The 144179-nt window shown below is 37.9% G+C and overlaps 1 protein-coding gene and 1 pseudogene across 1 annotated transcript; both read left to right on the forward strand.

Moving 5' to 3' along the window:
• Positions 1 to 21109: 21109 nt before the first annotated feature.
• Positions 21110 to 107913, forward strand: MSR1 (macrophage scavenger receptor 1). The gene is made up of 10 exons (XM_028099800.2): positions 21110 to 21199; positions 34100 to 34206; positions 36460 to 36573; positions 42043 to 42455; positions 48621 to 48807; positions 57006 to 57086; positions 63150 to 63239; positions 72070 to 72123; positions 90449 to 90637; positions 107494 to 107913. Exons 2-10 carry the CDS (start codon positions 34104 to 34106, stop codon positions 107625 to 107627), a joined length of 1365 nt encoding a protein of 454 aa, XP_027955601.1. The 5' UTR covers positions 21110 to 21199; positions 34100 to 34103; the 3' UTR covers positions 107628 to 107913.
• Positions 46477 to 47379, forward strand: LOC114206154 (axin interactor, dorsalization-associated protein pseudogene; annotated as a pseudogene).
• Positions 107914 to 144179: the final 36266 nt, after the last annotated feature.

The raw sequence follows: 144179 nt of genomic DNA on the forward strand, positions 1-144179 counted from the left end.
GTAATCTAATAAATTCCAGATACATTACTGCTCAAAAGTAAACAGGAACAAAAATGACAAGATCCAGTCCCTACCCTTCAAAACATGTCAGTAACTAAATGGGGGTGAAAATCATGGGGCTAGGCTTGGATTTAAACCCATTAAGGTCACCTGAGAACTCTCATAATTAAGAACATACACTGGTTTTCTTCTCCAAAATAAAATTTCTCATTTCTAATGAAGTAATGGCCAGATGGACTTTACAAAAAATTAATAAGAATTAAAAATCCAGAGGTGCCTGGGTGGCTCAGTTGGTTAAGCATCTGCCTTTGGCTCAAGTTATGATCTCTGGGTCTTGGGATGGAGCCCTGTGACAAAGGACTCCCTGCTCAGCAGGGAGTCTGCTTCTCCCTTTCCCTCTGCCCCTCCCCCCAGCTCCTGTGCTCTCCCTCTCTCAAATAAATAAATAAAATCTTAAAAAAAAGAGTTACAAATACATAGCAAAAACAATATATACTATCTTTTAGTTTTAATATTTATGAGTTTAACCTTCATTAAAATAATTTTGCACTATTGCCTAAGTTTTAATTTTATGTATCCTGCATCACCTTTCCATATGAGCACCAACTGAGTACATTCTTTTTAGGGCTCCTGTTCAATAAAATACAGAGTAAATTAGATGTTCGCACATACATTCCTGAATAATTAAGTCACATTGATGATGTCACATTAAGGTTGCTGTGTGATTCCTGAGGTTTTCTCATTAGCTAAGTAATGCTCCTATACAACACCCTCCCAGCACGTTGTCATCTAAATTTGTGCCTCTGCTAATTTAGAAATTACTACATATTCTGGACCTTCAGGTTTTTTGCTAATTGTTAAACCTCAAATACCAAAAGTCTACTGGATCTTTTCTTGAGCAGGCCAGCCTTCTCTTGATCTTTAGAACCTCTCTAGAGAGGGGTTAAAAAGTAAACTTCTTTTTCAGATATGCAAACTTACAGAGTATGTGGTTAAGGGGATCTCATTATGCTATCTTTGGAACAGACGAGAGGAATATACCAGGGCTGCAGTGGCCTGTAATGAGTAATAGGTAAAACGAATTAAGCAATAACTCTCCAGGCAAAAAAAAAATTCAACATGAAGTAAGTTGACTATCGTCACCATATGAAATTTTGCTCCACATACAGTGTTAGACATTGCTATGAAAAAGGGAAGAGTTATATAGATCATAAACATTCCTTGTGTGGTTTTTCAAATCAGTGGAGAAAAAAATAAACCATTTAAGAAGGGGTAGTACAGTATCTGACTAACATTTGAGAAAGGAAAGCTAGACTCTTTCTCAACAAAGATTAGAAAATAAATAAAAACTAGAATAAATGTTCATTCACCAGTTTTGTTACTTATTTTTCATGTGTGATGCATATACAAAAAATTAAATGAAATGGTATATAACTATATATATTTACACATATAACTATATATATATATATATATATAGTTTAATGAATTATTAGCAAATGAACACACATGTAACCCCTCCTCGGATTCAGAGATGGATCATTTACAGCCTCTCAGAAGCCCAGCATTCTTGTTCCCATCCACAACTTCATCACTTCCCCAGAGGTATAGAGGTAACTACTATTACGACTTTTGTGATAAGCATATATTTGCTTTGCTTTTTTTTTTTTTTTAAGATTTTATTGATTTATCTGTCAGAGAGAGAGAGCACAAATAGGTGGGAGCAGCAGGCAGAAGGAGAAGCAGGCTCCCCGGCTGAGCAGGGAGCCCAACGTGGGACTTGATCCCAGGACCCTGGGATCATGACCTGAGCTGAAGGCAGACGCCTAACCGACTGAGCCACCCAGGTGTCCTATCTATTTGCTTTTCTTTACCACATGTATGCATCCCTAAAATAAGAGTCTACTTTTGCCTGTTCAGAACTTTGTATGACTAAAATCTCATGTGTTATTTGGATCTTGCTTCTTTTTTAAACAAGAGGTATAACATCGATCTGTACCGATACAGATCTTTAGTTTGCTCATTTTCATTGCCGAATAATATACCATTATGATAATACCCTAAAAGAGTAGCCTTCAAAGTGTGGTCTGCTGATACCTGTGTTCTTGAATCCCTTTCAGGGCGTCCATGAGATCAGAGCTATTTTCATGATAACAATATGATGCTATTTGACTTTTTCACTATGTTTCATTTGCATCAATGTGTCAAAGTCACAGTTGAGTAAAATTGCTGGTGCCTTAATAGAGTCAATGCAGTGACACCAAGCTATCCTAGTACCCATTGCTTTCTTCACTGCCATGCATCACAGGAAAAATAACCCTGTCAGTCTGACTACAGAGTATCCTCGAGGAAGCCCTAAATGTTACTATGTTTTTAAACGCAAAGCCTAAGTACACCTTTCAAAACATTCAGCATGTTAAAATGGGAATGTGTGAACCTATGCACTCTTCCATATACCAAAATATGAAAGAAAAACACTTGTGCAGTTGTCTGAGTTGTTAGCTCAATTAGCCACTTTTTCATGAAATTTGTTTTTACTTAAAGAACTATTGGCAGACAAATATGGTTATTGAGACTTGAGTATTTGACCGACATGTTCTCAAAAAAGAACAAAGTGAGCTTACATTTCAAATGAAAAGGGGGGATATATGTGTTGTCAATGATATAATTAATACTTAAAGCAAAAATTTTAAAAAAATGTGAATTTGACAGAGTCCCAAAACTTACTGACTTTTAAAGAGATCAATAGTGATATTTTTAAAATGTAAGTAATTTTTTAGAATATTATATGAAGACAGATATAAACATTTGGGAGATTTGCATTTATAACCCTACATGATGTTACAAAATCAAGCAGAGAAAAAGGTTCATTCATAGTACAAAACAGGTCAATAGTTTTTAATGTAATAGAGTAAAAAAAAAGTTCATTAATATGGGTTCAGATTTCACATTGCAGTTAACCTTTAAGAAATCAACCCTTGATGGGGCACCTGGGTGTCTCAGTTGGTTAAGCATCTGCCTTCCACTCAGGTCGTGATCCCAGGGTCCTGGAATCGAGCCCCACATGGGGCTCCCTGCTCAGCAAGGAGCCTGTTTTTCCCTTTCCCCCCAACTTGTGCTCTCTCGCTATCTCTCAAAAAAATAAAATCTCAAAAAAAAAAAAAAAAGAAACCAACCCTTGTCAAATTGTGGTGTAGTATGAACCTAAAATAACCACGATAGTCTTAACAGCTTTTAAAATACTTCTCGCTTTTCCAATTTCCAATCTGTATGAAACTGTATTTTTTTCATATATTTTAACCCATGAAACATATTGTATCAATTGGATGTAGAAGCTGATATGAGATTTTCTAGCTATCTTCTCATAATCAGACATTAAAGAGATTTACATTTTGCATAAATATGAAGCAATGCCAATTTTTTTCTTTGTGGAAATAGTCTTATTTTTCATAAAATAAGATATTTATATGAGTGTATGCAATGGATTTATTATTATTTTAAATCATTTTTTAAATCTTCTATTTTAATTTCTGATATGATATATATTGAAATATAACTCACCTAAAGGAAGCCCTTAGCTAGTTAGTGATTTGCAAAAGTATAAAAGTTTCCTAAGATGAAAGGGTTAAGAATCAATGCACCACAATATCTATTCATTTTATTCCTAATGGATATTTCAGTTGTTTCCAATTAAGGCTGTTACAAAAACATTTATTTGAAGATTATGTTTAGTTACATCTCTTACTGCATATGTGCAAGAATTTCTTTGAGGTGTTGGGATGGTTAATTTTATGTGTCAATTTAGCTGGACACAAGGTGCCCAGATTAAACATTATTTCCAGGTATGTCTGTGTGAGTGTTTCTGGATGATATTAGCATTCGGGTTGTGGACTCAGTAAAGTCAATTGCCCATCCCAGTGTATCAGCTGGACATGAGCTAATCCACTGGGCACCTGAATAGTATTTGCACAGTTGGCTGCTCCTATTCTCAGGCTTTCAGACTTGGACTGGCTTTCCTGGATGTCTAGTTTGCAGATGGCAGATCATGGGACTTCTTAGCCTTCATAATCACATGAGCCAATTTCTCTTAATCAATCTCCTTCAGAGATCTATATCTATACAGAGAGGGATATCTCCTAGTGGTTCTGTTTCTCTGGAGAACCCTGACTAATACAAGTATATACTTAAAAATGAAATTACTGAAATAGAATATCTTCTATTCTTTCATTCCTTTTACTTTGTGGGAATTTTTCATAGGGTCTGAATATCAGGTTTTTTCATGTTAGGTATATTGCAAGTATTTTTTTTTCTCACTCTGTGGCTTTTCTTGACATTTCCTTACTAAAACATTGTTTATGTGATAGTGAGTTGAGAAAGATTCTTTAAACAAAAAAAGAAGCAGAAAAAACACTCATAAAAGATTGATAGATCTGTAAAACATTTTTAAAAATCGTATTATAAAAATACCACAAGCATAACCAAATGCAAAAAAAGGAAATAATTATAATCATAATCAAAACATAAGAAATCATGGTCCTCAGTACATAAGTTCTCATAAAATCAGTAAGAAAAAAAGAAAAACTTCAAAAGACTATGCAATGGGCAAGAGATTCATAAGTTAATGTAAATGACCAATGAACTGAGAAGTTTAGGTTAACCTCACCTACATCAACTAAATGCATAAAACATATTACTAAGAAAAAATTGTATTTATTAAACGGCAAAGTTAAAAATAACAGAACAAACTTCAAAGCAATAAAGGTTTAAGGAAACAGGTATTTGCTTCCATAAACTGCTAATGGAAAGGCAAAATGGTATAATTCTGGAACACAACTTCAGTATTGACTAAATTAAGTTTTAATTTTAACTCAATGAATGCTATTCTTACCTATATAAACAATATGATTAAACATACGTTTTTGTGTCATAATGTTGAAAGATATATGAAAACCAGCAATAATCTCACCACATAGGAGCAACTGTTAAAAATATTTGCGGGTATTTACTTTTATTCTACTATATATGTATAATTTTCAGGGGAGGTGGCTTTGAAAGAGTATGGGGTAAGAAAAAAAGAAAGGATAAAAGCAAAAAGTGTCAGATTTCCTGGGATAATTTTAAGTTCACATAAAGTCTCCCTTTGCTTTGAGATTTTAATCTGTTGTGAGCTGAAAGCAATACGTTAACTGAAAAAAAGCAGTATGTCAACCAGAAAATATGATTGCGATCCCTGCTGGTGGAATATTAATTAGCATTTCACCATTTATATATGTAGATGCGTGCATGTGTAAATCTATGTATGTAGATATACTTTCTAAATAACCTATAATTGTTATCCTCTAAATAGATAATTTTAATGAGCATTACCATAGTTTTTATTATGTTACCGGGTGAGTTCTCTATGTTGTCTCATTCGACATCTGCCCATCCCACCCTTCTTCTAGAAGGAGACTGAAAGCGAAAAACAAAGAAAAAAACTACATTTAACATTTTCCAGACTCCCTTGCAGATTGAGCCTGGGTGCAAAGGACCCAGTTAGAATAATTCTTTTGCAAATCAGGAGGCAGAAGTGTGATAGAGGCCGTCCTCCTGGTGTCCTTGCCCAGAGCTTCTGGCAAGCTGATACATGGAACTTAACACCTTGCCTGTAGCAAAGGTCTGGAGAATGGTGTTCCTTCTTCAGTTCTCTGGATGGGGAGAGAAGCAGTTGAGGAGGCAGAGGCAGAGGCAGAGTCCTGTTTCTTTGGCCCCAGATCCCTCCAGTGGAGACCTTAGAGGTGGTAGGTCCCCAGGGACTTCATTTCTAAATTGTTTTGGGATACATTCCAAGAGCCCCAAGCTAGATTTGGCCCCTTTCAGCTCTTTTAAAAATTTGGTGGATACCTTATTCTTTGAATTAAATACTTTTCTGCTTAGGGGTGCCTGGCCAGCTCAATAGGTAAGCATGTGACTTGTGATCTCAGGGTCATGAGTTCAAGCCCCACATTGGGAGTAGAGTTTACTTTTAAAAAATACTTTTCTGGGGCACCTAGGTGGCTCAGTCAGTCAAAACTGTCTGCCTTTGGCTCAGGTCATGGTCCCTCGGTCCTGGTTTGGAGCCCCGCATCGTATTCCCTGCTCAGCGGGGGAGTCTGTCTTTCTCCCTCTGCCTGCCACTCTCTCTGCTTGTGCTCTCTCTCTCTTTCTCTCTCTCTCTGTCAAATGGATAAATAAATCTTTAAAAAAAAAAAACACGTGGGGCGCCTGGGTGGCTCAGTCGGTTAAGCATCTGCCTTCAGCTCAGGTCATGATCCTGGAGTCCTGGGATCAAGCCCCACATCGGGCTCCCTGCTCAGCGGGGAGCCTGCTTCTCCCTCTCCCTCTGCTGCTCCCCCTGCTTGTACTCTCTCTTTCTCAAATAAATAAAATCTTAAAAAAAAAACTTTTCTGTTTACAATTCCCCAATACACTAAAGACTATAGGTTTCTGTTTTAGTGCATTGAAGTGAGTTAAATTAAAAATACTTAAAAGTTGATAAGTTAATAAAAATTACTAACTCTATAAGCAGGATTTAACAAATTTTTCTCATTAAGGGTCACATAGTAAATATTTTCAGCTTTGTGGGACATATACCATCTGTCACAAATACGCACGTCTAAAGTTGTAGTAAAAGCAGCCATAAATAATATGTAAACAAATTGTCATGACTGTATTCCAAAAAACTTTATTTTATAAAAAAAGGAGTTGACCATAAATTATTGACCCATACTATAAGGATAAGAACATTAAAGTTATAATAAACATTTGAGTCAAATGTTTTGAGAAACTTAAATGTGTTTTTTAAATGAAATTATTTTATTAAATTCCATGACTCAAATAGATACACATATTTCTATAATTTTCCTTTTGTTTCAGTAAATAAGAGAAAATGTGATTTTGAGTTCCTGTGTTTCATGAACAAGATGGCATTCTTTTTCACACTCTGTAAATATAATGAAATTGATTTTATTCTAAAGATATTTCAAAATATTTCTGAGAATTCTATAAAACTCATTTTATTTGGAATTTTATAAACTATTCTTAGTGACATTTTGTGAAAGTCTGAAGTTTTAAGGTGTTCTGTTTTATTTGAAAAGAGACAAAGTTGCTATTCTAAGAAATAGTATTTTAAATACTAATACAAATGTATTTTTGCATATTAATGCCATGTTGTTTTTGATGTCATGTCATTTTCTTTGCAATGTGTAATCCATTATTGAATAATCTTTGCAAGTGTAAGATTCTAGTATGCCTTCCTACCTGAACTTGTACTTTTCATTGCCTTAGCCCAAAAATGACTCAAATAAAATTGTGATCTCCCAAATACTCAGGAAAGCAAGGAGAACCTACTATTGATGAGTACTAACAAGTTTCCCTTCCAGATTTCAAATGTAAACACAAGGAGTGTTTTATTGTTACATTTATTTCACCCACAAGTGTCTAACTCATAATAGATCCTCAGTAAATGTATTTTTGAAATGTCAAAGAAGTTGACATCTACTAAAAAGTACAGCCAATATACATTTCAAAGGCTCTGGAGTAGACACCAAAAATCAAACTCTAGTGACATCACAATGAGAATTATTATAATAATACCAATAATGCTAATTAACACTTAAGATTATTCACTCTGTAAAAGCGATGCAGACAGACTGAGTCCAAGAACCCAGGGGAGGGTCCCACAGGACCTGCCAGCAGGTCCTTGGCTTCACGAAGGATAGAAATCAAATGCTAGCCAGAAAAAAGTGAAAATAGAGTTTACTGAATAGTGTAAGTTACAGGTAGAGAATTGCAGACAGAAAGCCTGGGAGACTCATAAAGGAAAGGGAAGGAGTCTTGTCATTGCTTGGGGCAAGGGTTTTATATTAGAAGAAGCTCTAGGGTACGTGTCCCTCCAGGAATCTGGAGTAGGGTCCAATCAAAGGTGAGTGTCAGGTGAACAATAGGTTATTCCACACTGAAGGTAGGGGTATTGATCCAGCATCAGCCTATGTGTCTTTAAAGCTAATGTGCTGGATCATGTTTGGGATCCAGCTCTTCTCAGGTGTTATCAGGTGTTTGGGGCCTAGGACAAAACTCAGAGAATGATTCTTTTTTTTTTTTTTTTTTTTTGCTTCCCCCATAAAGTGGGAACATAGCTTCTTTGGCTTATTCAGAGGCAAAATATAGACATGAATAAAACAGCGGAAAACCAACGGAGACAGAGCCTTTCTAAAAATGGAACCCCTTCAACTTCCCTACTTCAAAAGCACAGCTATAAAACTCATTTAATTTTCACAACAATCCTGATAGCTTGCTTTTTTATCCTTGTTTGAGAGATGAGGGAAACTGAGGCACAGTGAGGTTAAATATGTTGCCCAAAGTCACATAACTAGTAAGTGGTGTTTCTGGAATTTGAAGCCATATAGTTTGGCTTTAATTTTTCCCATGATGTTATAATGCTTGACTTTATAAGCAAAGAAACCATGATGATTTACCTAACAAGAATCCTTTCAACCACTATAAGATTTAAATCATTAATTTAAATTGCTGAATTAGGGGTGCCTGGGTGGCTCAGTCATTAAGCATCTGCCTTTGGCTCAAGTCATGATCCCAGGATCCTGGGAATGAGCCCCACATTGGGCTCCCTGCTCCGTGGGAAGCTTGCTTCTCCCTCTCCCATTCCCCCTGCTTGTGTTCCCTCTTTTGCTGTGTCTCTTGTCTGTCAAATAAATAAATAAAATCTTTAAAATAAGTAAGTAAATAAATAAATAACTGAATTATCAAGGACAAAAAGAATTTTGTCAGGGGATAAAAGTAAACAAGAGAATAGAAAATGCAACAATCCATCTCATTTACAATCAAAACCAACTCCTCAGTTGAGGTTACTGGGTAAAATGGCTTGCCAATATTAAAAATCAGCTACTAAAAATGAAAGAATATCGCTAATTAGTTAATATTTCCTAGAAATTGATCTTTTAGGAAAAAATTAATATTAATAAAGAGGATTCAATGTTGGTTTTATGTTTTCAAATTTTAACATTTTAATTTGCTGTTAACAATTGAACAATGCACATTACTGAGGAAGTGCTAGATGCTGTCATATGTTCTTTACAGATATGAATTTATTCAATTCTAGTAGTTTTTTTTTTTAATCCTCATTTTACTGGTAAAAAATGTAAGTAAAATAACTTTCCTGATGTCACAGTAAATTCCAGAGGCAGGATTCCAGACTCCCAAGATTAGCATCCATACTTAATCTTGCATGCTATTTAAATAAGAATCCTGTGCATGATTGGGGCGCCTGGGTGGCTCAGTCGTTAAGCGTCTGCCTTCAGCTCAGGTCATGATCCCAGGGTCCTGGGGTCAAGCCCCGTATCGGGCTCCCTGCTCCGTGGAGAGCCTGCTTCTCCCTCTCCCACTCCCCCTGCTGTGTTCTCTCTCTGTCAAATAAATAAATATAACCTTTAAAAAAAATTTAAAAAAAAGAATCCTGTGCACAATAATGAGTAAATTATCATAAGGAAATAAAAATATTTAGTTCCTGGAAAACAGGATTCCATAATGTGTTTCTTGAGTAAATAACACCATGTTTCTTTATTGAATAGTTTTTACTAGCTGATGTATTTAATTTTGTTATTAGTGGTCTCACCTTCCTCCTTTTCTCCTGTGTTGTGTGAATATAGCAAGTGTTTTGAATGCAAGGAATTTATTTTGAATGTAAATATAATAATGTCAGTAACGAATTTCCTAACAATTCTTAATCTGTCTTAACTAGTTGGTATTTTAAAATATAAGTAATGCAATGTTTTTGGTATAGGTTTTAAGGACAAGCTGGAATATTTAAAATGCCAGTGTCTACCGTGTAAAAAAATTTTTTTTAAATAAATAAATAAATAAAATAAAAACAAAATCTCTTCCATATGATGTAAAAGCAGCCAGGGAAGATTGTTGCCTTTGGTGAAGATCAATGCCATGTGAAGTCTGTGTAAATTTGTTGTAAGCATTATGACAGATGGGAAAGAACTCATTTAAATTTCAAAAAACTTTTGCCTCACAAAGGAATTTTCCTAAGATAATTTGTGTTCACATCTAAATAATGGAAGGCTCAAGATTAAGCATTGCAATTGCCATTTATATTACAAAGAAAAATGCAATCTTGAGCCATTTACATTAGTTTTATTTCTTCATTTTTCTGAATCATCCTTTTCTTTGAACTATTATTCAAAAGATGGTGGTGTTTTTTGTCCTTTGTGGGGTATCCTTCACTTTGGCTGATGATAAAAAGTTGCTATTTCCTTTCATCCTTATTATCATATTCACGGTTCTCCTTAGTTGGGTGCTTTTTGGATGACATCCGTGTCCTGCAGAGCTGCAGGACCCCATCAGATCTGTTCAGCCACCTGAACTAATTAACAAAATTCTAACTATTCTTTTTATCATAGATTTGGGAAATTAAGGTGTTTACCTCTAAGCTGTTAGGGATTGAGTGAATATTTTTAAATGAATCGTTATTAAAGATTGCAAAGCTTATCCCATATCCATGTTACGTATCTAATGGGAAGAGATAGAATATGATCAATTTCCATATAAGAATCCATTTATTCAAACTGCCTATGATTCAAGAGAGATAACATGCCATTTATAAAGCTACAATTGGAATAGTGTAAATTACCGGCATTTTAACTCTTAACAATTGAATTGAGAAAGAAGGGGGAAAAAAGAAAGGAAAACCTCTGGACAATGGTAATTAGAGAGAGGAGAGTAATCGGGATTCTTGAGACTACATCAGCTTCTATTTGGTTACATTAAGTATCATCAACACTACAGTAGTAAGAACTTTGTTTAATGGAAGCAGCAAAGAACTTTACTAAAGACTGGTCCCTCCCACAATCCGCAGGAAGGCTGGAGAACTCAGCCTGAGAAAAGGGCATGAAGCAAAGTCAAAGCACATAGGTCCAAAGCCTCTTTGACTTAAGGATGATGCCAATAGCACATCAACACAGGATTCTTGATAACAAATCTTCCTCTACACCCTCATTCCTGCCATTACCGTGGATTGTTTCTTACCTATCCTAACAACTTTGTTATATTTTTTCAAGACTCAAAACCCAGGTAGGACTTAGTCTTGGCCTGGCCTGACTCACAGCAGGCACCCCAGTTATCAAGGAACAGGGAGAGAGAGCCTGGGAACTTGCATGGTTGGGGAACCCTACCTCCCGAAGGATCCTCACAGTGGGGAATTTACCAAATATGGAAAGGGTCTCTAATGCCATTTTGTCAGGAGACAGTGGCCCACAGGGATCATCATTATCAGATTTACAGATAATACAATGTATCAAAGAAGGATTAGTTGTTCTGATTCAAACAATCTTTTACCTTCTGCTAAGGCACTTACCTTCTCTTAGCCTTTGTTTCCTGAGTTCTAAACTGCGGTAATATTCTGTCCAGAACATAAAGTCATTGTAAAGAAGGAAATGAGATAAACTGTGTAAAAGTTCTTTCATTTTTTTTTCATTCAAAAAAGTATTAAGGGATACCTGGGTGGCTCAGTCGGTTAAGCATCCAACTCTTGATTTCTGCTAAGGTCATGATTCCAGGATTGTGAGATCCAGCCTAGCAATGGGCTCCTGCTGGGCATGGAACCTGCTTGAGATTCTCTCTCTCCCTTTCCCTCTACCCCTCTCCCACTCCCCCCAAAAATATGTATTAAGGGCCTATTATGTGTGAGACAAAAATGCAAAAAAAAAAATAGTAAAAATTTATGCTCTAAATAATATATGTGAGATATTATTATCAACACTTTAATTCTTTAGTTTAAAAATACATTGAGAATATACAAGCCCTTATTTATCATTCTGTTTAAAAAATGGGACAAATAGATGAAAAGTCAAATGACAGATAAATATGAAATTTAGAACAGAAAATTAATGCGGATATATTCCCTCCCCCCCGCCACTAACACTTCTCTTCTGAGACATATTCTTTCTCCCAATCCAACCATCCAGTTTTTGTGATGAGTAAGGGACAGGTGGGGCTAGGCAGGGGACTATGGAATCAGGCTCACAAATCAGACATAAGGGAACAAACCAGACCACTCTGTCCTAGGTGTCAGAGGTGGGGGTCTTGTTATAACAGCTACTTGTGACCAACCAAGAATTACTGGACCCTAAAAAGGAAGTAAGCCATTGAAGGTATTATCATTAGTCCTTACTCAATGGGGCTATCAATAGAGATGTTAAAAAGATTTAAGTTCCCTGGGTAGCTTTCTATAAAAGACCATCCCTAAGAGCCCTCAGTGGCGACCCTGTCAGGACCCCTCTCACTCCTGAGAACTTTTTCTATATCCTTGCTTAATAAACTTCTATCACTTTACTCACTCTCCTTTGTCTGGGAGATTCATTCTTTGACTCCATGAAATAATAACCTAGCTCTCCGGAATCAGTGAGAGACAGTCTTACAGAACCCACCTGTAGACAAAAGTGATTGGGCTTGTTAAAAACGCCTCACTAAGCCTAACCAATCAGAGCTCATTCCTGAAGCCTTTAAACCTAGAACCATTTATAAAATATGCTCTTTGATCAGAAGCAATATTGCATGGTATACATCATAGTTTTTTTTTTTTTTAAGATTTTTTGTTTATGTATTTGAGAGACAGCACTAGTAGCGGGGGTAGGTGGGTGTTGCAGAGGGAGAAGCAGACTCCCCATGGAGCAGGAAGCCCAGCAACGTGGGGCTGGATCCCAGGATCTGAGATCATGACCTGAGCTTAAGGCAGTCGCTTAATCGACAGAGCCACCCAGGTGTCCCTATATCAGTGTTGAATGAGGGTGTCAGTGTATCTGCTGACTGTGGTGCTGGGAGAAGTATTGAAAGCAGGAGAGGCAACTCCACATCCTAAACAAGTGTTTATCCTAGTGAGATCGGACATTCCTCCCTGGAAGAGGTCCAGTGTGATCAAGGTGCCATCAGATGACTGGTTGGGCCATATCAGGATGTTTCAGTGTTTTCATCTGCTGTTGACAAATCAAAAACTCAGTAGCAGCAGTACCTGGATCAGCTGTGTTGAGAGAAAGCCCATGTTGTTCAGCCTATGAATCACTTCCATCCCTGTTGCAACATTACTTTGTGTATACAGTGACTGGAGGATAAAGCTGACTTTCACCCGAGAAAGTCATCTTGTCAACCACATTATTGGACAGCCATGGTGGATGGCCTCTAGTGGACATTTACATGGGAAATGAATGTTTTCATGCCCTTGCCCATTCTGAAAATTTCATTCCCATGTCATTCCCCCTGAAATAACCACTTTGCAACATTAATATTTGATTGTGCCCTGATCTCACTAGTTCTCCCAGGGGTGCAATATGGCTTTTGGATTACTATCCTGGTGGGAAGGGAAAAGTTTCTGTGGCTTCTATTTGACCCTTTCCACCAAGAGAGTTTTTACTCCACAGATCAAGAAATAAATGTGAATTTTGCCATGTGAAAGAGAACCAAAAGGAGAGAGACCGCAGGAGAAATCAAACGTTGATCACCTTATCCCAGTGGGATAACCAATACCTTGATCTTGGACTTCAGCCTCCGGAACTGTGAGAAGTAAATGTCTACTGTTTAAGCCATCCGCTGTGGTGCTTTGTTATGGCAGCCCTAGCAAACTAATACATTTCTGTATTCATATTCTACTGCTGGAAAAACAAGACACAAACTTAGTGGCTTAAAAGAACACAAATTGATTTTCTTACAGTTCTATAGGTTGGATGTCCAAAATGGATCTTACTGGGCTAAAACCACATTATCAGCAGGGCTGCATTACTTTCTCGATATTGGAGGGGAAAATCTATGCCCTTGCCTTTTTTAATTGCTGGAAGGCACCCCCAGTCTTTAGCCTGAGACTTTCTGCCTCCATTATCAAAGCCTGAAACCCTGTATGTCCGTGGCCATTCTTCCATCAACATACCACTTGCTCTGATTTTCTTCTTCTGCTTCCTTTTTCTACTTTTAAGGATCCTGGTTATCACACTAGACCCACTCAGATAATCCAGAATCATTCCCCTATTTGAATGTCAGCTGCTCAGCAACCTTAATTCCATATGCAACCTTAATTCCCCTTTACCCTGTAACATAACATTGTCCTGGGAATTAGGATGTGGATGTCTTTCTTGGGGGAGGTCATTATTCTGCCTACCACAAGTCCTATGACCAGGTTTCTGGGCTGTTCCTCAAAGGGCCCATCATTTAAAAAGGAGTGGACTTCATTAACTCTCGAAGTTTAGGAACTGGCTAAGGTATTAAAATCCCCACAGTAGGACGCCTGGGTGCCTCAGTCAGTTGTCTGCCTTTGGCTCAGGTCATGATCTCAGGATCCTGCATCAGGCTCCTTGCTCAGTGGGAAGTCTGCTTCTCCCTCTGCCTCTGCTTGCCCACTCCCCCTGCTTGTGCTCTCTCTGACAAATACACAAAATCTTAAAAAAAAAAAAAAATCCCCACAGTAATGAGAGCTAGGTTTCTGCCTACCAGACTAAGAAGTTTTCTGCATATAAAGGTCATGATGCTCCTTAAGAGGCCACCCAACATTCCTAGACAATCAATATTTATTTCATTTCTAGACAACTAATAGGAGAGAACTCTCCTTTCTTTCACACATCTCCTGCTGGGCTGCCCATCTGCCAAACCTGATCAGAAGCCCAAGGTCAAGGAAGCCATTGGTTTTAGTACAGGAAGTTAAGCCTCTTGGGGAAAATAGAAGGGTGGAGCAAGGTGGCAAGTGGGTATGCAGTAGTAAATGCAAAAAATTCAAGCCCACCATCTCTCACATCAAGTCCATTATCAAGTCCCATTACATTTGCCTTTGAATATATCTCTTATCTCCTACTCCCCATTACCAATGACACCAGTCACGTCCAGGCTGCTACCAACTTCCCCTGCACTTTTGCAATAACTTTCTAACTTTACTTGCACTGAATTGAACTTCCCACCTCCAATTTATTCTCCATCTTGCAAAGGCAACTTTCAAAATCCAAATGTGCCTCATTCACCCCACTGTAAAATGGATGCCTTTCCACTGCTCTTAAGATAAAGAAAAGCTCCTCAACCCACTGGCATCCTACCTAACTCTCAGCCTTATCTGGACCTTGTTTACCACCTTTTGCTTTTTTCACCCCAGCTTCATTGGCCTTGCTTCGGTCTTTGGGTCTTTGATGCTCTTGGTGTTCTTGTCTCCCTCAGGCATTTGAATGCACTTTTTCCACCCAGGACGTTCTTTCTTTTTCTTCAGCAATTCAGTTTCCACTCCTTCTTCAAAAGATAGGTGTTTTTTTCTGAGTTCCTGGACTAACTAGATACGGAGTATTGCTGTTTGCCTCACTACACATCACTGCCTCCCCATTTTGTCTTTTCTGCTCCCCAGAGGAGATGCCAGAAACTGCATTGCTCAGAATCACTTTCCCCAAAAGGCTCCTGGTTAGAGTCTGTGGTGGTCTCAAGAGATGTGAAAGGCAAAAGACAAATGAAGAGCTCTTTGTTCTCTGATAATATTTCTGTCATTTTAAATTGAGAAGGTTTCACTCTGAGAAAAAGAGGATACAGAACAGGGGAAATTGCTATACAGTAAATATCCACCTTGCTGCAATTCCCTTGGCTATGGTACAAGTCCTGTGCTCTTTTTGAGCACCTAGGCTGCCATCTCATATTTCCAGGAGACTTCTGGGTAAGAAATCGCTTAATGAATTTTGCTCAGGCATCGGTTAATTGACACTTTTACCAATTTTAAGCTTATTTAAACCACATGGGTCTGCCATTTTAATTCGGAAGCCACACTTCCCTAAACTCAGGGCAATGTGCTTTCGTGTTTTTAAAATATCACTTAAAAATGAGCTCACATTTACTTTTTTTTTTCCAAACTGGTATTTTCGTGTCATTAAGACATGAATCACGAGGAAAGGGTGAATCATTAATGTTGCTTTGGGGAGACAGCTGAGCTTGCAAGGAAATTAGTCACTAGTATGTTGTGCGCTCTCTACCCCCTCCACTTCCCTAAGGGCCCAAGGACCGCGCGACTTTTAGGCCCTGGCAGGCACTTTCTTTTTAGCCTGTCTTTTAATTTTGTGTTGAAAGTTAGAGATGATAGAGCCGGTAATAGGAACTGAGGTTAACAGGCCTGTTAATGTGAGCTTTTATGATGACCTGGCTAGGAATTGGGTTGTGCTTGGATCTGTCGTCGTCTGAGGCTGAAAATCCCTCTACTCTTCCTTGTTTTTGTCTCCTCTGCTACCTTTGGTTTCCTTACATGCTTCCCTTAAAAAAGGACCTTGAAGCTCTTTGAGCCTTAATTCACGGGTATCACCCTGCAGCCCGGTGGCTGGGGTGGTAAGGTATTTGGGAAGGGAAGTGTTCCATAATCCACGACTAAATCCCAGTGCCTCCCCCAGGACTGCGCCCCTCACACCTGTTCTTTAGCTCCTCCCCCCACGTCAGACTCCAGGATGAGAAGGAAGCTGGAGCTGGGTGATTACCCTCCAGCCTGGCAGGTGAGATAAGGCTCTGGTGAAGTCTTTATTGTGGAGAATGCTCTGGGTGTGTTTAAAAATGGTTACTTTTCCCCTCCCTCCGCCTGAGGCACGGGTGATTGCCCTTGGCTCTTCCCTATAAAAGCCTGGTGGGGTTACTGGAGGTAAAGCCCAGAGAAGTGTGAGGGTTCCTTAGGATTTTAGCCCCAGGAGTCTCTTGACAGGAGTCCTCACTAGTCCTCCAACAGTTTGTCAAAATTGCCAGTTCTGTGTCCTCACCAGTTGGTGGCTCCAGCGGCTTCTGCTCCAGGTAAGCCGACCTCAGCTGTGTGCCTTTGTACTTACCTCTCTAAAATGTGGGTGGCCCTTTGCCCCAAGACCTCAGTTCTCTGATGGCTCCAGGAAAAGTCATTGGTTTTCAGTGTGTCCAGCTTTTTTCTTTTTTTCTTTTTTTGGTTTTTGTTTTTCATTTTGTTTTCAAATTTTAGGTTTTGGTTTTGCTTTGTTTTGTTTTCAGCTTTTTTCTTGGCGTTGGGACGTGGTTGATGACTTCCAAGCTCTTCAGATGTTGAGGCTGGACCTAGAAACCTTTCATACACTTTCTTTTAAAACCTAAATGTGGTAAAGTGCATTGTTTCTCAAAAGAAAGTAATTATATTGGTCCCTCCATCTCACTGAGTGTTGATATATTATTTTATTACAATTTTATGTTAAACATAAATTTAGATCTAAATTCTATGGAATCTAGGAATTTAGACCTGTGGTTCCTAACCAACTTTGAAAAACATTTGTAAGTCAAATTAAAAATCCTACAAGAGGGGCACCTGGGTGGCTCAGTCGTTAAGCATCTGCCTTTGGCTCAGGTCATGATCCCAGGGTCCTGGGATCGAGCCCCACATCGAGCCCCACATCGGGCTCCGCAGGAAGCCTGCTTCTCCCTCTCCCACTCCCTCTGCTTGTGTTCCCTCTCTCGCTGTCTCTCTCTGTTAAATAAATAAATAAAATCTAAAAAAAAAACCCTACAAGAATACTAAAACTTCAATCAACAATGTCGCCTTAAGATTGTGTGGTTGAACCAAACATTTTTTTTTTTTAAGATTTTATTTTTATTTATTTGAGAGAATGAGAGCGAGCACACAAGCAGGGGCGGGGGCAGAGGGGCAGAGGGAGAAGCAGACCCAGCTGAGCAGGGGACCAGATGTGTGGCTCCATCCCAGGACCCTGAGATCATGACCCTAGCCAAAGGCAGACACTTAATGGACTGAGACACCCAGGCATCCCAAACCAAAACATTTTTATTAGGTTTCATAAAAAGAAGGTACTGTTCCATTCTGATACCATACTTAGTCTCTTTTAGCTTCAGTGAATACTTCAGTAGGAAACTTCGGTTTATATAAAATGTTACTGATAACATTAAGGCTTTTCTTTTTTTCTGTGTAAAATCATCAAACAAAGGTCTGCTAGAATGCAGTTTTTTTCTCTCTCTCTCTTTTTTTAAAGATTTTATTTACTTGAGAGAGTGAGCGAGATAGCGAAAGTGGGGAGAGGGAGAAGCAGGCTCCCCGCTGAGCAAGGAGCCCAATGCGGGGCTCAATCCCAGGACCCTGGGATCATGATCAGAGCAGAAGGCAGCCGCTTAAGCGACTGAGCCACCCAGGCGCCCCTAGAATGCAATTTTTCAATATCAGTTTTGATGAAGTAGATTTTGGTAGTTCTTAAATGCATTATATTCACATGGAGAGATGTGTCCATTGCAACATTATGAAAACCTATATTTAAATCACAGCTTTGGGTTCAGAATATAATTTGCAAATTTATCACATAAATATAAGGTATAGCTTACCTTATAACTAATGACCTGTTGCAATTTTAGATATATAAAAGTGTCTCTTAATGAATGTAAAATGTATATTTTTTTTAGTTCAGTATGCATACGTCTACCACAGTGAGCCTCATGAAACTGAAGTCAATTTTCCAGCCCATTTTTCTATTTAATTGTAAAACTTTATTTGCACATTGGCATAATGTTATATAGCCTTCACACTAGACACATATGTTCATAAGCAACCTAAATGAAGCCATTGAAATCCCAGGGCAGTAACTGATAGTAAAGCCACTATGTAGATGGTCTGGTATGTACCCATGTTTGTGGTTTGTTTTCCAAATCCCCTGAGAATACATACACTGATCTCAGATAAAAAAAAAAAAAAAATGGGTCTTTCACCTAGTTTTGAAATCAGACTTAATTGTGTTTGAGTACCAGCTCTGATGACTCATAGTTCTATGATCTTGACCAGTTTACTTAAAACCTCTAAGGCTCAATTTCTTTTTTTTTAAGATTTTTATTTATTTATTTGAGAGAGAGGATGAGAGAGAGAGAGCATGAGAGGAGGGAGGGTCAGAGGGAGAAGGAGACTCCCTCCACTCCCTCCCCCCACCCCAGGAGGGAGCCTGATGTGGGACTCGATACCGGGACTCCAGGATCATGACCTGAGCTGAAGGCAGTCCCTTAACCAACTGAGCCACCCAGGCGTCCCTCTAAGGCTCAATTTCTTAATTGGGAAAATGACCCAATAAAGTTGCTGTGAAATCAAATGGATGTCAAACTCCTTGACATTCCTTGTGTTCTTTTGATTAATCATCAGCTTGACTTAAACGTTTTGCACCTAGTTCTCTCTGGTAGGGCATCTTCCATATAGTAAGACATAATAGCTAATATTGTTAGGTAGTATAATATTAATATATACATATATATAGCCGACTCTTGAACAACATGGGTGTTAGGGACACTGACTTTCCACGCCCTCCAACACACCTGAAGATAATCTTCTAAGTTTTGACTCCTCCAACACTTAACTACTAATAGCTTACTATTGACTGGAAGCCTTAACGATATTGTAAACAGTGGATTAACACGTATTTTGTATGTTTTGTGTATTATATACCATATTCTTGCAATACAGTATGCTAGAACAAAGAAAATATTAAAATCATAAGGAAGAAAAATACATTTATGGTACTATACTGTATTTATTGAAAAACTATCCATGCATGAGGAGACCCATTTTGTTCAAACCCATTTTGCTCAAGGGTCATCTGTGATGTGTGTGTGTGTGTGTGTGTGTATGTGTGTATGTGTGTATGTGTGTATGTACACAAATACACGGAGATATTGTGGCTGAGGATTGTGGAAGTAATCAAATAGAGAAGTGATTCACATTGTGGAAGTAAAAATACATACATGCAATATTACAGAGTCATCCTAGAAATATAGTCCACTTGGACAGAAATAAATCTCATTAGGAGAGGATTTTGGAAACTTAATGTCTTAGCTTGTTATCCCAGAGTCTGACTTTTCTAATCACACAGTGTTGACAGGGGCACATAAATTTAACAATATACGAAGGGGTTCTTAAACTGCTGATTTTTTAAGATGCCAAAAGGACCATATTCTATAATATGATGTATTTACAAATGATTATAAAGGAAATAGAGTGAATTCTGATGTCATCTCCAGTTCCTCTTCACTAAGAATTTGGCAATAAATTTAAACTAATGTAGTTAAGGAGTAGTAGCCTAACAGACTTCATGCTGAGTCAGTTTGCACCCATGTCTGTGATCCTAACTTCTTGTCTAGAGCTGTCTGGCTCAGCGGCTCTGCTGCTTGCTTAAATGTCTCTGGCAGTATTACTCTTAGCCTTTAAGAATGGCTGAATGATACTGGTAATTTCTGTCTCCCAGACACTGTGTGCATTGTTCCTGCACCGGCAATCTTTCTACCAGCCCTAGTGTTCTTCTGAGATAGTGTTCTGTGGTGTCCGTGGGCATCATGGCAAGACTGTTTTGGCAGTTTCTTAATAGGAAGTATGATCCTTCCTTGTTTGGAAACCAAGAAGTTTCTATGAAACATTAACAGTCTCCCCCAGAAGAATTAGATCTAAATTAGTTCATTAATGTATGTTTTTTGTGTGTGTCTTAACTGGAATTTGAATGTGATTAAATGAGATGCAAAGTGTAAATTCTGACAGGGTGGTAGAAGGTGCAGGAACTTTTTTCCTCGAACCCCATGCCTGAGACCTCTTTCCTTCACTACACTCCTGGGGAGATCAACAAATTGTTAAGTGCTCAAAAGAGATCTATAAATAACGTTAACATCAGTATAGATAGAGCTGAGAAGTGAGCATTATTGGATTATTACTTTTACTTAGTAGGTATCCATATCTTTCCCTCATGTGTGTTGTGTTTGAACCTAGAGATGAGCGGGATTGAGTCTTCTCTCAACGTAGAATATGAAAGAGAAGGTAATTAGGATTAATAGAAGATAGAGATAATAATAATAGAAAATGAGGATGTTATAGAAGGCATCCAGATTTTACAAAAAGGGAAAAATAAATCCAATGCACATCACGGACCCTGTTACAATAACCCTTTGTTTCTTTTTCATTTTACTTCTCTTTTCTTTTGTAATGTCCTAAATGGGAAGAGGAACGAGTTATCTTACAAATGTAGATTTCGCAAACTTGTGCACTGATGAGAGTAGTATTAAAATGCATTGTTAAGAAAAATTTTCAGCACACAAATGTCATTTCCTTTCTTCATGGACCAGTTGCTGAAATACTATGTGATAAAGATTTTAGGTCTCAACTGTAAAGAGAGAAGTGGATAAATCAGTGCTGCTGTCTTTAGGACAAATGGTAAAAGAAGTTTATTTAAATGTTTTTCCAAAATTGCTTCTATTGATTATATGTGTCTGCTCTGTGTCTGTGTGTGTTTGTGTGTTTGTGTGATAGGTGAGATGTATAAACATGTATGTATATATGTTTATACATATATATGTACATATATGTTTCTATATAATCAATAATTTTTGGTAGAATTTCTTATCCTATCACTAATAATTTGGTCTGGTTGTTTCAATGATAAAAAAAAATAGAGATTTCTGCTAGGTTTTCTGTGAGTGAAAAAAATGTATGTGTGTGCCTAAATATATATGGAATATACTAAATACTTTGTAGGTTAAACTAGCAAGAAATTTTGGGCATTTAACTGTCCATATTTTTAAAAGAATTATTGACCTTATTCAAAATATGATTGAGGCTATTTTAATTAGTCTCATTTCCCTACTTGTCATATAATACCTATTATTACCTGTATTTGCTTATATAACAAGTATTGCGTGGATATTTACTCTAAGCACTTGGCTGAACTAGACATAGGGAAGGGATCAGAAAAATAGAATATGGTCTATCTGCAGGAAGTTCATGATCTAAGGCAAATAGGCATAATATAATCTGAGCACCTTAATTAGTTGTAAGAGTGCTATAGATAACTACTCTGGGAATGTAAGAGAGGCCAGAATTACTTAAGGGGAAAGGATTTGAGAAGGTCTTCATGGAGATGTTTAAATTTAGGTTCATCTTGAAGAATGGGTGAGATTTACACAGCATAAAATGGGGGTTAGCATTCTCATTGGCCATGTGAGAATAGTAATAGAAAAGTCACAGAACTGTGATTGTAATGTTTTATGCAGTATTTAGGAGCTAATATTCTGCAGGTACAGTGCCTATATTTAGATCCAAGCCTCCCTACCTCCTAGTTGTATAACATTAACTAATTATTTAAACATTCTGGGTCTTAGTTTCCTAGCCTTGTAAAATGGAGAAAATACTGCTGTCTGCCTCATGGAGAGTCTGTGAGGGTAAAAAGAAGAAAAGTCCATATTAAAAAAAAATGGTACTTAAAAATAATTATTTACTGATGGTTACCTGTGTACCAGGCAATTTATAAAAATAATAAGTGTTCTTAATAATTCTTAGACTGATATTATAATCCTATTTTACATATATAAAGGAAGTGTAATCAAATAAATTGAAATATTTGCTAATGGTCACAGAGCTAGGAAATGGCACAACCAGTATTCAGACCTAGACTTCCAATTCAAGGATGAATTCACTACTAAGGGTGAACATCATTGGCATCAGGCACAATATGGATGTTTCCATTCTCACCTTAATCCCTTTTATGGATATATTCCTCAAGTATAGAGCTATCAGTTTTACGAATACATTAATTCTATTCTCATTCATATATATTTTTGACTGTTCATACAAAGTCAGAGGTTTTGTTTTTAAATAATAAGAAAGGTTACAGAGTTCTTATTTACCCAAAATCTTAAAGATAAAATTAAGGGTTTGATAATAAATCTGAATGGGGAACAGCTTAGGAGAAAAGAATGTACATTAAATATATATTACATATAAAGACTTTATTCATATCCATATAAAGGAAGTTCCACTGGGGATGTACAAGCAATTGATATGAATAAACAAAAGCCTAAGAAGAAAAATAAATATATAATAATAAAAAATAATTATATGAACTCTCTCTCCCACACTAATAGTAAATAAGACAAATAAAAGCCACCTTGAGATATCATTGAACGCCTATCAAAATCTAAATGATTCTAAAATAAATATTATTACTGAATAATGGTTAATTTGGCTTAAAATTGCCATATTCATATGTGACTGGAATCTTTGTAAATTTGTATGATCTTTTTAAAGAGTAGTCAGGCAGTAGATACCAGGAAGTTTAAGATAATTTTTCTTTCACCTGGCAGTTCAACATATAGTGAATTATCCTAAAGAAATATTTAAAAGAAAAAAACTAAATTATGAAAATATTGGGAGGCAAGATGGCGGACGACTGGGGGACTCCATTTCAACCGGTCCCCTGAATTTAGCTAGATATCTTCCAAGCCACTCTGAACACCCATGAAATCAGCCTGAGAGATAAGATTATACCTCTGGATCTCTACAGGGGCAGAGGATCCTCAGTCGAGAGGTACAAAATACTGAGTTGTGATTGCTTGGAGAGATGTTGGAGGATGAGGGGACTGTCAGAAGCTAGCCTTTGGAAAGTAATACCCCAGTGCAAAAGCGTCCTGCTCCTGGGGACCAGCTATAGCCCGGAGAGCGGTGGCCAAGGGTCGGGAAGGGACTGATAACAGGGCTCAAACAGAACACAGGGGCTTAAGGGGCAAACTCGGGGACCAGGCAACCACAGAGCATCATCAAGGTAAAAAGCTTCTGCACAGCAAAAGAAACAGTCAACAAAACAAAAAGGCAACCCACGGAATGGGAGAAGATTTTGCAAATGATACTACAGACAAAGGGCTGATATCCAAGATCTATAAAGAATTTCTCAAACTCAACACCCCAAGAACAAATAATCAAAGTCAATAAATGGGCAGAAGATATGAACAGACACTTTTCCAGAGAAGACATACAAATGGCTAACAGACACATGAAAAAATGTTCATTGTCATTAGCCATCAGGGAAATTCAAATCAAAACCACATTGAGCTAAGCACCTTACACCAGTTAGAATGGCAAAAATTGACAAGGCAAGAAACAACAAATGTTGGAGAGGTTGTGGAGAAAGGGGAACCCCCTTACACTGTTGGTGGGAATGCAAGTTGGTACAGCCACTTTGGAAAACAGTGTGGAGGTGCCTCATAAAATTAAAAATAGAGCTACCCTTTTGCACTACTAGGTATTTACCCCAAAGACACAGATGTAGTAAAAAGAAGGGCCATATGCACCCCAAAGTTCATAGCAGCAATGTCCACAATAGCCAAACTGTGGAAAGAGCCGAGACGCCCTTCAACAGATGAATGGATAAAGAAGATGTAGTCCACATATACAATGGAATATTACTCAGCCATCAGAAAGGATGAATACCCAACTTTTACATCAACATGGATGGGACTGGAGGAGATTATGCTAAAGTGAAATAAGTCAAGCAGAGAAAGTCAATTATCATATGGTTTCACTTATTTGTGGAACATAAGGAAGAGCATGGAGGACATTAGGAGAAGGAAGGGAAAAATGAAGGGGGGAAATCGGAGGGGGAGACGAACCATGAGAGACTATGGACTCTGAGAAACAAATAGGGTTTTAGAGGGGAGGCGGGTGGGGGGATGGGTTAGCCTGGTGATGGGTATTAAGGAGGGCACGTACTGCATGGAGCACTGGGTGTTACATGCAAACAATGAATCATGGAACACTACATCAAAACTAATGATGTACTGTATGGTGACTAACATAAAATAAAAAAAATTTGATTAAAAAAAGAAAATATTTATAACATCATCATCTATATTAGTAAAACACTGCCCTCCAAAAGAGAAGGGAAAAATTTCTTAAAAATTACATTATAGGAAAATGACTACATAAGTAGGGTAGATACTTTTGATGTATTATTATTTGGCCCATTGGTTTAAATTTGAAGAAAAAAATCATTTGAAGTATAAAAATATTGGTATGATTTTAAGGGAAATATATAAGACCAGATGATAATATACACCATGGTATCAGCTATGTAACATGGATACATATGTACAAAGACTGAAATTTCATCTGAAAAATGAAGGTGTTTTTTCTTATGTAAAGGTGATGGGATGACAGAATTTTTTTTTATTGAAGTATAGGTACAGTTGACATACAACATTATATTGGTTTCAGGTATACAATATGATGGTTCAGCATTTATGTACATTACAAAGCGATCACCATGATAAGTCTAGTTACCATCTGTCACCATACAAAATTATTACAGTATTGACTGTATTCCCTATGCTGTACTTTACATCTCTGTGACTTATTTTATACTGGAAGTTCATACCTCTTAATCCCTTTCACCTATTTTGCCCACCCCCCTATTTCCTTCCCCTCTGGCAACTATTGGCTTGTTCTCTGTATTTATGAGTCTGTTTCTCTTTTGTTAATTGCTAGTTTATTTGTTTTGTGAAATTGTGGTATTTGTCTTTCTCTGTATGACTTATTTCACTGAGCATAATATCCTCTAGTTCTATCCCATGTTGCCACAAATGGTAATATTTCATTATTTTTTATGGCTGAATAATATTCCATTATACATTTTATATATATATATATATATATATATATATATATAAAAGAAGTACATCTTTATCCATTTATCTATTGATGGACACTTAGGTTGCTTACATATCTCTGCTATTGTAATTGCAGTGAACAAAGTGATGCATATATCTTTTCGGATTAGTGTTTTCATTTTCTTCAGATAAAAACACCCAGAGGTGGAAATGCTGGATCATATGATATTTCTATTTTTAATTTTTTGAGGAACCTCCATACTGCTTTCCACGGTGCTTGAACCAATTTACACTCCCACCAACAGTGCACAGTGTTCCCTTTACTCCACATCCTTGCCAGCACTTGTTATTTCTCTTCTTGTCTTTTTATTACTAGTTGTCCTAACAAGTATGAGGTGATATCTCGCTGTGGTTTTGATTTGCATTTTCCTAATAATTAGTGATGTTGAGATTGTTTTCATGTGTCCATTGCTCATCTGAATGTCTTCTTTTGGAAAATGTTTATTCAGTTCCTCTGCCCTCCCCTTTTTTTAATCCAATTGTTTTTGTTTTTGTTTGGTGGTTTTTTTTGTTTTGGGTTGGTTTTTTTTTTTTTTTGGTGTTGAGTTGTATGAGTTCTTTATATACTTTGAATATTGATCCCTTATCAGATAATATAATTTGCAAATATCTTCTCCCATCTGACCCAACTTATCTTTCATATTGTTATAATATTTTTATAATAAGAACAGGAAAAACTGAAGGGTATGTTTCCAAACAGGTTAACATCGAAACACTTTCATTATGGTTTTTCTGTTGTAGCTTCTGTAAACTTTTCACCCACTTTATAAAAAGCTGATATTGCAGAGATGTGTTTCACTTCTCATGAGAACATGCTTTTAATGGATTATACAAACTCAAAAGATTTCACAACCCTTTTTTCATGCATTGACATTTGATAGGAATTGTAACTAAATGTGAGGTTACTTTTTCTCTTCAGAAATGACATTTAAAGACACATTTGAATTGTTTGAATTGTTCACTGGCTGCTGACAAAACTTTGCATGTGTATGTTCTCTAATATGACTAAAAAATTACAATGATAATAATCAGTGTGAAGAACTAAAGTAAAACGGTAAGTCTAATAAATGACATTAAGGTAAAGTGAGAACATTGGGGGTGAAATTTTTTGTTTCAGTTTATGCACAATTCAGAGAAAAACCTTTTATTTCATGATAACAAAAGGACTTTTAAAAGTTCCACATGAGTGAAATAAGAACTTTTCTTGAGGCATAACATCAAATGTGAAAACTAATCATCTTGCAAAAAATAATTGTCTTTCATTTATTCATGTAACTTCTTGTAATGCATTTGTGTATATGATGAGCACCTGCTAAGTGCCAAGAACTTTCTGCTTATTGAACGAGAGGAAAAAACTCCTGAATCCTGGATCTTACTGGGGCAAAAGGGACAGATAATAGACAAGATAAATGGGGCGCGTGGGTGGCTCAGTCATTAAGCGTCTGCCTTCGGCTCAGGTCATGATCCCAGGGTTCAGGGATCGAGCCCCGCATCGGGCTCCCTGCTCTGTGGGAAGCCTGCTTCTCCCTCTCCCACTCCCCCTGCTTGTGTTCCCTCTCTCACTCTCTCTCTCTCTCTGTCAAATAAATAAAATCTTTAAAAAAATAGACAAGATAAGTAAGGAAATTGTTTTTCATGTTAGTTGGTGATAAATTGGGGGGAATAAATCCAACCGGGAAGGAGAAGAGGATGTATAATTTTATAGGAGAAGAGGTGATAATTTTAAATCTGATGCTCAAGAAAGGTTTGAAACAGTGAGGTTTTTAGTCAGGACCTGAGTGAGATGAGGTCTTCGTGAGTTTTGAGCAGAGGAGTGATATGACCAGTAGGGGGGGCTATCAGAATAGTCCAGGTGAGCAAGATCATGGGGCTGGAACAAGGATGGTTGTAGCAGAGGTGATGAGAAGCAGTCAGTTTCTCCGGAGGATTTGAAAACAAACCAACAAGATGTGATGACAGAAGGATGAGAGAAGGTGGGGGGACAAGGAGGACCCTGGGCTGGGGCCATACTCAAAAATCCAAGGAGTGATGTTATTAGGCAATTGCATATACAGGTCTGGAGAGGTCTGGGCAGGAGATAAAGATGGGATGGGTTGGGAACTGTCACAATGCAATCTTCAGTCCCTTCTCGGCAGAGAAGCATGAACATGACCAGATTTCTGGTGTACAGTCAGCACCTTTCATTGTTACACATTTACTGCTTCTGGACCTTTCAAGTCCGCTTCTGCCTCTACCGTACAACTAAAACAGCTCAAATTCCATGTGGCAGGTTATGAATGTCCTTGTACATCTTGAAATTCTTGTTTCCTTTTTATGGCCCTGACTTGTTTTTCTATCATGGTCTCAAAGGTTCTTTCTTATCTTTAGTACTAGCTCTTCTTCCTCTACTTGCCCACTCAGTATGTTGGTTGTCCAGTTTATGTCCCTCATATTTTTTTCCTGAAAAATATTTTCTATTCCGATTTTTTTTATCCTATTCTTTGTTAAAGTGCTACATTTTTGTCCTGGTTTATCAATTCTTTTAATTTGTTCCTCTTTCCCGATGCCACTGGATTCTCCCCTTAATTGCCAACCCTATGCTACTAACCAGGATGCATGCCTGGGGTAGATAAAAAGGAGCTGAAATCCAAAAATCGAGGTAGAGAGGAAGGAAAGTGTCCTGGGAAGTCAGAAGTTGCTTTGCAATCAGATATGGGTCTTGTGGGTGACAGTAATCTAGAATAAAGCCCTGGCTTCTGGTTTGGGTGATGATGCTTTGCTACCACCTCTGTATTACAGATATATAGCCATCTATATGTCTGACTGCATCATGTATGCCCCACTACACAATATATAGAAGATAATAATAAATGATTGTAATAATGATAGACTAATATGAATGGATGCTATGCCAACATCAAAAATTCTAGAAAAGGAAAAGTTAGGTCAATGTGGAAAATACACCTTTGTAACGAGTTGTATTATTTAAAAAATCTGATTCTGCGACTTGAGATCTGAACTGGATATGTTGGTTTGGTCAGTATGCAGATAATATCCCAAGCCATAGAAGTAGATGAGATTCTCAGAAAGAGGATGGTGTCTAAAAACAAAAGAAAATAATGACAGAAAATACCAGCAGTCTTATGACAGCACCATCTGTGATTAACCTAAGCAGCTTTTTTAAAACATTTCTTCTGGAAAAGCATATACCCATGTTTCATACAGTTGATGATTCACCAGCCTCTCTGATACGCTGCCCCAGAAAACAAACAAGACTTCCCCTGGTGTACCAGTGTAGCCAGAAGGGAATGTTTTACACTCATCATTCCACTCAACAGATTTTAGTGTTCATCTCCCTGCCAGCCCTCTGTACCTCTCGGGTTTTATATGGTCCAGATATAGTCAGTTAGGCTAGTCTATTTGTCTTTTTCAAAGTTTTAAAAAATCTACCCAAAGAAACTATAGTTTGAAATCCAATAACTTGTACCATGTTTATCATTTGCATAAGCCCATAAAAGATAGATCAAAGCTTAGAGGCCTAAAGAAAAGCAAAATTGAGCCTCATCTCTACTTCAGGGTGAAAGGGAAATAAGTAAAATATTTAATGGACAGTGTATATTTTGTCACTAGTAATATAAACCAGGTCACTACTGCCAAAGCAAAGAATAATTTTTTACTTAATTTGTATAGGTATTTCCTCAATATTATATTTTGGGTAGGTTGTGAAAGCCAGGTAAGTTTATGCAATCAGAAAAATAAAAGAAGAGGGATGCCTGGGTGGCTCAGTTGATTAAGCGTCTGCCTTTGGCTCAGGTCATGTTCCCAGGGTCTTGGGATTGAGTCCCGCATCGGGCTCCCTGCTAAGCAGGGAGCCTGCTTCTCTCTCTGCCGCTCCCCCTGCTTGTGCTTGCTCTCTCTCACTCTCTCTCTCTGACAAATAAGTAAAATCTTAAAAAAAAAAAAGAAAAGAAGCTGATGAATAGAATGCCCCCAGCTACATGCTTTTCTGGCCTTGTCTGCTGGGCCCTCTGCCCTGAGCTGCTGCTTCTGTGATGCTGATCCACTTTAGTCCCCATGCTGTCCATGCCCTCATGCCCTTTAATAGCTTTTCCATCCCTGGGACAAAACTTTGATAAAGGCATCATCTGTTCTATGTTTCCGCCTTGACCACCCCCTTGCTCAAATAATTAATCACTCCCTTTTGGACTATGTGCTCATGTATGTACACACACACACGCACACACATCACTGTCAGATGATTATAAAGATTTTACTCTTCCATATTAATGTGTAAGATCTTTGGGAGTTGTGAATATTCTGTGCACATTGATCTTGACATACTAGTGACTTGCTCAGTACTTGATACAATGACACAGTAGGAATTTGTTGGATTGGCCTACATGAAGGGATAGGTATTTCCATCTTAAAGTCATTGGTTGGGAAATAATCCTAATACCATCTATTTTTTGTTTGTTTTCATGGTGTAGCATCTAGCATTCTAGAGCAACCTTTAAAAAAAAAAAGTAGAATTCTTTCTTTCTCCCAAGAAAACTCCTTTAACCCTGTGGCTTTTAGAAAACAAACTAAGGGCTGCTGGAGGGAAGGGGGTGGGGGGATGGGGTACTTGGCTGATGGACATTAAGGAGGGCACGTGGTGTAATGAGCACTGGATATCATATAAGACTGATGAATCACTGACCTCTACCTCTGAAACCAATAATACATTATATGTTAATTAATTGAAATTAAATTTAAAAAATTACAAATTTAGTAGAACATGTGGTGCTTCTAAACAAGTATATGGATAAAAATAACATTCATCCTGCTTTATTGAGGCCAAGATTAGATCAGTACATTATTCTGGGTTTGCCACTTTCTTTCCTCTTTAAAATAATGAAATGTTTAAGTTTTCTGTAAGAAGCATCCATATAGACTTTAACAGTTGTCCTATATGTATACATAAACACATAGGGAATGATTTGAGAGCCATCTCCAAAGACAATCTGAGGAATCTATTGTTGCTGAAGCTCATGAAGATAATTTTTTTTTCATGAAAACAAATCTTCATTAAAAACATGTTAAACAATCAGATTGTTTAACATTAGGGATTGAGAGATCATTGAGAATGATCCACAGTAGGGATTTATGTTGAAAAGTAGTTCTGAGAGAAATAGGTCTTTGGAAATGTGTGGAGATAAACTTTTTGGATTTTTTTTTTTTTTTTTTTTTGCAAGGGAAGCAGTAATATAAGGACTAGGAAATACTAATGACACGTAAAGGGTGGCAACCAGGGATGATAAACATCCTCCACAACAAAGATAGTCCTTCACAAAAAAGAGTTGTTCCAACCACGGTGCTAATAACACTCCCCTGAGAACTACAGGGGGATGTGGTCACAGCTAGCTGCTGACTGGACCTGACAAAGTAAAAATGGGGCTTATTAAGGACAAAGCTAGAGTGAGTGGCAGTGTCTCAACAGCATGACATAGTCACCCAGCCCTAAGATTTGCTTCAGTTCAGGGAATCTACCAGAAAAGTAAGAATATAGAATAGAAAAAAGAAGAAGATGATGACAACGATGAGGAAGAAAGAAAAAAGAAAAAGAAAGAATGAATCTGAATCGTGGACACAACTCATCTGTGAGGAAGTTCTTTATCAGAAGAAGCACATCTTTTTGGTCACAGTATCTCCAAACATCCATCTTGTTCAAAAAACGAAAACATAACTATTACATGACTGATATCCTACCAAAAAAAAAAAAAAAATCCAGTCCATTCATTCAGCAAATATTAAGTATATTCTTTATTACAGGTTCCTTTAGGCTCTGCTAATTGAATGTCGAATGAAAACACATGGTCCATCCTCTAATGTGGCTCAAGGTCTAGAGACATTTATCAGATTCAAAAGGTTTCTTTTTTTTACAAATATATTCCCATTTTGAAGACTGAGTAATATAAGAGATCTTTCCTTTGCATTTAAGTGAAAATGGAGTTATAATATCACAAGTATTAGGACAAAAGCCATGGTCATGCCCAAAGAGAAGGGACCAGTAAGCAGCCTGAAAGGAAAAGATTTCTGGTTAATAGCAGGTATATATAAATGTATACATCGTGAGCCCATTTTTTAATTCTTATTTAAATTCTTATTAACATATACTGTAAAATTGGTTTCAGGAGAATTTAGTGGTTCATCACTTGTATAGGACACCCAGTGCTCATCACAAGTGCCCTCCTTATTCCGCATCACCCATCTAGCCCAGCCCCCCCACCTCCCTCCACCAACTCAGTTTGTTCTCTAGCATTAAGAGTATCTTAAGGCTCCCTCCCATTTCCCCCCCTCCGTATGTGTGAGCCCATTCTTTATAAACTGAGTTAAAAGATAAACAGCTTTGCTACATAGTCCCAATTGCTTTGAACTATAGTTTTAAAATGGATTCAGCTAAGCTTTCTTGTCATCTCCGTTTCAAAAATTGTTTGTTTTGCTTGGCAAGTAAAGCTATCAGCAAATAATAGAATCAAATCAAATAATAATAGAATAAATAATAGAATAAATTAAAAGGGGGGAAATAGCAGGAGAGTCTGCATCTGAATTATCCAATTTGGTTTCCTATAATGGTCAATTTTCCCAGATAATTGTTTATTTCTTTTACTTTGTCTCTGCCTAAGAAAAGGATATAAGTCCTTTACTTTCCCCTTATGTCCCCTTTCTCCACAGTAGCCATATCATTTAAAGATAGTCCTTAGACAGATCAATAGGATTTACAGGAACTACGGCCAATCTACAGAATGATATATATACAAAGATTGTCATTGCAAACTGCAAAATAAAAAATCACTTTGGTAATATTTAAAATATATATATATAAGTTTAGTCACATCCTTACTTGTCAGTACCTCTTCCCAAAGCAGGATGAATGTTTGCATAGGAATGATTGGCCTCCATTTGCTGGACAAGATGTGAGTTTGGTGTTCCAGAGCTGCCTGTGCACTCCGTTAAAACCTCAGCTGTACTAAATCCCTAACTCAGCATTAGAGAAAATAAGAAATGATCAGAAGATGTTGACTTTATGCTAAATTTATCAATCAAGTGAACTGAACTGTTTCCAAGAAAAAGTCCTACAATTATTTTTTTTCATTGAAAAATGTTCTTAAAATATGGTCCTCAGACTGGTGGCACTCTGCATCATTTAGAGAACTTGTTGGGGGTGGCGCCTGGGTGGCTCAGTTAGTTAAGCCTTTGCCTTTGGCTCAGGTCATGATCCCAGGGTCCTGGGATGGAACCCCAAGTCCAGCTCCCTGGTCAGTGGGGAGTCTGCTTCTCTGTCTTCCTCTACCCTCCCGCTTCTCATGCTCTCTCTCGCTCGCTCTGCTCTCTCTCTCAAATACATAACTAAGTCTTTTTTTTTTAAAAAAGAGAGAGCTTGTTGGAATTGCAAATTCTTGACCCCACCTTAATTATCAGAAATTCTTGGGGTGAGGCCCATCAATCAAGCCTCTCAGAGGATTCTAATGCCTCTCAAAGAGACGTAGGCATAGATTATGTCCTAGAATATAACTGCTTAAAAAGCTACAAAGACATATTTGTGATGCTACCAATCTATGAGAGAAGCCCTGAAAGGAAACAATACAAAGAAGGGAAAGGGAAAATTAAGTTTTTCCTTTGGTTTCAATCTAGTGACTAGACTTTATCTTTCTAATGTGATAAACAGATGCCTTGGCAAAAGAAAAACTGGCTCATGAAGCTCTGATAAAAATTTGCTTCAAATTTTGCATAACTATTTGTTTTATCCAGAACCTCTGATGAAAGATCACAGGAAATATTTGCTCCAAATTTTGCCCAACTATTTGTTCTAAGGGAAATTATTTTTCTTTCCAGCTACACAGTTGTTTTCTGTCACTTGGGAAAAGATTTTTTTTTATTTTTATTTTTTTTTAGGTAAGGAAGACATGTTACCTCTCACTCTCAAAAGACACACATCTAGGGCGCCTGGGTGGCTCAGTTGGTTAAACGACTGCCTTCGGCTCAGGTCATGATCCTGGAGATCCCGGGATCGAGTCCCGCATCGGGCTCCCTGCTCAGCAGGGAGTCTGCTTCTCCCTCTGACCCTCGTCCCTCTCGTGCTTTCTATCTCTCATTCTCTCTCTCTCAAATAAATAAATAAAATCTTTAAAAAAAAAAGACACACATCTATAAAGACAGATATGCATTTGTCTATAGAAAGATACGTGAGTAGATTCCATGCAGGTCTGTCTTTCAGTGTGAAAATTAAAACTTATGGGTAGATACGGTATATTGCTAGATGTGGCAAATAGATAAATTTAAGTAATTAATCATACTTGTTCCCTTGATAAAATTGAATTTTATATTTTTAAATTTTTTTTAAGATTTTATTTGAGAGAGAGAGAGAGAGAGACAACAAGCGGGGGGAGGGGCAGAGGGAGAAGCAGACTCCCCCCACACAGGACTTGATCCCAGGACCCTGGATCATGACCTGAGCCAAAGGCAGACGCTCAACTGACTGAGCCACCCAGGCGTCCCTAAAATTGAATTTTAATTTTAAATTTCAACTTGAGACATTATGCCACAGGGCCCTAGACCTTTCATGTGTAACTAATGTGTTTTTCCATGTGTCTGACAGAAAGATGGAACGGTGGAATAGCTTTCTTGATCAACAGGATGACACTGATAACTGCTCAGAATCCGTGAAGTTTGATGCCCGCTCCATGACAGCCTTGCTCCCTCTGTGTAAGTACAAGAGGGGAGTGCATGTGGCAGTTGTCCTTAGAGTTAGTGACGTTATGTAAAATTACAGTCCTGGGACTTACCTTTCATGTGTATGAATGTGAAGACTTAGTGGACAAGTAGGTCTTCTCCTCTTCTGAGACAGAATAGAAAATAAGCTTAGGTTGGACTAAGGAAGCTTTGTTACAGGTTAAATTAGTTCACAGTGTTGATGGTGTCCTCTGATTTAGCAGCCATTGGATGAAGTCCTGAAAGAAACTATACCCCTAGCACCATTAATTGATATTTGAAAATCATGGGTGGTATGTACTTTTATTAGTCTCCTAGGGCTGCTGTCACAAATCACCAGAAATTGTGTGGCTTCCAACAACATTTGTTCTCTTACAGCTCTGACAGCCAGAAATCTGGAGTCACGGTGTCAGCAAGGCAGTGCTCCCTTTCAAGGCTCTTCCCTGCCTCTTCCTAGACCCTAGTTGCTCCTGCCTGTTCTTGCTCTTTGGCTTGTAACTGCATCACTCCTATCTCTGCCTTCATCTTCACATGGTCTTCTTCCTGTGCCTTTGTGTCCTCTACTCTCCTTATAAGGACACCAATCCTGGGACAAGGGCCCACCTGAATCTAGTATGACCTCATCTTAACTTGATTATACTGCAAAGACCCCACTTCCAAATAAGGTCACATTCACAGGCAACTGGAGTTAAGACATCAGTGGTATCTTTTGTGGGGAAACAATTCAATCCACAATAGTGCTGGAAGAGCTCAAAAGAGCTCAAAAGAATCATTATTCGGTTATATGTGGACAGGTTCTATTAAGGCAGCAGGACTGCGTTACTTATAATTTTGCTAAACTTTGAAGGCTGAGTACATTTCCCCCAAAAGGGTAGGGTGGGCGAAAGAGGATCCACAGAAATTTCAGTCAGAGGAAGCAGCATATGCAGGGGACAAGATGGATGAGGTCTTACACAGACAAACCTGAAATACAGACCGTAACCCCAAGGTATGACGGGTAAAGTGCACAACACTATTGACGGGTGAGAGAATGTGGCACGGATGAGACCAAAGGAAAAAGGATCCTAGTAAGAGCTGTTTAAGGTAAAGATGTTGAGAGATTGAGGAGGGAGGACAGAGGCACTGGGGACAGAGAAAAGGCAACAGGAACTTTGGAGAGCTACTTAAAAGGCAGAATGCAGAGGATTTGATTGTAAATTAAAGATAAGGGAGATGACTGATGAGTTTCAGGCTCATTCAGCCTGGCAAAGGGATATCCCATCTTGCTTGTTTTGTGGGTCGTTCTTTTTCTTTTTCCTTAGACCTTTCTCTTTTTTTAGCTTTTTTTGGTCTTATATTTACTTAAAAATTTTCTCTCCTTTTCCTTCCAATCCCTCATAGAACATTATTGAATAATATCTAAACTTTTATTTTTAATTTGGGAACTTACAACCTGAAAACAAAATCTTCTTTTTTATTGTGCAATCAAAGTAATGGTCATTGGAAAGAAATTGTTAGTGGATATTTTATTCACCTAATCAGAGAAAATGTTGTCCTCTACTAAGATTCCCGTACACATTGAGTTAACTTTTCCACAGTTAGGATCCCATTATGTGAATCACTGTTCCAAATAAATGTATAATATGAAAATATTAATATTTTCTGAAATACCCAGAGGATGGGTTTCATTGATCCATTCCAAAGTTTAGTCAAAATGTGCAGTTTTCTTTCATTTTTTATTGTATGCAAATCATAATAGATATCCAAATACAGAATTATTGAGATGAAATTGGAAAAGAAAATTTGCATAATTATTGAAAACAGATGTCTCTTATCGGATTTAAACTCTGAAAAAAAATCATGATTATGTAGTTACTTGAGGAATCTGATTTTTACTCTGAATATATTCCCATATGAAACAGAATAAAATTTATGTTTGAATATGTTGATATGAATATTAAAATGTATCAAAATATTAAAATTTGTCAACTAACTAATGTCCCCAAATGAGACAAGTACAAGTTGTAGAGGACAGTAACTTTGTCATGGATGTTTAGTTAATGGAAAGTAAATCAGTAGTGATGCCCGTATTGGCTTTTCCTGTGACTGTTCTTTTGGCTTCCTACTGAATAAACGGGGAACAGATTTATTGTTCCCCTTTTATTCCAATAGGCTTGGTAGTAATGATAGAATTGGAGATTATCAAAATGTTAATTAAGTAAGAAGGGTAAGTTTTTCTAATAGTAGGTTGGGCTTTTGTTTTTTTAGATCCTAAAAATGGCCCTACCCTTCAAGAGAAACTGAAGTCCCTCAAAGCTGCACTGATTGTCCTTTATCTTCTTGTGTTTGTAGTTCTCATACCCATCATCGGAATAATGGCAGGTATAGTATTCTAGAGTTTTGAAACTCAGCAATTCATCCTGTGAATTAGTTATTGTAGAAACAAAAAGCATTTACAAAGTGTTTCTCAAATTCATAAATTAAAAGAAAAGATTCTTCAAAGTGATTAGTTTAAAAAATAAGAATAGAATAGAAAATAGAAGATGAAAATAAAAATACAGCTATGTAAAGGTGAGATGGAATGGACTAGACCATTCCAAAAAATATGTTATCCGCTGGAGTCCTATGTACTTCTTGTGGTGGGTCAAGAATTTTATGATAAGTACTGCAGTTGCCAATGTAAAGATATAAGCAGGGCCACTTACACTCACAATGCCTAAAACAAAGCAAAACAACAAGAAAACAAGCCAGTTGTTTGAAAATAAGCTTTTCTGCTCCTTGCGCTGAGAGGAGAAAGAAATATTCCTGCAAGTACTCACCGAGAGGAGACCTTGCCCAATAATGGCCTGTACTTCAGGAATCTCTTTCCAGTTTATATGGCCACATGTTTCATAAGGCTATTATTGAAAATATTTCTAAAAATAACCTGATGACATCCCCACAACCTAAAAAAATTAGAAAAAACACTTTAGAGTATATATTTCTTTGGCAAGTCTAACTTGAGGAGGGGATGGATTTGAGTTTCCACAGGGGTGAATAGCTTGCATATAACTCAGTCAGATCTGTAAATATTATTCTGCTTGGTAGCCTTTTTGATGGATTTGATTCGCATTTGAATTTATATGCCCGTGGCTGTCCTCTTTCTGACTGGCAAAATTTCTGGACGTAGGCTCTAACAAACGGGGAGTAAGATACATTTTTATGTGCATACTAATCAACTTAACAAGAAAAGTGCTCCTAAACACAAGGCCAAACCTCCTCTGTGAAGAGGCAACCTAAAGGAATATTCTAAGACAGAGCCAAAATTTGCTAAGAAATAATAATAAAACCACAACAACTGTGACAGTAGCTGTCACTTTTGGCCATTTACTATGTTCAGACACTGGTCTTATAAATATGCCACAGATTATCTTCATATACCTTTACAATTACCCTTGAGCAGACATATACTTATTCTCATTATCCACGAAAGGAAACTAAGACTATTCAGTAGTAGAGCTGCAGGTGCCACCCATGAGTCTTGACTCCTAACCTCTATGGTCTACTCTCTCCCGATGTAATTGAATTTTTAGAACAAAATGGGATTGGCCAATTAAACACACACACACAAACACACACATGCAAAACAGTTTGAGTTTAGCTCAAAAAACATTTCCACAGGTAAAAATTAATTCCTATTTTGGCCATTAAAAAATAAATAAAAACTAAAACCCACCACAACAAATGAAACTGATCAACCAAGCAAACCAACCATGGCCATCTCTGGAAAAGGACCCGCCATGTCTGTCATTACACAGCTGACTTCCTGATGAATTGAGATTATCTGTATGTTGTTTATGTATATGCTTATGTTCATTTGAAACACACAATTGAAAGATGCTTCATTGCTTGGGATCATTAGCTATAAGCTAGTTAGAGTCTGGGTAAATTCCATCCCTTTCATACAAACCATGGGGCATACAGAGTCAATGCCAGGGAATGCAACTTCTATCTAACAGGCACGTGCAGAATGGGCCAGTGAAGTCTGGAAAGAATTCAGGGTTCTAACCAAGCTCAAAATCTTTGGGCTATTAGAAAATACTACCAAGTTTCCACATTCATTGTTGGGTTGAAATGACTGATCCAAAGTAGTTTTATTAGAAAAAAAAATGAAAGAATGGAAGAATGAAAGAAAAGGAAGGGAGGGAGCTTTGTTTCCTAACACTATAGCAGGCACCTAGTAAGACTGACAAGAAGTTAAAAATGTTAAAATCCTGTACGGTCACATTAGCACTCAAATTCATCAGAACTTGGAATAGATCTCACTGTTTCTATCACACTTGAATAAACAATTGACAATCCATTTTCAACTTTAATTTAAAGTTACAGATCAGAATATTTTCCAAAACCAAAACAAGACAAATGCAATACATATCTGCACTTGATATCAAGAAATTGTAAATAAAGACAAAATATATCCGTAAAAGATGGAAATTACTGTTTTGGCAAATATGAATTGATGGATGAAATAAAATGTTGTGCAGAAAGACTGTTTAAATTTAAAATATCTTATATGATGAAAGAAGCTTCTTAATGATGAAAGCTACTCCATATGCTATCATTTCTTAATGGAACTCCGGGATCCTTATCGTAATACAACAACATAATAATGTCTCTGGCAATAAAGTACAATCTAGGATTAATGCATATATAATTGTTGCTGAAATACTGAAGATTCTTTAGCTCACAATAATACAAACTTTTGGCAGGAGAAGATATTAGCAACATTAAGGAGTAAATGTGATCTGTGAAATCAAATATCACTTTCTCCCTGGGGGTTTACACAAGCCATAAAAGTTTGTCTCCTTTCAAATGTGAAATAGAAAAGTCACAAAATGCCATCTTTCCAATGATAATGAAAGAAATGAGCATTTGAAGATCTGAACTCTGGCATTCTTTACCTAGATTTATGATACAGAATTAAACAGTTTTTTGAAAAGTTAGGATTAAATTAGTTTTCATATAGGATTTGGGAAAACAAGCCAAGTTGTGTTTGTAAATCTATAAGCAAAAATGTAGTCTTCATTGTCAACTTTATGTTGAAGTCCATGTCAGATAGAAACCTTTGGTCACATGATATTTTGTCAGTTGAAGTCTTCCCTTTCCATACTGTGAAAAAGATTTGCTTTATCCATGTGAAATAGAAATTATTTCCAGGGAAAGAAAAATGACATGGTTGAGCGAGTAGATCACTATGCTTAATAAAATAAAGTGCAAAAACTACTGTGCTCATTGCAACACCCAACCTCCCCCCAGTTTTTTTATATTAAACATTATTAATTGCCCTTCAATATTTTCAGTATTGTACATACAGACACATAAGTCACAGATTTCGAATCCAAAATATTAATAACAAAAAAGCTGAAGGTTATCAAATGCTTATCATATGCCAGGAAGTAGTATAAGCACCTTCTATATATTAGCTCATTTAATTATTTGAACACTGACTGTTAGTATCCTGTCATACGGTTAGTAAAATAGATGCACTGACAGAATAATTTGCCCAAGATCACAGATGAAAAAGGAAAGAGCAAGAATTGCTAACCCAGGCAGTTCCACTCCAGAACCTGGATTCTTAACTGCTACTTAAAAAAGGCAACAATCATCATGAAGGGAACATTTGTAAGGGACATCTTTGAAATAGTTTTGTAAAAATTGTTAGTTTGGGTCTCTCTTTTAGTCAAAATCCATTCCCAGTTTTACATTCCCAGAGTTCCTCAAGCAGTGCTCTATACATAGTAGGTGCTTAATAAATAAATCATAGAATTAAATGCCTGAATGAGGCTGTCAGTCCAGAACTTGCTCCCCACACTTAATGTAATAAATGTGATGAGATCCAACTAAGAAATATATTTTTTGTCCATTTCCTTAATAAATTAAGAAGTGTAAAATAATACTCTGGATCATATAAACATGTTGTCGAATATTGTATTAATTCAAATAAGCTAATTTTAAAGAATCTAAGAAAATATGATATAATGTGGCTTTTTAAAATTGGGATTTAATTGCATATATAGTTTCATACTTATTCCTAATATAATAATACCTACAATAGCAACCATCATCAAACATCTTTTTTAAGTAAAGATGGTGAAGACTGTAAACTCTCTAAGATCCTATCTTTCATGGATAAGGTATTTTAATTTGAAGAGAATTGTCCTATGGGCCATCTGTGTGCTATGGGATTTACATCCTTACCTCATGCATCCTCAACACCACTGTTGGAAGCAGTTACTACTTTTCAATCTTTCAGGAACTTGAAGAGAACTTTCCCAGAGTACCCCAGCTAGTAATTGAGGAATGGAGCTAGATTCTAGAATCAGGCAGCTTGTTCCTGAGTAAATACCAGCCTCTCATTTATATAACAGGTAACTTTGAGCTCAGGGTGGAACTAATTATCTTTTATGTGTTATCTCACCTAATTCTCAAAAATCCATAAGGCTGATACTATTGCCATATCATTTTTATTAAGAAAGCTGATGTATCAGGTGTAGCTAGCTATTTATGTAGATATATTTTTAAACCATAGAGTTACTCTTTTTATTGCTCAGTAATGGTCAAATGTAAAAAATCTTATGCATTCAAAATAAATGAATAAAAGTGATATATATATAGATAAAATAATATGGATAGAAATAGAGGGAGATAGGAAAAACAATCTTAACTATCACTGATTAGTGATAAAATGGTACTTAACATTTTTTATTGTGTATAAATACGTATTATTTTTATTTGCAGAGCGGATGTTTATGCTTTTCATGATTTGAAACTCCAAACATATTGCTCTAGATCTTTTCAGAAGGATAATTACCTTGTTTAGAGAACATGTGCACATTTGGAAATATATATCCGCAGCTCTATATATCCCTTAAATACAACTTAATAGATTTTTTTTTTTAGGAAATAATTACCTAAAAGATTGTTTCTCAAAGCATTGGATATATTAGTAAAAACAGAACAAATTAAGTGTAGGAGTTTTGTTAAATAAATCTGGTAGATCCGTACAGATAATACAATGTAAGTATTAAAATTATTTTTGTAATAATAATATGCTAGTGAAAAAAAGAGACAGATTTGATATATATACACCAAAATGTTAGCATTTTAACTCAGGATGGTGAGATTAAGAGTAAGTTATTTTTCTTTATTACCTATCCTTTAAAGGTTTTCTGTTACGAATATATATTTCATAATAGGTAAAGAGGAATCTTATAAAAATATTTTTTAAAGTGAAAAAAAGTTACTTGCTCAATTTCCTGTCCCACCAATAATAAATAGGCCTGTATCAACTGAAAATGACAATTCTCTGCCAGCTTAAGTGATTGGATGAGGAAGATGAGCCAACAATTTATGCATACAGTGGATAACACTAATACTTCTATTTTTACTACATATCGTTTTTGTCACATCATTTATCTTCGTAACAGCTAATGTATTCAACATGCTTGCTTCAGATACTGTGTTAAGCATTACCTCATTTTATCCTAACAGACCTGAAGAGTAGGATACAATGCACTTCATAATCTTACTGTCAAAGCTAAATGCAGTGGCTCAGAAGATGCATATAAGCAGCAATTCAGAAAGAATGACTTGATCCTGGAATCAGTTCTGATGTAAAGTGGGAAAAGGAGGCTGGCTGTCTTCCTTTCAACAATATGCATAGTGTGGTTCACACATTGTATATTTAAAATAAATACCCAGTTTCAGATAGCATTCAAAATGTTAGAATGGAATGGAATGATACAGAATGGAGTGGTGTATGCATTTAAGGATACAGGCCATGACTCTGTTTATTTTTACTTAACTATACAGCACAGCTTCTGAAGAGGGAAATGAAGAATTGCACAGTTGGTCCAACTAATGCAAATGAAATATCTCAAAGTCTCACAGGAAAAGGAAATAACAGTGAAGATGAGATGAGATTTCAAGAAGCTGTTAAGGAACAAATGAGCAACATGGAGAAGAGAATCCAATATATTTCAGATACAGAAGCCAATCTCATAGATTCATTGCATTTCCAAAATTTTAGTCTGGTGACTGATCAAAGATTTAATGATGTTCTTCTCCAGTTGAGTACCTTGGTTTCCTCAGTTCAGGGACACGGAAACACGATAGATGAAATCTTCAAGTCGTTAATAAGTCTGAATACCACATTGCTTGATTTGCAGCTCAGTATCGAAACACTGAATGGCAAAGTCCAAGACAATACATTAAAACAGCAAGAGGTAAGAGCTTTTATATTAGAACGTCACATGCTGGGATTGAATCCATCTAGATCCTATCTCCTCAGACAGTTCAAGAAAACAAAATTTGTAAACCCCGTTTCAACATCATCCAATTTACCCTGATTCCTCTGGCAATCTTACCAAAAGGTTGTACATGAATTTACCTACTGTCTTCTCCAGGTTCCCAACAAAATGGGGGATTTTTTTCCATTAGATATAGACTCTCAAGGTATTTTAATTCTATAAATCCTGTTATACTACTTCTTGAGACTGTCTAAATCAATTACAATTTTTAGATTGTCTTAGTGGGTACTCTGTATTTGTAAATTTTACAACAGACCCACATTTCTTCATCATTAAAGAAATGGAAACCTCATTTACATGAGTAACATACAGAATCTACATTTTAAAATAGTTTATTTTGGCATTCCCAAGAAGTATACATGAGTTTTAACATGTAAAGATAACTATAATTAAAGAGTTAAATTTTGAATAATACTTACAACATTTTATTTTTATCATAGGTTCAAATACACAAGATAAGAGAGCAAGCCATGTTTAGACCAACTTGTCAACAAAAGTTTCATTGTAAAGGGTCAGTTGTGAACAGTTTAGTCTTTGGGGACTTCGAGGTCTCCTTTGTGACTATTCAGCTCTGCTATTCTAGTGCATAAGCAGCCAGAAACACTATGTAGACACAGGAGGGAAGCTGTGGTCCAGTTAATCTTTGTTTACAAAAACAGACCAGCGCATGGATCATAATTTTCTCACTTCTGCTATAGACTATCCTGTGGCCAACCCGCCAGATTACTTTGTATTGATGAGAAAGAAATTAAAAAGCAAACCCCTTATTTTAAAATTGTATTTTTTTTGGTTGTTAAATAATTACAATTGTTCCATCCCATGAAAAATAAGCATATGACTAAAATTTAACTACTCTTGTAAAAAAATAATCTTTGTATTATCAAATATCTAAGACCTAAGATCATAATTAATGTGAAGCCTATAAAGTTTCCACCATTAGCTAAGCAACGTTGGCATCTTGGTAGTAGATTTTATTTGAATAGACCCATGTTTGATTATTGAAGTTGTTTTCTGTATAGAGACAGTATTAGCAGTAGTGATTTTTAAAAGTGGATGTCACTTACAGAGTAACAATAAACCTCTAGAGTTAAAACATCAGATGAAGACCAACTAAAGTATTGACTAGGGAATAGAAAAAAACGTTTAAGAAGAAATAGTCTACATTTTTATATGTAAGGTACAATCACTCAGAACTTTGAATTTCACATGATCCTGGTTTTAAGATGTCAGAAGACAACAGCATAGCTATATAAATATGGGGACTTTGCTGGTAAACCTCATCCCAACACCAGCCTTGATAATCCATGTCACATCTTCCAAAATCTGACTGTAAGCATTTCCCACACTGTTAATAAGTATCTAAGTATATTCCTTACTACTGAAATATCAAGGACTCTGGGGCATCTGGGTGGCTCAGTTGGTTGGGTGTCTGCCTTCACCTCAGGTCATGATCCTGGGGTCCTGGGATCAAGCCCCGTGTTGGGCTCCCTGCTCAGTGGGGAGCCTGCTTCTTCCTCTCCCACTCCCCCTGTTTGTGCTCTCTCTCTGTCTCTGTCAAATAAATACATACATACATACATACATACATGCATACATACATACAATCCTAAAAAAAAGAAATATTAAGGACTTAGGCTATGGAAGGGCAGAGAGAGTCACAAGATAGTAACTATCTGCAGGGCAGAAGAATATGGGAGATAATAAAATTTCAGTTATGAGAGTAATAACTGATTAAGTTGGAGGGAAAGAGGAAGGGAAAAGAAATACTACTTTATGTAAAAACAGAAGAGCAGTGAAAGAGAGCAAGGAGAAAGTTAAGATGGACCAGATGCACAGACAGGATATATTTGGTATTGCTAATGTCCCAGATTCAGTAGAGACCATAGGATATCTATGAACTCACATCAAGAGTTGAAACCAAATTGGAAACTATTTGGAAGACAGTAGAAGTCCTGAACGTGTTTGAAGTGATAATTACTGTAAATAATTAAACTCTGGTGATCACTAAACTCTTTGAGTTTGGGTAGATCACACTTATGTTTTAGAGAGGGTCCCAGCATTAGAAATGAAATTACAAGGGAATGGAGGGACTTCCAAAGCTTTTTTTTTTTTTTTTCCAGGCAACAATCGCTTGTAGAGATTTAGAAACTGGGTCAGTACTAGGTATGTATATGGATGTGTGTGTGTGTCTGCACACATGCGCTCATTGAAAACAATATTTGGACTCTCATCTCCATTGCTTAAACAGTTTTTTTTAAAGATTTTATTTATTTATTTGACAGAAAGAAACATAGCAAGAGAGAGAACACAAGCAGGGGTGGTGGGAGAAGGAGAAGCAGGCTTCCACCAGAGCAGGGTGCCTGATACGGGGCTTGATCCCAGGACCCTGGGATCATGATCTGAGCCGAAGGCAGACGCTTAACGACTGAGCCACCCAGGCGCCCCTGCTTAAACAATTTTATTCATCTTCAAATCTTTAGCCCAATGCAGGAATAAGTAAATTAAATGAATGCCTGAATCAGTAAATGCTGTTTGAAGGAAAGGGCTTATAAGTGATACCAGTATGATGCCTATTAAGGACAGACCAAACATCAGTTTGAGGGAAAAAAAGTACACTAGCACAAAAGAAAAGAGAGAGGTGGGAATTCATCATGTCCATTATTCATAAAAAGGACTGTAAGACTGCAAAATTAAATGTCAGTTTCCAGTGGGGCTGCTGATGGTGGAGTATGGAAGGTGTGTATGGATGCTGAATAGGGTTTAAAAAAAAAAAATAAAGTACACTTTCCTTCTTCCCAGTAAAAATTATTTCAAGTGAAATCTGGCTAATATGAGCACCATATGCAGCTTTCAAAAAAGGGAATAAAAAGGTAGTTTCAGCTTTGTGTATGAAAAACATGGACAACTCCTGGTTTTTTGGTAGCGAAATCAATGCTAGCCCCCTGCCGTCTGCTCCATGGCTATCTGGAGCGACCCAAATGAAGGTGAGTGTATTTTTTATGTTGCTGTGCTTTACAAACATCCATGCTCATATCCAAGCTTTAAACATATTTTTTCCAAATTGTATTTATTTTTTTAAAGATTTTATTTATTTGTCAGAGAGAGAGAGCACAAGCGGGGTGGGGGGAAGAGGCAGAGGGAGACGCAGACTCCCCACTGAGCAAGGAGCCCGATGCAGGACTCAATCCCAGGACCCTAGGATTAAGACCTGAGCTGAAGGCAGATGCTTAACCAACTGAGCCACCCAGATGTCCTTAAATTGTATTTATTTTAAATGTCATATTAATTTGAGGTGTACAACGTAGTGAATTGATAATTTTATACATTAATACCACAAAAAGTGTAGTCACCATCCATCCCCATACATCTCACAATATTATTGACTGTATTCCTTGTGCTGTACTTTTCATTATCATGACTTGTAGCATATGATATGGAAATGTCAGATAGTCAAGGAAGGAGGAGATAGAGAGTAGAGACAAGAATAGGGATTTGGATGAGGGGAAGGTGCAGTTAGAGCTGTAAAAACTGATAAGCTTCTCTGCTTGAGTGTAGTGCCACCGAAGAGGCCAATCTAGGTATCTGCTCATTTCCTTTCAAAGGCTTTACACCCTAACTCCCTTGACCAGTCTAGTCACTTGCCCAGTCTAGTCAAGGCAAGTGTAATTTTCTCTTTGTACCTGGATTCGGGAGCAATATACCACTGGCTTATTTCTATATGCCAGTGGGAAATGAAAATAACATCAGCAGTTAAGCAGACATGTCCTTAGAAAAGTATAGGGCAGATGGGCTTGGGCAGCTCCTCAGTGGGTGGCGGTGGTGGCCGTAGGGGTTCCTCCTGGCCCTGTTTATGTCGGGGCCAGTCCTGGGAAGGATGGCACCCTAGAGCCCAGTCTTGCTGGGGTAGGGGCGAGAGGGGTCGGAGTGGGCACCAGCCATGTCGGAGGTGACCTGGAGTCTGCTGCGGCTCTGGGGCACCAGTTTTAGGAGAGGCACCGACTTCGACTCTTGGGGCCAGCTGGTGGAGGCAATAGACGAGTATCAGATATTAGGATAAAAAGAGGCTCAAGCTCAACACAATAATTCTGAATTCACAGAAGAACAAAAGAAAACCATAGGCAAAATTGCAACATGTTTGGAATTATGAAGTTCAGCTTTATAGTCCAGTCTCAAGAATTTAAACTTGGGGACCTGAAGAAGCTAGAACCAATCCTAAAGAATATTACATATAATAAGGAATTCCCATTTGACATGCAGCCTGTCCCCTTAAGAAAAATTTTAGCACCTGGTGAAGAAGAGAATTGGGAATTTGAAGAAGATGAAGAAGAGGGTGGTGCTGGAGCAGGGTCTCCTGATTCCTTTCCTGCGAGAGTTCCTGGCACTTTCCTACCCAGGCTGCAGTCAGAGCAAGGAATAACGTCACTCACCATCAGAATTGAGAAAATCAGTCTGAAGGATGCGGGGCAGTGCATCAATCCCTATATCACAGTTAGCCTAAAGGATCTGAATGGCATGGATTTAACTCTTGTGCAAGATACTCCTGTGGCTTCAAGAAAAGAAGATACATATGTTCATTTTATTGTGGACATTGAGCTCCAGAAGCATGTTGAAAAATTAACCAAAGGTGCCGGTATCTTCTTTGAATTCAAACACTACAAGCCTAAAAAAAGGTTCACCAGCACCAAGTGCTTTGCTTTCATGGAGATGGGTGAAATTAAAGCCGGACCGATTGTAATAAAACTATACAAGAAACTCCCTGACTTTTAAAAGAAAGAAATTGCAGTTATTGACCAAGAAACCACTTCATCTTCATCTACATGAGATTTTGCACAAGGAATGATCCTGACATGAGTCACCTGGAAACCTCTGTGAATTCTCCCACCCCGTAGCAACCCTCCCAGCTCCACATAGCGCATTCCCCCTCCACCACGCGGGAGGCAGGGCGGGCATGCGGGATTCACAGTCCAGCAGGCCACTGACATAGACTACTCCTTTGGATATGGGCTTATCGTAGTTTTGAAACATGTTTTTACTTTTACAGTATTTGTGCAATTCATAGTCTCTTTTCTAACTTACCACTATTCCTGCCCTGCTTCCTGGAACAACACTGCTGTGGGTAGGATGTGCTCATCTTCAGAATCAATACGGCAATAAGAATGTGCTAGAGTTTACACATCTGTTCAAAAAAATAAAAGAAAGAAAAGTATAGAGCATACCATGAAGCAGAGGATACGATAAAAGAACAGAGGGACAGAAAATGTCACCAAAATGGATGAGAAGGTTTGCTGCATCAGAAACAGCCCAACACCCAAAGGAAAACCAAGCCAAAGTCTTGAAAGGAAAATAAAGACAAACACTGTCAAAAACTTTATTATGACTGTATACTTAACCTCATTCTGAGTGTCTCAGTCAGTTAAGTGTCTCCCTTTGGCTCAGGTCATGATCCTGGGGTCTTGGGATTGGCCCCCCATTGGGCTCCCTGATGTCTGCTTCTCCCTCTGCCTCCCCCTTCCCCTGCTTGTACTCTCTCTCTCTCTCTCTCTCTTAAATAAAATCTAAAAAAAAAAAATTGGAAGTAAGAGATTGTTAAAATTCTAGTTGAGATTTTACTGAATGTGAAAAACTATCCTGAAGTATTTCCCATTACCACTGAGAATTATGACATTAAACTTTATTATTGCTATAAAACATTTTAATATACAAATTCTATCAAATTCACAGAATTGGAAGATGTAGTTACTCTAAGTACAGTACAAAGAAATTTCACTTCTGATAAAAATACAAGTTTTTTGTTTCATTTTTAGCATTTTGACATCTATATATTTAGGAATGGAAGCATACCTTGGGTATATTCAACTAATTTTGAGGGGACAGAGGGTGTAACAATTCAGCCATTCAGTTAAAAGAGGAAATGCTTCAAAGCCAAAAAATTACTCTTTTAAGACAGTTCTCTAATTTCCGTATTCTTATTCCATAATGTTCTGTAATAATTAAAAAAAATATCTGGCTTTCAGGGCTTCTTAAACTTACAGATTGATAATTATGTGTGTAATAAAAATTGTGGATGCTTATATTTCACAGGACATGAGTAGATTAGAGGAGCTTGTGTACAATGCATCAGCAGAAATTATGTCTGTGAAAGAAAAACAAGTGAATTTGGAACAGGAAATAAAAGGAGAAGTGAAAGTACTGAATAACATCACTAATGATCTCAGACTGAAAGATTGGGAACACTCTCAGACATTGAAAAATATCACTTTAATTCAAGGTAAAATATTTTCTCATTCCTCCAGAAAATAATGTATTAAAATATACTGTTATGTGCAGAGATTTGGTGTTTGAAATCCTATGGTGCAAAATAGTTTTTGAGCATATGTTTACTACAGATGTCCGGAGAAAGTAATTTTGAGATATTATCAAGACACAGTAAGGTAACAGTATCTTGGTGTTCTTTAATTGAAAGTGATAAAAAAATGCCTTTAAGATCTAATGAGTCATTGTTCAAAATATGCTATCTTAATGAAGAGGAATACAAGTTTTCTATAAGGCACCAAATTCTCTGCCTGTCCACAAATCAAGCTTGTTAATTCTGTTTTTCGAAACTTCCAGAGTCTTTTTTATTTCTTACCTGACTGTATTATTAATTAGAAAGATCTTTGAACTCTGTAAAATAACAATAAGTTTGTCAATTTCTGCTTTGGTTGCTATTGGTAAACCATAGTAAATTGAATCTTACTGATTTTTAAATTAATATACACATCATATACATTTTTACTCTAGATTTTATTTACATTTTAAATATTTTCTCATATTTTACTTTGTTTTAGGCTTCTCTTACATAAAGAACCCTTTTTTTTAAAAGATTTTATTTCTAAGTAATCTCTATACCCAACATGGGGCTCAAACTCACAACCCTGAAATCAAGCGTTTCAGGCTCTACCGACTGAGCCAGCCAGGCGCTCCAAGAACACTTTTTAAAAAATGTTCAATCTAACCATTTCTTTTCACTGTACTTATTTCTACCATCTTATTTTGTGCTGTTTTTGTCCAGTTCTGTGTTTCATTTGCTTTCCTTTCTTGTCGACTTTTGGATTGATTGAGATTTTTCTCATTGAATTTTTCTTTCCACCAAAAAAATTTTGGAAACTTTCTAATCTATTTCTGTTTGGTTCGTGGTTGTCCTTAAACTTTATCTTGACGAAGTCTAACATTGATCGATATCTTCACCTTGATCCTAAATATACAGGGAACTTAAAAAACTTTGTCTGATGGCCCCTTTCCCTGATTTTCTGTTTTCGAGTATACTTTATTTCTATTTTACATAGTTTAAGAAAAACCAAGAATTTAGTCAGTATTATTTTTCTTACATTATATGGACAATATTAAAATTTGTACATGAGTTTGCCAATTTTCCCTTCTTCTAAATGTGCCTCAGACATCACTTGTGCGATCATTTTCCTTCTTCCTAAAGTATATCTTTTGGAGGTTCATTTAGTGAAAGTCTAAAAGGTGAGACCTTTTGATTTCATCTTCTCAATTTTGTCCTTGATCTTTAAAATTGTTCTACTGCATACATATTTCTTTGGTTGACACCTATTCTGGTTATTTCAATCCATATTTTGAGGATATTTCCTTGGCTTTTGGCTTTGCTTGCTGTTTTAAAAATGACTGCCAATCTGCCTGTCATCCTTCTTGTCTTCATTACCAGCAATTTCACTAGTTGTGTTTTTATATTGATAATTTATTCATTTTGCATTTGCTTTTACTTCTCATATTTGTGGATTTAAATCCAACATAAATTCAGGAAAGTTATCAGCTTCAGTCTCTGAATACTGCTTCTTCACAACCCTCCCTATCCTTTCTTCTGTAATTCTAGTTAAATTCATGTTAGATCCTCTTATTCTAGCCTCCATGTCTGTTAAATGCTGATTTATAATTTTAATATTTTTATTGTATTAGTAATAAATAGAAATCCGTAAGATTTTTATTACATATCACTAGTTTAGGAAAAAAAACACTTTGTCTAATATCCAAGTGTTTACAAGAAAAAAAATGTAAAGCAAGTCACAGAAAACTATATATAGTACAATTTTGTTTCTAATGCTCACAATTTAGCAAAAACAAATAATGTGGATTTATAGATGCTTACATATGTAATAAGAATGGTGGCTTATAAAGTGCAGGAAAGCAGGTGAGAAACACAAAATTCAGGCTAATGTTTTAACTCTGAAAAGGAAGAAGATAAATGAGATCAGGGAGCACCTAAATAGAGACCTATTTCTTGATTTGTGACGTTGCAGGGTTATTCTCTGTTTTATTGTGCTTTATAGCTTACTTATGTGGAATGCATTGCATGCACTCTTTAATTATTACATTAATACAGATGACAAAGAAAAATTTGAATTAATCATCATTTCCCCTAACAATTAGACAGGTTCACTTTGGATTTCAAATAAGTATCCAAAATTTTATAAATCCAAAACCAAACCCTTGATTCTTGAGCATCCTACCCCATCTATGCCCCACTCTATGGCTTCCCCAGCCTTATCAGCCGTATCATCCAACTAGTTACCCACTCCAAGATCTCAGAAGCTCTTTGATGTCTTTCTGTCACTTCCTACATCTGATCCATTTATAAGTCCTGTTAATTCTTCTCACACACAATATTTCAAATAAAACCACTTCTCACTATCTCCTCTGCTACTACGCTAATTCAAGTGACTATACTTGTCTGATGCGCTACATCAACTTCTCTGTTCCTCCTGATTCAACTTCTAATTCATTCTATATTATGGAGAGCAAAAAAGTGGTATTAAAAAAAGTTAGTAGATGTTTTAGCTCTCATGCTTAAGCCCCTTCGATATTCTTCCCATTGATTTGGAATAAATCTAAATTCCTACTTGGTCTGGAACTCTTCTATGTATCTGCCCTCATTTTCCCATTTCCCCTTTGGCACTCCCTCTGTCTAGCTTGGAAATCTGGAAAAGTGAAAATGCTACCTAAAAGTATAAGTAACGAAGGAGGAAATGTTAGTTTCACTTCTTGCTGTCTGTAATGTGCACTACACTCCCGCTCTCTTGAAACATTCTTCTCTTAGAGCTCCACTCCTTCTTCAAAAACACCTTTTTGGAGGTTAGTTTTTCCTCCCCCATCCCTCTGTGTCATCATTTGCTTTAACTTCCTAACAGTACTTGCCACTTGATGAAATTTTCCATATACACATTGGCTTATTTGTTTAGCATACATCTTCTCTAATAGCATGTGAGTTCAGTGAGGTTGAGTTTCACCTCTCTTGTCAGTCTCCCCCTACCCAACACCTGTTAAAGGGCCTGCTCTACAGTGGGTGAGCAAATATATATGTATTGAATAAATAAGTGAAACTAGCACTTTCTTCTTATTGAGTCACACTTTGTAATGACAGTGTCATTTTTCCAGATTTCCAACATAGCAATTTTAATTGTTTTTATTTTCTTCTGAGACTGCTATTAGTTCTTAGGTTCTATATTCTCTATCCCCTTGTTGATTCTTTATATTCTTGTGTAAACTTTTCTTACCACCACTCTACCAGACTATTGAAATAGTCTCCCAAATATTTCCTTCCTCATTTCTTTTTTTCAGACTATAATCCTATCTACATTCTTGTTAAAATGCAGTCTTCCTGAAGAGAAACCCTAAATTATGAGCCTATCACTTCCTCATTATACATTTCTCTCTGTGGCACTCAGGGTCTTCTATAATGTGTCTTTTAACCACTTTTGAATATCTGATTCCCTCCCTTTTCCCTTTTTGATACCAAGTACTTCAAGTGATTTAACCGTGATTCTAACACCCAGTAGTTTTTATATCCTGCCTCATGCCTTTGCTTTCACTTGAAATATCTTATCTTCTATTTCTATCTGAAAATATCGTATCTCTCATTCAATGTCCATCTGATATGTGAAGCCTTCTCTAGTTCCATCAGAGTAATACTCTTCCTGACATCTGTATCTTGCTTAATATTAGACATTAGTTATTATTTCATCAGAGAAATCTTCACATGATAATCATCTCGAAAAGTACCTTACATTGTCTTCTAGAGCAGTGTTGCCTCTTCTTGGAAACAATACATTCCTTAAAATTAGGGACTGTTTTTTATATTCTCTACCAAATCTAGGCATAAAAGAAATTTTTAACAGGTACTTATGAAACTATAACCCAAGAAAAACAAATTGTACAAATTAATGAGTGCCCTATCATTTGTTGGTTGTAGGATTAGCCATCTTTGTGCCCCCCCTTTTGATATTAACAGTTGCTAAGTAATCATGAAGATAAAAGAGACAAGAAAATTTAACACATTTTCAAGTAATTATAGTCATTAGAGTCTAAAGGACTAAATGGAATTTCATCACTGCAATAGTGGAGTAGTTTGGTAGGGGGTGAGACATAGCATGATTTAGAGAAACAAAGTCGGTAAACATTTCAGGAGAGGAGTTAAGAGAAATAAAGTACAATATGGCTCAGTGGTGAGAAAAGCTAATGTGATGTTTATTTGAAAAGAAATTTTAAGCAAATTTTCTTTCCAGGATCTAAAAGCATATTTATATTCAAACATAAACATATTCATGTCAAGGAAGAAGAATAAACAATTGATAGAATATAAATCTGGAGATTTGTGCAACCAATTATCATGATTTAAAAAATAAAAAAAATTGTTGTCTTTAACCACTGTGTAGTGGAAAAATTCATCCCAGGAATAATAGAAAAACAGATACCAGAAATGAAGTCAGTTAAGTTTAGAATAGGATAGCCTAGAATGTCAGGAAAGAAGTAGTCTAGTTCTGGTTTTACCCAACTAGCTTTAAGATCTTGGATAGTTTACTCTCTCTGACCCCTCTATATGTATGTTTGACTAAGAAATCTTTAAGGCCTCTTCCAGATTAAAGATAGATCTAAGTCAATGAGCATGAAAACTGAAAGAAAAAAAGAGGCAGGTTTAAGCAGCAATAGATTTTTGTAGATTTTTATGATGACAAGGAATGATTGAGAATGAAGTAGAAAATGTGTGATCATAATGAATAGGACACAGAGAACCGTAGCTCTGGAAATTTAGGCAGACATTATTAGTTCTTTGGTATCATCTGAGGATTTTAAATGATGGGATATGCCTGGGTTTGCTTTTCTAGTAAACTGTGTAATTTTGATCTCCGATATTTATGGTTACTGAGTATTCTAAATCAGTTCTTTTTTGTGGTGATGTAGAGATCTTAGTTTTCCTTTTAAAAAAAAATCACAGGAAGGGAGCTAAGTAGTGGATTTTGTATGTATGTTTTATAGAGGGAATTGTGAATGGCAAATTACTGCTGCAGCATTTATGAATTATCCCTGTAACTTTGCAGTTAGAAGGTATTAAATTTGAAGAAAAATAGTGTGAATTCTTATGGCTTCTAGTAATTCAGAGCAAAGAGGGTGACTGCAAAGACACCAAGTCTCCTGACTTTTAAGTTCTTCATTCTTTCTTCCACAACATGGCAGAACAGATATCTATATTTCTATATATAGTTAATAGAGGTACTATTTTTTTTAAAGCTGGAACTGAAGGAAAGATGAGGGTGAAATAGAATACATTCAGACCAGATAAAAATCTCTAGACTAGTCCAAGTGCAGGATGATAAGGTGTGAGCTACAGCAGGGATGGAGAGGAGACCACTTTTGGAAGGTAGCATGATAGCGTGATTTTGACTGTATTCTCAAAAGTTCTACACACAAAGCTAAGAGAAAACTGGTGTATGATCTGTGTACTTCTCTCTCCCAAAATATGTAAAAGATACTAAAAATATTTATTGAGATACTTCCATGTTTTCTAAGCAGTAGAAGAAATATAACAATGTATAAAAATGAAACATAATAAGTGAGATTAATGTTACAGGAACAATAAAATAAGGATAAAAATGTAACAGCCAACACACCTAGTTAGAATTCTTCAAGGCATGCCTGGTTTTCTTACTCTGGGATTCAGAAACCTAGTGTCAGTATTTTATATAAAAAACTTTGACTCAGAATTATATAAAATAACCCATGTATTAGTTATGATTGAATTAATTCTCCAACAATAGAGCTTTATGCAGTTACTCTACAGAGTTACCTGCAAAATAATTGAAAGGGAAGTGTTTATAAAAGAGTTCCATCTCTTACTGGCTGAATAAATGGTGAAAACTCTTAACCACAGAGGCTAAGAGCCAAGATCCAGTCTGTCAGTGACTTGTTTCCTATCTCATACATTCTACTTTTTTTTGGAATGTCTGTGTCTTGCTTTAGAGCTCTAATTACTAAATCAAAGTCTTTCCTTGTCCACTTTTTTTTCAAAACACCACGCTTGAGTAGTGTGGATTTGCTTCCTTTCAATTTGCTCAGCAAAATTCGGGCTGCAAATTGAGTCTTTCTGTCCTGCTTGCCCTTAACTTTGTCACTACGTAGAGATGAATCAACTGCAGCCATGTTCATGGTTGTGGAGGTGTAACTCCTCACTGGTGTAGAACTGTGACATTTCTCGGGCAACATCTAAATATATGTCTCCAACATAAAGCTATAGCTTAGGGGAATTTGTGTGTGATTATGTTTAAAAAAATGTAGTCCAGCAAAACAAAAAATACACAGAAAAGAAATGTTAATGGTTAGTCTCTTAAGATGATTGAATTATGAATTATAGTTTTCTAGGCTTTTGTATTTCCAGTAATAAGTAGAGTTGCTTTTGTAATGAAAGTATAATAAGATATTACTGCCCCATGTTGCATATGAAGAGAAAGGGGCAAAGTGCCATTGAGAAGAACAATGATATCTTGAAAGTTGAGTAACCAGGGAAGAAAGGTTCTAAAATCCAAGTTGGACCTTGAAAAATGGAACAGATCAGAAAAATGGAGAGAAGCAGGGACAAGATTTCAAAAGAAATAAGGAACATGAACAGAATATACTTTTTCATGAGATAATCTTCATTCATGTGGTCCTCTCTTCATATTCTTCAGGTATTTTATTCTCGTACCTGATTAAAATGTGTAAGCAAGTGCTCTCCAACCAGTGATGCTAAATATAGTTGTGTGTCATCCTTGGACTGTGCATTTGGCTAAACCACAGCGATTGAAAATGCCTCTTTTAAAACATTGCTATTTATTATTCTGTAGTATATCCAAGTTTGTTTCTTCCTTTTAGAGTTGAAAAGGAAATTGCAAAGTGTTCTGCTTGAAGTGAAGGGATTAATACTTGTCCTATGCGGTCTGCGTAGAAGATAGACTACTAGCAGGGTTACCTTTAAGTTCCAAAGTGCCATCATTCTCAAGAGGTGATCACTAGATAACCATTTTGCTGGGCACAGAAAATTCAAGTGACTAAATCAGTATTGATTAAATTCAGTACTCAGGGGACACTTGGGAAATTGTGAGGCCGGGTAGTCAAAATTTTCCCTGCAACCTCTCCCAACTGATTTTATCATCTCTATATCTATTTAGGGATTCTACTTAATATAATTACTTAATACAACTCTAGTTGAACAGTGCAGGGTTTGGGGTGCTGACCCCTTGTGCCCTTGAAAATGAGTATGTAACTTCTGAATCCCCCAACACTTTACTAATAGCCTACTGTTGACCAGAAGCCTTAACAATAACAGTCAATTAACATGTATTTTGTATGTTATATGTCTTAATATACTGTATTCTAGAAAAAAAGAAATGTTATTAAGAACATCATAAGCAAGAGAAAATACATTTGCAGTACTGTACTGTATTTGTCGAAAAATATCTGTATATGAGAGGACCCAACATCCAAACCCATTATGTTGTTCAAGGGTCAACCATATTTTATTTGAAAAGTATTCTTTTACTCATTTTCACCTTCCTACCTTTCCCCAAGTCTTTCCCTCTTACCCAGATTCTTTCATCTCATTCTCTCCATTGTTCAAATTACCTTTCAAATCCTGCTCTCAACGGCTTTTCAACCATTGCTACTCCTGCTGATCTGCATCTCTCTAACAAACGTCTGAGTTTGTCATTTTCAACAACATGGTTTTTGGTTGTCTACTATGTGTGAATCACACATGATTTTTACATCCTTCCACATTTTCCACACAGCATTTAAATCAATACAGTGAAATCTGCCTAGTATGTACACAATACTAAGTTGGGTTTATGGCATCATTGACTCCAAGTCTTTTCTCTGCTCCTGGGTTCTAAGAACCTAAAAAAGTGCTAGGCACACATAAATATGTAATACATGATTAGGTTATCTATTCTAGTGCTATCTCAGCCTTGTCAGTGTAGGGCACTGCGCTCCTCCATAGTCGGGCACGCCTCCATTCAGGAAGGTCAGTCTTACTCGTTCTATGTTACTACACAACAAATAGAAGACTGGCTTTACTTATAGAACTGTCTTGAAACATGGCATATTCATTTTACCTATGTTTTAAACCTGTAATTGGTAATTGTCACTTATTTTTTAAAGGTCCTCCTGGACCCCCTGGTGAAAAAGGAGATAGAGGTCCTGCTGGAGAACGTGGTCCACAAGGCATTCCAGGTGCAGTAGGTATGGTAATAGTACTACTTCATCATATCCTTCAGGACCTGATAATATACATCCATATATGTGTGTAGGGGGAATTGCTATTTGAGGTGTCTCCCGTGGGGTGCACACATGTGTGTATCTGGACATGTGTGTGCTAAGGGGGAATATTAAGTGTTTTCCGAAAGCCTAAGCACTATAATGTACCAAATGTAACTGACTTTCGCTTTTTGAAGAAAGTTAAATGCTTTAGCCAGAGCCACCACATGGGGGTTTTCACATTGTCTGGGGAGTGCTATCTGTGTTACTGATCGCACACAGTATATGGTAGCCCTAGCTTTAGGTCACAAGAGAAGGAGAATATGAAAATCATCTTCACATTGAATATATTTGCATGTGTGTGTGTTTCAAAGGAAATTGGATCACATTCCTTATATAGTCCTTAACTGGGATATATCTGTTTAAACCCATGAAATCTAGGGGCGCCTGGGTGGCTCAGTCAGTTAAGCGTCTGCCTTCGGCTCAGGTCATGATCCCAGGGTCCTGGGATCGAGCCCCGCATCAGGCTCCCTGCTCGGTGGAGAGCCTGCTCCCCCCTCTCCCTCTGTCTGCCGCTCTGCCTTCTTGTGCTCTCTCTCTATCTCTGTTAAATAAATAAATAAAAATCTTAAAAAAAATATGAAACCTAAATGTAAATATTGACTAGAATACGGATGACTTTTACTTTTACTGTCAGCTACTCTCTTTATCTTACTTAGAGCAAAATTGGCTTAAATTATTCTCCTCAGTTGATGTTGCAATCTTGAAAGCAATATTTTGAGAGAAGATCATAGAAGACAGAAAAGGAGAAAGAGCATGAACTTTCCTTGCTCTCACAAAAATAGGGGAGACAATAGCAACAGCATGATTGTCATGTTATTCTTGGCTAGAAATCAAATACCCGCATGCTCTTTGAAAGTGGGGAGTATACCGCATGGCTTAATTATAACCGGAATGGTTTGCGCTGCCAGAATCATGTCTAAATACCATGTACTTCATCCTGTTATTCTGTCTTTTGGTTATATAAAATGTTCTTCTTTCTGATCAATATATTGACTAGCCCCCAGGTTACATCAGAAAAATAGTATTTAAAAATGAAAGATGTGAATTTGACACCTCTCTGACCTTAACAACATTATGCTTAAAAAGCCAGTACATAGTTCACATTAAAAAGATTTTAAAATTATTTTATTATATATGATATGTATGTACGTGTGTGTGTATACATATGTATATCAGGTGGGTTATTGGTATGCCTTTGAAAATATTGCCAGGTAAGATTCTTTATTCAGAAAAGTCTTTCTGCTTGCCTAGCACTCAGGAGATCCTCACAATCGTGTACTCATGTCATAGCAAGGGAAGTAACCAGTATGCTGTCAGCTGTCAGAGCTAATACTGTCAGGGGTCTGTCAGCACCTCCGTAACAAACTGCAATTGTCAAAGCTTTCTAACTCAACCATGTAAGTTCAGTCTGGGCTACAACTTGCTGTACAAAGCTTCATCTTGGGAGCATCTTTTGCAACTGCTTCTGAACTATGGATGTGTGAAATAGAAAGATGGATTTAAAAGTTCCAGCTTTTGTTAATACCCTAAACAGATCCCATTGCAAAGCTGCTTTGATTCTTTCCATGAGAGTTTAGTCTGTTGCTGTTGGGACTGCTCATTTACACAAATAGGCATTATGCAGTTTCTCATATAAAAGAGTTAGATTTTGTTGTTGGGGAATAAATTGACTATTTTAGATTATGAAGTTGCCATTTGGTTTAGGGCACTGCAGCAGAAGTATTCAGGTTACCAGGCATCTCTCCTCATGGATTCTTCCCTACTTAATTGCTGCATTCTGTTTTGTTCTCTGCCAGATTGCCTGATTGCCCAATAGAAGTACTGGAATAAGGAAGTAAAAAGTGTATGATGGGCAGTTGTATTTCTACTTCCTGATTACAGCGAGTTCATTCAAATCCTACCTATACTTCCAGTTGAGCTCATTAAACTCAGTTTGACCAACTCAAAGTCCCCTAGATTCACAACCATGATATGTAAACCTGAGAAACTTAAAGGATTATTCTAGTAGCCCTAAATGATCAGTGCATTAAATATACTACAGGTACTGGGCTGGACATTCTGTTAAAATTTGCTTTATCTCAAAATAACATAATAGAAATTCATTTCACAGTGGCAGCTCCTTAGAAGCATGCCAGGGAGAATGACCTAGTGCTTTTTACTCAACACCATGTTTACCGAGCCCCTTTCCTGTGCCTGATGCCCTACAAGGCCTTGTGGATCCCATACTCAGAAGGAGAGAATTTCTGCTTTCACAAAACTCTCAGTATGATAAGTAATTCTGTAAGTGCTGAATGTTATGGTCAAGGATTCCTGATCTCATCTGAGGTCCTTTGGGGGCCACTTTCTGGGCTATTGCCCCAGGATAGCCATTGCTGGGCTGTTTCTGCCCACTGGGATCAATACCAGGGTAGCCTGACCTGTAGACCTGGGAAGAGACCTCAAGAGGGAACCAAGGGCTCCTTTGGCTGCAAAATTTTGATCATCATCCAGTGCTGTTTACTTTTCTTAGTTGGCTTGAATTTTCCACCATAGGAATCATGCTTCTGGAGGAGAAAATAAAGTCCATCCTCACCGTGGTTATCAAAGGACAAGAACTGTATTTCATTAATCTTTATATCTACCCATGCCTCACCCCTTCTCCCAGTCTATGTCCCAGAAAGACCTCTCACCCAGCCTTCAACAAGGATCACACTCCCTAAATATACAAATGAGTAAGGAGCATTGCTGGCTGCAGACTCTTGCTCTGAGTGTCGAAAGCAGGTTTCTTCAGGAGGTAACTAACACATTGTGCCAAGGAATCCAAAAATGCCTGCAAACTGTGTACATATCATTAAATAAAATTAATTTTAGCGGACTTGACAAAAAGCTGGTGAAAATAATGATGGTATCATGAAGAAGAAGGAGAAGGAGAATAATTAGAGGGGGAGGAAGAAAAGAAGACGAACAAATCACTTACTGTGTGGCAGGCACTTTTCCAAGTGTTTTACACTTACTACTAACTCTCTTAACCATCACAGCAAACTTACGATTAGGGATAAACAATGCCCCAATTTTAGAGAAGCACAGGGGAGTTAAATGACTTGCCCAAGATCAACCAGTAGCTGGTAAGTGGCAGAGCAAGTCTTTGAACCCAGAGGGCATGATTTCAGAGTCCCTGCTCTTCCCCAGTCTGCTGGACCACAGAAAGAAGCTTGAATAGAGAGCTGCAAACCCAGGATATGTGACTAATTATCAGACCAGCTTCCTATAAATGGTTGAATCTCTCTGGTCTTCTGTTCCTGCCTCTACAAAATGACAGATGATGTGTCAGGTCCCTCAAAACACTAACTTCTATGACTGAGATTCTGTGTACTTAGATTGCCTCTGGGTTAGCAGCAGGTGTCAGGCCCTTTCCGCTTGCCACAGGTTATTGTAGAACATTAGCTAATTGTCACTGGAAAGGTTCAGAGAATCTGATGTCGTGGAATAAAGTTCAGTCATGGTACTTACATTTAGGGGTCATATTTTCAGACATCATTAAACAGGTCATATAACTCCAAAGGCCATACAGAGCCTGCCTAAACATCTCCCATAATAGATGTCTAGAGATAACGTGATTTCTATGAAAGTATCACATCTACTTCTATTTATTTATAGATTCATTTGTTTGCCCACTGACAATGTGACAGAATTCGTAGTTGAACAGCTGTATCCTGAGTATCACTGTAATGTGCTCAGGAAGCCATCTTTGGAGGGGTTCTTCATATCCCCCCTCTCTAAAGCAAGGCATCCTCTATTGCATTTCTCCCTTTATTCTAAAATTATAATCTCCAAAATTACCTTCTTTCTTTATTTGTTCACCTCCTTGCTATATGTCTCCACACTGGGAGATCTGTTTAGATAAGAACCTTTGTAATTCCAGGAACAGACGGACTGGCATATGTGTGCTCAGTGTATTTTTGTTGAATTAATGGAGCAAATGGTAAAAATGGGAGTCACCAGTGAGAGAGTCTCTATAAAGAGTTGGGAATGTTCTAAGAGTAAAAAAAAAAAGAGAGAATTTAGAGTCAGTATTTTTGTATGTAAATTTGAGTGGCAGATCTTAATAACTGTGAATACAGAGGTCTGACTGTCTTGCTTGGATGAGGAAGAAAGATGTAAGTATTAATCAATCAGCCTGTCTTGGGAAGTGATGTTAGTTCTTTTTTAGGCTGTATGCTACGAAGTCCAGCTAATAGATACTACAAGGTGGAGTGTATGAGTATGTCTGTGTGTGTGTGTGTATGTGTGTGTGTATGTTGAATATATGAATCTATGGATGATATATGGATATATTGTTATACATATGTAGATATATACATTTGTATTTTTAATACATATGGTATATGAATTTATATATATATACAAAGTAATATATATTGAGTAAATTCAATTGAGACAGCCTAACTTTACGAATATTTCTAAACATAATTTATCATTTTATTGTTCTAGATCTCTGCTTAATATCTGTTGGAATCAAAGTTTAGACTCAGTTGAATAATATTTCTTAACAATTTAAAATACACTTAACATTTCTTGAGACAAGTTAGCCCAATTTTAGGTGTCTGTATGAATATACCTCAAGAAAAGATTTTTTTTCTTTTTTTAAGATTTTTATTTATTTATTGAGAGAGAGAATGATAGAGAGCATGAGAGGGAAGAGGGTCAGAGGGAGAAGCAGACTCCCTGCCGAGCAGGGAGCCCGACGCGGGAGTCCATCCCAGGACTCCAGGATCATGACCTGAGCCAAAGGCAGTCGTTTAACCAACTGAGCCACCCAGGCGCCCCAAGATTTTTTTTTTTTACTCAATATGTGTAAGTCCTGCCTCCTGGAACTTATAAAGTAATGAAAATATATTAAAAGATTGATATTAGAAAAAGTTGTATAATTTTTAAATTTTTCATAATGTGCTTCCCAAGGAGTTAACTGAAAATTGAATTAATGGGATCTCTGTGAACTGATATTAAAATCTAAAATGAAATTTTTACAATAGTTTATTTCAAACTGCTAGAGCTCCAGGATGAAATATTTTATTCTACAGGAAAATAATACTTTTATATGCAGTTTTCATGGTCACCACAGTAATTGGGGGAGGGGGAGAAAGGCTGTTTTCATTTGAGAACATAAAACCTGGGTTTGTATATTTATATAATATGTACCCATAAATGAATCTTCATATACTACACACACACACACACACACACACACACATAGGGTTACATTATTGTTTGGGATTATAATAGAATATGTAAAATCAAGTGCACAAAAGAAAGATTAATATATTCCAGCATTAGGACCCCAATTTTAAAATACATATATATAATATATACAAATATAGTTTTTAAAATATATATTTTTTTATATATTTCTCATTGCTTGAGTTGTGCTTTCTTGGGAACAAATCTTAAGAATTCAGTTTCTACCTTGTACATTTCAAAGTTACCATTTCAGCTACAGCAAAATCCTGCCATTTGAAGATTCCCAATTGGACTGCATAAGCCTTCCGGTCAAAACTCCAAGATTTTTTTTCTCATGTATTCTTTTTTTTTTTAAGGTTTTATTTATTTATTTGAGAGAGAGAGTGAGAGAGAAAGAGCACATGAGAGGGGGGAGGGTCAGAGCGAGAAGCGGGCTGCAGGACTTGATCCCGGGACTCCAGGATCATGACCTGAGACAAAGGCAGTCACTTAACCAACTGAGCCACCCAGGCGCCCATTTCTCATGAATTCTTATTTGTAATAGCAGTATGTTATTTATTGATATCTACCTTGTACTAAGTGCGCTAATATTTTTACCAATTGCTTGTATTATTTATCAATGTCACACATGAAATTTTGGGAAAGAATATTATCCTTTCATTTGGAGATTTGCCTATTGCATATTCAAAACTAAATTGTTTCATTATACCACAAATCTATATGAAAAATGAATTATTACTGCTGTGTTTTTCTTCATTAACCATGTAGGTTCTCCAGGTCTTAAAGGTGATAGGGGAGCCATTGGCTTTTCTGGACCTCGAGGATTCCCAGGGCCACCGGGGAAGACCGGGAGGACAGGTATTGTGATGATGTATATTTTCTTTGTATACCAAAAGCAATGGCCATCCTAGTATGAATAGTAGACTCACATGAAGTTTATTTTGTGGTCTGAAACATGTTGAAACTAATTTCTCTCTATCTGAGGAAAGTTTCTATGCCCCAAAGGAAAATAGTCTATAAGGAAAAAAAAAAAAAGACGACAGGATTTATAAACTCTACCTAACCATAAATCACATGAAGAATGGTGTCTATGTTAGAACAAAGAGAATGGAAAGACTAACAAAGAAAAACAAACAAGCAAAGTATAAATACCCTTTTAACCAAAACTGACCAAACCTTGGAAAGTTATAGTTAGCAATCTACGGATAGGTCAGAAATCCTATTCTGTGCAAGATAAACTGACTGCTGTTATATATTAGTTCTTAATAAACTACATTGTTCAGGTTCTTTAAAATTTATATACATGATGACATTTTTTTCTACTCCTTAGAAAAAGGCCGTAGCTTAAGCTTGAATTGTGAAATTTACGCAGAAGTTTTACAAAGAGGCGGGCTTATTGTTTCCTAATTTCAAAGTAAAGGATGACTAAGAGAATAGGATCCTTATCATTGAGATGTTTTTTAAAAATAGATTTTGTTTTTTACAGTAGTTTTAGGTTTATAGAAAAATTGCACAGAAAATACAGAGTTCTCATAAACCCCTGTCCAGTTTCCCTATTGTTAACATCTTGCATGTTAACATTATTAACATGGTGTATTTGTAATAACTGATGAACCAATATAGATACATTATTAGTAATTTAAGTCCACAGTTTATACTAGAGTTCACATTAGGTTTTATACATTCTGTGGATTTTGACAGTTGTATAATGACATGTACCCACCACTGGAGTATCATACAGAGTAGTTTCACTTCTCTAAAGATCCCCTGTAGTCTACCTACTCATCACCACCATATTCCTTCTCCACTCAGCGCAACCACTAATCTTTTGACATTCTCTGTAGTTTTGCCTTTTCCATACAGTTGAAATCATACAGTATGTAGTCATTTCAGACTGGCTTATTCCATTGAGCAGTATGCATTTAAGCTTCTCCATATCTTTTTTGTGGGCAGATAGCTCATTTATTTCTAATGCTCAGCATATTCTAATGAACGGGTGTACCACAGTTGGTTTATCCACTAACCTATTTGAAGGACATCTTGGTCCTTCCCAGTTTTGGCAGTCTTGAATAAAGCTGCTGACATGAGCTGACCTAGAAGTTTGATTGCTGGATCTCATGATTGCTGTGTTTAATTTTGTAAGAAACGACCAGACTGTCTTCCAAAGTGCCTGTGTCATTTTGCATTCCCACCAGCAGTGAATGAGAGTTGCTATTGTTCTACATCCTCACTGGCTTTTGGTGTTGTCAGCATTTTGGATTTTAGCAATTTTAATAGGTGTGTTGAGTTATTTTTGATAGTATCAGTGTTTATGGACTGTGTCAATGGCAATTGGTCTTGCAGAAAAATCAGCTAGCCACAAATAAGCAAGATACAATCAGACCCAATTACCTGAACTGAATGGTATATTTATATACCAACCATCTCTAAAACTGTCTAGCTTTAATCAGGCTTTTTTGGCAAAAAGGGAAGAAGCGTTCATTTGTTAATTTGTTTGAAATTATCCACATCCTTCAGGAATTGCTGAATTTCCTAAATGGGCAATTTGTGTGCAATAGATAAATATATTTAAAAACCCTGAATTTGACAAAATTGCAAAGCTACTTATAGTTTCTAAGATAATTCAAAATAATTCCATGAAGTGAGAAAACATATTTTATCTGCATTCTAAGTTTAAAGCTAAAATGGCATATTCATCTACTATCTCTCTCAAATAGGTCTCTCACAAAATCATGGTAAGATTTTGTCCAGGGCACTTTCTGGTACAATCTATTTGTAACTTTCTATTTACATTAAATCATAAGAGGTAACTTCATAAATGAATATCACTATGCACTCTAAATAAATCAGAGTTACTAGTTTGTCTTTCTGGAAAGTACATAAGAAGTGGAAACATGGCAAAAAAAATTTAAGAATGTTAAGAAGGCCTCACTCTTTCTCACAACCATCTGTCTGTTATATATAGCCTTCCTATGTGGTCACTGACAATGTTAAGAATAACCCACAGAGGGGATGTGTAACTGTAGCACAACTTAGCTGATTTAATGAAAAATAATTTCACTTTGTTTTGAGCGTCTGTGTTTTCTCACACTGTGCTTGGAGCTGAGGATACAAGATGAGCCAGCTCTCCACCCTGGAGTTTTCTCCCAGAAATTTCTCACAATGACCTCTCTTCTAAACTTTAATCAACAAGATCATTCTGTAACATTTATGTGCACTATCTAACCTTACGTGGTTCATTTGGGAAGGGTAAACAGTTGTCAAGTGGTTTGACTTTGAATTTCATGTTGGCAAATAATTCTTCCATGTCTGTTATTTACACTCTTGGGAAATACAGGGATAGCAGAGTATGGTTGGTACTTGACAGAAATAGCATTGTATATCCTACCTCCCCACCCATTTATCCTCTCTGTGCCTCAGTTTCCTTATCTAAAAAACAGGGCTATTAAGAGGACCCATATTTTAGAATTTTTGCAGAATTCAAATAAATAGATGTCTTAAAGTGCTTCAAATAGTTCTGTCACAAAGCAAGCTCTATATTTATGTTAGTAGCTACTGCCTACACAAGCTGTAGGATTTTTTTCTACTATCAGATTCCTACAGTTCAACACATGCCTTCCAGTCAAAGTATTTGAGAGAGCATTCATTGATTCAGTCACCAATCCAGCACAATTTTATGAGGGTTCACTGGGTGCCCTAGATAAATATAGCACAGCCCTTAAGGAGCAGGGACAGAAAAATGGAGAAGCAATTAGCTGTAATGCAACGTGGTAAGTAATAAACATTCATGAATTAGGACAAAATACTATGGGAGCAGAAAGTAGAGAGTGATGAATTCTTACAGAGGAAGTCATGTTAGTGCTGGCCTAAAAGATGCATACTAGGCAGTGTGCCTGAAATTACTATAACATCATATGTCAACTACACTTCAATTAAAAAAAAAAAAAGGTATAATTTCTTTAGGTCTGAGGTTCTCAAACGTGGCCAGGCATTAGAATCACCTGTAGGAGGGGCATTGGGGCACCTCAGTTGGTTAAGCATCTGCCTTCAGCTCAGGTCATGATTCCAGGGTCCTGGGATGAAGCCCCTATCATGCTCCCTGCTCAGCGGGGGATCTGCTTCTCCCTCTGCCCCTCCCCGCACTCATGCTCATGCTCACTCTCTCTCTCTCAAATAAATAAATAAAAAGTTTTTAAAAAAGAATCACCTGTAGGGCCTATTAAAACAGTATACTGTACTCTACCCCCAGAGTTTCTGATTCAGTAGTTTGGGGTCTGCGCTCCCTTGAAAATTTTTAGTCCTCCTAAGTCTCCAGGTGATCGAGGTGATGCTGTTCCAGGGACCACATTTTGAGAACCAAATCTTCAGGTAAAAAAAAAAGGAGTGGAGAAAGAGAACTCTGCAAAAAATAAATGCCAGGGCAGAGGCAGGATTTCCTTTGACAAAAGATATCCTTAGGATACCACTGCCTTATTTAAAAACTCAAATTTGGTAGAAATGTGAGCATCAGTGCCTGGTATTACTTTAGTTACACTGTACATTAAAACAATGAATAATAGAGTCTCTCCTCCAAAGGAGTCCAATGAAGGTAGTAAAATTAAAAATAAAATCCAATAATCCTCATATTCTAACTAACGACATAGCCTAGACTATCGGGATAATATTGAAAGCATTGAAAGATTTCAAAGCAAAAAGTTTTAAGAAAGATCACCCTATTTTCTCTTCTGCTCTCCTTTTCTTCCCCACCCTGTGCCCTTCCTTCCACATATAATACCTACTTACTATGTATACGAGGTGCAGTGCCAGCACCAGGAAATGAGAGGTACATAAGACACAGTCAGCAACGGTCCTTAAGAGAAGGGGACAATTTATGGTGTCTTGATCTATAGGGTAGAGCAGTTATAATCTGACATATTTACTTCAAAAAGTTTAGAAGTATCTAAAACTATAGGCCATTTGTGGTTCATTTATTTATTTGACAAATACTGAACATTTTCTCTGTGTCCTTCATGGAAATATTCGTAGATCGGTGAATATATGGGTTTGGAGTTCAGGGGAGAGGCCAGAGATGGAAAGACAAAGTTGTAGCTATGATTATATAAATGTGTATTGGAATCATTGATTTTTTTATTATGTTATGTTAATCACCATATATTACATCATTAGTTTTTGACGTAGTGTTCCCTGATTCATTGTTTTAGTATAACACCCAGTGCTCCATGCAGAACATGCCCTCTTTAATACCCATCACCAGGCTAACCCACCCTCCCACCGCCCCTCAGAACCCTCAGTTTGTTTCTCAGAGTCCATAGTCTCTCATGGTTCGTCTCCCCCTCCAATTTCCCCCACTTCATTCTTCCCCAACTGCTATCTTCTTTTTTTTTTTTAACATATAATGTATTATTTGCTTCAGAGATACAGATCTGTGATTCAACAGTCTTGCACACTTCACAGCGCTCACCAGAGCACATACCCTCCCCAATGTCTATCACCCAGCCACCCCATCCCTCCCACCCCCCAACACTCCAGCAACCCTCAGTTTGTTTCCTGAGATTAAGAATTAATCATATCAGTGAGGTCATATGATACATGTCTTTCTCTGATTGACTTATTTCGCTCAGCATAACACCCTCCAGTTCTATCCACGTCGTTGCAAATGGCAAGATTTCATTCTTTTTGATGGCTGCATAATATTCCATTGTGTGTGTGTGTGTGTGTATATATATATATATATATATATATATATATATATACCACTTCTTCTTTATCCATTCATCTGTCGATGGACATCTTGGCTCTTTCCACAGTTTGGCTATTGTGGACGTTGCTGATATAAACATCAGGGTGCACGTACCCCTTCGGATCACTACATTTGCATCTTTGGAGTAAATACCCAGTAGTGCAATTGCTGGATCATATGGTAGCTCTATTTTCAACTTTTTGAAGAACTTCCATACTGTTTTCCAGAGTGGCTGCACCAGCTTGCATTCCCATCAACAGCGTAGGAGGGTTCCCCTTTCTCCACATCAAGTCTGGAATCATTGATTTTAATACTATTTCATGAGTAGACAGAAGAAAAGCGGCCCAGGATGAAGCCTTAAGTAGTGAAGGTACAGGCTGAGCAGGAAGAACAATGCAGTGGACTGAACAAAAGTAGCCAGAGCGAGGAAGAAAATCTGGGGAAGGAGTGATGAAAAAGTCAAAGGCGAGAGGGAGTTTTAAAAGGTGGTCAAGGAAGATGAACTCTACAGAAAGCTCTTTGCATTGCTGCTGTAAGGACGTTGCCTTATTGAGAGAGGTTTCAGTGGGGTGAGTGGAAACCAGATCAGGGATGCTCAGAGATGAACTGCGGGTGAGGATCAGGCAAGGAGGAGAAGCCAGTTCTTGAGCGATCTGACTCTCAGAGAAGAAAGAAGTCAGTTGTTTGTTGCGTTTTCTCATTTGATTTTTTTTTCTTTGAAAGAGATTTAAATACTATTTAAATGCTGATGATAAGATAAAGGAATGGTTGAAGAGACAGAGGAAAGAGGGTAAGGTTAGTGAGAAGGTTGAAGGTGGAGACTTCAGGAAATAAGAAACAGCTGTAGGCTTAGGATGGAGGATGATCACATCTAAATTGAAATCGCTGAACTCGTGATTCCAGGGTCATGGGCACCTTGCTCATTGGGGTGCCTGTTTCTCCCTCAGCCCGCTGCTCCCCCTGCATGTGCTCAGTCTCTCTCAGATAGATAGATAGATAGATAGATAGATAGATAGATAGATAAATAAATAAATAAATAAATAAATTTTTAGAGCTCAGGTCATGATCCCAGGGTCCTAGGATCGAACCCCACATTGGGCTCCTTGCTCAGCCTAGGGTCTGCTTCTCCCTCTCCCACTCCCCCTGCTCATGTTCCCTCTCTCTCTGTCTCTCTCTCTCTGTCTCTCTCTCTCTCTCTCTCTCTGTCAAATAAATAAATAAATAAATCTAAAAAAAAAGAAATAGCTAAACAGCTGGGCTAATTATGACAGGTCTGTAAAAATAACTAACCTAGCGTCTAGCTAATAGAAGGGGCACTAAAAACATTTGAAATCATAATGATGTTATTGAAAATATCTCCCCTTATATTTAGTTAGAATGTCAATTTATTACATACTATTTCTTATTTTTCAATGGCTTTCAGAAATACAATTCCTTATTTTTGATTGAAGAGTGTCATTTATAAAGGAGATTAACTCCAGGTTTTGACAAAGCCCTTGGGCTCCATTTTTAGCAAAAGGTACCATTCTAAAGGAAGAATATACCCCTGTTCTCTAGCAAGGATGTTTTTGATGTGTTCACCTGTGAGAAAAAATTTCCAAGTGTCCTCTTTGAGGAGATCTCTGAGTCAGGCTAAAGTGACATAAGACATTTGTATTTTTTGATAAGAAGATTTTATTATTTTTTAAAAAGTGGTATAAAATAAAAAGGCAAAATTAAAAAAAACCTGAGTTTTTTTTTTATTTATCATAGGAACCTAGAGCTATCAGGATTTAAGTGAGTCATTTGCTCAGTGCCCTGGCTAGAGCAAGCATTTCTATTCTTAAACTCTCCAAAACCAGTTGTGGTATAAAAAGACTCCCAAGAATAATGTACAGCCTCTTCCTTTTTACTAAATAATGCTAAAATGATCAAATTGATTTATTACATTATCTTTTTGTAAAGAATTGGAACTTATCATTATTACATCCTTTTAAATCCCCCCTCTCCCAATTTTTGTTTAATATCTTAGACTTTTCCTCTTGGGAATCTGAAACTTAGGTACTGTATCTCATAAAAGTATATCATCCAAAAAATAGGAAAGGTTTTGAGTACTTTTATAAATTAATGATTTTTTGCCAATTTCACATTACCTGAAATGACTAAATCACAATTAAAAAGTGAATATAATGATGTACAGTGTACTCATATATGCAAAATGATTAGAGGCATTCTCTGTCATACACGGATAAGGAATGGTTGGCATTTCACGAAATCTTCACAATAAAATTTTAATTGGAAACAACTTATGCTTTTTAAGTGCTCAATCTCAGTTCTCATGTTATCAGTGTAATTTTATATTTTTAAATTTGATAAATTGAGGATCAAAAAATCTTTAAATGGTAAATAAGAACAAATGTTCAAGAACAAAGACAGATGAAGACAAAGTAAAGTAAATTAGGGAAAGAAAGAAAAAAACAAAATCCAAATAAAATTTAAAACTTTAAAATCAAAAATAATTGTACCATAAAAAGTGAACAGAGATGACAAAGTCCTCTCTCATTCACTGAGAATAAAATGACAGAGAGACCATTCTAGCTAAGCTTTAGAAGATGTCAAAACATAAGAGCTACCATCTCTTCTATTCATCTCTTTATGGGCAAGATGCTTTATAAACATTGTTGCTAATTTTTAAGGTAACTGTGCAATGGAAGGTGTTATTTTTTCATTTGATAGAAAAATAAGTTTTTAGTTCAGAAAGGTTTGAAAACTTGTTTTGAGCCACATACCTGGTAAGTAGCAGAGCAAAATAATTCAAATAGAGATTTCTAAAATTGCTGTTAGTATGCTATTACAAAGCCATGGATTTGAAACTATATCCTCTGAGCTCTTGGATGAAGAGACAGAGGGTCTTGATTTTGTTGGGGGAAGTCAAGAACAATAACAAAGATTCTGACTTAAGAGAGTACTAAGATCAGCCCTACATTTAGGCCAAGAAAGGTGATTACTTGCAAGGTAAATATTTGAGGAATGTTGGAAGAAGAATCAATAAACAAGAATAGCCTCATTCTCAGGAGATGACATGGTTACCATTAAAATCTTTTTGTTGGTACTAAGAGGTGATCTTCTGAATATACCTTCGAAAGTGGAGCTGTGCGTGAATAGTCATCAAAGGTCTTAACAATGTTTCCAGTACCTATTTGAAGTCCTGACCCTCAAATCAAAGGATAGCATTTGTTCCATACTCTTCTGTACATGGGTGAGGTTTCTCAAAGCCAAAGGAAGTAGCCTATAGGCTTGGATGCCCTTGAGACCTTCCAACCTTCCCCCAGGATGAGGTCATCAGGATCTTAGCATTCTCAGAAATTCATTCATAGCCCATCTTTGGGATTCTGCCCTCTAAAGAAATGGAAAACCAGATAAAGTGTAATGGGAAATACAGAATCATGGTTTCAGATGAGATGATACGACACGAAACTTCCTGGAGGAGGGAGAAAAGCAAAGTCAAAGAAGAGGAAAAAAGATAAATAAGCACAAAAAGTGCTGTACCTCAGTTTTGTCTGCTTTAGGAAAATGGGATATTTAATGCCTTTATAAATAATTTGAGATAATGGATGAAGGGACTTACTCAGAACAACGACAGGTTTCTAATAGGACTTTTAAAATGATAGTCATTACATCTGAAACTAATGGTACACTCTCTGTTAACTAATTGAATTTAAATAAAATAAGTTTAAAATTTTTTTCAATAATGAAAATAAAATGATAGCCATTATTATTATTATCAACATCAACATTATTGTATTTGAATACAGTAGGTTATGGTAAGCTGATATTCCGGGTTACCTTGTGATGCTCTGTCTCCATTTAAAGCAATTCATTTTTGTCTCCATTTACAACAATTATTTTTTTTAATAATTGCCCTAATTACGAAAAAAAAATGTTGCTTTTTGTTTGTTTGTTTTCAAGGAAATCCTGGACCAAAAGGCCAGAAGGGGGACAGAGGGAGTGGAAGCATACTAAGTAAGTTTCTGTTGCATTGTTTTTATGTGTGCCTTATAATAAACAAGCCTGTGATCATAGTGGTCTGGGCTCGAGGAGAGTGTGGGCAACTTCAGCATCAATCCATAGAGGTTCTGTGGAAGTCAGCCACAGTTTTCTCCAAATAAAGCATGCTAATTGGAGTAAAACAAATAGATTAAATTATACAACTCTGATTCTCATTACCCACTTGTATTTTGTTTTCCTGATGAGCACAGTTTTCTAAAAATTCCACATAGAAAATTGTTCAACTTTCAAGCCACTTTCAATCTACTGAAGGAAAATCAAGTTTATGAATAGAAACAATTGTATCCTCCTTACCTACTGACTGAGGGAACTGAAAGACTCCAGCTAATGGAATGTGGACAATCTGAGAACCCTGGCCTACCAATAATCCTCTGATGGCTGGTGTTTTTGTGTTTTGTTTTGTTTTACTAAAAACTTGAAAAGTTGTGTTCTATATCCTAGACTTTCAAAATTGCAGCAGAATAGATTTGACACAGGGAACTCTGTTGATCGGATGCTGACCTCATATACATTGGCCCTTAAAAACAAATTAGATGGGGTGTCTTCAATATGCCACACTCTTAAGTCAGTTGTTGTGTATTAGGCTGAATCCACACAGATCAAGTGAAAGGGTTATGAAAAGGAACTGAGGAATCCCCCCTCCTGCCTTCCCAGTAGGAGCTGCATGTGATGTGTGCAAGTCTGGGGATAGCCGTCACTACACACACACACACACACACACACACACACACACACACACGCACGCACGCACACACACACACACACACGCACACACACACGGTGATCCTAATCTCTACCCAAACAGCGTCTGCTTTAGACAGATTATGGCTAATTCTTTAATGTACCAAAAATCTAGCATTTTTCAGTTGTAGTTATTATTTAAAAATATAGTACCAATTTCTCTCCCTTATGGCAGAAGTAATTATTTTAACCTGTAGTGTGTATGGATACGGCCCTTAGACAATTTAGGTTCACCACCTTGAATGCCAGCCCCATTCAAGTACATGCTTTTCACAATTGTTGCATTGTTGATGGCTCTTGCCCCTAAATTGAACAACATTATTGTGTGTCTCCTCACAGTGCTTTAGCATCTTTCAGTGATTATTAGTGTTACTATTATAGTAAGATAATGGAAACATTAGTGTACCTTTTCTCCTTCCTGTCCATTTCTTTAATGTGATTACTTTTGTCTGCTGTAATACTTTCTATCCTACCTGGTCTCCTTTCTCCTTGTCACTCTGGTTATTTTCACTTGAGCTCATTGTGTAACTCTTTTCTCTATCTTCCTGTTTATCTCTGTCTTTATCTCTGCCTTTATCGTTATCTTTGATGCAGTTTTTATCTCTTTTTCGCCTTTTCCTGAGACTTTCCTGAGCTACTTAACCTTGACTCTGGGTAAGCTTGGCAAGTAAAGAACTTCTCTATTTTGTAGCCTTTTAAACTGAACACCTACCCGGTCTTCTGGTACCTGAGGTTATCAAATGCTTTGAGTGTTTTTTTTCAGATTTGTTCAGAAATGTTTTCAGCTATAGGTATTTTCTGGCTGTTTTGAACTTTATGCTCATACTTTCTTTGTGAAAGCAACAATAGAGATATTTCTGTGTATAAGTGTTTATGGCCTCCAGATTTCCCTCCATGCACTCCCCCTCTAGAGAGTATAGGTAACTCCATAATGTTTCCAAAAGAAAGAATCATAGACACAAACATCTATACAGTATGTTCTGCTTTTACTTGATTGAAGGTAATATGTCAGTCACTTGCCCATGTCAGGACATGTGGCTCTAGCTCTTTTCTCTCAATGACTATGCAGTATTCCATTATATAGCTATACCATAGTGCCCATAATACATCAGTCTATTCCCTTATCATGAACACTTGACGATTTTTGTTGGCCATGATTTGGCTTTAATAAGAAGTGCTACATTCAGCAGTCTCATACATGACCTTGTGGAACTATTTCATAATAGAGAATTTGCTAGGAGTAGAGTCAATAGTTCAAAGGTGACATGCATTTTACAATTTGATGGTTTCTTGTAAATGGCTCCAAAAAGGTTGCACCAATTTATTCTGCATGAAAGTGCCTGATTCTCCCCGTCTTCAGTTAGTTCTGATAAATAATAATTTATATTGAGTTATTTTAATACATAATTTTAATATTTTTCAGGCATGATTTAAATATAAAAAGAATAATCACTGATTTCCTCTTTTATATATATGTCAGCACCGGTACAACCCCCTGATCGTATTTGGGCAGGGCCCTTTTAAGATCAGGTGGGTTGGGCAAGACACCTTCTGCTACCATCTCATTAAAAGGCCCTTCACCTCTGGACAAGTCATCAGCACAACCAACTCCAAGATCTCTTTGTGGCTCCCCCAAATGGCTTTGGTTCCTGTGTGGTGTGCAGCTTCCACATGGCTTTCTCTCCTGGTCCTTTGTGCTGTTGGGGCCTCTGTTCCCACGTTCCTACCTCTCCCCACTCCAGTACCTCACCATCACCACCATCTCCTAGCACCCTTAGCTGGGATGCCTCCCATGTACTGACTGGTGGGCCGCTCATGCCAGTTCTCAGAGCCAGGCCAGAAGCCCTCTGCCATCCACTCACCTTATGTTTTTTGAACCCAGTTTAATCCGTTGGGTTCTAGGAGACATCTCTTGGATACTGATTCTATGTGGGTTCTTGACATTTAAAAACAATACTCTCAATAAATGATAGGATACATAAAAGAAAATGCATTTGTTAATTCACTCATTCATTCACTCAGCATATGTTCATTGCATACCTCCTGGAGCTGGACATAGGAGCTAATAAGATGACTATTGCCTCTCACCTTACGGAGCTAATTGTCCCTGGAAGCCCTAGGCATGTAAACGGGCAATTCTACGATACAGCAGAATTATATAAGGGGAGGAATAGGGCTTTAGAGGTGTTCAGAGGAGATCAAGATTATTAAATTCCTTAAAATATTAAAAAGTAAATTGATTTTGATTAGCTTAGTTTACCTTCTTGTCTTCTCATTCTACAAATTACAACCTTTTTTTTCCCCAAGTTTATAGTGAAGTAAAGTAGAGCTTGGACAGTTCATTCAACACATTTAGACCAAAAAATAGAACTTGTTTCCTTAAATGACCTGGCTATCTGAAGCAAGAATATTTTGATCATGAAAAAATAACACTGAAATGTTTTATTCTAAAAAGCTCCTTGTATATTATACTTTAAATATCAATTATAGATCCTGAAGATGAAATATTTCAGTACATCTGGAGATATTTTGTGTAGGTGAAGAAAGGGATAAAAATGAGAAAGGAGACAAGGTAAGAAAAGACAGACCAAAAAAAAAAAAAAAAAGGAACAGGGAAGATGTAGGGTAGTGTGATATTTGTGTAGGTCTCTCTATTAATTAACAGATCACATTGTCACACCTCTCATTTCCTTCAAGGTTTACACATAGACCCAAGCTTCATAGTCTTAAATTTCTAGTAAATTCTGAGTCGTGTGTGCATGTGTCTCTTAGCCCTTCCATTCCCTCTCCTGTAAAAAGGACATCGTGACACCTACCTCACAGGGTTGTTGTGAGGATCACATAAGGTATTGTGTGGGGAAGGATGCTCTGTAAAACCATAAAGTGCTTTAAACACGGGGGTACCCTTCACAGTGGTCTCTGTGAACTGGAACCGTTCTTCCTTGCTGGTATCGTGCAGACATGTAAAATCCATAATCAGGGTAGGAGGGAAAGCAAAATGAAAATGCGAGAAGCCAAATAAATGTCACGGACAAAAAGAGCGATGCTAGAGAATATGATAAGATTTTACGATAGATAGAGCAACGCGAGTGTGACCAGATCACAAATCAATGAGTTTGTCTGAGCCGAGCTGAAGAACATAAGTTATAAATAAAAGAAGTGACGCAACAGAGTGCATGCCAGAGGCCAGAAGCTGTCAACAGAGGTCAGAACAAAATGTCAGCCTAATAAAACAAGAATCCAGGCTCTGAAGGACAAAGCAGGATGAGAAAGCGCCAAGAAAGGTTGAAACGAATTAGAATGGTCAGAGGTACTCTGGGTCTGCACCTGTGTGACACCAGAGTCTCCAAGAAAAAAAAAATTTAAAAAAAAAGAGGAGGTAGAGGAATCAGCCAGTCTTCAGATGGTCCTTATTATTAGAAAACTGGCAATGTTGACTAGTCCATGAATGCAAACACATGGAGATGAGTTGGATCTCTTTGTCCATGGTTTAATCAGATGTGACTTCCTACGCCACTCTGCGCTGGGGGACAGCTAAAACCTGGGGAGCCTCTTCTCTTGCTAACAGCCGTTGGTCAACATTGGCCACAGCATGACCTTGATCCCAGAGATCGTGGAAGAAAATTCCAGGGGGACTCAGTTCACAAGTTGTCTGACAGCCCAGACCACAGATTAGGGGATAAGGGCTTCTCTTCTCTGTTTAGACAAAAATAGATGCTGAGTGCCCAGTTCAAATGCACAAGTTATACCAACTTGAGTAATGTGCAGTGAAGAGAAGTCTACCCCAAGCTCTCATGCTTGTCACAAGGGTTTGTCTGCTCTTTCTCACCCAACTTGGAAGGGTGTTTCAGTCAAGCAAAAACAATTCCTGCTGTACAGTTAAACACTTTGCGTGAGGCTCTGTCCTAAACATACCAGTTAGCAATGTGTCATTGGTTAGTATTTCTTACTGTGCTTTGTTCATGCTGATAATTAGGATGTGAATTTAAGGTGTCTTATTTTGAAACTCATACAATGATACGAAATATCAGTTTGTCTTCCGGTTGATTTCTACTGAGGACTCAGCACGATATTAAGTGATTTCTGGTCTTTCTGAAAGCATTCAATTGACCAAAGTCAAACCTTCTCCTCCAAACACTAAATAATTAACAACAATGAACATTTAGAGAACACTGGCTGTGCACTAGGGGCTTTTGACACATTCTCTTATTTAAACCTCAGAAGAGCCTTGGAGGTAGGTACTATGATTATTCCCATTTTATAGGTTGGAAACTGAAGCTCACTTCTGATAAATAGAAGAGCAGAAATTCAAAGCTAGATGTATGAATTTCCAAAGGCCCTGTTTGTAACTATGACTCCATTCAACAACCCCACACTAGTTTTATGTATTTTTATATGTAAATGCCACAAATACATAGCATGGAGGGTGTGGAGAAAGAAGGAAAAGAGAGAAAGAGAATTTTTTTTTTAATTATTTATTTGAGAGAATGAGAGAGGGAACACAAGCAGGGGGAGAGGGAGTAGCAGACTTCCCACCAAGCAGGGAGCCCGATGAGGACTCGATCCCAGGACTCTGGGATCATGACCTGAGCCAAAGACAGAGGCCTAACCAATTGAGCCACCCATGTGCCCTGAGAAAGATATTTGTAATAAGCAATTTGGTTTTCTAGAATGGGCCTATAATTTGAAGACACTAAGGAGACGAAAATCCTTACAATATACTTCCGTTATTTTAAATTCAAAAAATCCGTATTTGTTTATGTTTCCACCTTCACCTATTAGTTCGGCTCTTGTGCCCAGTCTCTGCCCCGAATCTATTATCCAGAAACACAGTCTCCCTGGAATACCCGTGAAACTTGCGTTATCCGTAACAGGAGTTATTTACTTGTGACCCACGGGGAAGGAGCTATCCGTTAATATTCTGTCTTGTCTTCAGTCCCTGGCTCTATTTTAACGATTTTGAATGAGGTTTGGCTGCTTTGATGTTCCTCTTTTGTTACTGTGTCTCCTTTTAACTCCTCACTATACGTTTCTGGGCAGCCCCCGTTAGGACTGAGCGGAGCACACGTGTGGTGTTTAAAGTAAAGCTTTTTTTCTTTTCTTTTTATGTGAGTCCCGGCATTGTTGCTAAAACACCGAACGTTCCACTAACACAATAGATGGGAATAACTCATACGTCTTATAAACCCAAATAGAGTTTAGCTTTATAGATTTTTTATTTATTTGACAGAGACAGCGAGAGAGGGAACACAAGCAAGGAGAGTGGGAGAGGGAGAAGCAGGCTTCCCGCCCAGCAGGGAGCCCAATGCGGGGCTTGATCCCAGGATTCTGGGATCATCACCTGAGCCGAAGGCGGACGCTTAATGACTGAACCACCCAGGCGCCCCTGAAATAGAGCTTTAAAAGATGAATGGATCCAGCAGTTAGCACTTGCCCCAATGAGTCCCTATCCCAGCTCACACAGCCTGACTCCTCCCAGAGCCAATTAGAAGGAAAGAAAAAAAAAAAATCAGTACAGTTCCAGCTCAGGCTTTTGCACTAGCAAAATTTGAAATCCATCCATTTCTGGGCCGGAATGCAGGTGAAATCAACCCAACACCAACCTCAGAGGGTAAAATGGCTTTCCTGCTGCTCTTCAGAGAACTGGGTCCCGGCTTCCCATTCTGCAGTCAGTTTAGTCTTAGACCAACCCAAGATTGTTTATTTTGTGCCAATGAAAGCCTGTCCAAGTAGGGGTTCACATTGTCCTGCAGTGGGAATCTCAACACCAAATTCCCTAGAACCACACAGTTACTTGCACATAAAGTGTCCAAGAAATATTTCCCGTTGTGGCTTATCCTACAGACTTGCCCTTTCCTGGGGCTCTCCAGTTACTTTCATTCCCAGCTTCCCCTGAATTACTCACATCTGCTTGATCCACTCACAGCCAAGTGAAACACCTGAATCCCAGCAACCTTTCAGATGCTCATTAAGCGAACTGGTTAAAGGAATCCTAATGTGAATTCTTTAGCAAAATGAAAAACACCCTTCGTCCTAATGAAGTTTTGTGTAATTCTGATTTCTCATTTCCTAGAAATGCTGGAAGGTAAATTGTTTTACCTGAACACCAATACTCAGTTTCTGTACACAATATTTTTACCAGAACTCCACATGGTTTATGGCATAATTCCTTTCCTACAATATGATTGTTCTAGTCCAAGACATCTTCCACACCAAACTGTCCTGTTATATTCTCCTGTTATAATCTCTTACCTACTCTATCACCTATACCTAGAAACACTATTTCTATCCCAAAAGAACATGTATTATATTAATCACAGAAGGTAGCCAAATGAATAATTAATATTACTATTGAGACATCTAGTAGGTACTCAATAAATACTTCTGTAGTTTTTAAAATAAGAATTGGAACTTCTAGAGCGCCTGGGTGGCTCAGCCCGTTAAGCGTCTGCCTTCGGCTCAGGTCATGATCCCAGGGTCCTGGGATCGAGCCCCACATCCTGCTCCTTGCTCCTCGGGGAGTCTGCTTCTCCCTCTCCCTCTCCCTCTCCCTCTGCCCCTACCCCCCGCTCGTTTTCTCTCTCTCTCTCACATAAATAAAATCTTAAAAAAAAAAAAAATAGAACTTCTAAGCCTTTAAAATAGACATTTAAGTGACGAAGTGATTATTTTTTGTTAAAGGTTTTTCACTGTGTTCAGATCATGACATAACAGGGATGGGTGCTTGGTTCTCATTTATGAATTAAAGATAAAGCTGTATTTCCAAATTTATACCCATTGAGGTACTCTATTTCTCATTTTGTTTGCAAGTACTCAAAAACACAAAGAGGAAAAAAAAGAGAGAGAAGTGTATTATTAGTCGGCTAGGGGTTGCTAGAACAAAGTACCACAGACTGGTACTAGACATAAACAACACAAACCTATTCCCTCAGAGTTCTGGAAGACTGAAGTACAAGATCAAGGTGCCCTCAGGACACTGGTCCTATTGGATTAGGGCCCCACCCAGATGGTCTCAAAGAACCTTAACCTATTTCCTTCGAGCTCCTATCTCCAAATATAATCACACTGGGTGTTAGGACTTCCACAGATGCATTTTGGGGGGTTATAATTCAGTCCGTAACAGGAAGGTATCAAGAACTGATGTCCATGTGTGTGGGCAGTCTCATGTCTAATTCTTTGCTGTGCGGGCCTGGAACTTTAAGAATGAGGAAGATCTACTTCAGGTGTCCCTGCCTCTCTGCCAACCAGTTCTCAAGGCCTAAATTGTATCATAAATAAATTTGAGACATTCTGCTGTTCTTGTAGTTATGAAAGCAATTTCATTCTCATTTGTTGTCAGTATTTTGTTTTCGCATTTCAGGGATCTTCTTTTACATTATGGAATCCATAAAATTATAAAAAATTGTCAGGCTAATGCAGTTTAAGTAGACAGTAGCCAATGGTGACTAGATTAATGAGAAATAGAATGACCTGGGAAGCTACTTCTAATGTTTATTTATTTATTTTTAAATATTTTATTTATTTATTTGACAGCGAGAGAGAGAGAGAGAGAGAGAGAGAGCACAAGCAGAGGGAGAGGGAGAAGTAGGCTTCCCGCTCAGTAGGGAACCCGACGTGGGGCTCGATCCCAGGACCATAGGGTCATGACCTGAGCCGAAGGCAGATACCCAAGTGACTGAGCCACCCAGGTGCCCCACTTCCAATGTTATTGTCAAATAATCACCATCTCTGTATTTGTAACAATTTTTTATTTATTTTTTAAAGATTTTATATTTTTGTAACAACTTTTTAAATAGAAAGAAATAGAAACCTGCTTAGTCAAGAAACAGAATCTATTGATTCACATAAGTAAGAATTCCAAGAGATGGTTTTACTTCAGGCATGGTGTTCAGGCATGGATCCAGGAGTTCAAACTAAGTCATTTAGACTCAGTATCTCTCTCTCTCTTCCTCTGTGTATATATGTGCATATATATATATTATATATATATAAATTCAAAGCTGTGTATGTATATATAAAATATGTATATATAAATTCACATCTAGCCATGTCTGAGAAAGAATGCCACCTTTTCTCCTTCAGAAGAACTCTTGTTATCTCTGTTTGGATACTGAATTTTCCCTTGACTAACCACTGTTGTATTTAGGGAGTGGGGCATACTCACTGCCCAGTCAAGTAGGGTCAATAGCAAGTGATGGGTTAGGCAGGATCACGCCTTCAGAATCTCAGAGTATAGGGTAAAAGGCCCTGAAAACGTGGATCAACCTAACTTTGCTATTACATACTATTCAGTAATATTCTTGTTAAGTGCTTAGTGCTTACTGGACAACAATGTATTAGGTCAATTCCTCCATAATGTGAGAGGTTTAGAACTCTCTTAAGTAACCACACTGTGTTCTTGTATCATTCTCCCAGTTGTTCTCAGGCTCTGGTGAGCATCAGAATGACCTCTGAGGCTTCTATCAGATATGAATGGCTGACTCAACGTACAGAGATGCTTATTTCAGGGCTTTGGGTTGTGGACCACTATGTGTGATTTCCAAAAGCTCTCCTTGGAATTCCAAAGCACGGGTAGTTGAAAATTTCTTCTTTAACACATGATAGATACTTTTGTGCTACCATTACCCATTCCCAAATCTGAATTTTTAAGAATTAATAACACCAATAACACTAATGTCTATAGCACAAAGAGTGACCCTTCTGTGCCAGGTGCTCTGCAGGGCACTTTGTATGGCTCTCCTTCACTTCATCCTCACAAGGAACCTATCACTCTGCTGTTTTTCCCCTGAGGATTTAGTAACCAGTGCAAAATCACACAGCTAGTATTTATGTGGAGGAATTTGAATCTTGGTTTATCCCATTTTTAAATTCTATCACATTATATTGCATCTTAACTTGAATTTTTTTTAAAGATTTTTAATTTGAGAGAGTGAGAGAGAGAGAGAAAGAGAGAGTACGAGATGGGAAAGGGTCAGAGGGAGAAGCAGACTCCCCACTGAGCAGGGTGTCTGATGAGGGACTCCATCCTGGGACTCCGCAATCAAGACCTGAGCCGAAGGCAGTTGCCCAACCAACTGAGCCACCCAGGCGCCCTTTAACTTGACTTTCTTTCTCAAACTTCTTCAAAGTACATTCATGGACTAAAATAGTTCTCACAAAAGTTCTGTGAGGTGATTACAAAAAATGTCATAACACATGAAGAAATTAGTATGAAAACAGGCAACACAGTTTGTCTAAAGTCATAAAGGAAGTTTGTATCACAACGGAGAGTAGGGCTCTGGTCTCCTGGCTTTTCACGTAGTGAAGCATCCTGTTCCCTGATACAGACTGTGCCCCTTCTCTGGCGAACAAGCACTGGGACCCTCTCTTTGGAGATAAAGCATCTAGTACCTCAACCTAACTGAGACCCCACACTTCACAGTTGTTGTTTTTTTCTGCTTTCTGTGATTACCCAAACCAAATTTGCTATCCCATGCTTTTTTTCTTCTTCCTATCTACTTTGATTACACTAAAACAGCCAAAATTTAAGCTAAGCAAATGGAAGCAATGTTTCCTGGAGGAGAGAGAAATGCTCATTTGTTGGATTTTTGAGGCATCAGGTGATCTATCTTTAAATACCTGTGGACACAGCTGTTGGACAGAAATCATGGCCTTTCCTGTCAAATGCCAAGGGAATGGAGACTTTATACATTAATGTCTCCTACTGATCCAGCAAGGCAGTCCTGATAACACTCTAGAGCTCTGAACAGTTAGGAGCATAAACCAAATATAGCACACAATGACAAGGAGAATGCATATTTTCTTTTAATTTACCTCCCGATCCAATTCAAGGGGCACTCGATTATTTTAGAAAATAATTTTCTCTTCATGAAAAGTCAAAGTATCTGTACTGAGTTGTCAGTCCTGCCAATAACTAAACAGATTAAGCTTTCCTGGGCCAAATTTAAGACATTTTTCTTCACAAAATCCACAACTCAAAATCCCTACAGTCTATGATTTTAGTTTCCTAGAGTAACTTTCAGAATGAAATATAATTAAAAATTCTAGCTCTACCTTTCTGTAGTACTTTCTAGCCCAAAACACATTTTTTCATATATTATCATATTTGAAACCTCAATCGTTGGAGGTAGGTGTTATTATATGTATTTTATAAAGAGGCAAGTGAAGGATCAAGTAGGCTAAATCACTATCAATGTCTCAACAGATTATAAAGAGGGACATAGGATCTTTACGGGGTCTGGCTGAGGCCTGCATTTTCAGAAATCAGAAAGAACGATAATGTAATTTATGCCAGTTTGTGATGTGCATGTTCTAAATTAGCTCTGTTCAATATCTTCATGGATTGCTTATTTTTATGCCATATGGTTTTAAGTGAAGAGCAAAATTGTAAACAGTCTAAAAATAAGTAGGTAAAACTCCCCTTTATAAATTTTTTTTAGTTTTCCTAACTCTAAAAACTGACTCACTTAGAAATGAAATACTAAATAATGACAAAATTATTCTAAAAGGATAATAAATATCCTAACATATGAGCACAGTCCCTTGAAGAACACAATATGGTCTTTGAAAGGCAGACATGTCTAATTGGCGATTTGGAAATCCAGTAGTAGAAGCAACATTATAGCTCAGGATACTCTGAGGACAACTTACAGTCCCAACCATGCTGGCTTCTCTTGTCTTACTCAACCTTTCCATTTTGTTTGTTTTTCCCCCACATAAACTTATCCTTAAGCATCACACCTTTGTGGGGATCTGCACAACTAGGGAGGTATTCTTTTTAAACACAAAGTTCTTCTTTCATCTTAAGTATTTATCACTTATTTTAGCAAGATTCTTTTTAAAGTTTTATTTGATAATTCAGCTCCAAAACTGACAAATATAGGAAATAATAGCCTTCTGCCACTTTTTAATTTTCATACGTTGAAGTAATTTACTCGCACTCATAATTAAGTTCGATTTGCTCAATACCATCTGAGTTGAGTACCGTGGATTTTGAAGCAACAGATTCTCAGTCTTTATTTTAGTTATTCAGCTGTTGAACTATGGGTGTTCAGTATAATCCTGGTGGAATTTGCTAACTCATTTCCAGTATAGCCAAATATCTACCACCCAGCTATTCTGCAGTCCTCAAATCTTGGGGTTCAGTTTGTTCTTTAATAATGAAATAAAACTGAGCACCAAACTCATGTTCTAAGGCAGTTCAAGTGCCTCCTATGTAAAATAGTTTGACGAAAATACAGAAAAATTGTATCCCTCCATGTGTCTTCCCTGCCACCTCTGTGATACTGGGTTTAAGAGTGTTATAAAAATTCATATCCACATGAAACCTCAGAATGTGACTTTAGTTGGAAGTAGGATCTTTGCAGGTATAATTAAGCTAAGATGAGGTCATATTGGATTCAGGTGGGCCCTAAGTCGAATGACTAGCATCCTTATAAGAAGAGAAGGACACACAGATACAGGAAGAATGCTGAGGCAGACACTGGAGTGATGTAGTTATAAGCCAAGAAACGTTACGAATTGCCAGGAGCCACTAGAAGCTAGGAAAACGCAAGGAAGGATTTCTCCCTAGAGCCCTCAAAAGGAACATGGCCCTGTAGACATCTTGATTTCGGACTTCTGGCCTCCAGAACTGTGAAGAATTTTTTTTTTTTTTAAGATTTATTTATTTGAGAGAGCACACATGAGGGGCGGGGGAGGAGCAGAGGGAAAGGGAGAAGCAGACTCCCCACTGAGCAGGGAGCCCGGTGCTCAGGGTCCATCCTAGGACCCTAAGATCATGACCTGAGCCACCCAGTCACCCCTAAATTTGTTGTTTTAAGCCACATGTTTGTGATCATTTGTTACAGTTGCCTTAGGAACCTAATAACCTAGGTATCTTTGGCTGCTACTTTCTTTCCACACCACTCATTACACAATGAGCACCAGGTCCCTCCCTTCACTTGAAGTACCCTAGGTCCACCTGGGGATCTAAGAGGATTTTACTGAAGGTTTAGTTATAATAGGAAAACGTGAGCAGAACAGTCCACAGTGTAAAGTTGAACCTCAGACTTCACTGTCTTGAAATTCCCAGCCAGCTTACACCTCAAATTTCCTCACTGGACATTGTCATTCTCTCCCCTGACATCAGACAACGCTGCCTACCTGCTCTCCGCCGAGACCCTCTCCATCTACCTTGTTCTCTGCTCTGTCAAGGGATTTCCAAAACGTTTGTCTCCTTTGACTTCCAGAATAAGATTCAAAATCAGTTACAATAATTTTCCAGAGAAATTTAACTCTACTTCTCCAAACATCTGATACCCAGGTTGTGCCTTTCTTTCGTAGCTAAATACCTCATTAAACTAATTATCTTAAAGAAAGTTTAAATAAATTTAACCCTAAATCCTAATTCCAATAAATAATAAGAAAAAAGAAAACATGACCATGAGGTAAATGATATGATAATAGTTGAAATAACTAAACTCCTCAAGAGTTATGTTTAAGGGTGCCTGGGTGGCTCAGTGCATTAAGCGTTTGCCTTTGACTCAGGTCATGATCCCAGGGTCCTGGGATCGAGGCCCATATGGGGCTCCCAGCTCAGTGGGGAGTCTGCTTCTCCCTCTCCCTCAGCCTGCTGCTCCCCCTGCTTGTGCTTGCATGCTCTCTCTCTGTCAAACAAAGAAATAAATAAAATCTTAAAAAAAAAGCCTACAATAAACAAAGCAAAAATAACCTCTAAACTTGTTAACTTTTCTTATATTTGGAATTATTTCTTCAGATTTAAATTACAAAACTTTTTGCAAATTATCTGCTCTATTACATATTTTTCTTTTGGTATCTTACAGTCATAGAAATATGAATAAGCTATTACTATATAAATATTTTATATGTTTTTATTTTATATACAGACTTTTAAGAATACATAGAAATTATCACTACTCTACTCCTCCCTTCAGAACAGGGAAATAAGAGTGAGATTGCTTGTAGAAAGTTAAACTACAATGAATCAGAGCAGAGATATGTCAAATTGAATGTATTAACATATATAAGGAAAAACGTGTTAACCAAACAGTGTTGGCCAGTCCCAGAAGCAAAATCTCACGGCGGTGTTTCATTGTAAATTAATAAATTAATTAAGCCAGTAATTCACTGATTGCAATTTGACTTTCTGTGCAGATTGCCCTCGGGGAGAAAATGGCCTTGTCAAGCAGATACAAATATCTCAGTTTTTGAGGCAATTACATTTCTCATTGTAAATTGAATTGACATTTGGCCCCAAGATTCTATTTAACATTAGTCTGCCAATAAGAAATAAATTCTCTGAACCTACAAAACCATTTTAGAATGCATAAGGCTTCTGATCATCCCTCCCACCTTGGGGCGCTCTCAGTAGTCACATCGTTTTTGGTTTTTTTCCCCATAATGGGATTCGTGTTTATCTCAGTTAAACCTGTCTTTCCTTCATGGTTTCTCTTATTGCTTCTATACATAGAAACAGTGTTCCCTGTAGAGACTTGTGAAATACTGAATTCTGTGTGTTCTATTGTTTGATATTTTAAGCATTTACTGACTTAATCCACTCAGGCAATGCAGTTTACACATCAGGAAGAGCTCACAGTGACTCATTCATTCATTCATTCATTCATACCATAACTCTTCATCAATTCCTAAGTGAAAACCTGCATTTTATCAGGCGCTGAAATGTTAACTGTAAAGATCTTAATTTAGTGGAGAAAATTCACTAGTGTAGAGTGCTCTGGTGGGTCAGGAGTGCTGTGGAAGTTTGAAGAGGGAACCCTATCCAAACCCTGGGATTGAAGGTAGAGAACTGGAAGGTGTGTGGGGGATAGGGGAGGGTGTGGGGGAGCATTCCAGACAGGGATCAAAGCCCCAGAAATATGGGAGAACAAGGCTTATTTGGGAAATGTGAGCAGTTATATAACCGAAATGAAAAGAGCAAGAAGTGCAGGGATGGAGTGGTTCTCAGACAGACTGGAGAAGGAAGCAGGGATGAGTCATGATGTTATTTGTTCCAGGATCCCTGGCAGGAGTATCCCTACTGAAATCCTCCGTCAGTCTAGTCCACATATTGTGTGTTCAACTATACCAGGGGTTGGTCAGCTTTTTATGCATAGGGCCAGATAGTAGATATTTGTGGTTTGCATGCCAGAAGGTCTCGGTCACAACTATTCACCTCTCCTGTTGTAGCCTAAAAGCAGCTTTAGACAGTATGTAAACTAATGGGCATGGCTGCATTCCAATAAAACTTTATTTACAAAACAGACAGCAGGCTGTAATTGGCCCATGGACCCTACTTGACTCATTACTGGTCTAGAAGGGTTCCTTCAAAATAGTAAAAAAATCATGTTTGGAAATAAAGCTCAAATAAACTCACATCTGAAATTATAGGGTAGGTTTTGTCTATCTGCAGAAACTTATCCCAGTTGGTTGAGAACTCCTTTTTGAGAAGGATAATCATTAAAGAGGGAATTAGTAAAACAAAATTTTTTAATGAATTAGGTAATTAATATCACAGATAATATTCATTCCAATGCTTTCATAGCAAAATGTCAACCTCAAAATGTTTTAAACTTGTAAAAATAAGAACTAATATTTATACACCATTTTAAAGGATGCACTATTTCAGGACGCCTGGCTAGCTCAGTCAGAAAAGCAGGTAGCTCTTGATCTCAGGGTGGTGAGTTCAAGTCCCATATTGGGTTGTAGAGATTACTTAAGTGAACTTTTTAAATAAATAAATAAACAAATAAATAAGAATGTGCTATTTCTTCTAACTTTCACAATGACCTCAAAAATCCTAAAGGCGGGAGACATGTTTATTTCAAATAATTCCTGGAACCCAGGAAAATGCCTGGCATGAAGTTTTGTGCATTAACTAAGAACATGTAACTAACAGCAAATAATCATTTTCTCTTTTTGACAGTTGAAAAATTTGGTCTTAGAGTGGTTACATGGTTTAATAAGGTCACAGAAACCGTGTGAGAGAAGCAGAACTAAAATTCAGATTATCCAACTCTTGGTTTTTTGCTTTAGTTATTCTCTGCAGTCACAATCTAGAAAAGAACACACATCTAAAAACATACTATAATTAGTATTGCATAAATACACCAAGATTACTAAAATATCTTTTATGGTCTAGACTTACTGTCTTTTTTTTTTTTTTTTTTTTAAAGATTTTATTTTATTTGACAGAGAGATAGAGAGCACAAGTAAGCAGAGAGGCAGGCGGAGAGGGAGAAGCAGGCTCTCTGCTGAGCAGGGAGCCTGACGCGGGGCTTGATCCCAGGACCCCAGGATCATGACCTGAGCCGAAGGCAGCCGCTTAACCGACTGAGCCACCCAGGCGCCCCTAGACTTACTGTCTTTGCTCAAAACTCACCTTCAACAAGGAAATGGCTCCCCGCTCTTACTCCAGAAATGCCTTAACACCATCTACAAGCCAAGAAGCTGGCCACCAAATCTGCTACCACCTTAGTCTTGGACTTCCAGGCTCTAGAACTGTGAGAAATAAATGTCTATTCTTTAAGCCACTCAGCCTGTGGTATTCTGTTACAGAGTATGAACAGAGAATAAGACAGATACTAAAGTTTGAGAACTACTGCCCCAGGAGACACAAGGCTTCTTTTTTTTTTTTTAAGATTTTATTTATTTATTTGACAGAGAGACACAGTGAGAGAGGAAACAAAAGCAGGGGGAGTGGGAGAGGGAGAAGCAGGCTTCCCGCAGAGCGGGGAGCCCGATGCACGGCTCGATCCCAGGACCCTGGGATTATGACCTGAGCCAAAGGCAGATGCTTAATGACTGAGCCACCCAGGCGCCCCAGACACAAGGCTTCTTAATGACATTTTGGGAGGGGTAAGAGATAAAGAATGCACAGTGAGAACACTTTCATACGCTTATTTGGGCCATAAGACCATCAAGCTCATGTAATCAAATGTTTGAGTATGATGTGTGTTTTGTCGTAGCATCATGATAAACATATTATGCTTGGCTATATTTGACTTCTGTAAAAACAAACATTTGGGTGTGGCACTACTTAATACTACATGACTCTAATATTTTAAAACTTCAAACAATCCACTCCTGGATGATTGTTTCCCATTTTCTTAGGCAATTATAGTGAATGATTGGGTCACATGGGTATTTTACTTGGTAATTGAAAGTTTGAACACTGTAATAACAAATTATTTTCCCTTTAAGAATGTTTTATACTCATATTTATTATGTGAGGAATGGCTTATGCACTTGGGCATGGTTACATTAATTCAGTATTTAGCACTGAATTCTATTTTGGAAGGATCAAGAAAATAATTATAACTGTAATACCACATATTAACATGTTTGCTTTTTGTGCTTCTGAGTGGTTCAGTCAGTTTTGTCATAGGAAATGGCTGATATTCTTTGTTACTAGATTATGGTTTCAACAAGATTTATTCCAATTAGAAAAAAAAAAGTTACTGGATATCTCTTGAATTAATTGAGCTTTGTAAACCCATTTCCTAATGCTCCATTTTCACATTAGAGGGATATTTTTGTTGAAAGTTATATCTTGCTTTTTTATACTACAGTGTTTCTCAAACTTATATTCGAAAAGATGTATTTAAATAGAACTGCACTTGTTCATTGGCTTTTATGATTATTAGAGAATACTGTTATTTTTATTTAGCACTAGACAATTTTTTAAAAAATATTTTGTCTCTGCCTTTCATTCTGTTCTTCAGCCAAATGATTTTTAAACAAAAACTTACTAGAATAATACAGGTTCTTTAAAGAAATTTTGACTCCCCAAGTGACTTGTTTTTGTAACATTAATTACACACTTTTATTTTTCTCTCTCTAGGTTCATAATGTATATATTTTTTAAATAGGAGTCATTTCATATTTAAACCTGCACATGATCAAAATTTTATAAAAGTTTATCATATATAGCAGTTTGACTAAACATTGAAGAACAAAATTATTTTTGTAATTACAAACTGGGTATATTTCTTCACAAAGTTTATTGCTTTAGTGATTTCTCAGAATATCCAAAATAATAAATATTGTCACTACGGTTATCTTGATTCTCTTGGTAAAAGACAGGATGTTTGGTCATCTATTTTTGTGTTTATAATATTATAAAATATCTTCTCCTCAACCTCCTATATCAAAAAAATCACTGGATTATGTGTTCCAGTTTGTGTGTTAGTGTGGCAAGAAAATAAATCAATTCATTATATAAATTTTTCGAAATAGTATGAAAAGTCCACAGGACATTAACAAACTTGTAGCTGTTGAATTTTAAAGTCATTGGAACATAATCTTTGAAATGTTCTCCTATCTGTAACTTATATAAATTGTATGTGTAACTCATAAATGTTGAAACATTTTACTCTTCAGTTTTGACTGAGATACTTGTAATTAAACTCTTGACCAACAGGTGGTGCTAGAAAGTTTAATATTTATTTCAATAGTGGAATTTACTGGGAAAAAATGTAATTTTTTAAGCATTATAAAACAATATTTATATGTGATTAACCACCGGTTGTTTTTGTTACAGCTCCACTTAAAACAGTACGACTGATTGGTGGTAGAGCTCCTCATGAGGGCAGAGTGGAGATTTTCCACAATGGCCAGTGGGGCACAGTTTGTGATGACCACTGGGAACTGCGAGGTGGACAGGTCATCTGTAGGAGTCTGGGATACCAAGGTGTTCAAGCTGTGCATAAAGGAGCTTACTTTGGACAAGGTAATTAAAAAAAAATACACACACACATATTTAAATGAAATGTAGGCATTCTCTAATACATAGAATAAAGTAGTGGCAGGAACATACAAAATAGGAAGAAAAATCCTACACAGGAGTTTTTTGAATGGCCTTTCCTAGAAAGGAGAAATGAAAAGAAAGATATTAAAAATAAATGGCATATGCTATCAGGCAATCTTTAATGTTTAAATTTTATTTAGACTCATCTGGTTAGTTGGAGAACACTAACATAGAGGAAAACAGAGTGATTGGTAAAGCAGAACAGGAGAAATAGGGACAAGTGAACTACAGACAATCCTGGGAAGCTCACTTGATGGATCTGGGTCTTGTGGGCATCTATCTGAGCAATCCCATGTGCTCACTCATATTCTGTCTTCTGTGGAACTGGAAAGGAGGACATTGGCTTGTTCATTTACCTCCTGGTCATATCCCACAGGAATGAGAGCTATTCTTGGTCTGTGATGGAGCACCTATATTCTGAAAGGACAGTGAGGAACCATAAAAGAGAAAGAAGCAATTATATGGGTTCTCCATACCTACTACTTATGACTTCTCCAAATCCTTTCAGACATGATGAGAAATAAGGGAAAAGGAAGGTTACTTTCCTCTCTATTTGAGGTTGATAAAACATTGAATAATTCTTTTGATGCATGCATGTTTGTGTATTTTTACCTGGATGGCTCAGTAACCTATTATATAAACGTATTAGAGAGCTGGGAAGAAAATTTGCAGAGGACAGAATATTTGAATGTATACTTTGGACATTTTTACTGTCTCATTTTTTTTCTAAACAGGTACCTTACAGTAGGCTTTATGTATAATTAAACATACAAGTGCTTCAATCCTAAATGACAAAGAGATTAGAAAAAATAAGCATATAAATTAGACTTTCAAAGTCAATATTTTTTATTATTTATTCTACCATCCAAATCTGATAAATAAATAATTGGCTTCTCTGAAGTTGATGTTGACAAAGAAAATTGGCCCTCTTCATTTTATAAGTGTTATTTTAGACAGATATGGGCAAGAATAAATTATGTGCTAAATTATAGAGATAAGATTATCTGGTGATGCTGCTATTCTGTCTATAGTGATAAAATAGGGGAGTGTGTCAAATCATATAAAAAAACTACAACAGTATAAGATAGAATTCTTAAATTCATAAAAGATAGTAATGTTATGCTATTGCTATGGGTCAGCATTGTGCAAAACACGTGAATAGTACCAATGAGAGTTCACAGTTAAATCTTTATTCCTTTACCTAAATGAACTCACTATATCAGATATAAGAGGTAAATTAAAGCAGAGATCTAGGTTCCAAAGTCTTCAGAAGTCAGAAATATCATTTAGTCTCCTATGAAAAGATGAGATAAGACAAAAGAGAATGGTGATGGTGAGAATTTCAGCCCCTGGCTCCAGTTTTTTATTTGTGCCTTATAGTTTTGGATAGAAGAAACAAAGGAAATAGAAAAGATCTATAATTGCCACAACCAAATAGATATTTGGAATTTCCATATGTTCCATCTCGACTACATTTTTAGAACTTTCTCCCCAGGTTGAAAAGTATGAGCTAAAATCATTCTTGCACCTGTAAAAAGCAAAATGTTTTAAATGTCAATAAGCCAGTTTTTTTTTTTTCCCCCAGAGAAGGAGAAAACAATTAAAAAATCCCCAACTCTTGGTCACTAGAGAATCAAATGAATCAGTCAATCATTTAGCAAGACCAAACCGCCAATCTGAGTTTCCACAATGTTGTATGGGGAGAGAATTTATTTCTATGGGAACTAAGACCCACAGCATAAAGGCCATTTATTTCAAATACTTAATCACCTAAAACATTTAAAATGACTGTTAGCATCTATGAAGTGGAGAGCCGTGGTGCTAATAGATGGTATACAATTTTCATCGATGGTGACTTACCTGGTGGATGGCTAAAATTCTTCAGTTTTAGGAATAACAACATGTGATTTGAACTATTAGGATGTGCCTATGTTGACAAAGTGAAATATAGTTTGCCATTTAGTCAGGTAATTTAATCAACATGGGCTAGCCAAATAGCTCAATCCAAAAAGAGAAAACTATCCTAAAATACCTTTCATCAAGATGACTAATTTTATAGCTTACATTATCCAAAGAGTTGACATTTAATTTTGTATCTTTACAAAATAAGCCCCATACTGCAGTTTATTAATCTCTTCTATCTTGAAGTAAACTCTTCATCTATTACAAAGGGAAAACCAAATTCAGAGCAACAGCGGTAGCCTATGTACCTTAATTAAGGGGAAACTAATAAGGTTTGGCAAAATATGATCTATGGAAGGAAAGCAAACAAGATGTTCCCCAGTTTCATTTCGTTACTGAATATGAAGCCTAGTGCCCTGGACTTCAAGGCTATTTTCTTTTTGTTGTTGTTATTGTTGTTTCAAATTTTTATTTAAATTCTAGTTAGTTAACATATAGTGTAGTATTAGTTTCAGGAGTAGAATTTAGTAATTCATCACTTACATATAACACCCCAGTGCTCATCCCAGCAAGTGCCCTCCTTAATGCCCATCACCCATTTAGCCCATCCCCACCCATCTCCCTCTATCAACCCTCAGTTTGTTCTCTATAGTTAAGAATCTCTTATGGTTTGCCTCCCTCTCTCTGCACCCCACCATGTTCATCTGTTTGGTTTCTTAAATCCTACATATGAGCGAAATCATACAGTATTTGTTGTCTTTCTCTGACTGACTTATTTCACTTAGCATAATACTCTCTAGCTCCATCCACGTCACTGCAAATGGCAAGATTTCTTTCTTTTTGATGGCTGAGCGATATTCCATTGTGTGTGTGTGTGTGTGTGTGTGTGTGTGTGTGTGTGTGTGTGTGTATATCTATCTATCTTTCTATCTATCTATATATATCTTCTTCATCCATTCATCAGTTGATGGACATTTGGGCTCTTTCCATAATTTGGCTATTGTTGATGATGCTGCTATAAACATTGGGGTGCACAAAGCTGTTTTCCATTGAGTTCGAAATGCAGGTGGTAAAAACAAAGTTGGAGATGATTGTGTTAAGCTTGCATTAACATTAAGGCCTCATCTCACAAGTAAAATATTCTTTTCCCCAAAGCCTTTATTCATTCCTGTTTGTATTTCTAGGGATTTCATTTCTCAAATACTAGTAAGAAAAGGTGGAATTAAGTATTCTGAACTATTGGCAAGAAAATGTTTTCCATTTAAATAAGAAATGAAACAATAGAGTTTCATCTCATGTGAAATTATTTATTTGGCTGTATGGAGACAATTCTCTCAAGTTCTCTTTTTTTAATTTTTTTTAATTTTTTCTATTGTATTTTTATTATTTTTATTTTACTAAGTTATGTTAGTCACCATACAATACATCATTCGTTTTTGATGTACTGATCCACGATTCATTGTTTCCTTATAACACCCAGTGCTCCGTGCAGTACGTGCCCTCTTTAATACCCATCACCAGGCTAACCCATCCCCCCACCCCCTCCCCTCTAGGACCCTCAGTTTGTTTCTCAGAGTCCATCATCTCTCATGGTTCGTCTCCCCCTCTGATTACCTCCCCTTCATTCTTCCCTTCCTTCTCCTAATGTCCTCCATGCTGTTCCTTATGTTCCACAAATAAGTGAAACCATATGATAATTGACTTTCTCTGCTTGACTTATTTCACTTAGCATAAGCTCCTCCAGTCCCATCCATGTTGATGTAAAAGTTGGGTATTCATCCTTTCTGATGGCTGAGTAATATTCCATTGTATATGTGGACCACATCTTCTTTATCCATTCATCTGTTGAAGGGCGTCTCGGCTCTTTCCACAGTTTGGCTATTGTGGACATTGCTGCTATGAACTTTGGGGTGCATATGGCCCTTCTTTTTACTACATCTGTGTCTTTGGGGTAAATACCTAGTAGTGCAAAAGGGTAGCTCTATTTTTAATTTTATGAGGCACCTCCACACTGTTTTCCAAAGTGGCTGTACCAACTTGCATTCCCACCAACAGTGTAAGAGGGTTCTCCTCTCTCCACAACCTCTTCAACATTTGTTGTTTCTTGCCTTGTCAATTTTTGCCTTTCTAACTGGTGTAAGGTGGTATCTCAATGCGGTTTTGATTTGAATTTCCCTGAAGGCTAATGATGATGAACATTTTTTCATGTGTCTGTTAGCCATTTGTAGGTCTTCTTTGGAAAAGTGTCTGTTCATGTCTTCTGCCCATTTTTTGACCTGATTATTTGTTTTTTGGGTGTCGAGTTTGAGAAGTTCTTTATAGATCTTGGATACCAGTTCTTTGTAGTGTCATTTGCAAATATCTTCTCTCATTCTGTGGGTTGCCTCTTTGTTTTGTTGACTGTTTCCTTTGCTGTGCAGAAGCTTTTTAATCTTGATGAAATCCCAAAAGTTCATTTTTGCTTTTGTTTCACTAGCCTTTGGAGATGAATCTGGAAAGAAGTTGCTGTGGCTGATGTCAAAGAGGTTACTGCCTATGTTTCTTGTCTAGGATTTTGATGGATTCCTGTCTCACATTGAGGTCTTTCATCCATTTTGAGTTTATCTTTGTGTATGATGTTAGAGAATGGTCGAGTTTCATTCTTCTGCATGTGCCTGTCCAATTTTCCCAGCACCATTTATTGAAGAGACTGTCTTTTTTCCATTGCATATTTTTTCCTGCCTTGTCGAAGATTATTTGACCATAGAGTTGAGGGTCCATATCTGGGCTCTCTATTCTGTTCCATTGGTCTAAATGTTTGTTTTTGTTCCAGTACCATGCTGTCTTGGTGATCACTGCTTTGTAATATAGCTTGAAATTAAACAACACGATGCCTCCAGCTTTGTTTTTCTTTTTCAACATTTCCTTGGCGATTAAGGGTCTTCTCTGATTCCATACAAGTTTTAGGATTGTTTGTTCCAGCACTTTGAAAAATGTCATTGGAATTTTGATCAGGATGGCACTGAAGGTATAGATTTCTCCGGGCAGCATACACATTTTAACAATGTTTATTCTTCCAATCCATGAGCATGGAATGTTTTTCCATCTTGTTGTGTCTTCTTCAATTTCTTTCATGAGTGTTTATCCTTTACCTCTTTGGTTAGGTTTATTCCGAGGTATCTTATGGTTTCTGGTGCTATTGTAAATGGAATCGTTTCTCTAATTTCTCTTTCTACAGTTGCATTGTTAGTGTATAAGAAAGTAACTGATTTCTGTGCATTGATTTTTGTATCCTGCCACATTACTGAATTGTTGTATGAGTTCTAGTAATTTGGGGGTGGAGTCTTTTGGGTTTTCCACATAAAGTATCATATCATCTGCGAAGAGACAGAGTTTGACTTCTTCTTTGCCAATTTGAATACCTTTTATTTCTTTTTGTAGTCTGATTGCTGTTGCTAGGACTTCTAGTACTATGTTAAACATAGTACTAGAGTGGCAAGAGTGGGCATCTTTGTCATGTTCCTGATCTTAAGGGAAAGGCTCTCAGCTTTTCCCCATTGAGGTTGATATTCTCTGTGGGTTTTTCATAGATGGATCTTATGAACTTGAAAAATGTTGCCTCTATCCCTATAGTCTGAAGAGTTTTAATCAGGAAAGGACACTGTATTTTGGCAAATGCTTTCTCTGCATCAGTTGAGAGGACCATATGGTTCTTCTCTCCCCTCTTACCAATGTGTTCTATCACATTGATTGATTTGCGAATGTTGAACCACCCTTGCATCCCGGAGATAAATCCCACTTGGTCATGGTGGATGATCCTTTTAATGTATTGTTGGATCCTATTAGCTAGGATTTTGTTGAGGATTTTGGAATCCATATTTATCAGGGCTATCAGTCTGCAACTCCCCTTTTTGATGGGGTCTTTGCCTGGTTTGGGGATTAAGGTAATGCTGGCCTCATAGAATGAGTCTGGAAGCTTTCCTTCTGTTTCTATTTTTTGAAACAGCTTCAGGAGAATAGGTATCATTTCTTCTTTGAATGTTTGGTAGAATTCCCCAGGGAATCCATCAGGCCCTGGTCTCTTGTTTTTTGGAGGTTTTTGATCACTGCTTCAATCTCGTTACTGGTTATTGGCCTATTCAGGTTGTCAGTTTCTTCCTGTGTCAGTCTTGGCAGTTTATAGGTTTCCAGGAAGGCATCCATTTTATCCAGGTTGCTCAGCTTTTTGGCATATAGTTGATAATAATTTCTAATAATTGTTTCTATTTCCTTGGTGTGAGTCGTGATCTCTCCCCTTTCATTCATAATTTTATTAATTTAGGTCCTTTCTCTTTTCTTTTGGATAAGTCTGGCCAGTGGTTTATTGATCTTACTCTTTCAAAGAACCAGCTTCTAGTTTTGTTGATCTAATCTACTGTGTTTCTGGTTTCTAATTTATTGATCTCTGCTCTAATCTTAATTAGATCTGCATGGCTTAGGCACCATTTGTTGCTTTTTCTCTAGTTCTTTAAGGTGTAAAGTTAGTTGGTGAATTTGGTACTTTTCTATTTTTTTCCACTGAGTCTTGGATGGCTATGTATTTCCCCTTTAGGACTGCCTTTGCAGTATCCCATAGGTTTTGGACTGATGTGTTTTTGTTCTCATTGGTTTCCATGAAGTGTTTATGTTCTTCTTTGATTTCCTGGTTGACACAAACATTCTTGAGCAGAGTGATCTTTAGCTTCCAAGTGTCTGAATTTCTTCCAAGTTTTTTCTTGTGATTGAGTTCCAGTTTTAAAGCATTATGGTCTGAGAATATGCAAGGAATAATCTCAATCTTTTGGTATCAGTTGAGACCTGATCTGTGGCCCAGTATGTGGTCTATTCTGGAGAAAGGTCCATTTGCGCTCAAGAAGAATGAGTATTCTATTGTTTTAGGGTGGAATGTTCTGTATATATCTATGAGGTCCATCTGGTCCAGTGTGTCATTCAAAGCTGTTTCTTTGTTGATTTTCTGCTTAGATGATCTGTCTATTGCTGAGAGTGGCATATTGAGGTCTCCTACAATTAACGTATTGTTATCAATATGACTCTTTATTTTGGTTAACAGTTGGCTTATGTAGATGGCTGGTCCCATGTTTGGGGCATAGATATTTACAATTGTTAGATCTTCTTGTTGGATAGCCCCTTTAAGAATGATCTAGTGTCCGGGGCGCCTGGGTGGCTCAGTCGTTAAGCGTCTGCCTTCGGCTCGGGTCATGATCTTAGGGTCCTGGGATCGAGTCCCACATCGGGCTCCTTGCTCCACAGGAAGCCTGCTTCTCCCTCTCCCACTCCCCCTGCTTGTGTTCCTGCTCTCGCTGTCTCTCTCTCTGTCAAATAAATAAATAAAATTTAAAAAAAAAAAAAAAGAATGATCTAGTGTCCTTCTGTGTCTCTAACTACAGTCTTTAGTTTAAAATCTTAATTTGTCTGATATAAGAATAGCTACCCAGCTTTCTTTTGAGGTTTATTAGCATGGAAGATGGATCTCCAACCCTTCACTTTCAGTCTGGATGTATCTTTAGGTTCAAAATCAGTCTCTTGTAGACAGCATATGGATGGGTCCTGTCTTTTTATCCAATCTGCAACCCTGTGCCGTTTCATGGAAGCATTCAGGCCGTTCACATTGAGAGTGATTATTGAAAGATATGAATTCATTATCATCATGTTGCCTGTGAAGACCTTGTTTTTATAGATTGTCCCTGTAAATTTCTTTTCTGTATCATTCTTGGGGTCTTTCTCCTTTTATAGAACCCCCGTTAATATTTCTTGCAGGCCGGCTTAGTGGTCACATATTTTTTTCAATTTCTGCCAGTCTTGGAAGCTCTGCATCTCTCCATCCATTCTAAATGACAGCCTTGCCAGGTAAAGTATTCTTGGCTGCATGTTCTTCTCGTTTAGTACCCTGAATACGTCTTGCCAGGCCTTTCTGCCTTGGCAGGTCTCTATGGATAGGCCTGATGTTATTCTGATGTTCCTCCCTCTGTACATAAGGAATCTCTTCCCCCTAACTGCTCTTAAGATGGTTTCCTTGGTTCTAAGATTTCTGAGTTTTACCATTACATGCCGGGGCTTTGGCCTATTTTCCTTGATCTTGGGAGGGGTCCTCTCTGCTTCTAGGACACGAGTGTTTGTTTCATTCCCCAGATTAGGGAAGTTCTCAGCTACAATTTGCTCAAATATATCTTCTAGTCCTCTCGCTCTCTCCACCCCCTCAGGGATTCCAATAATTCTGACATTGGAACGTTTCATGGTGTCACTTATTTCTCTGATTCTATTTTCATGGATTCTGAGTTGTTTTTCCCTGGCCTCCTCTTTTCCCTTATTGTCTATTAATTGGTCTTCTAGATCACTAATTTGTTCTTCTGCCTTGTTTACACTAGCTGTTAGATAATTTGATTAGATTGGATCTCACTGATAGCATTTTAAAGTTCTGCCAATTCAGCTTTCATTTCTGCCCATTAATTAATTTCTCCATTCTAGCTATTGTCTTCACAGTTGCTACCCTGAATTCCATCTGCGACATCTTGGTTATATCTAAATCCATTTGTAAATCTGTGGCATAAGTCATAGTTTCTGAGTCCTTCCTATTTTGGGGGTTCCTCCTCCTAGCCATTCTGTTGAGGGGTGGCTGAGGGAATATATAGAGCCCAAATTATTGACCACAACCCAAGCAAGATGCAACTGTTTTATAGAGACCTTAGGTTTGCTGGCCTGTTTTCCCAGCCTGTCTTCTGGGGGAGGGGTCTACCACACTGTTACTCAGGCAACCCTGTTTGGGCAGAGTTGCTCTGCCCTCTGTGGCAGGGAATGGGCTTGATGGAAACCGGTTTTTGGGGGGCTTTTTTCCTCTGGCAAGCTTTCTGCATCTCTTCCGAGAGTCAGAGCAGAAGAGATCATTTCCAACCCTCTGCCTCAGTGCAGAGAGATCGCAGTCTGTTCTTCAGTGAGCTCTCCAGGGCACACTATTTCCGTTTCTGTCTGTGCTGCTATAAACTGTGTTGTCCTAACTTGTGCAGCCCTCAGCTGCGCTTCCAGTTCTTGCCTCCAGGTCAGGACATCTCTGCCTTCTGTGCTTCTAAAACTGCCAGCCACCCACAGTTCACACAGGTGGCCCCGCCACTCCGGGTTTCCGTCCGTGGGGCTGCCCTAAAGTCGTTTCCCGTCACTACTGCTCTGGGAGTCTGTGCCCTTTCCCCAGCGTGGGAGGGTTTCACTCACTGGTGGTGTAAGATCCCCATGGCTGGCTCCCTCCCCCTTCTGTTTATCCTCCGATATCTGCCTGCAGAATCACAGCTCCTTGCTTCATACCTCGAAACCAACCACCTGCGATATTCTGTTTGTAGAGATCCAGATCTTCCTTCTTAAATCTCAGGCTGGTTTCATGGGTGTTCAGAGTGGTCTGGTAGATATCCAGCTCAATTCCGCGGTAGATATCCAGCTCATTGGAATAGGGTCCCCTACTCCTCCACCATCTTTTTCAGGTTCTCTCAAGTTTTCTTTAGATAACTGACTACTTCTCTAAGATGAGGGGCCATTTTTAGTGAGGCTGTGTATTCGAAGCACTTGGTGATTCTATACATTATATTAGAGTTTTATTATAATGAAACCACCAGGTGTGCCTGAATTGGTTTTTCCTTTCACATTTTTAAGTGCCTACTAGAGTGAATTGGAAAGACTAAGAATTTTGTAACTAAGGAAATAGATTTTTTTCCCAATAAAATAGGAATAATAACAGCAACCCATAAGATTTACTCTGAATCTTAAATGAGTTGGCATATAGAAAGCGCCCAACAAAAAGCCTGACTCCTACCATTGCTCCATACAGTGGAAGAGATCAGTGCTAGCAACAGATCCAGCTGCATAATTCCAAGCGTATTTGCCATCCTCTTTGAAAGGTGAAACAGTCAGATTAGTATTAGATTGTTTGTGACATCAGTGATGTTCCATGGGTCATGGAGTTGAATGTGATTTTTTTTTTTTTTTTAGTATTTTAACAATATTTAGAATTTTTTAAAATTCTTTTTATTATGTTCAGTTAGCCAGCATATAGTACATCATAAGTTTTTGTTGTAGTGTTCAACGATTCATTAGTTGTGTATAACACCCAGTGCTCATCACAACACATGCATTTTCTACTCTATAGAAGTGTGACTGAAAGTGTCCCATATGGGGAATCCAACAGTGTCCCCACTCTACTCAAGACAAATCTGCTCTTGTATCAACTCTATGTAGAGTTCCACACCAAACAATTGAAGAATGATGATGAGAATTTTAAAATTATAAAGCAAGCTGAGCTGGGAGACATAATAGAACTGAGGTTATTTGTTCGGAAGAAAAAGAACCTGAGAAATAAATTTCATGATCTGCTTCATTGTATGTTGTATTTTCAGAAACAGGCTTCTATTGTAAGCTGATATGGGATTAGACATGGCAAACCTTTTTTTATGTGAAGCTGTTTCAACTTCTCCTTGTTTATTCACTCCTCCACCTTAATTTATGGTTTCACTCAGGAGGAAAAGAAAAGATAATTCTGAACGCAGGATGGAGACCAAAAAGGAAACTTAGAAATATGAGTGGAGGGGTAAGGGAATGGACGAGAGAGATACATTCAGGTTTTAATTATTTGTCGTTCTCTTGGGAAAGTAAGAATCAGATCAACACTATATTATACATTATTACTGGAACTAAAACAAGAAGAAAAAAAGTTTAAACTTATACCCTTTGTGTTATTCCCTCCTTAAAGAAAAAACACAATTTTCTGGATATAGTTTTCTCCCTTCTCCCCACTTTCTTTTTTTCTTCTTCTTCTGGTTTTAAAATAGCAAGCCTGACTTACCAGAGATAATCCTTGTTAGCTTTAAGAACAATTACTTTGCAGCTGCAAGGAAAATGATTTATAGGAATAAAACTTACAGCACACTCCTTTAAATAGGTTCTTTCATTTGGATGCACCTTTTGCATACAGTGGAATGTTCTTTCTTTTTCCTGAGTAGACAAAAAAGGTTAAATTTAAGGAAGCATGGAGAGGTTTCTGGTCCTTGTCACGGCATGGGGGGGATGGGGATGGGCAGGGGGAGTGAGTCACTTTTCTCGCTATGCAGGCATTCTAGTCTCTGTCCCAGTGGCCTCCTGGTAGCAAACTTGAATGAGCTTTATCAGACTATAGTGGTCCTCCAGGCATTTGTCCCAGGTGTGTCTGAGCCTGTGTGCTAGGCAGGGAGTTGCAGTTGGACCTGGAGCAACTAGCCCATCTTCTAAGTTTACAGGATTTTGTGCTACAACTCCAAACTTAATATATTTTTTTATTTAATACCCCTTTCATATTTCATAATCAATTTTCTAAATGGAAATTTTTAAAAATACAAGAATAAACTGAAGGAGATCAAAAATATAACTGTACCTCCGAACTTATCCTTCAGCGAAAGGGAGTAAAAACAATCTCAGATATAAAATATATCAATGGGTCAGAACTCAAATTCTTACAGACTGCTCCCTGTACACTGGAAGTTTTAAAATGTAGATGTTTAGACAGCGGGTGTTAAGGAAACTGATTTGGAGTCCACAGAGTTCTTAACATATCTGTTTTGTTACTTATGGTAACAAAGACAATACTAAGTATGGAATAGTATTGTTAACCAAGCGCATACTGTATAATCTCATTTGGTGCTCACAGTGCCTGTGAGAAAAGACATGAGAGCTCCAATTTGCATAGAGAAATTTCTGGAAGTAAACTTGGCAGAGCTGTCACAAAACCTGCCCAAACTTATAGAACTGTTATGGTGGTTGTAGGGGAGGGGTCAAGATTCCCTCCTTAACCTAGGTCTCCACTCAACAGAATGCCCTTCTAAGTTCTTTATCCTTAAGAATTTCATTTGTAAAGGGCTTGCTTCTTTAAAGTCTTAGAATTATAGAATTTTAAAGGTAAATGAAACCTTAGACCCACCTCCTCCTTCTGCCTATATGCTAAAACAGGGAAAATAAGTGTCTTCTCCAAACTGCTACACTAGAATTTAGAACTATAGTCTAAGTTTACCCATCCTCAATTCTGATTCCTATTCTACCTTTGATTTTAAAAAACTCACAAAAAAGATGTTTTTTTTTTCCTCTCAAAGAGGAAGCGGTTGACAAAGCACTTCCCAATTAGAAATCTTCAAATACAGATTCAAATCACCCAGCCATGACTAGATTTAATTAAAATTCATTCAGACTTTTAACCAACAGTGGTTTTTGCTTCTTCACGTATCTATTCAGCAGCTAATCTCAAATCTCATCACTGTACCATCTTTCTGGCTCATGAATATGATCACTTTTTTTTTTCAGAAAAGTAGTGAGTTATTGAAGATCAGATTAAAAAATCTCAAATCCTTGAAATAGATATCAGTATCTGTTATTTTTTTTAAATAGATTAAGAGGATATGATATCATTGGTCAATCATATTCTCAGGCATCACAAACCAAGCTCATGAAATTCCAGGAGTCATGGACAACACATTGATAGCTGTGTGCTTTTGGAAACACAAAATCATCAATTTGCCCTCCCCCCGGCCCCCAAATTGTAAAGAGAATTGTAGATGCATACATGGTTAGGTAGGTAGATAGATGGATGATAAATAAATAGGATTAGAAAATTAAAAAACATCTAAACTGTACACCTCAATTTTGCATAGTTTCCCATGAGCTGGAAAGATAGTTCAGAGGCAAATAAGAAGGAAAGCAGCAATGCCAAACATCCTTGAGTAATAGTTATTATGTAAAGAAATAAAAACAAATTTGTTTTTTAATCTTTGGGGTTTACATGAAAGTAAAATTTTATGAATTCTATGCTACCTTTGAATTAATTTTTAACACAGAAAACAATTTGGAATGAGATGGAAAATGCATATTAAATAAATTTTCCCTTAGGCTCAATAGTCCTGAAGGTATTAATGTAAAAATAAAAACAAATCTTGGAAAATTATTTTTATAATTCTACTTGGGCTTCTGTGTTGTCAGTGAATAGCACCAAGTTTTAAATGTCATCATGTTCTGTTCCTTGGTTGTATTCTCTGTTATTTTGAGAAAAGCATACATTTTTTTCTGAGTCTCAGTTTATTTACCTGTTACATGGAGATAATTGCCATTATTTCCCAGGGTTATTAGAAGATGTAAATTTTAAAGACCATATGTGAAAGGCCTAGGGTGTTCCCTATGAATCTTCTCCACACCACTAAACACCAGACTTAATGAATTGCACAGCGAATTGATCCTATCCGTGTGTTCTTGGTGGAAAGGCACTGCAATAGGGGCTGGAGGTTCTAGATGCAAGTAGCAACTCTGCTGCTAATGACCTACGTGACCTCAGTTGCTGCCTCTACCTAAAACAGAAGGCTTCACAAGGAAGTCAGTTCAAGAATGAATGGATTTCGATTTTGATCACTTATGTAGGCACTCAAAAACAGATTTGTTGAATGACTGAATCTGAGAACGCAGGGGATTGCATGAATCATTGATGAAAAGCCCTGGCTCTAAGCAGACACCGGGTGGGGATACTGGTTCCATCCTGTATTAGCTACATAGCCTTGGGCCAAGTTACTTATTCTCCCCGATTTTCCCTTTCCTCAACGGTAAAATGGCACTTTGAAAGCACTTAACTTTTGAGGGTCATTTGAGGATTCAATGAGGTACCAGATCAAAAGTACTTTGAATGTTTTCAGCCGTGTCATAAATTCTTCAGAGTGGGCTTAAATGCTCATTATTATTACTACAGCTTTGGTATTCTCACATTCATGAATTTCTTTACTGCTGTTTCTAAAAATTTGTGTTCACATGTCAGCACGTTAATTGACGAAATAAAATCTATCTTCTTCTGCCCCTGTGGGGATGCCCCTGCTGGTGCTCCGGTCACTGGGAAGATTCTCATTCTTAATTCCCTTCTCCCGGGTTGTAAAACTTCTGCACTGCTGAGGTCTAAATCCAGTGACTTGATCTACAAAATGAGGAGTGAAAGCATCACAGTGTCCTGGTACAGAGGCCAGACAGCCAGACTGTTCTTGTGCTCCCATTATGACCAAGTCCTGCTTTAACCAAAAGTTTTATTTATGTTTGTTTGTCTACACATCTAAGAAGTACAATTTATAAATGTCCCACTGTTTGGGCTCTCTACTACATTCACATGGGAGGAGCTTCACCATTTGTGCAATTGATTATTTGCCTATATTTTTGAGTCACCTTGTGGAGCTCCCAAAAAGTTTATATAAACTTTATTTAAAAAAGAAACAGATGGGTGCCTGGGTGGCTCAGATGGTTAAGCATCTGCCTTCGGCTCGGGTCATGATCCCAGGGTCCTGGGATCGAGTCCCGCATCGGGCTCCCTGCTCCTTGGGAAGCCTGCTTCTCCCTCTGCCTCTCTCTCTCTCTCGCTCTCTCTCTCTCTGTCTCTCATGAATAAATAAATAAAATCTTAAAAAAAAAAGAAACAGACATGCACAAATACACTCACTCATACAAACACAAAGACACAAAAGAGACTAGGTTATACCAAGTAAAAGCAACTTGGGAACAAAAACAGCATTCCTGTAAGGTTTCTGATTTTGAGATTATATTCCCCTAATCTTTTCCTTTTTATTTGCCTTAACATTTCAAGCCAAAAAGGGCTCAATACTGTTATAAACATTTCAAAAAAAAAAGATACTTGAGCTCTCCGGGTTACTACTTTTATAATTGATCAGCCTGGGAAAACCTTTCTTTTCTAATAGAAACATTGTTTGGACACGAATGATTTAATTACTATTATATGAAATGAACAATACAAAGTTCCTAATTACCTTGGTCACATAAACCTAAATATAATTTTGTCCCATGTTTGGATATTTCTAGTAAAGGAACAAATCATTAAAGATTAAGTGAATACAGTATTTTAGAGGTGGAAATACAAATTTCCTATCTAAGAGTAAATCAAAACATGAGTCTTCAAAGAAAATCTCTCCACAGACATCCTATTAACTGTCCTTCTGGTTTACAGATTTTTTTTTCTTTAATCCAACTTCCACATTTCTGTCAGACCTATATTTTCTAAAATATAGCTCTGATGACATCATTTCTTTTGTGACATAATATAAAATTCTGAATATTGTAAAACATGGCCCTGACTTTATATCCAGCCTTCCCAATGAGTCCTTCTCCACTCATTAATGTACTTTGCGTTTTAGATGCCAGGATACCATTGACTGTTATAATACATCAAGCCTTTTCATGCTGCCCCCACTATATGGAATAACTTCTTTTTTATACATGGAAAACCTCTGTCCATTTTCTAAGGTTAGGCCAAATGTTGTCCACATAGTGGTTATAAAATTCCCAGTATTTGTAATTTTTCCATATATGCACATACTACTATATAATTATGCACATTGTCAGCCATGTACATAAACTCTTGCTTATTGAACTCACAGAATATTTGAAAAATCAGCAAGAGTAATGTCATTATATATATGCCATTATAGATGCCTCTTTGGAAAAAAAAGTCTTCATCTAACACTGTTTCATAGCTACACAGGGTCTGTTTGTGAGCTGAAGTTATTTCTAAATAGGTTTTCTATAGCTCTGTGACCAAAAGAGAACCTTTCAACATCATATTGATCCAAATTGAAGAAATGTATTATTATGCTGACAGGATTAAGATATTTATTTACCATCCACCAGTCTTGCTAAGGGGTTTCTTGAAGTTTAGCTGCTAAATCATCTGTTTCCTGATGGCATGAAATGTTCTTGAAAACTCATCAGGAGGTTTGCATGATATATATTAAACAAAACCCAATGCAATCTTTCATTTAGAAGTTTTTCAAAGGTTCCATTTCTGTCTTAAGTGTAAAATAAAGGGGAACTTTTATATATGATACATGCAGAAAATCTTCAGAGAATACCAGAAAAATATTTCCAAATATTATTTTTTTTAAAGATTTTATTTATTTATTTGACAGAGAGCGAGAGAGGGAACACAAGCAGGGGGGACTGGGAGAGGGAGAAGCGGGGCTTGATCCCAGGACCCCGGGATCATGACCTGAGCTGAAGGCAGACGCTTAACGACTGTGCCACCCAGGCACCCCTCCACACATTATTTTTAAAATGAACTCTTTTTGGCATGCATGGATGCCTTTCAGAAAGCACTTGTTTTCGTATTCATTGATAAAATAATGTCCTTATCTTGAGAGTGGCAGTTAAGTTTGTGTATTTAATTGGCTAAATATCTCCCAGGTAGCCTACTGCTGACAGCCATTTTCCCTTCTAATGCGTCTGAGGAAGAGTTCAAGATAAGAGAGTATTAGCTCTGCCATTTTGTTGTTGTCTGCCTGTGCTTGCAATTAATAATCCATGGTCTTCTTTCAGGATAGTTTGTAAGTCCTTTGCTGATTGTATTAGTCTTAGTTTAATTAAAAATAGATAACATATCTAGTAAACCAGGCACATGTAAATGGCAAAATCCCGGAAGCTAAGGAAAGAACTCCAGTATATCGTAACGTTGCAGAGAATGCCTGGTGCAGATGCCTTCAGACCATCAGGTCACGGCATATATGTATGATCAGTAAAGCTTATTTCCTTTATTTCTAAAAGCAAAACCAGTCTGTTAAAACCGATCAGTCTTTTATCTATGATTGCACTGAGCTGAGTATGTATCTTTGTTATAGCTCTTATCACTTTGTACTTTAGTAGTTCACACATTGACAGAATATAAAGTTTTCTGGGGCAGGAGATTAATTTTTGAATCCTAACAGAAAGCACAGAACCTGTATATAATGATCGATACTTTGTTGTTAAATTAAGTTAATGGTTTTATCCCACTCAAATATAAACCCTAAAGTCAGACTTACTAACGCATTTGTATCTGATTTTTGCAGGTACTGGTCCAATTTGGCTGAATGAAGTATTTTGTTTTGGGAGAGAATCATCTATCGAAGACTGTAAAATTAGACAATGGGGTGTGAGAGGCTGTTCACACGCTGAAGATGCTGGAGTCACTTGTACTTCATAATATATCATATTTTCTTTCACCTTTATGAAATCATTGTTGCAAAATGATTTTATTATTTCGCTCCATTGAAATCAGTTCAGTGAATATTTAAGAGATTAGGAATCTTGTCTAAAGAAAAGGAATATTTTGGGGTGCCTGGGTGGCTCAGTCGTTAAGCGTCTGCCTTGGCTCAGGTCATGGTCCCAGGGTCCTAGGATCGAGCCCCACATTGGGCTCCCTGCTCTGTGGGAAGCCTGTTTCTCCCTCTCCCACTCCCCCTGCTTGTGTTCCCTCTCTCACTGTGTCTCTCTGTCAAATAAATAAATAAAATCTTTTTAAAAAAATAAAAAAAATAAAGAAAAGGAATATTTTAAAATCACTGGATAAACATATTGAACACCTTCATGCTTGCTATATATCTATATTTGAACCATTTCAACTTCCTTGGTTTCTAAATGGGACTTCTAATATGACATACATCAAATGGAATATTCCAAAGTTTAAGGCTTCTAGATTACAAATACCAAGGATAATGGAAACACCTTCCAATCATGGACTTCAATTGAGCTCTTCACAGGATGACAGTTTTTGTCATTTTTGTCTTTGTAATCTAATTGATTTTAATTACTTTCTTAATAATGAGAGGACTGGGAAGAGTTGAGTTTTTTTGTGCCAAGTTTGCAAAATCTCTAACCATACATTTTTGAGGAAACATTTTATCCTGGCCATCAAAATCTCTGAATGCGCAATAACTTGGCTGTTAGGTAGCAAGGTTTATGATATATTCTGGGATGATGAAAAACTTAGGTTTCACATGGTCAGTAATAATATGATGATTAAGAAAAACAACATGGTTATTTTACATGGTCATGTATTGACAGTTTTTGTTTGTTTCTTTTTACTGAACCTTAAGTTAGAAAAAGCAGTGCATCTGAGAAAAGGCACAGGCCCCCCATCACTATATGCATCTTGATAATTGGTGGATCAAAAATGTCCTTTCAACATGGAGCTCAGTTTGATGTGCATTTTAAATTAAGTTGAATATTTATCATCATTCTAGGACACTGTTTAAAATGTAAATACATTTTTAAATGTAAATTGCTCCACTTTAAATAACAGCATGCAAATATCTTGAGCATAGAAGCTAGTTTCAACTACGCTTCTTTGAAGTCTTTCATGAAGTCCATCAACAATTACAACCAGAAAGAGACAAAGAAAGAGACAGAGAGATATTTGTAGCCCTCAAGGGTCAGTGACCCTGAGCATGCCAAAACAGTACCTTACCAATGGTCAGCCCATCACCAGGGTATATCTTAGAGTGTGGAAGGTCAGCTGGAACCCAGTGCCTGTCCCCAGCTGTCTATGTATACAGGCAGAAAGACCAGTGATTACTACTGGAGCCCAATCAAATATAAATCTAGGTTAGAGAAGAATATACTTTTGAAGTTTCCTAAGCCCCCAACCCAGAGGGGCATGTGATTAGAAAGTAGTACTAGTCTAGGGGCGCCTGGGTGGCTCAGTTGGTTAAGCGACTGCCTTCGGCTCAGGTCATGATCCCAGAGTCCAGGGATCGAGTCCCACATCAGGCTCCCTGCTCAGCAGGGAGTCTTCTTCTCCCTCTGACCCTACCATCTCATGTGCTCTCTCTCTCTCTCTCTCTCTCTCATTCTCAAAAAAAAAAAAAAAAAAAAAAGAAAGTAGTACTAGTCTAGAATGGCTCTACTCTTCTTTCTTTAATGGTGATAAGCAAAAAAATGGGCTTATGCATTTCTTTCAACTCCTGAAGTCTCACTTCACAAATAGTAACCCAAGAGTAGATTCCCTGCCTCTTACTTGCAAAAGCAAAAATGTTCTCTTGGAATTGGAACTATTGGAAATGGCCTCCTGAAAATGCTCTTTTGTCATGTTACATTCTTCTACTTGTTAAGTACTTGTCTTCTACTTTTCTCCAATGTAATTTTGTGACTAAGAGAATAGACTCACAATCTGAACAAACTGTCTCTAAACCCTAGCTCTACATTCAGCTGGTTATTAATTCCTTGGGCTCAACTGCACTGTCTAGGTATTTCCTTTATATGGTAAAGAAGACAGTATTAAAGAATCCTTTGCAGGGACACCTGGGTAACTCAGTTGGTTAAGTGTCTGCCTTCAGCTCGGGTCATGGTCCCAGGGTCCTGGGATCGAGTCCTGCATTGGGCTCCTTGCTCAGCAGGGAGCCTGATTCTCCCTCTGCCTCTGCCTGCCACTCCCCCGGCTTGTATTCACTTACTCTCTCTCTCTCTTTCTCTGTCTCTGACAAATAAATAAATTCTTTAAAAAAAGAAAAAGAAAAAGAATCCTTTGCATATCAGCCTATTTGAGATGTCTAGGATCAGTGCCTATGGGCTGCACATGCTGTATTGATGTAGGCTATATGGGTACTGGTTTTCCACCTAAATCTAGACATTTGTGTCTTTAAAACCAATAAAGTCCTTTTTGTAATTGATTTACTGTACTAAACTCAAGCTAGTCTAGAAAAGAGCTTAACTGTGCCACTATATTTGGGAGCTTTCCTTTGGAATGGTGAATGACATTAACTCCTTCAAGAAGCAGTGATCTGGGGAAGGATGGACAGGAGGGAGGGAGGAAAGGAGATAAGGGAAAGAGGGAAGAAAAAAAGAAAGACCACCTGACCAGAATCATTGCATTCCATTTATCTAGCCGTCTAGCATCAAAATAAATGCAGTGTGCATTAAAATAAATTTAAAAAGGGGGGGGAGGTAGAAAATAAGAATATCGGTTGATATTTGAGAACCAAACATATTTCCCCTCAGTTGTCTGAATAATTTCAAGTAAAAACTTCCATTTTTTCCACAAATTATGAACCATGGTAGTCTGTACTCAAAATGTTCACTTGAGGCATATGCCTATTACAAATCATATAGTAATGCTTGTGATTAAGAGGGAAATGAAACATTTGCAGCCTCAGTCATGTATGTGTGCTCAGGACTGCAGTGATGCTCACGCCTAAACCAATCACTGGCAAGAGATACAAACTTACCATCATCGGATTAGAATAATAAGAATTATTCACGCTCCAGAGTTGGAAAAGCTCAAGGTTCACGAAAGCTCAAGGGCCTTTCGTCACTAAATGAAATCAAGGTTCTGGCAGAGAACGGGAACAAGTGAACAGTTAACTGTTTCCACAGAAAGTATATTTAGGAGATGCTTATGTTGAGATATTTTTTAATACATTGAAATGGAATGTAGGAATTTTAGGAATATGTGTTTGGCACTAGATATAGTTTTTTATCAAGCGTATAACTGCAATATAGCCTGACTTTTTGAAGTCTGCTTTTTCTTTAGTGAAGGTTAGGGGACAGATTTTTACATGGTTTTCTTTAATCAAATCGATCTTCTTGTCACATCACAAAATGGAACACTATTCCTTTTCATTTTTATCAGCTCTTTTGTTTTTACAGAGTACTCTAGGTTTCGAATTTTATTTATATCATTTGAAAAAGTTATCTTTACACTTGTAATATCTGTTAACAAAGGACTTGCTTTAGGTATATGTTATTATTTAGTATATTTACTGAAACAAAAATAAAAATTAGGGAGCATGACGTCAGCAAAATGGTGGAACAGGCAGTTCCGGCGAGCTCACTGCCCACAGAAACATTGTGAAACAAGTACAAACTGTCAGAACCAACCTCCTCAGCACTCTGGAAAACAGTCATTTTCCAGCCACTGAGCAAATGCTGAGTCAAGAGAAGGGCAACTTCCAAATAGCAGGGAAGTTTTGTCGCATTTTTACTCACCCTTGTCCTAAGCCACTCCTGGATTTGATCTTGAGAAAGCCACAGCTGAGGTTCCTTGTCTGGGACCGTGGTCCCCAATTCCAGAGAGACGCAGAGCAAACGTGCTTTGCAAATGCTTGCGCGGGTCAGTTCTTACTCCTGTGAGGCTTCCCTGAAGGACTGATGCAAGCTTGCACTCATCCCTGTTGTGCCTAACTAACCTGGAACTCAAGCTGGAAAAGCAGCAAAAACTCTGCAAACTGAATTAACGACCCCTACATGCCGGGGGCCAAAGGTTACAGCTGAGACATACCGTAGACTGCACAAGGCCAGTGAAAGCGGGGCAGAGTTCTTCCACACTTTTGAAAAAGCCATGTATGTGTACAGAGGCCTGCAGAAAACTCTGCGCGTGCCCAAAGCAAGATACATGCGCATCTGCAAAGACCAGGACAGGTGGCTTTTGTTGCTGTTGTTAGTGTTTTTTGTTTGGTTATGGGTTTTTTGACGGGGGGGGGCTTTTTTTTGGTTTCTAGTTCCTGGCGTTCAAAAACACTAGTGGGACACATGCTAAGCAACAGAGACTTCAGTGACCTCCCACAACAAAAGACACGCGGTCTTTGCAAAATTAGTTCAGGGAAGTAACTAAGCAAATAGACTACCACAGCCTTCAAGGAAGAAAAACAGAACAAACCGTAGAGAAGGGGGGCAGAATCTGCCTTTCGGGATTACCACATGAAGAGTCAAAGATCCAGTGTTCAACAACAACCAAAAAATCACAAGGCATACAAAGAAATAGGAAAGTAACCCCCTAAAAAGAACAAAATAAACTGACAGAAAATGGTCCCTGAGGAAGTCCAGGGTTGGACGTACTCAACAAAGTAAAACAACTGCTTCAATATGATTTTTTAAAAAAGATGAAGAACTCAGGGCCATCAGAAATAATGTATTAAAATGAGAATACCAATAATAATATAGAAATTACAAAACAAGAAAAACGAGCCAAACAGAAACATTGGATCCAAAATGTACAATCACCAGGTGCCTGGGTGGCTCAGTTGGTTGGGCAACTGCCTTGGGCTCAGGTCATGATCCTGGAGTCCCGGGATCGAGTCCCACATCGGGCTCCCTGCTCAGCGGGGAGTCTGCTTCTCCCTCTGACCCTCTGACCCTCTTCCCTCTTGTGCTCTCTCTCATTCTCTCTCTCTCTCAAATAAATAAACTCTTTAAAAATAATGTACTATTACCAATGTGAAAAAATCACTAGAAGAGTTTAGCAGCAGATACGAACAAGCAAAAGAATCAGGTAATTTATGTTTTTTTAAGATTTTTTATTTTTTATTAGAGAGAGAGTACAAGCAGGGGGAGTGGCAGGCAGAGGGAGAAGCAGGCTCCCCGCCTAGCAGGGAGTCCAACGTGGGACTCGATATCATGACCCCGGGATCCTGACCTGAGCTGAAGGCAGACGCTTAACCATCTGAGCCACCCGGGCACCCGGAAATCAGGTATAAGGAGGACAATTGAACTTACTGAATCTGAGACACAGAAAGAAACAAAAATGAGGAAAAGTAAAAAGAGCCTAAGGTACCTGTGGGACGTCATCCACTGAACCAAACTATATGCATTGTAGAGTCCCAGAAATACACATACACACACACACACAGAGAGAGAGAGAGAGAGAGAGGAGGAAAAGCATCTACACTAGGACTACGTTTTCCAGAATTCTCTTTCCTACATTGTTCTGGCTCATTATGGACCACACAAGACATTTTGCATGGGAGTTTAGCCGTAGCCACAGTTCATGTTCAGAAAGTCACTTCAGGGACAGCAGGGCCCAATACGTCTACACAGCTCGTCACTGCTCTGCTGGTTCACCAGCTTTGCAGGACAGCAGAACCTGGAGCTCCTAGAATTCCCTCTGGAGCCTCCTTCGGTTTCTCTCACTCCTGAACCAGGTACATGGTTAGCTCCTTGAGGAACTCGCCACCTTCTCCAGCAGGCCACCTGGGCCATCAAGTTGAAGGCAATGAGGAGGAAATGCAGGCTCCAGCTCATCTGCGTGGGTTTCCGTTCTCTCTCCATTTGCGTGCAACCTCCCTTCTCAACTGCTGAGCCCGCTGACTTCGGAGCACACAGCACCAGGCACTAGAACAGGAGACTTGCACAGACTACTTGACCAGCAACCCCAATCCACTATTGCATAAGACCAAATCCCTTAAAGGGAGAAAAGCAAGAGTAGCTCTGGATTTTGAACCACTGGCCTGGGGCACAGAAATGGACAGAAGAATAAGGGTATTTAATAATTGCAGTCGTGGGCTTGATATTTAGAGTCTCTTCCAGTTCATGAGGCATCTAAGTAAAAACTGAAATTATTTTTAATTACTTTGGCTGCGGAATTGTGCTTTCTAGAGGCAACGCTCTCTGAGACGGAAACACATGAACACAGGTTTTAACAGTTACATAAAGTATCAAACTTTTGTGCTGTAGGTTTTTCTACAAAAATGTGAACTGCACCAAGAATTTTAAAAAGGGGATTTACTATATTACTTTAATAACTCTGAAATTGAATGTGACCCTTAAAGCTCTTTGGGGTTCGCTGAATGAAAAACTTTAGAATTCCATGCCTAGAGGAGTTTTAGGTGAGGGAGAAAAACAAGACTGAAATACATTTGCTAATCATCCATTATGAACCTCCCCGGGGCCGTTAAGTTCACCCAAACCTGTAAAACATTGCAGTTTTTTCAGAAAACATCTCTGATGCTTCATGCTTGCAACACTACCCTAAAAAGGCTGATAAAATTACTGACATAAACCGATTTTTTTCTTTTGTCAAATCGCATAGAATTGTCCCACTCTAAGGGTTCTGTGGAAGAATAAATTGAAAACAGCTCTTCTGAATAAGCACCTGTTAAAGAAATCAGGACTGCTATCTTTTAGAGACTTGATACGTCCTATATCCAAGTCAGCTGCCAGAGTGATTGGGCATAAAAAGGATAACCTGAGAGGGTTTAGAGCAAAAAAAAGAGGGAAAGAAGGAAGGAGGGAAGGAGAGGAAGGAAAGAGATACGAGGAACAGCAAATTTGTTCATCTCTTCATCCTATGATGAAAATTTTGAATGAGGTAGGTCGGTTTGTGATATTTTTAAACATCTTATGCTAAAGAAATGAGGTAACAAATGAGTTGGGGGGAAAAAAGCGTTGCGGAACTACAGTAATCTACAATTATTTTTATCTTAGCATTCAAGTTCTAAATTGAATTCCTACTCAAAAACACTTTCATTCCACATTGCCGTAGTGAGGGAATCCAGAACTTTAAGGGAACAACTTTGCCATAAAAATTTCCTACCAGTGACTGTGTACTCGAATTATATTTGGGGGAGATATCCACCCATAAACTTGACGTATGCTCACATAGAGACACCAGAAAGGCATTTATTGTTGTGTTTTTTGTTTTAAAATAGAATTACAATGTTACTTTCTTTGTTATTGAGAAAAATTATGTCACATTAAGATAAAACACAAAGGCATAACATTCTCTGTGGCTTACGCTCTTCTTGTAGAAATGGACTTAATTATTTGCCAAGTGCCTTCCACGTGAATAAGGAGGCTTTGTCATTTCAGGAAAAAGGCTGATATTTATTGGGAAGCCATAGGATGTGGTCAGTAGAGCGGCCCAGAGGGGGAAGACCCCCCTTTCTATCCTGGCTCTGCCTTGTGCTATCAGCACGTTCTTTAGGGAAGTCACCGAGCCTCTAGTCCTCACACCCAAGCACAGGAAGTGGGACTGATTCTATGTGACTGCTCTAACTCAGGGTATGCTTGCGAGGACCAGATGTGAACGTGAATTACTGACAGGTCAGAAGTGACTCATTTTCAGGCAGTGCTCCTATTTACTAGCCTCCCCACATCCAATGGTATTAAAAAAAAAAGTAAAGAAATTGAATTACTTTGAAGTTGGTTTTGTTTGCAAGACTTTCCTTTTCATTTTGATGTGACTCTGAGACCCCCCACACATCATGGCTTCATTGGAGTGAAAGCTCTGAGAATGCCCTGTAAATAGAATAGAGAGTTCACTGTGTATCTAGAACTTCTCATTCACTCAGTTGTTTAGGGAGGACGAAATGCTGTGTGAATCAGCTTAGTCTAATTTAGTGAAGGAATTATAAATTGAAAAACACATAAAACAGTAAGGGGACATTTCCAAGGCCTCCTGGGGGTACTTGGCTTGCCTGGTGGAGACACTCAGCTCTTGACATCCACAGGAGTCCTGAGAAAGAAAAAAAGGGGAGAGAAAGAGGAATTTTCACAGACTGATCCTAAGCGGAGCCCTATCAGAAATCCCAGACTGAGAAGCATTGGCCAAAATACTCGCAGATGAATCTGCTTCCTCTGCCTTCCAAAGTTTTCAGCCCTTTCCTGAGTAATCCCTTTTTTCTCTTTACATCGTTCTTTCCCATCTCCCGTTTCTTTACCTCCCCTCCCCCTCCAGAAAAGGCTTGGGGTTTAATTTAAAAGCTGTTAGACTAAAACCGGCCAGTCCTCAAGATCACCTGCCAAGGTCTTAATCCAAACCACTTACTCATTGTCAGTGAGCCAGCATCTGACCCAGCACAGGCTCACCCCGGGAGGGCTGTGGAAAGTTACAGAGAAGTAACAAAAAGCGGAAGGGAAGAACTTGAGCCCTTCTTAAGGAAGTGGTTATGATCTGAAAGGAGGAAAAATGTGGTTTGCCACAGAGGAGATTGTATAAGCAGGGCCACAACTAAAATTTGACCAACCTGAGGAGAACACGAAGAGCTGAAAGCCAATTACTCCAAGAACAAAAACTCCAACTCAGGAGATTTTAATTGCACTTAAGAGGCATCTGGGAACCACTGCAAAGTCATGGAAAGGGAAATGATTTCTAAGGACGATCATGGCTAGAAGAAAAGCTGGTTCTCTGCAGGCTTGAGGGACTGGTGGTACATAACACCAGGCATCCGTTAGCTCGATTATGGGCTTATTTAAACTGAAACTGATAATCCTCTCTATTCCTCCACAGATTTAAAGCAGGTCGGTAAATCTGGATTAGAGCCTCCCGATGCCCCTGTTGATTAATTAGCATGAAATTAAGCAAGCCAATGGCACTTTCTATGCTTAACATTTTTTTTTCATCTTCAAAATAATACATTTATACCTTGACTCCTATTGTGGTGTCATTGTTATGATAAAATTAGAATCTGATATGAAAATCTGTGGAAGCTGCACAGCCTAACATTTTTTTTTAAAGATTTTATTTATTTATTTGACAGGGAGAGAACACAAGCAAAGGGAAAGGGAGAGGGAGAAGCAGGCTTCCCACTGAGCAGGGAGCCCGATGCGGGCCTCGATCCCAGGACCCTGGGATCATGACCTGAGCCGAAGGCAGATGCTTAACTGACTGGGCCACCCAGGTGCCCCACAGCCTAACATTTAAAATTAGCATTATTGTTATTATTGCTGTCCAGGAAGAGAAGGTGAGAGAGAAGCAGAGAAAACTTGTCTCTATTTCATACTCAAGGCATGAGTCTAGCTTGGTATAATTCTGAGTATAGAATTGTGTGTATAGGATAAATTTTTAATAGATGATAATACAAGTTTCTTAGTGGTTCTGATTAATCATTGTGGCATAATTACCTTGCTTTATTGTATAATTCATGTTATGACATTACCAGGTGCTGGCCTCGTTAGTAATAGAGATGCTGCTTTAATTTCCATATTTTTCTTAAAAGGCTTAAGCAAGGCCCACCTTGGCCTATTAAAGGCACAGTTTTGTGTGGAAAGTTTTAGGGAAAGAATTTTTGGCACAGACTGCCATCTCTGATTCCTCTCTCACTTACAGTTACCTCCTGTTGTTTAGGTCTCCTGGCCAGTTGTGAATTTGGAGCTGCTTCCACCAGATAGGGATTTAAACTCTGTAAACCTCAATCCATGAGCATCAATTGTCTCACCTGTGTATATGCAGATAATAAAAGTACTTACAGACTTCTGGTTAAAATCCATAAAATAAGGTGAGAGGACTTGAGGATGACTTTTAAAGGTTGGTATTATGTAAGAAATCACTTAGAAAGACGAGTTTCTCAACAACAAAATAGTGAAGGGGACTTTATTAAAACCTTTACTAACAAGGCTGATGGACAGAGATCTGTACTATATATCCACTTTAGTGTGTGGTGAAATTCTGGCTTCTCTGCTCTAGAGTCTTAAAAAATACGCTTTCAGGACATGAAAGTACGTAGTTGTATGCTAATTTAAGGAATTCGTCATTTTGAAGGATTACAAATGTGTTTTTATGGTGATCAGAAGTTCTTTATGATCCGGATATGTATTATTTTCATACCAGTTCCATATTGAATTACAAAGTTGGAAGATAAAGCTTGTAGAGAATCTCTTTTTGCTCTAATGTTCTTGGAACCGGGACGTCTTTTAAAACTATATGCTTTATTTATTTTAAAAATTTTTTTTATTTGACAGACACAGCGAGAGAGGGAACACAAGCGGGGGGGGGAGAGGGAGAAACAGGCTTAACCAACTGAGCCACCCAGGTGCCCCAAAACTTTATGCTTTAAATTTACATTAAATGGATTGATTTCCCTCTCTACCAGCAGAGGGAGACCTAGGTCTGTCCCTCCCAGTCTTTCCAGGAAATTTACTGGAGTGAAAATCACAACTAAGGCTTCACCTGTTCAACCCAGGGTTCCCTGGCCTGCTTTCTCTGAGTTCGTTAAATTTCGGATTCATTTTGGTGTTCCAAGAGTACAATTCTTTTCCTTCTTTGCCTCATTATGGACACCATTTGAATGCCATCATGCCCAAAATATCACACAGAGCCTGAGATTTCAAAGAAACAGGGACGATTCCCAATAAGCATCCCTGTTGAAGTCCCCTGCCACTGGGAATGTCTACTTGGTTGACCTTACTTCCCCTTTGCTTCTCAGATACCTACCTCTTGCTCTTTCTTCTTAGGCTCTCACATGGTGCCCGAAGCCTATTATTGCTTGTGCATCGCAGATCATTTTATTTCATCCTTTTTTCACTATGTCCCTTGCCAAGGAGTCTTACTTTTCTTTAAATCTACTGACCAACATTTACCCAATAGTTACTCTCTGTGAGAGGATCTGTTGTGAGCTGCTCATCTTAGTTTAGTTTTGAAGAGAGAACACCACCAAACATTTATTAAGAACTCAAAATAGGCAAGAATTTATCTGGGTTCCGTGAGGAAAACAAAAATGAGTAAAATACAACTGTTAAACAAGAGATGGACAGGAAAAATCACGATGGTTCTAGATCTAGGAGTTTATTATTCGTAATCTGCAGAAGGCTTTAGCAAATAGGCTCTGTTGCTTAATCATTCGGTCTGGGTAGTTGTTGAAAGAAGGCTGAACGCATGTTAGAAACCCACTCGATCAACAGGTGTGATATCAAATTATAAGTGAGGCCATAATCCTGGTACGAAGGCTTCCCGGGACCTTGCTGGGGGTCTATGATCCCAGTTAGTCCCTGCCAACAACGTCTCTGTCTCAGTCCAGTGGGAGCCTCTGGGCCAGTAAACCTGAATGTTCCGCTGCTTGTGTCAACCTCCGCTATCCTGATCTCTGGTATTGTAATGGATTATTTGGACCCCAGTGGAATATCCGCCCCCTTTATCATAGCATGCAAAAGGGATGGAGCTCTCTTCACCCACTCCATCACTCTCATTCACCAAACTCCTTGATCCTGCGGCAGTATCTCTTCAGCTATCATTTGAAAGTAGTTCAACTCTTTTATCACTTTATTCTACTGGTAATGTAATACATAATATTACAGCCCGGTGCTTCTGAACAATACTCCATTTACAAGATAATGTGAATAACTACTAGTTCAAGCACGGAATTGTTAATAGACCATAGAAAGGTATTTGTATCACTCATTGCTTTCCTATCATACCCTTTAAGCCCTGCGTTAATGTCTCTATGTGGTGGTAATTTAATTTTTGAGCTTTAAGGTAAGTCTTTAAATGACTTGAGCATCTGCTTAACTGAAGAGCCATAACCTTTCCTGAGTGTTGGTGCTCGGCCCTATTTAACTGGGCTCTCTGAATACTTTGTGACTTCTCACAGCACATTTGCGCAAATTAAAGCTAACGGAAAAAAAATTACGACTTAAATAGTAGACGACTGTAAATATAACAACTTTGTTATAAAACTTTCTCTAGCAGACTGTTCTCTCAAATAATAATGGCATCTCGGAATCGATTGCTTTTGTCGAATGGAAATGGCTATATAGAAGACACTGGATACAGAAGATACTGGAAATAAATAGAAATGTAAAAGAAAACGATTTCCTAGAATTTGCAATTTCTGAGCATTTATCAGGAAGGCAGCATAGCAGAAGGAGGTGAAGAATGACACCCCCTTCAAGCCGGGGCTGAATGAAACCTAAGGTGGGCCTGGCTGTTGAGTGAGCTTTGTCAAGGTTCAGGCACACACTTTGCTCTTGGATATCTGAAATGATGCAGTGGATGGCCCAGCCTGCAGAGGGAACACAGAAATAGGGAATTTGAGTGCTTGGAAGGAACACAGCATCCAAAGTGCAGGAAACCTGGCTTCAGATCCAGACTCTGCATTTCATGAGTTGACAACTCATGTAGCCTTAGGCAAGTCATTCAGCCTTCCATAGACTCACTGGTCTTATCTCTCATAGTGATGTCATAATAATTATAAAGAACCATGGAAGTCTTCTACCTCATTGGACACTTCACTAAGTGTGGTGCGTTGTAGTCTGGTTCAGGGGAGCAGACCAGATGTCAGCCTCTTTGGTCCTAAATAATAGAATTGAGGCTTCCAGACCAAAGGTGAAACAGGGAGGGGCATAGCAAGAGAACAGGGTCTATGAAAACTCAAACTGATATTAACAATGGAATGAAACAAAGGACTCTGGGCCACCTCGGAGCCTGCAAAGTTGGGGCAGAACCCAAGTGGGATGAGCTAGATCACCCCAAGGGCGGTGAGCAATTGGGGTCATTGCATTCAGCCTTGGGACATGATTAGCTGCTGAGGTCTGCAGTAAGGATTGTGAGCACAATACCCCACAGGAGCCAAGGAGTTGGCACTGCTGCGCTGTCCCTTCCTGACCTAACCAAGGCAGTAATTACATTCTAAGAGATTTTTCTATTCTTCTTCCTGGAGGTTGTTCCAGAACAGCCTGTCTCGAGGTGAGATTCTATTCAAACTAAAGGCTGTTTTGTCAGCAAAAAGAGATTACTCGCTCTTGGCTTCCCTTAGAGATTTATGAATAAACTCCTCCGGTATTTCCCTACCAAGCCCTTGGACAATGGTCTTCATTACTTCAGGGTTAGTTGCTAGGCAGTTTCTCTTAGGTTGTGTTTCCTGCAATAGCTTCTTGTCTAGACAGTTTGGTATTGCTGAAGTACCATGTCCGGAATCTCAGAAGTTATCCATAGGATCTGCCTCACTGTGATAGCCTCCAAAAACAGAGGCTGATATGTTGAAAAGCCAAGAGACCAGGACTAAAACTAGATTTTTGATTCCAGGTTTACACAACCAGGTCTGTATGCCACTCCTGAGCTCAGCTGCTGTGTGATTCTACCCCAATGGTTCCTTAGCCTCTTTCTGCAGGTGGGACTCAGGAATCCTGCCCTTTGCCCTTTATTTTCCCCACAACCTAAATCCTCGCTAAGTGAGGGTGGTGGAAGACTAGAAGTGTGCTTCTGCTTCAGTAGATCCTCAGAGATTCTGGCCTAGCGTGGTTGTAACAGTCACTCTTTCTACTGCTTTTCACACCTTTTCAGTAGACAATAGCATGAATTAGGCAAGTCCTCAAAGGTATATGCTGGTCCCTATGTTCAACCTCTCTACCCCAATAGCAATCAAAAGTATGATTTCTTAACCTTAAGTATTTATGAAAAATCTCATAAAAATCTGATTACATTGGAAGAAAATTACAAAACTCTTTGAAAGGCATTGTTTTTGTTTTGTGTTTTGTTTGGGTGCTCCAAGAGGCAGTTATCAAAATGCACTTACAGTGAAATAGATGAGGGGAATGTCTAAGGGATAAAGGGGAAAGAAGGAGAGTGTAGACTGTGACACGGGGCTGATACCTGTGGATGGAAAGTGCAAAGAAGGTTGGTTGGGTAGGAGTAGTCTTGGACCACAAAGCAGTTCTGAGAAGTTTCTTCCAGGCCAACGGGGAGTCCCTGAGCCAAAGATCCCTGTCAGAGGAGACCTGAATTCAGCCAGAATGGTCTGCCTTAGGACCCTACTGTGCTCAAGCATCAGTTAGGGGCAGCCTGGGGCAAGTGCCACGTCACCCACCATGGTGAGAGATCTAGAGGGATAGCAACTGAGGCCTTCATCAACCCACTATGTCCTCTACAGTAAGAGAGTGAGAAGTGCATGTTCTTGGTCCCTACAACATACAGCCACAAAAAAGTAGCAAGAGATTTCATCTTCATGAATAGAGAGATTGGTTTGGGAAGAATTGAGATTTTTTTTTTTATGAAATCCAATCTAGTGTCACATAATTCCAATTAAAATGGCAACAGGATTTTAAAATCCGTGTGTTGTTGGTTTTCTTGTTTTTGTAGAACTTAGGCTGACTCCAGAATTATATGGAAAAGAAAAACAAAAAGACACGCTTGAAGAAAGAATGGGTGGGAAACTTACTTCACCAAATATGGAAGTATCCTAGCACTATACTAATGAAGAAAATGTAGTAACAGTTCTGGAATAGACAAATAGAACAGTGGAATAGAATTTAGAGCCTGAAGTAGAACAGCGCATATATAGAAGCTTGATATATGATAGAAAGCTGTAAAGGATGTTCTTGATTATTCTGAGAAAACTAGTCACCTATATATGGGAACCAAAATTGAAATCACTTCCTGATTTATACCAAACACAAAAATCAATTCCTGGTCAACTAAAGATTGAAAAAAGCCAACCTGTAAAAGGAGAAGAAAAAATAATGCAGAAGGATATCTTTATAACTTCTTTGTAGGTAAACACTTCTTGAATGGGACCAAAAAATATAAATTATAATGAAAAGATTGATAAATTTTACTGCATTAAGAAACATTTATAGGAATCTAAATATATTAATGAAAAGACAAGCCAAAAATTGGAATGCATATCATAAGACAGTACTTGTTTCCATCAAACTACAGGGCATGTAAAATCAATATAGGGGAAAACAAATGACTCAGTAGGATAGTGGACAAAAGATATGACAGGGAACAAACCAAGTGGTAACTAAGAAAGCAAACTAAACCACAATAAAATATCACTTAACTTTGGGGAAAATTTAAAAAGTCTAACAGTTGCAAGGGTGGAGAAAAGAGAATTCTGTTTCAATGGGAGTTTAAGTTATAACGATCAATTTGTTGAGCAAATTTTCCAGTTATCTAATAAATTTAAAAATGCACATTCCTTATAACCAACTATTAGACTTCCAGGTTTTAATCATGTAGAAAATGGCATCACAGAATTGTTCATAGTAGCCCTGGAAAAAAATTAACTGATAAAGTTTTAAACTTTTTAAAACTTTTAAAAAGTTGTGGTGAGAATTTAGGCAGAATCACATCATGGCAATTTAAACAATACTTTCCTGCCCTACAGCTAAATAAAAGTGAGCTACGTTAACGATAGCCCTGTTAAATGATATGGAGAACAAGCAAAGTAAGTTAGCCTGCCCTGAGAAATACTTCTGGAAATAAGCCTGTGAATCATCTAAAGTAATCTGCTTTTAAAATCTAACGTTTCTATCATTTCAACATTCTCAGACTCATGAGGATTCTCTTTAAGACCCCTACTCTGTGCCCCCAAGGACATAATGCTAAACCCTGGCCAGTCCCAAACTTTTCTACCTTGCAAGGCCCACCCTAAAATCCAGCCCAGTTCCTAAAACTGGAAATATCATTCTTTTCTTTCCCTTCTGAAACACTTTTAAAACAATGCCAATCTTGAGTTCTCCTTTACTCAAGTCCAATAAACTTTACTTGATCAACAAATTTTGGGGGTGGTCTTTGGGAGCAGTCAACAGTAGTATATTTAAACAATTAATATACTATAAAAAGAAATTTTTTAGAGTTGTATGTACCAATATGAATAAATGTCACATAGTATTGACTTAAAAATAATAGCAATAAAACAAAAGTTGCTATAGAGAAATAGTTTAGTTCCATATATATATATAATTTAAATAAATGCAAATCAAAAGTAAAATTTCTTTAAGGATACATACAAATATGATCAAAGTTAAACAAATACAGATAATATACACCAAATTCAGGATTGGGGGAATGAGAGAGATGCGATTGCAGTCAGGAAATATACAGAAAACTTTAGATGTATTTGTCATGTTTTAACTCCCAAGATAGGTGGTGGCCTCCTAGGTGTTCATCTCCTTATTATTTAAGCATTTTTTTGCAATTTTAATTATTTCATAAATTTTAAAGGAAAAGGTATTGTTAGGGTATGATATTTGGAGGTAATTGCAGAAGGAATGATAGCATCAAATGTTGTAGAGAGTTCAAAAATAAAAAGTAAAAAGCATCCCTTGGATTTTAGGATCCAGTAAATTCTTGTTAATATGGTGCCGTGGTTGGGGCACCTGGGTGGCTCAGTTAGTTAAGCATCTGACTCTTGATTTTGGCTCAGGTCATGATCTCAGGGCTGTGAGATCGAGCCCCACGTAAGACTCACTCCTTCTCCCTCTCCTCCTGCCCCTCCCCCTCCACACATGTGCTCTCCATCTCTCTCTAAAATAAATAATAAATAAAAATTTAAAAAAATGGTGGCAGTGGAGTGGGAAGGATGGAGGGTGAGAAGAGATTGGAAACTGTGGTGGTAGAGACAGGGAATGGCTTTAAAAAACAAAATTCAACGGAGAAAATCTGAAGATCTAACTGGCTTTTTAAATGATTCATAAATCAGGCAGCATCCCATCTAGCAAGTAAGGGGAGCTCTACTGAGCTGTAGAAAAGGGAAGGTTTTTAAAGCCAGAAAGGGAGCTGGAAAAAAAAAGGGGGGGGAATTTATTAGTAAAGAAAGTATTGTTTCAGGCAAGGTTACCCTCCTGAGAGAAACGGAAGGGGGTGGATTATCTCCTGGTGTTGACCAGGAAATTCCAGTTTGGCCCCTTTCAAGGTTGTATTCCTGCAGGTGTGGGAGGTATGTTTTTTTGGTGGTGTTTTTAAGGATTTTATGTACTTATTTGACAGAGAGAGAGACAGCGAGAGAGGGAACACAAGCAGGGGGAGTGGGAGAGGGAGAAGCAGGCTTCCCGCTGAGCGGGGAGCTCGATGCGGGGCGGCAGACATTTAACGACTGAGCCACCCAGGCGCCCCGAGGGAGGGATGGTTTGAAACTGAAGTTAGATTAGTTCTTAAGTCTTGGTTTACTGCGATGAGACCTGAACCTAAGTGACTCCATTTTGGGCCTGTGGTTTTCTTTTCTTTAAGATTTTATTTATTTATTTGAGAGAGAGAGAGCGCGCGCATGTGCACACAAGTAGGGGAGGGGCAGAGGGAGGAAGCAGACTCTCTGCTGAGCAAGGAGCCTGATGGGACTCGATCCTGAGACTCCAGGATCGTGACCTGAGCCACCCAGGCGCCCATGTGGTTTTCTCTTTAACCGTATAGACAACTCTTAGGAAAGAGCTATTCTACTCCAACTTATTCTGTTGTAAGATGGTCTGGACACAGTTCAAAAGCAAACCTACCATGAAGTAGTTTATCATGTCTTTTTCTCTGTGTACATTGCCATGCTTTAAACCAACAGTGTAATCAGCCCCTCTACTGAGAGGCAGCAAAAGCACGAGTATTTGTAGTCGAGTGTTTTGCAGTTTTAGAGACCATAATTGCTTTGACTACAGGCCACTTTACATAAATGAGAAACAGCCAAAAAAAAGGTCAACAGGGTGGTTACAGTGGAGTAAATTTACCTAAGAGTTTCCAGTTGTTGACTTAGCTGTTGGCGGATAGGAGGCCAAGGAGAGCGGGAGAGGCATAGATCCAGGGATCAGGAAGAGATGAGAGAGAAAAGCAGGAGGAATAAAATAGTATGAGAAGTGAGGATTAGGAAAAGCCTTCCTCAATTTGCAATCACTGACCCATGAGAGCAGATTTAATACTTCTTTTGCCTTCAATAAATACATTCACAATTAAAAACACATTATCTGTGCATAACACATTGTAAAACTATGTGCTCTCTTCTTGAAGCTGCCAAGCTCAAGTATTTAACTAAACGCTTACAAAAAATGTTAATCCTGTGACAACAACGTCTGGAAGGTTCTGTATACCAAGTGAAGTCAGAAGTAAATTATCGCAAATGAAGGTTAAACCGCAACATTGTACTAAAATATAAAAGTGGCAAGTAAGGATTTAATAGTAATAATCAAAGTGAAATATAGTTGTTGATTTACTGGAGTTGCTGGGTTTAAAAGGTAATGATACAGAGTGGCCAGTTGAGTTTGAATTTCAAATAAACAACAAATATATTTTTGAAATATAAGTATGTCCCATGCAACATTTAGGACATACATTAAAATCATAATTTGTGGATTACATTAACTTCAAATTTAACTGAGCTTTCTGTATTTTATCTGGCAGCCCTAGTTTGTAGATGCTCCCACTGGCTTTACAGTCCGAATTAAACATTTATGTTCTTTCTCTTTTTCACCCTTAATTTCATTTCCAATTTCCCTGTCATATATCTTTCTGATTTTCCTGCATTTTACTTTTTTCTGTGAAGTAACAAAGTAAATAAGGTTTCATTTCTCCAAGATCTTGTATTCTAGACTAATGGCTTTACTCACAACCTTCTCTGAATTATCTAGTCATGCTTTATTTGATGTATCTGGTAATAAAGTTCATTAGCATGCTAGTCTTCCACAAAATCAATTTTGTTCAGAAGACCTGGTCCTGGACTTTATGTCTTTGAATTGAAGGGGAGGAAAACAAATATTTTTTTCCTCTACCCATCTTAGGTTCACTGGCTGGGGCACTGCAAATGAGAGACAAAAGACAAGTTAAGGAGAGAAAAACAGAAGTTTTATTAATGCATGCACAGCCCAGACACACAGGAGTGCCCAGTGATGACTATCTCAAAGGGGTGGTTAGAACCTGGACTTACCTAGATCTTAACAAAGGAACAATACATTTGCAGGAAGTGGTAAGACAAAAGAAAAGGACTTTGTGTTCCTAAGGGTGACAAATTGTAGGAAAGTAAACATATGGGGAAATTAATGGAAGGTAAACGTTAGTCAAGTTGGTCATGTGGATTCCTCTGGTGCCATCTCTTGGGTTGTCTTTGGTGATTAACTTCTGTCTTCCTGGTTGGGGAGCCGGGGGGGGGGGGCACCTTCATAAATCTGTGCCCCGCTTTTAGGCAAATATGGGGAGGGTGTGAAGTTCTTGTATCTGCTTCTGAATTGCCTTCAGTCTAAAAAGAGAGAAAAACACTGTATAGTTATACCACCATTGTTTTCATTAAAGAAGGAAGCAATGTCATCTTGGCAAAAACAAGCAATTTTTAAAATTAAAATAATTATTTTGAATCTGCTCTGGGAAGTAGACGTGGTTAAATATGTTAATAAAGATCAATTTTACAAAAGTAGCTCATATGAAACTATGTACCAATTTCCATCAATCCCTCTTTGTAAGCTAAGTAAAACTCTGTAAAACAGAGTCAAGATACTCGTTTAAGGACACCATCACTCCACCTCCAAATAGGTTTCATCACTTAATATTGTAGTTTAAGAATATCTATGTAAACAAGGATAGAAAATATTTATTCCAGAGTGATAAATTTTTCTTGGTAAATTTTAAGTGTACATTGTTTTTCTTTGTTATATGAAGATGTTTCAATATATTGGATTTTTCTAAAACTTTCCTTGTTTTGTTATTGTTCTCAAGTCTATTTCCTGTGAAATAAACTACTTGCATTTGATTTGTACTGCATACAACCTATGTACATTTTAAAGGTTCTTTCTTAAGGTAAATAATCTTAAGAGAAACAGCATTCTATTCTTTTCCAAATGAGGTATATTTCCACATTATTGATTATATTGAAGTCTTATAGCTTCGATCTTCCCAATAGCATCAGAAGATGAAGCAAAAGGCTTTGCAGTAAGCTACCAGGGGACTAGCTCTAGCTCCACAGTTTTCTGCTGGGTGATCTTATAAACCTGAATTCTCAGTTTTGATTTTCATTTTTGTGTAAGTGACCTAATTAGAACTACCTCATAAGGTTGTTGTGAAAGCTAAAAATACGAATGCAAGCAGAGAATTTAACAAATTGCCTGGCTCATTCTAAGTGCTCATGGCAGTTCTTATCAGTGGGAAGTCAAAGCTGTTTCCTTCTGTCCATTTAAGGCAGCACTGATTTGTATTATATGGACATTGCAATCATATGGAATTCCTTACACCTTCCCTGTAGAAGGGGGAGTACCTAGCAAAGTCAGGCCAGAACAATCTCAGAAGCCTTCCAGTGCCCATTTCCATTCTTCCTCGCCCATGTTGCCATCATCTTCCTGTTGCAGTGGCTCAGTACCTTTATATTGTCCCCCATCTGAGTTGTCACAGGAGGATGGGGCTAGAAACCTCCTAAGCAGATATCACGTCTCCAAATCTCCTACCAAACTTAGATCTTCAGACCTACTTTCTTACAACCCTTTCCTCTGTTAGCTTTTATATGATACATTATTTAGAACTGAAGTATGAGTATCAATTAAAATTCTCTTACCTTTCCCACTGTGGCAAAGAACATTTGCATTTATCAAACCTATCTGTTTTCTTCCTGGGAATGCAGTTGCAGAGAGTATGGCCATACTCCCAAGTTCTCACTAAAAAGGAACATGAGAAGAAATGATATACACCATTACAGGCCTGGTCCACAGCAGTCTCCCTCTGTGTCCTCCCTCTTCCTCCTCTATTATCAGTCTGGAAGATACCGCTAAAGATGACCTTAGAAGCCATATTGTAGGAATCACAACCTCTGCCAGCTTGAGTCCTACTGGATGATAGGAAAGCAGAGCTACCAACAAACAACATATCAGAAACCCTTATGTGGGTGGGAAGTAAAAAAAATTTTTTTAAAGATTTTATTTGAGAGAACATGAGCAGGGGGAGGGCAGAGGGAGAGGGAGACTCCCCGCTGAGCAGGGAGCCCGATGTGGGACTCGATCCCAGGACTCCGGGATCATGACCTGAGCTGAAGGCAGACACTTAACCAACTGAGCCACCTAAGTGCCCCGAGAAGCAAAATTTATTGTGTTAAGCCAGCAATATTTTGGGGTTTATCTGTTAAAACAACTAGTGAGCATTTCTTCCTTAACCCATATATATATTGTCATTTAACAAGAGCTTTTTTTTTTAAAGATTTATTAATTTATTTGAAAGAAAGAGCATGAGCAGGAGAAGCAGAGGGAGAGGGAAAGGGAGAGAGAATCTTAAGCAGATTCTGCGCTAAGCATGAAGCCAGAAGCAGGGCTTGATCTCATAAACTTGAGATCATGAAATGAGCTGAAACCAAGAGTTGGATGCTTAGCAACTGAACCAGCCAGGTGCCCCTAACATGAACTTTAAATTAACCACCCAGAAGAGACTCATAGAAAATTTGAAATAAAACAGTGAGATTTTGAGGTGAGGAGTACTTTTAGTTAATTCCGTTTCTTTATGTTGTCCTGTTGGCTCTTTAATTCTGTATTTAGAAGATATAATCTGGAGGGGTGAGAATTACACTCTCTCCTCTGTGCTACAGGAATCCAGCTGACATACCCATCTATATTTTCTCCATGACCATGAATATAACCTATAATCTCCAGTAAAGTGGGAAAATCCAGTATGTTGGAAGAGATAGTGGCTGACTAGAATGAGAGAGGATCAGTTGCTGCCCCCTATGGCACATCCTCCCTCCATTAGATTTAAGATGGAAGCCTACATTTGAAAGGAATAGCTTATTAAAGTCTGCATAAGCAGCAAAAATTATATAAATAAAGTAAAACAAAGGGTGTCAAATATGATTGCTTGTGTGAGGTAAGAGGAAACTGACCTAATTAGTCAGGGATATCCCTAGGGTGTTCCTTCCAAGATCTCTGCTTATATGAATAATCTGGTTAAAATGTATTAAAAATAAGTGTGAGGGGGGGTGCCTGGGTGGCTCAGTCCTTAAGCGTCTGCCTTCGGCTCAGGTCATGGTCCCAGGGTCCTGGGATCGAGTCCCGCATCAGGCTCCCTGCTCCTTGGGAAGCCTGCTTCTCCCTCTCCCATTCCCTCTGCTTGTGTTCCTTCTCTAGCTGTCTCTCTCTCTCTCTCTCTCTCTCTCTCTCAAATAAATAAATAAATCTTAAAAATAAGTGTGAGGAATAGTAATTTAGTGATAACATTTGAGTGATAGTGATAACATATTGAGAATAATGAGTACAGAAAAGGGACTAACCTATGTACTTACTGTCCAATTAGCACATGTGAAGGCTGTTTCTGGCTGCACTGGCACTTTTTTTTTCCCCCAAGTCTTCTCAGAAGTCTTTAGTCTATTGGCCTTACTCTGTTCCTAAAATGTGGTCTCTTTCAATGCTGACCACACTTCTGCCTTTGGTGGCTAGCAAGGAGGGAGCACCTCTTATACACTCCTATAGAGTAAGAATTTAGAACTGCTTATTTCGTAAAGAAAATTAAACGCTTTCTGAAGGAATTCAATATTTAAGAATTAGAAGGGGGGGTCCTAGGTAGTAGGAAAGTACACAGAGCTGACTTAAATGCAGTCTGATATGTGCAGGGGTCAGGACACCAGTGATTATTATGGAAGGACATGAGAAGAATACCTTTCAAAACTAGGGAGTAGGAGAAGTGTTCATGCCTCCTTGGGTGACTCGGAACCTAAAAATAATTTGGAGTAATTTTAGAATGTTAGCCAGAAGTAAAGATGGTCAAAGATGCCCATGTCTTCATTCCCCAAAGCTGTGAATACCATGACATTACATGGCAAAGGGGAATTAAGGTTGCAGATGGAATGAAGATTGGTAATCAGCTGAAAAAAGGGAGATTATCCATGTGAGCCCAACAGATCACAGGAGTCACTGAAGTAGAAGAGGGTGTCAGGGGGAGGCAGCGTGGGAACTCAGTCTGCCATTGCTGGCTTTGAAGATGGGGGAAGGGCGCCCTCCACCAAGGAATGCTGGCAGCCTTTGGAAGCTGGGAAAGGCAAGGAAATGGGTTTTCCTGCAGAGATTTGCAAAAGGCAAGCAACCTTGCCAACACCTTGATTTGAGCGCAGTGAGACCCGTGATAGACTTCTGACTACAGTACTGGAAAGTGATAATCGTGCTGTGGTAACCCACCAAGTTTGCGCTAATGTGGTATTCGGGCTTCAGGGAGCGTTTGGTGTGTCAGCGGTCCGTGACTTGCAGGTGTATCACTCCAGTCTCTGCCACCAAGAGCCCCTTGGCTCCTTCCTGTGTGTCATCTCCCTTTGTGTCATTATTATACCATCATTTGTGATTGGATTTGGTGCCCAAACTGGAAAATCCAGGATGATCTCACATGCAAAGCTACCAGGAAAAAAAAAATGATCCTGTACTTTTTTGATTCTAAATTTTAAAAACACTTTGCATATTATTGGGAAGCTAACATCAAAATCCAGATAACAGTGGATGAGTCAATATGAAACGTGTGCCAAATAAATAAATGAATAAATAAAAGACTTTTAAAAGAGGACCAGTTCTTTGGACATCAATGATGTCATAAATTTGAGCAGCATATCAATTGGTAATAATAATAAACAGTGGAATGAAGGGAGAAGAAAGAGTAACCCAGCAACCTTGGGGAAGATTATTCCTCTTCCTAATCTAAAGGTGGTTTTTTTTTTGTTTATTTCAGAGATGAGATTTTTTTTTCTTATAATAGTTGAGAAAGATTACAATTATTGTAATTTTTAAAGTTTGCATGACAAATACCAAGTAATGGATATTTGGAAACATTTGAACTGAGACTTTCAATTTTGTAATTTGGTAAAAGCTCATGTTATCTCTAACTTAGAGAGAAAAATAAGTAAACAAAGGGTTTAAGTCACATAGAATGTAGAAAAACTAAAACTGGAACCCAGCTAAACTGACTCCAAGTTATTCTGTATTATGCCACACTGCTTTTTATGAAGTTTACCAGCTTTTAACCCCATTACTTCAAAAAGTAGAATTTTTTTTACATCTACAAAGTAAAAGTGCAGTACTAAACAGCACTTATCCTGAGCTCAACTATAGTAGATCTTATTATTCCTCTCTCTGTGAAGGAAGCACCTTGAGCTCCACTTCACACCTCAGCTCCCCTATTCCTCTGCACCCCTTCTACCTCTATAGCAGAATTTGCCCGGACTCTAAAGCTTCAAGGAGACCACTGGCATCAGGCAAGCATATCTGCTTCACCGACTCAGTCCATGACAGGTTGTATGTGTGTCTACACAGTGAGCGGCTGGATTGCTGTGTAACTAGCACTCCAAGTTAAGGGGGACAGGTCCTGGTGGGAGGTTGATGTAGTCTCATTTGTTGGTGCTACTGTGTCTTATGTCTTCGCTTTTTGCCTGGGTCTTTGAACCATCTCTCTCTTCCTATCTATTCTCTTCACTGGTTTTGACCCATTTCCTTGCTCTCATTTATAGTATAAACAATTTTCTAATGAAAGCCATGCTCTGTTGCTACTAGATCAGGCAAAGATATTACAAAATTTGAGAAATTAGCTTATTTGTATCCATTTTTTTTATTATTATGGTATACAGGCATTAGTGATGTGATTACTCAGTTAAAGCCCACTCGAAGTTATCTAGGATCAAAACACAGAAGAAGTTCCAGTATGCATTTCTCTCAAGTTTTCACTCCCCTACTGCTGCGGACATGATTTTGATGGCCACAGATAGCCCCACTCTCAGCCCACCTTCCTGTCTGAATAGAATAACCATTCTTCCCTGTCACTTTCCAACTATCCTAACCTGGGGTTAAAATGCCATTATCCTCCTAATTTTGGCATGAGTGCATTCTGTTCTTTCCACTTATCCCCTTTCCCCTAGGAAAGGACCTCTTTCCTAAACCATTTGTCCAAAATGGAGAATAGACTCGTGTTCTCTGGCACTTTACTCCCACCCGTTCCCCACCCCCTCTCCTACCCAGCACTTACTTACAATACCTCCACTTCCAGGTAAGAAGGTCTGTACATCTCTAAGTATCTATTCTTGCAAGTTGATATTGCAAAGTAAAAAGTTAAATATATATATACATGTATAGCTTCAGTTCATCTCTGTAAAAGTCTTAAGTTGCTGGTAAAGGAAGGAAGGAGATCAAATGGTAAGCTATGGGCTGAAACAGCAACAGGAGAAAAAGTTATATTTAATACTGCGGTAGAGCCATTTGTCACAGCATGGGGCTTGGGATACTGAGAAGATGGGTATGAATATTCCTCCCAGAGATTTGGCGGCAGGGATGGTCTGACAGCTGGGACTGAGATGCCAGGCTTCTAGCAATCATCTCCTTTATCACTGCTCTTTCAAATGAATGGATAGAATTTTAAGCAGGTCTCCTGAGATGGATCATCCTCTCAGACCACTTCCACATCAATATTTCCTAAGATGATCTGCTATCTTTCATCTGCTACAAGTCAGAAAAATTCTTGGACCCAGCTGCAATCCATGGAGAAACTCATCTTTTGTCAACCAAGAGCAATCAAAAAGCCTTTTTCTCCTTTCCTTTCTAGTCCCTTTGTGTTCTCCAGGCAAAAATTGGTGGAAAGAGAAGAGGGAGCAATAATATCTTTGTAAAAGACCTCTGTCATTGCTTTAGGGTCATTCTTTTTTTTTTTTTTTTTTTTTTTTAATTCATTTGAGACAGCATGAGAAGGGGGAGGTGCAGAGGCAGAGGGAGAAGCAGGCTCCCCGCTGAGCAGGGAGCCGGATGTGGGACTCGATCCCAGGACCCTGGGATCATGACCTGAGCCGAAGGCAGAGGCTTAACCATCTGAGCCACCCAGGCACCCTCTTTAGGGTCATTCTTAGGAAAACAGCACAAAATTAACCTTTGTTGACAGAAAATTTGACAAGAGATTTTAAGAAAAAAATCAAAATTTAGAATAAAGGTGGGCCAAGAAAGGACATTTTTTGAGTTCCAGAATTAGAGTAAAAAAATAAAGACCCAGTACGAAGCATAGGTTATGTACCATTACACACCTGACGATGTGAATGCAGGAAAGAAGGGCCCTTCTCTTCAGACTCCACCTTAGGTGTGGTTCCCCCTTACACTGCCTTCTGGGGGCTCACAAAGCTGCAGGAAAATAAGCTGTGTAACGTAGCTTCTGCGGGGTGGATGGCTTGAGGATTTCGCTGACTCCTCTGGGTAGAATGGACCTGAGAACACTAACAAAGAGGCTCAGCTCTCTGCTCCCAGGAACAAAGGTGGGACCCATAGCTTTTAGGGAGAGATGCCCCACTTCTGTTTAACAGAAGGGACAGAAGAACAGAGGAGTAGCCAGACATGGTGACTTCAAATAACTGCCATACCAAACCCTTAACTCAGTAGAGCATCTCTCCCCAGAAGATGACAATAATTATTTTATATAATACTATCATCAATTTTCTTCCAAGAGGCAGTTTATAGTTAAAAACTTTGAAATTGGTGCCAACTTTCCATGGACTTTCTCTATAGATCCTGTTTCTAACTAAGAAATATTCTCTCTGCAGGGACAAATTTTGCTAGATAGAAAATATTTTCAATTCTAAATTTTTTTGTATTAAAAAACGTATAAATATTTCAGCTAAAATATTTTCACAGGCACTGATTTTTTTGCCTCACTTCAGAGTACCCTTCTATAAACGTTTTTGTGAGACAAAAATAACAGGGTTCTATTTATGGTACTTTTGAATGTTTTGTGAACTTTAGATGCTACAAAATTATGGGGCTTCTCATTTCATTCCAGTGCAGAACTGAATGTAAATGTATTCAATTATAAAAAGAAGCACAATTAAAATACTCTTCCCACACGTTGAAATATTCTTAAGCATACATGTAATTTCAGAATTATATCTTTTATACTAAGCTTTCATCAATTAATTTGTTCAGTTCCACCCTTGTTCTTGCTGAGATTACTTTCAACATTTTTCTGTTTGCAACCTTTGTGTCACTTAGGCATTTATTGATTTTTTTTTATTGTAATACATTTTATTTTTAAATTTTTTAAATTAACATAATGTATTTGTTTCAGGGTACAGGTCTGTGATTCAACAGTCTTACACAATTCACAGCGCCCACCATAGCACATACCCTCCCCAAAGTCTATCACCCAGCCACCCCATCCCTCCCACCCCCGTCCACTCCAGCAACCTTCAGTTTGTTTCCTGAGATTAAGAGTCTTTTAAAATTATTTTTTATCCTTTTTTTACAATAGCATTCATAATATCCAAAATTGCACCTTTGACAAGGAGAACTCTAAGTTACGTTATGAGAAATACATCTTAAAAATGTAGAATCATTCCAAATTTTGAGGGAACGGAGTAATAAATTTTGGAAAACCTTCCCAGAGATTGGAATAAGGAAAATCATTTCCTTTCCACCTATTTTCCATATATATTGAAGATGGGTGCAGAACAGAGTTAGTGAGTTATTCATTAAGACTCCAATCATCTTCCACGTATCACCCTGGTTGTTTTATTCCTAACCCCTACATTTGATGAAAAAACTCCTAACATCTCTGGTTATCAAGCAATTTAGCCTCCTATTACAAGATTTGGACAAAAGTAGAAAAATATGCGGACATGGCTTTTTAATAGGAAAAAAATGTGTAGATCCATCAGTGACACTGGATAGGGAAACTTTTGCTCTGAAATGAAGCAAATTCACCATTGAAGGGAATGTTAGCTTGGATTCATGATAGTATGGCAGAAAATTAAATTGATAAAAGAGGGTATAAGTCAGTATAAACAACAAAAAGGAAGAAATGGATTTGAATTTGATCTATGAGTACTCGGTATGAGTTTGATGGAAGAAAACATATTAAGTATGATAAGCACCCCACTTACAACCACCATCCTGCAATGACAACCAGAGATCTCTTTTGGCCAAAGAGTCCCTTGGAAGCCACTGCTGTTATCAAAGGCTCAGTCATGTTTGTGTCTGTGCTAAGGAGGATCAGTATCGGCCAACCCTCCCACCCTCATTTCTGACAGCCTAGGGCTAAACAGGTTCTATATGAGCCCCTCTAAGGATAATATAAACAATACTTTCCCATTACTTGGGAACAATATCAAACTTCACAGGTTCAATGAAATCTTTTTAAGGCATCCATCACCTCTCCACACTCTTCGGATATCTAAGTCAATTAGTGACAGTATTGGCTGTTGCCCCACAAGCAAAAAATAATGGTGGGGTCCAATATTTGATTTGTAGGCAGTCTTGACAATTTATGAATTTCTTTGTCTACTTAGTGCATTGGTCAATACATGGGAAGGACCTGATACATGCTTAGCAATTGAATAGAAAACATGAGTGTGAATTAGTTCTGGAATTCAATTTTTAACATAGAATCAATTTGTAGGAGTATGTAACTGGGGGAGATGAACCATGAGAGACTATGGACTCTGAGAAACAAACTGAGGGTTCTAGAGGGGAGGGGAGTGGGGGGATGGGTTAGCCTGGTGATGGGTATTAAAGAGGGCATGTACTGAATGGAGCACTGGGTGTTATATGCAAACAATGAATCATGGAACACTACATCAAAAACTAATGATGTAATGTTTGGTGATTAACACAACATAATAAAATAAAATTTAAAAAAAACTGGATATCTTGGCTGACAATTTCTTAAATCTGGGAAGCCTATTGTTTCCCTAAACTCTATTTCATTCTTGAAAACTTAATTTTTCCTCCCTTTAGTTATACTAATATTGTACTTGGAAGTCAGATTCAGAGTAAAAGACCACATTCTGCAAATTTTATGAGGTTTGAGAATACTATCTTTTTCTTTAAAGTGCCTACTGAAAGAATTAAAGTTTACCTGACTGGTTTGAATGTTACGGAATCACTTTCCTCCCTCTATAAGTTGGAAAACATGTTTCCTTAACTCTTATAATTGAAAAATCTTGCCATTATTTAATTTTTTTATGAGTCATCAGCTCCTTTTCAGTGTGTGTCTGTGTGTGTCTGTGTGTGTGTGTGTATATATACATATATATACTGAAATATATATTTCTATTTGTATGGTTTTCTTATTTCTCTAGTATCCTTGACTGATTTATAAGGTTTTATGTATAATTTACACCGTCCAGTTTTTTTTTTTTTTCTTTAGGGGTTTGGGAGGTTTTTGTTTTTGTTTTACTGTGGCCAGTTCCTTTAGAAAGAACACTTTCATCATCTCTAAATAATCAAAGCTCACTTATAATTTCCTCTAATTTGTTTCTAAACTTAACTCCTTTCTTTTAGGGTTCAACCTAGAACTTTCTCAAATTTCTTGCCAGAATGAATGGTTTCTCTTTCTCGGCTCTTCAGCTCAGTTTTTTAATATCATCATTCAAGTCTTCTCTCACTTGACTATGTTTCTACCTATTTTCCTACATCGCCTGACAGAGATTAATTAAGATCTATGTTGCAGGTACCTCACTGGGGCACATCATCACCATTTTTGTACTGGAAAATATAATTTATCTCCCCATCTACTTTCCTATTATTTGGGGGAACAATTTGGCTCCTCCTCTATCAGACAAAGGTGAAAAGTCTTATAGCAAATGAACTACAAGAGAAAAAAAGGAAATAGATAAACGGGTAAGTCTATAAGCAAGTATACTTTCCTGGATTGTATATTAAGTGTGGAAGCAAATTTCTTATCAAAATAATTAATGGTGATGGAAACTTTTTTTTTTTAGAGATTTATTTATTTGCTAGAGAGTATGAGTGGGGGGAGGGGCAAAGGGACAAGCAGACTCCGTGCTAAGCAAAAAGCCCCCATGCAGGCTGATCCCAGGATCCCGAGATCATGACCTGAGCTGAAGTCAGACGCTTGACTGAGCCACCCGGGTGCCCCAGAAAATTTTTAACATAGAATATGCTGAGTAGTACATGAGGTTTAGAGTTTGGGGAGCTAGAAAAGAAGAGTCTATCTTCCATACTTTTTGGTAGTTTGTAGTTTACTCACGAGATAACCTACAACACAAATAATTGAATAAGAAAATAAGAGTTAATGCAAGGTCACATATTTGATTGAGGCAAGTAAGTGGATTAAACCATCACAGTTCTAAGTCCAGAGAGGAGAACAGAGTTTTACTACAAAGATCAAAGCTCTGATACTTTTGCATTATTATTTTTTAAGACTCTCTGATAAATAATAGTGCAAACTTTTCTGTAAGTTTAAAAATATATTTTTTAATCTAAATTTTGAAGTCAATAGCTCTTACTGATTATTGGGAACCGAGCATCTGTGGCATTTAAAAAGGAAGCTTGGAACGTCTGCAATAAAAACTTTGAAATGTTTGCAATTTAATTAAAGACAGAATAATCATGAAATATATGCATAAAATGGCAGTCTTTAAGAAGCATTCATCACCATTTAGAGCTGAGAACAGAACACCTAACTGCTCAGATGCCAGATAATCAGGAATGAGTAAATGCTCACTGCTGGGATACCAGATGCATGGGGCAGACAGTCTTAACACAAGGAAGAAAATTGAAAGTGAAATTTAAGCCAGTAGCTAAAATCATGGATTATATTAAATAAATGATAAAATAGCAAGGTTTAAGATAAAGGTTGTCAGTAAGTGTAAACCATTTTAGCTTCATTTTTTTTACAATTTTCTGCAATTTTCCACTTTTTCTGTTAAAGCTGTCAAGAAAGATGACCGCAATTTTGTTTGAGATGTTCTGCGATTTTCTCATGGCATTGATTAAAATTCAATGGCAAATATTTTGAGCTGCCCCCACATCCACTTGAAAATGGATCACAATCACAACGAAATAACTGAAATCTTTCTCAAGAAGCAATGTGCTGCCATTAGGCATTATGGGTGAAGGGAGAATGTGCTGATGGAGCACTTTTATTCTGATATTCTTGTGGATCTCCCCTCCCCTCACCATTTTAGATTTTGACGACACAAATTGGATATACTCAGGATGTATGATGCTAAAGTGAGTGCACTTGAGTTTTGAGAAAGCCCTTGGTAAAGTGAGTGTGCAGACCACGCATCCTTTGAACAGCACTGACATAATAGTTTGGTCAAGGTGCAGTGAAGGAGAAGGTTCTGGGCTCACAGTTTCAGGCTATTTGCTTATAAATTATCTGGAAACATATTATAGACGAGAGAGTTTTGGTTTGCTTATAAATTTCCTTCAAGGGTCTTTAATCCCCTTATATGAGAAATGATTTTTTAAAGTAGAGTGAGTCACTCCATTTACTATCTTGAAAACCCTTAAGATTGATTCTATGAAATTTCATTCCAAATTGTCCTATAGTCAAAGTCAACTAGTTAAGCCTTCATCACCGTTGACCATTGTGCTGCCTACAAGATTCACTGTACCTACCAGGGAATGAATGGCCCTTTAAAGTCTTTCTCTGAACTTAATGCTTCCCCTGCCCAAATGATGCCACTTCCTGTCTGGCATGAGGTTATGCTGGCTACTCATGATTCTACCGATACTCTAAGCATTTCCATACCTTTGTACATCTGTTTATTTTTTCCTCTGACTAAAATGTCCTCTTCCTTTCTCTGATATTCTCCTAAAAACTTAAGAATTGAAAACTTCCCCAACCCTCCCATTCTACACTTTGCGTGCCCCCTCCTCCCCAAGGAACTGCCCCTTTCTTTCTCTGGGTTTTCCTGCAATACCTTGTACATATCCGCTTGTTGCCTTATCACAGCAACACTATTTTAGTTTTATCTCCTCAAGGACAGGGACTGTGCTTGTATTACTGGAACCAAGCTTTGTGACTGACATAGGGTAGAAACTCATTAAATAATTAGAGAAAAAAATAATCCAAAAGAAAGGGTCATGGAAGTTTGGGGAAGACAGAACAGATAGAGAAATGAGGACAGAAAGGGAGAAAGAACAGAGAGAGTGAGAGAGGGAGGTGAAAGAAGAGGGGATGGGGGAATTGCATAATTAGAAAATAAGTCTTGGGGCACCTGGGTGGCTCAGTCGGTTGGGCATCTGACTCTTGACCTCAGCTCAGGTTTTGATCTCAGGGTCGTGGGTTCAAGCCCTGTGTTGGGCTCCTCACTGGGCATGGAGCCTACTTACCAAAAAAAAAAAGTCTCCAACCATCTGAGTAAACCAAACATGTCACTAATAAAAAATAAAAATTCAAAATGTGTTAATTTGTGAAGTATAGTAATCAGAAAATAGTAGATATCTATAAGAAAGATCAGATAGGTGAAACTTAGCCAATAAATATGAAATGGATTCCATGAAATTTCATTCCAGATTGTCCTGTAGTCAAAGGGACTAACTAGTTAAGCCTCTGTCAACATTGACCTACTTTTATTGGAATCAAAAATGAAAATCAGACAGCTGTCATCAACTAGAGGTGAAGATGATGAAACATCAATTTATCTGATCCTGAAATAAACATTTTAGAAAAACATCTGCACAACTTCTATCTATGACCATCATGAAAGGACTAGTGACATTTTCTAAGCTTGGTATTTTTTAGAATTTACTGGCAGATTAGAGTGATAACGATGGAAATAATATGGTATGAAAAAGAAAGAAAAAGGCAAAGATACTTTACCTGAATATATGCGCATCTACAAATTAAGTCTATTCGAAGTGATTGTCTATATCACTGCTCTCCATTAACTTAAACAGTAATTTTCACATGGAAACAATTTATATATTTGAGAAAACCTTTACCATTTTAACAGAAAAGAATATAAAAACACAAGATCCAAGGCATATTGTCATGTGCCTATAAAAAAGCTTCCAACTTCAGGATCCATCCCAATGAGGGGAGGGAAGGGAGGGGGAGGCCGAATAATTTATATCATCAAATAATCTAAGCACCTCATTTTGTCAATCCCAACTGCCTCTTCACTAATCTCATTCATGGCCTACTCACAAAAAAAAAAAAAATTGATGGACTGGAATTCTCTCATTTTTATTTCCCTCTTCTCTCCATGCTGTTGCTAACACAGAGTGAAAGAGTCCTAAAGAGCATGGTAGTGGGGCACCCGGGGGGCTCAGTCAGTTGAGCATCTGCCTTCGGCTCAGGTCATGATCCTGGGATCCAGCCCCGCGTGGGGCTCCCTGCTCAGTGGAGAGCCTACTCCTCCCCCTCCCTCTGCTGCTCCCCCTGCTTGTGTGCTCTCTCTGTCAAATAAATAAATAAAATCTTAAAAGAAAAAAAAACATGGTGGTGTAGGTGAGGGAACCTCCTCAAACCACAGAAGTAGATAATTAGACCCTGAATAAAGGGCTTTCTGACCTCCCATTGAGGTGCTGAAACCCCCGGAGTTGAATTTAAAGGTGTGATTGCATATTTCTTTGCAGTGGCACGGTTAAAGGCATGGAGAAGGAAATTCCATTTGGCTACAGCATTAGCTGAAAGAATGTGGTGAGCTGCTCCAGGGGAGAAACCGCTTGTTGGTGAGTGCCTGGCATATTTAGTACTCAGAATTAGTGATAAATGGATCAATTAATGACTGGGAGGCAGTGAGCAGGAATAAGAATTGTATTCGCTCTTTGCACAGACTCTAACTAGTTATGTGAATATGAATGTGCCATGTCATTTAATTATCAGTTTTCTCATCTAAGAAATGATAACAGAAATATGAGTTCTGGCTAATGAACAAGTTATCCTGAGCTTCACATAGCATAATGAATGTGAAAGTACTTTTTAAACTTACCTATTACTATTAGAATGAAAACAAATGTACCTTTTGACTCAGGACCTGCTTACATGAGTTATATATGCCCTGTTCATGATCCTTTTATTTATCTTGAGCCCACCAGACCAGCTGGATTGGTTTGGTACTTAATGGAACCATATTAACGCTCTGGTAAAGCCAGCTTTGGAACATCCTCACCTGTTCCTAATTTGTATATAGATCTGTTAGAAATTGCCTGATGCACCAATTTCTCACAATTTTGAGACATGTGTCTTATTTCCCTCCTCTCTGGTCTTTGAAGCCCTAACATTAAATGGGCTCTAAACTCTCAGCAAATCCTTGACAAGTAATTTTTGGGTCCTGCCTAGACCTGGTCTAGCTATGGGTCTTCTCTCTATCCTAACCCTCAAAGCTGATTCAAGTCTCAGACCTCTTTTCCCTTGTATGATCGTGAACTAACCTCCACTTGGTGCATTATTTCTCACAAATACGTCTTCCAGACCCTGGGTCTCAAAGCTAAGCTAACCCTCTTAGCTTAGTAGAGAATATCAAAATCCAGAAGCTACTTCCCATTGCATCTGAGGTGGCTGATTTGTAAAGCCTCAGACTTTTTTTAATTAAAAAAAATACTTAGTTGTGGGGCGCCTGGGTGGCACAGTTGATTAAGTGTCTGACTTCAGCTCAAGTCATGATCTGAGGGTCCTGGGGCCAAACCCCGCATCAGGCTCCCTGCTCAGCAGGGAGTGTTTCTCTCTCTCCCTCTCCCCCTCCCCCTGCTTGTGCACACTTGCTTTCTCTCAAATAAATTAAATCTTTAAAAAAAATACCTACTTTTGAATGGGTATCTACAAAGTCAAAAATGTTTTTAAAAATACACACAAAAAATCTAACTTTAGTCTTACTCCTACCATCTTAATCCGTCCCCCAATAGAGCAAACAATTGAAAAAAATTTTGAAAGAGATCTAGGGTGCCTGAGTGGCTCAGTCAGTTAGATGTCTGCCTTGGGGTCAGGTTGCGATCCTGGGGTCCTGGGATTGGGCCCCGTGTCAAGCTCCCTGCTCAGTGGGGATTCTGCTTCTCCCTCTGCCTCTCCCCCCCCCCCCCCCCCGCCCCTGGCTTGTGCTCTCTCACTCACTCTCTCTTTCTCAAATGAATGAATGAAATCTTTAAAAAAAAAAAAAAAGAACGTGATCTGTATACTGATAGTCCTATACTAATAGCTCTATATTGCTGAGTGAAAATTTATGGGGAAGAACTGTGTAGTATATGACTTTCATGTAAGGCCCTGAGGAAAGTAAGAATTCATGTGCATATCTTCATATTTGTCTGTATTTGAATAGGAACACCAGAAAGGTAAACAACTAAAAAAAATTATCGATTTCTGAAAAACAGAAGTTAAAAATCTCAAAATACATTTTGATTTGTTTATTTCCCTCTGGAATTCTCTCCGGTGTTTTATAAGACTCTATTTCCCTGGCAGAAATGTTTATGATCTTTTTTTTTTTTCCCCTTGATGGAATACCACTTCTATCTGTGTATAATTTTCTTCTATGTTCTTTTACCTTTCCACACCTCCAGTCTGCCTTAGGACTGTTAAAATAGCTACCACATCTTATTTTTGTATATGTCTGCTTTTCATGTAAATGTCCACTTATATTTATATGGACCCCAAAAAATCGGGACAAATATCAGCCAGGGTACTAGAACAGGGTCCTGGGTGTCATCCCTGTGTCAGGGTGTCCAGGAGCTCCCCAGTGAGAGGCCAGGAGGCCAGAATGTAGGGATATGTTATTTCTTTTTTATTTACTTTTAAATCATTTATTTGGTTTGCAGGTCTTTCTTTTACGGTACTTATGTTTCTCAGATGTTTGGATATTTAGTCTCTTGAACTAATATTCCCTTGGAAGAAGCTCAAGGTGTGTTGTTGGAAGTGGTCAGGAGGAAACGGGGTGAGGTGAAAATGCAGCTCCTAACGTCCACCCTTTCTGCCTATTTAAAGATTGGGGTGTCATTTGCTGGAGGGCAGAGAGTTGCTGATCCTCAATAGAGTTCTATCACTTCTCCATCACACTTTCCCTCCCAACAACCCATCTTGTCTTTCAAAGAATCTCTCAATACCTCCATTTTAGGCACTGCTCTTTTAAAAGAACTGCCCTGGGTTTATTTATTTAGATGTGGTAGATGAGGAAGAATCCACGGTGTTGCACCAATTAACACAATATAAAAGTCTTATAATCTACTCATTAGCCAGTATGTCCTTGATGCCACCCCAGTGAGAGCAGTCAGCACCAAACTGAACCGGATGCTCTTCTGCCTCCCAATGTTGCTGGAACAATAAATGATCCAACCAGGGCACAATCCAAAGAGCTGCCAAGGGGTTCTGTTTGGCACCCATTCCTTTCTACCCAGACCATTACTTCCTGAACTTATATCAGGACACAGTCACTACCTAGATGCTGAGCGGTTTCTTGCAGTTTAAATATTAGGGGGTCTGGGATCAACCAAATATTCTCTTGCTTCTGTGATCCTATCTGTAGGATCATGTTTGGGGGTGGGAATCAGCAGCTATCCATTCACCATTTTTTCCTGTAGTGGACCTTCGTCTCTTCCCACCCATTCTGCACAGTTTACAGTGAACTTCATAGTGTTTATCCTAGAATCATGGTAGAACATATTTTTGAAAACCTCCAGCCTTGATTGCCTCTCTCTATTATAAATCATTTAGACACACAGGAACCTTGAAACTTGAGACCATATACAATTGATTATTATGTTTTTTCCAAATATCTGCCAAAGCGCTTTGAGCTTAGTAAGTGCACCAACTAAGTTATTTGATTTTAATGGACATTTTTAACATAACTGACGTTCAGAAAGATAGTTTTTGTATAAGGACAGGGATATGGAAATGCATGCCCTCTAGGTTATTTTGCATATGAGA

This window comes from Eumetopias jubatus, unplaced genomic scaffold (assembly GCF_037043125.1).
Source record: "Eumetopias jubatus isolate StellerSeaLion01/CBP00866 unplaced genomic scaffold, mEumJub1_p1.0 scaffold_2, whole genome shotgun sequence".
Taxonomy (NCBI): domain Eukaryota; kingdom Metazoa; phylum Chordata; class Mammalia; order Carnivora; family Otariidae; genus Eumetopias; species Eumetopias jubatus.

What these genes read in the sequence shown, in the direction of transcription:
- MSR1 (XM_028099800.2), top strand. Translation starts at nt 34,104, where the DNA reads ATGGAACGGTGGAATAGCTTTCTTGATCAACAGGATGACACTGATAAC. An exon ending in GACAGCCTTGCTCCCTCTGT is followed by an intron (nt 34,207 to 36,459) that starts GTAAGTACAAGA and finishes TTGTTTTTTTAG; the next exon opens with ATCCTAAAAATGGCCCTACC. An exon ending in ATACATTAAAACAGCAAGAG is followed by an intron (nt 42,456 to 48,620) that starts GTAAGAGCTTTT and finishes TATATTTCACAG; the next exon opens with GACATGAGTAGATTAGAGGA.